Source organism: Mytilus galloprovincialis, chromosome 4, assembly GCF_965363235.1.
Source record: "Mytilus galloprovincialis chromosome 4, xbMytGall1.hap1.1, whole genome shotgun sequence".
NCBI classification, from domain to species: Eukaryota; Metazoa; Mollusca; class Bivalvia; order Mytilida; family Mytilidae; genus Mytilus; species Mytilus galloprovincialis.
The window spans coordinates 89,488,934-89,610,829 of NC_134841.1; the positions used below are offsets into that span (position 1 = coordinate 89,488,934).

The 121,896-nt window shown below is 31.6% G+C and overlaps 4 protein-coding genes and 1 long non-coding RNA gene across 11 annotated transcripts; 3 read left to right on the top strand and 2 right to left on the bottom strand.

The window, feature by feature from the left end:
- The first annotated feature begins 36,375 nt into the window (after window positions 1-36,375).
- LOC143073335 (15-hydroxyprostaglandin dehydrogenase [NAD(+)]-like) lies at window positions 36,376-49,038 on the top strand. The gene is made up of 7 exons (XM_076248787.1): window positions 36,376-36,580; window positions 37,555-37,678; window positions 43,126-43,232; window positions 43,546-43,642; window positions 43,962-44,038; window positions 45,373-45,548; window positions 47,292-49,038. The coding sequence occupies exons 1-7, from the start codon at window positions 36,488-36,490 to the stop codon at window positions 47,419-47,421; spliced, it is 804 nt and encodes a 267-aa protein (XP_076104902.1). The 5' UTR covers window positions 36,376-36,487; the 3' UTR covers window positions 47,422-49,038.
- Window positions 49,039-51,445: 2,407 nt separating this feature from the next.
- On the bottom strand, window positions 51,446-79,379 carry LOC143073334 (aldehyde dehydrogenase, mitochondrial-like). 2 transcript variants are annotated; one of them, XM_076248785.1, is made up of 14 exons: window positions 79,170-79,379; window positions 68,937-69,041; window positions 67,726-67,866; window positions 65,468-65,547; window positions 65,071-65,120; window positions 62,709-62,770; window positions 61,257-61,385; window positions 60,794-60,907; window positions 55,981-56,083; window positions 55,253-55,437; window positions 54,429-54,593; window positions 54,029-54,186; window positions 53,166-53,280; window positions 51,446-51,943 (listed from the first exon to the last, which is right to left on the bottom strand). In XM_076248785.1, exons 1-14 carry the CDS (start codon window positions 79,290-79,292, stop codon window positions 51,911-51,913), a joined length of 1,563 nt encoding a protein of 520 aa, XP_076104900.1. In that variant the 5' UTR covers window positions 79,293-79,379; the 3' UTR covers window positions 51,446-51,910. The 2 variants fall into 2 exon arrangements, with proteins under 2 accessions (XP_076104900.1, XP_076104901.1); XM_076248786.1 differs by lacking the exons at window positions 68,937-69,041; window positions 79,170-79,379 and adding an exon at window positions 68,757-68,854.
- A 7,673-nt stretch (window positions 79,380-87,052) lies between these two features.
- LOC143073339 (protein FAM221B-like) lies at window positions 87,053-97,634 on the bottom strand. Of its 2 annotated transcripts, none has more exons than XM_076248789.1 (8): window positions 97,538-97,634; window positions 91,419-91,502; window positions 90,838-91,000; window positions 90,005-90,145; window positions 89,657-89,767; window positions 88,956-89,159; window positions 88,442-88,561; window positions 87,053-87,883 (listed from the first exon to the last, which is right to left on the bottom strand). In XM_076248789.1, the coding sequence occupies exons 2-8, from the start codon at window positions 91,464-91,466 to the stop codon at window positions 87,687-87,689; spliced, it is 984 nt and encodes a 327-aa protein (XP_076104904.1). In that variant the 5' UTR covers window positions 91,467-91,502; window positions 97,538-97,634; the 3' UTR covers window positions 87,053-87,686. The 2 variants fall into 2 exon arrangements, with proteins under 2 accessions (XP_076104904.1, XP_076104905.1); XM_076248790.1 differs by having other exon boundaries at window positions 91,419-91,485; window positions 97,538-97,623.
- On the top strand, window positions 91,899-121,633 carry LOC143073340 (eukaryotic translation initiation factor 3 subunit J-A-like). 2 transcript variants are annotated; one of them, XM_076248791.1, is made up of 9 exons: window positions 91,899-91,971; window positions 106,257-106,333; window positions 111,031-111,085; window positions 112,847-112,932; window positions 113,699-113,807; window positions 115,447-115,547; window positions 117,626-117,683; window positions 118,363-118,436; window positions 119,160-121,633. In XM_076248791.1, the coding sequence occupies exons 1-9, from the start codon at window positions 91,914-91,916 to the stop codon at window positions 119,286-119,288; spliced, it is 747 nt and encodes a 248-aa protein (XP_076104906.1). In that variant the 5' UTR covers window positions 91,899-91,913; the 3' UTR covers window positions 119,289-121,633. The 2 variants fall into 2 exon arrangements, with proteins under 2 accessions (XP_076104906.1, XP_076104907.1); XM_076248792.1 differs by lacking the exon at window positions 91,899-91,971 and adding an exon at window positions 106,110-106,165.
- LOC143073336 (uncharacterized) lies at window positions 97,735-101,205 on the top strand. 4 transcript variants are annotated; one of them, XR_012977480.1, is made up of 4 exons: window positions 97,735-97,753; window positions 98,898-98,992; window positions 99,879-99,973; window positions 101,012-101,205. It is a non-coding gene; the product is annotated as an uncharacterized LOC143073336 (long non-coding RNA). The 4 variants fall into 4 exon arrangements; XR_012977479.1 differs by having other exon boundaries at window positions 97,749-97,950; XR_012977478.1 differs by lacking the exon at window positions 97,735-97,753 and adding an exon at window positions 97,767-97,908.
- Window positions 121,634-121,896: the final 263 nt, after the last annotated feature.

Here is a 121,896-nt window from a genome sequence, read left to right on the forward strand (position 1 = left end):
TAAATTTTTACATTATTACCTACACATCAGCCAAAATTTGCTGAATCAGCAATTTTTACTCTCAGGGGTGGAATTTAAGGCTTGTTTTTATCATAGTTGCCCTTAATCAACTTTTTATTGATAAACTTACAAATTGCATGGGTAAAAAAAGTTCCTTTATTGATTTAGTGTAAAAATATATATCCCCCTTAAGGTGGCACGGTAGTATTTCCTGGCCCATAAGGGATAATGATAGCCTTTTTAGAATTTTCACCACTTTCTAACACCGCAAAAAATTCTACATTCACAGTTAACTGAAGTACTTTCATTTTACTATTCAAAAATGAATTTGAATATGTATCATGACCGTTTACTTTTTTTGCTATTTTTAAAAACCTAAGGCCACTAGTACTTTTAGGTATTTTATGGTGCAGTGAATACAAAATTTAAAAAAATTCTCAAAAATTCATTTTCATCTGTATGTAAAATTATTTCATATTTTTCTACACCTGATTCATCCCTCAGTTTGGGAAAGTATGTTCAGTTGATACTGTATTTTTTGTCCAATCACACTGTTTAGATACATTTACCTAAGTAGGGTACACAAAAGAGCAACCTAAATTCTGGAATGCAAATACTACCGTGCCACCTTAACCAAGACATAACAAACTTGAAACCAGTCATGACACCTATGATTCATAGACTTCTTACTTTGGAACATATTACAATAAAGAATACTAGTCTGCACTCATTTCTTACCAAAAAAAATGAAACATTACATCCCTACCCCATCTGGCAGATTTTCACTTTTTTTTCATTTTACCATTTTTACTTAAGGAGTGAACAAAACCCAAATATATTATGTTTCAAATCAACACAGAAGTCAAACATGGTGATTCAGGAGGAATTATTGGATGACCAACTATGTTTATGGTTAATCTGACAAAAAGAAACAGTTTAAGCACCAAATCATGAAAACTGATATTAAAGTCCATTCCACATTTTACAGCATGCCTTATATTACTTTAAACATTTCCAGATTATGAGGGCAATACAACAAGAGTCTTTAGATTGCAGTTAACTATTATTCCAAAATCTGTTTGACAATATATGTACAAGAATACATCTCTAAGTTGACTGTTTGTCTATTTCTCATGTATGCATTAAGTTAAATTATGTCCCCTTACATAATCAATTTGCCTTTATTGTGCTTTTCACTGTCAGAAAATATTAACAACTAATGATATTTGCATGGAAAATGAATAAACCATTTAATCTTGCTGATATAGCATCATAAATACATTCTTTGTCAAAAATAATGTCTAGTTAATGTACAGAAACCCCTATTTCTATCTCTTTTTCAGACCAATATGAGAGATAGATGACTAAGTAAGAACCCCTTAACCACTTACTGGTTCCCCAAAAGCTCCTTCTGGTGTCATTTTACATTAGAACTACAAATTAAACCTCAAGAAAACTAGTATAGCTGTACTTGTGTTGAAAAAAATAAGAAATTATGCAATTTATTTATTTCGGTGAAAATAATAGGATGTACATGCAACCGAAGAATGTCGCGTCTCAAATTTCAGTGGTTGCACATGTGTCAGACACTGCGAAAAGTTAAAGCGAGCATTTATAATTAAAAATAATTTGCAAGTTACATAAAAATAATGAAGTTCTACTTTCTAGGTAAATTTTTACATTATTACCTACACATCAGCCAAAATTTGCTGAATCAGCAATTTTTACTCTCAGGGGTGGAATTTAAGGCTTGTTTTTATCATAGTTGCCCTTAATCAACTTTTTATTGATAAACTTACAAATTGCATGGGTAAAAAAAGTTCCTTTATTGATTTAGTGTAAAAATATATATCCCCCTTAACCAAGACATAACAAACTTGAAACCAGTCATGACACCTATGATTCATAGACTTCTTACTTTGGAACATATTACAATAAAGAATACTAGTCTGCACTCATTTCTTACCAAAAAAAATGAAACATTACATCCCTACCCCATCTGGCAGATTTTCACTTTTTTTTCATTTTACCATTTTTACTTAAGGAGTGAACAAAACCCAAATATATTATGTTTCAAATCAACACAGAAGTCAAACATGGTGATTCAGGAGGAATTATTGGATGACCAACTATGTTTATGGTTAATCTGACAAAAAGAAACAGTTTAAGCACCAAATCATGAAAACTGATATTAAAGTCCATTCCACATTTTACAGCATGCCTTATATTACTTTAAACATTTCCAGATTATGAGGGCAATACAACAAGAGTCTTTAGATTGCAGTTAACTATTATTCCAAAATCTGTTTGACAATATATGTACAAGAATACATCTCTAAGTTGACTGTTTGTCTATTTCTCATGTATGCATTAAGTTAAATTATGTCCCCTTACATAATCAATTTGCCTTTATTGTGCTTTTCACTGTCAGAAAATATTAACAACTAATGATATTTGCATGGAAAATGAATAAACCATTTAATCTTGCTGATATAGCATCATAAATACATTCTTTGTCAAAAATAATGTCTAGTTAATGTACAGAAACCCCTATTTCTATCTCTTTTTCAGACCAATATGAGAGATAGATGACTAAGTAAGAACCCCTTAACCACTTACTGGTTCCCCAAAAGCTCCTTCTGGTGTCATTTTACATTAGAACTACAAATTAAACCTCAAGAAAACTAGTATAGCTGTACTTGTGTTGAAAAAAATAAGAAATTATGCAATTTATTTATTTCGGTGAAAATAATAGGATGTACATGCAACCGAAGAATGTCGCGTCTCAAATTTCAGTGGTTGCACATGTGTCAGACACTGCGAAAAGTTAAAGCGAGCATTTATAATTAAAAATAATTTGCAAGTTACATAAAAATAATGAAGTTCTACTTTCTAGGTAAATTTTTACATTATTACCTACACATCAGCCAAAATTTGCTGAATCAGCAATTTTTACTCTCAGGGGTGGAATTTAAGGCTTGTTTTTATCATAGTTGCCCTTAATCAACTTTTTATTGATAAACTTACAAATTGCATGGGTAAAAAAAGTTCCTTTATTGATTTAGTGTAAAAATATATATCCCCCTTAAGGTGGCACGGTAGTATTTCCTGGCCCATAAGGGATAATGATAGCCTTTTTAGAATTTTCACCACTTTCTAACACCGCAAAAAATTCTACATTCACAGTTAACTGAAGTACTTTCATTTTACTATTCAAAAATGAATTTGAATATGTATCATGACCGTTTACTTTTTTTGCTATTTTTAAAAACCTAAGGCCACTAGTACTTTTAGGTATTTTATGGTGCAGTGAATACAAAATTTAAAAAAATTCTCAAAAATTCATTTTCATCTGTATGTAAAATTATTTCATATTTTTCTACACCTGATTCATCCCTCAGTTTGGGAAAGTATGTTCAGTTGATACTGTATTTTTTGTCCAATCACACTGTTTAGATACATTTACCTAAGTAGGGTACACAAAAGAGCAACCTAAATTCTGGAATGCAAATACTACCGTGCCACCTTAACCAAGACATAACAAACTTGAAACCAGTCATGACACCTATGATTCATAGACTTCTTACTTTGGAACATATTACAATAAAGAATACTAGTCTGCACTCATTTCTTACCAAAAAAAATGAAACATTACATCCCTACCCCATCTGGCAGATTTTCACTTTTTTTTCATTTTACCATTTTTACTTAAGGAGTGAACAAAACCCAAATATATTATGTTTCAAATCAACACAGAAGTCAAACATGGTGATTCAGGAGGAATTATTGGATGACCAACTATGTTTATGGTTAATCTGACAAAAAGAAACAGTTTAAGCACCAAATCATGAAAACTGATATTAAAGTCCATTCCACATTTTACAGCATGCCTTATATTACTTTAAACATTTCCAGATTATGAGGGCAATACAACAAGAGTCTTTAGATTGCAGTTAACTATTATTCCAAAATCTGTTTGACAATATATGTACAAGAATACATCTCTAAGTTGACTGTTTGTCTATTTCTCATGTATGCATTAAGTTAAATTATGTCCCCTTACATAATCAATTTGCCTTTATTGTGCTTTTCACTGTCAGAAAATATTAACAACTAATGATATTTGCATGGAAAATGAATAAACCATTTAATCTTGCTGATATAGCATCATAAATACATTCTTTGTCAAAAATAATGTCTAGTTAATGTACAGAAACCCCTATTTCTATCTCTTTTTCAGACCAATATGAGAGATAGATGACTAAGTAAGAACCCCTTAACCACTTACTGGTTCCCCAAAAGCTCCTTCTGGTGTCATTTTACATTAGAACTACAAATTAAACCTCAAGAAAACTAGTATAGCTGTACTTGTGTTGAAAAAAATAAGAAATTATGCAATTTATTTATTTCGGTGAAAATAATAGGATGTACATGCAACCGAAGAATGTCGCGTCTCAAATTTCAGTGGTTGCACATGTGTCAGACACTGCGAAAAGTTAAAGCGAGCATTTATAATTAAAAATAATTTGCAAGTTACATAAAAATAATGAAGTTCTACTTTCTAGGTAAATTTTTACATTATTACCTACACATCAGCCAAAATTTGCTGAATCAGCAATTTTTACTCTCAGGGGTGGAATTTAAGGCTTGTTTTTATCATAGTTGCCCTTAATCAACTTTTTATTGATAAACTTACAAATTGCATGGGTAAAAAAAGTTCCTTTATTGATTTAGTGTAAAAATATATATCCCCCTTAAGGTGGCACGGTAGTATTTCCTGGCCCATAAGGGATAATGATAGCCTTTTTAGAATTTTCACCACTTTCTAACACCGCAAAAAATTCTACATTCACAGTTAACTGAAGTACTTTCATTTTACTATTCAAAAATGAATTTGAATATGTATCATGACCGTTTACTTTTTTTGCTATTTTTAAAAACCTAAGGCCACTAGTACTTTTAGGTATTTTATGGTGCAGTGAATACAAAATTTAAAAAAATTCTCAAAAATTCATTTTCATCTGTATGTAAAATTATTTCATATTTTTCTACACCTGATTCATCCCTCAGTTTGGGAAAGTATGTTCAGTTGATACTGTATTTTTTGTCCAATCACACTGTTTAGATACATTTACCTAAGTAGGGTACACAAAAGAGCAACCTAAATTCTGGAATGCAAATACTACCGTGCCACCTTAACCAAGACATAACAAACTTGAAACCAGTCATGACACCTATGATTCATAGACTTCTTACTTTGGAACATATTACAATAAAGAATACTAGTCTGCACTCATTTCTTACCAAAAAAAATGAAACATTACATCCCTACCCCATCTGGCAGATTTTCACTTTTTTTTCATTTTACCATTTTTACTTAAGGAGTGAACAAAACCCAAATATATTATGTTTCAAATCAACACAGAAGTCAAACATGGTGATTCAGGAGGAATTATTGGATGACCAACTATGTTTATGGTTAATCTGACAAAAAGAAACAGTTTAAGCACCAAATCATGAAAACTGATATTAAAGTCCATTCCACATTTTACAGCATGCCTTATATTACTTTAAACATTTCCAGATTATGAGGGCAATACAACAAGAGTCTTTAGATTGCAGTTAACTATTATTCCAAAATCTGTTTGACAATATATGTACAAGAATACATCTCTAAGTTGACTGTTTGTCTATTTCTCATGTATGCATTAAGTTAAATTATGTCCCCTTACATAATCAATTTGCCTTTATTGTGCTTTTCACTGTCAGAAAATATTAACAACTAATGATATTTGCATGGAAAATGAATAAACCATTTAATCTTGCTGATATAGCATCATAAATACATTCTTTGTCAAAAATAATGTCTAGTTAATGTACAGAAACCCCTATTTCTATCTCTTTTTCAGACCAATATGAGAGATAGATGACTAAGTAAGAACCCCTTAACCACTTACTGGTTCCCCAAAAGCTCCTTCTGGTGTCATTTTACATTAGAACTACAAATTAAACCTCAAGAAAACTAGTATAGCTGTACTTGTGTTGAAAAAAATAAGAAATTATGCAATTTATTTATTTCGGTGAAAATAATAGGATGTACATGCAACCGAAGAATGTCGCGTCTCAAATTTCAGTGGTTGCACATGTGTCAGACACTGCGAAAAGTTAAAGCGAGCATTTATAATTAAAAATAATTTGCAAGTTACATAAAAATAATGAAGTTCTACTTTCTAGGTAAATTTTTACATTATTACCTACACATCAGCCAAAATTTGCTGAATCAGCAATTTTTACTCTCAGGGGTGGAATTTAAGGCTTGTTTTTATCATAGTTGCCCTTAATCAACTTTTTATTGATAAACTTACAAATTGCATGGGTAAAAAAAGTTCCTTTATTGATTTAGTGTAAAAATATATATCCCCCTTAACCAAGACATAACAAACTTGAAACCAGTCATGACACCTATGATTCATAGACTTCTTACTTTGGAACATATTACAATAAAGAATACTAGTCTGCACTCATTTCTTACCAAAAAAAATGAAACATTACATCCCTACCCCATCTGGCAGATTTTCACTTTTTTTTCATTTTACCATTTTTACTTAAGGAGTGAACAAAACCCAAATATATTATGTTTCAAATCAACACAGAAGTCAAACATGGTGATTCAGGAGGAATTATTGGATGACCAACTATGTTTATGGTTAATCTGACAAAAAGAAACAGTTTAAGCACCAAATCATGAAAACTGATATTAAAGTCCATTCCACATTTTACAGCATGCCTTATATTACTTTAAACATTTCCAGATTATGAGGGCAATACAACAAGAGTCTTTAGATTGCAGTTAACTATTATTCCAAAATCTGTTTGACAATATATGTACAAGAATACATCTCTAAGTTGACTGTTTGTCTATTTCTCATGTATGCATTAAGTTAAATTATGTCCCCTTACATAATCAATTTGCCTTTATTGTGCTTTTCACTGTCAGAAAATATTAACAACTAATGATATTTGCATGGAAAATGAATAAACCATTTAATCTTGCTGATATAGCATCATAAATACATTCTTTGTCAAAAATAATGTCTAGTTAATGTACAGAAACCCCTATTTCTATCTCTTTTTCAGACCAATATGAGAGATAGATGACTAAGTAAGAACCCCTTAACCACTTACTGGTTCCCCAAAAGCTCCTTCTGGTGTCATTTTACATTAGAACTACAAATTAAACCTCAAGAAAACTAGTATAGCTGTACTTGTGTTGAAAAAAATAAGAAATTATGCAATTTATTTATTTCGGTGAAAATAATAGGATGTACATGCAACCGAAGAATGTCGCGTCTCAAATTTCAGTGGTTGCACATGTGTCAGACACTGCGAAAAGTTAAAGCGAGCATTTATAATTAAAAATAATTTGCAAGTTACATAAAAATAATGAAGTTCTACTTTCTAGGTAAATTTTTACATTATTACCTACACATCAGCCAAAATTTGCTGAATCAGCAATTTTTACTCTCAGGGGTGGAATTTAAGGCTTGTTTTTATCATAGTTGCCCTTAATCAACTTTTTATTGATAAACTTACAAATTGCATGGGTAAAAAAAGTTCCTTTATTGATTTAGTGTAAAAATATATATCCCCCTTAAGGTGGCACGGTAGTATTTCCTGGCCCATAAGGGATAATGATAGCCTTTTTAGAATTTTCACCACTTTCTAACACCGCAAAAAATTCTACATTCACAGTTAACTGAAGTACTTTCATTTTACTATTCAAAAATGAATTTGAATATGTATCATGACCGTTTACTTTTTTTGCTATTTTTAAAAACCTAAGGCCACTAGTACTTTTAGGTATTTTATGGTGCAGTGAATACAAAATTTAAAAAAATTCTCAAAAATTCATTTTCATCTGTATGTAAAATTATTTCATATTTTTCTACACCTGATTCATCCCTCAGTTTGGGAAAGTATGTTCAGTTGATACTGTATTTTTTGTCCAATCACACTGTTTAGATACATTTACCTAAGTAGGGTACACAAAAGAGCAACCTAAATTCTGGAATGCAAATACTACCGTGCCACCTTAACCAAGACATAACAAACTTGAAACCAGTCATGACACCTATGATTCATAGACTTCTTACTTTGGAACATATTACAATAAAGAATACTAGTCTGCACTCATTTCTTACCAAAAAAAATGAAACATTACATCCCTACCCCATCTGGCAGATTTTCACTTTTTTTTCATTTTACCATTTTTACTTAAGGAGTGAACAAAACCCAAATATATTATGTTTCAAATCAACACAGAAGTCAAACATGGTGATTCAGGAGGAATTATTGGATGACCAACTATGTTTATGGTTAATCTGACAAAAAGAAACAGTTTAAGCACCAAATCATGAAAACTGATATTAAAGTCCATTCCACATTTTACAGCATGCCTTATATTACTTTAAACATTTCCAGATTATGAGGGCAATACAACAAGAGTCTTTAGATTGCAGTTAACTATTATTCCAAAATCTGTTTGACAATATATGTACAAGAATACATCTCTAAGTTGACTGTTTGTCTATTTCTCATGTATGCATTAAGTTAAATTATGTCCCCTTACATAATCAATTTGCCTTTATTGTGCTTTTCACTGTCAGAAAATATTAACAACTAATGATATTTGCATGGAAAATGAATAAACCATTTAATCTTGCTGATATAGCATCATAAATACATTCTTTGTCAAAAATAATGTCTAGTTAATGTACAGAAACCCCTATTTCTATCTCTTTTTCAGACCAATATGAGAGATAGATGACTAAGTAAGAACCCCTTAACCACTTACTGGTTCCCCAAAAGCTCCTTCTGGTGTCATTTTACATTAGAACTACAAATTAAACCTCAAGAAAACTAGTATAGCTGTACTTGTGTTGAAAAAAATAAGAAATTATGCAATTTATTTATTTCGGTGAAAATAATAGGATGTACATGCAACCGAAGAATGTCGCGTCTCAAATTTCAGTGGTTGCACATGTGTCAGACACTGCGAAAAGTTAAAGCGAGCATTTATAATTAAAAATAATTTGCAAGTTACATAAAAATAATGAAGTTCTACTTTCTAGGTAAATTTTTACATTATTACCTACACATCAGCCAAAATTTGCTGAATCAGCAATTTTTACTCTCAGGGGTGGAATTTAAGGCTTGTTTTTATCATAGTTGCCCTTAATCAACTTTTTATTGATAAACTTACAAATTGCATGGGTAAAAAAAGTTCCTTTATTGATTTAGTGTAAAAATATATATCCCCCTTAAGGTGGCACGGTAGTATTTCCTGGCCCATAAGGGATAATGATAGCCTTTTTAGAATTTTCACCACTTTCTAACACCGCAAAAAATTCTACATTCACAGTTAACTGAAGTACTTTCATTTTACTATTCAAAAATGAATTTGAATATGTATCATGACCGTTTACTTTTTTTGCTATTTTTAAAAACCTAAGGCCACTAGTACTTTTAGGTATTTTATGGTGCAGTGAATACAAAATTTAAAAAAATTCTCAAAAATTCATTTTCATCTGTATGTAAAATTATTTCATATTTTTCTACACCTGATTCATCCCTCAGTTTGGGAAAGTATGTTCAGTTGATACTGTATTTTTTGTCCAATCACACTGTTTAGATACATTTACCTAAGTAGGGTACACAAAAGAGCAACCTAAATTCTGGAATGCAAATACTACCGTGCCACCTTAACCAAGACATAACAAACTTGAAACCAGTCATGACACCTATGATTCATAGACTTCTTACTTTGGAACATATTACAATAAAGAATACTAGTCTGCACTCATTTCTTACCAAAAAAAATGAAACATTACATCCCTACCCCATCTGGCAGATTTTCACTTTTTTTTCATTTTACCATTTTTACTTAAGGAGTGAACAAAACCCAAATATATTATGTTTCAAATCAACACAGAAGTCAAACATGGTGATTCAGGAGGAATTATTGGATGACCAACTATGTTTATGGTTAATCTGACAAAAAGAAACAGTTTAAGCACCAAATCATGAAAACTGATATTAAAGTCCATTCCACATTTTACAGCATGCCTTATATTACTTTAAACATTTCCAGATTATGAGGGCAATACAACAAGAGTCTTTAGATTGCAGTTAACTATTATTCCAAAATCTGTTTGACAATATATGTACAAGAATACATCTCTAAGTTGACTGTTTGTCTATTTCTCATGTATGCATTAAGTTAAATTATGTCCCCTTACATAATCAATTTGCCTTTATTGTGCTTTTCACTGTCAGAAAATATTAACAACTAATGATATTTGCATGGAAAATGAATAAACCATTTAATCTTGCTGATATAGCATCATAAATACATTCTTTGTCAAAAATAATGTCTAGTTAATGTACAGAAACCCCTATTTCTATCTCTTTTTCAGACCAATATGAGAGATAGATGACTAAGTAAGAACCCCTTAACCACTTACTGGTTCCCCAAAAGCTCCTTCTGGTGTCATTTTACATTAGAACTACAAATTAAACCTCAAGAAAACTAGTATAGCTGTACTTGTGTTGAAAAAAATAAGAAATTATGCAATTTATTTATTTCGGTGAAAATAATAGGATGTACATGCAACCGAAGAATGTCGCGTCTCAAATTTCAGTGGTTGCACATGTGTCAGACACTGCGAAAAGTTAAAGCGAGCATTTATAATTAAAAATAATTTGCAAGTTACATAAAAATAATGAAGTTCTACTTTCTAGGTAAATTTTTACATTATTACCTACACATCAGCCAAAATTTGCTGAATCAGCAATTTTTACTCTCAGGGGTGGAATTTAAGGCTTGTTTTTATCATAGTTGCCCTTAATCAACTTTTTATTGATAAACTTACAAATTGCATGGGTAAAAAAAGTTCCTTTATTGATTTAGTGTAAAAATATATATCCCCCTTAAGGTGGCACGGTAGTATTTCCTGGCCCATAAGGGATAATGATAGCCTTTTTAGAATTTTCACCACTTTCTAACACCGCAAAAAATTCTACATTCACAGTTAACTGAAGTACTTTCATTTTACTATTCAAAAATGAATTTGAATATGTATCATGACCGTTTACTTTTTTTGCTATTTTTAAAAACCTAAGGCCACTAGTACTTTTAGGTATTTTATGGTGCAGTGAATACAAAATTTAAAAAAATTCTCAAAAATTCATTTTCATCTGTATGTAAAATTATTTCATATTTTTCTACACCTGATTCATCCCTCAGTTTGGGAAAGTATGTTCAGTTGATACTGTATTTTTTGTCCAATCACACTGTTTAGATACATTTACCTAAGTAGGGTACACAAAAGAGCAACCTAAATTCTGGAATGCAAATACTACCGTGCCACCTTAACCAAGACATAACAAACTTGAAACCAGTCATGACACCTATGATTCATAGACTTCTTACTTTGGAACATATTACAATAAAGAATACTAGTCTGCACTCATTTCTTACCAAAAAAAATGAAACATTACATCCCTACCCCATCTGGCAGATTTTCACTTTTTTTTCATTTTACCATTTTTACTTAAGGAGTGAACAAAACCCAAATATATTATGTTTCAAATCAACACAGAAGTCAAACATGGTGATTCAGGAGGAATTATTGGATGACCAACTATGTTTATGGTTAATCTGACAAAAAGAAACAGTTTAAGCACCAAATCATGAAAACTGATATTAAAGTCCATTCCACATTTTACAGCATGCCTTATATTACTTTAAACATTTCCAGATTATGAGGGCAATACAACAAGAGTCTTTAGATTGCAGTTAACTATTATTCCAAAATCTGTTTGACAATATATGTACAAGAATACATCTCTAAGTTGACTGTTTGTCTATTTCTCATGTATGCATTAAGTTAAATTATGTCCCCTTACATAATCAATTTGCCTTTATTGTGCTTTTCACTGTCAGAAAATATTAACAACTAATGATATTTGCATGGAAAATGAATAAACCATTTAATCTTGCTGATATAGCATCATAAATACATTCTTTGTCAAAAATAATGTCTAGTTAATGTACAGAAACCCCTATTTCTATCTCTTTTTCAGACCAATATGAGAGATAGATGACTAAGTAAGAACCCCTTAACCACTTACTGGTTCCCCAAAAGCTCCTTCTGGTGTCATTTTACATTAGAACTACAAATTAAACCTCAAGAAAACTAGTATAGCTGTACTTGTGTTGAAAAAAATAAGAAATTATGCAATTTATTTATTTCGGTGAAAATAATAGGATGTACATGCAACCGAAGAATGTCGCGTCTCAAATTTCAGTGGTTGCACATGTGTCAGACACTGCGAAAAGTTAAAGCGAGCATTTATAATTAAAAATAATTTGCAAGTTACATAAAAATAATGAAGTTCTACTTTCTAGGTAAATTTTTACATTATTACCTACACATCAGCCAAAATTTGCTGAATCAGCAATTTTTACTCTCAGGGGTGGAATTTAAGGCTTGTTTTTATCATAGTTGCCCTTAATCAACTTTTTATTGATAAACTTACAAATTGCATGGGTAAAAAAAGTTCCTTTATTGATTTAGTGTAAAAATATATATCCCCCTTAAGGTGGCACGGTAGTATTTCCTGGCCCATAAGGGATAATGATAGCCTTTTTAGAATTTTCACCACTTTCTAACACCGCAAAAAATTCTACATTCACAGTTAACTGAAGTACTTTCATTTTACTATTCAAAAATGAATTTGAATATGTATCATGACCGTTTACTTTTTTTGCTATTTTTAAAAACCTAAGGCCACTAGTACTTTTAGGTATTTTATGGTGCAGTGAATACAAAATTTAAAAAAATTCTCAAAAATTCATTTTCATCTGTATGTAAAATTATTTCATATTTTTCTACACCTGATTCATCCCTCAGTTTGGGAAAGTATGTTCAGTTGATACTGTATTTTTTGTCCAATCACACTGTTTAGATACATTTACCTAAGTAGGGTACACAAAAGAGCAACCTAAATTCTGGAATGCAAATACTACCGTGCCACCTTAACCAAGACATAACAAACTTGAAACCAGTCATGACACCTATGATTCATAGACTTCTTACTTTGGAACATATTACAATAAAGAATACTAGTCTGCACTCATTTCTTACCAAAAAAAATGAAACATTACATCCCTACCCCATCTGGCAGATTTTCACTTTTTTTTCATTTTACCATTTTTACTTAAGGAGTGAACAAAACCCAAATATATTATGTTTCAAATCAACACAGAAGTCAAACATGGTGATTCAGGAGGAATTATTGGATGACCAACTATGTTTATGGTTAATCTGACAAAAAGAAACAGTTTAAGCACCAAATCATGAAAACTGATATTAAAGTCCATTCCACATTTTACAGCATGCCTTATATTACTTTAAACATTTCCAGATTATGAGGGCAATACAACAAGAGTCTTTAGATTGCAGTTAACTATTATTCCAAAATCTGTTTGACAATATATGTACAAGAATACATCTCTAAGTTGACTGTTTGTCTATTTCTCATGTATGCATTAAGTTAAATTATGTCCCCTTACATAATCAATTTGCCTTTATTGTGCTTTTCACTGTCAGAAAATATTAACAACTAATGATATTTGCATGGAAAATGAATAAACCATTTAATCTTGCTGATATAGCATCATAAATACATTCTTTGTCAAAAATAATGTCTAGTTAATGTACAGAAACCCCTATTTCTATCTCTTTTTCAGACCAATATGAGAGATAGATGACTAAGTAAGAACCCCTTAACCACTTACTGGTTCCCCAAAAGCTCCTTCTGGTGTCATTTTACATTAGAACTACAAATTAAACCTCAAGAAAACTAGTATAGCTGTACTTGTGTTGAAAAAAATAAGAAATTATGCAATTTATTTATTTCGGTGAAAATAATAGGATGTACATGCAACCGAAGAATGTCGCGTCTCAAATTTCAGTGGTTGCACATGTGTCAGACACTGCGAAAAGTTAAAGCGAGCATTTATAATTAAAAATAATTTGCAAGTTACATAAAAATAATGAAGTTCTACTTTCTAGGTAAATTTTTACATTATTACCTACACATCAGCCAAAATTTGCTGAATCAGCAATTTTTACTCTCAGGGGTGGAATTTAAGGCTTGTTTTTATCATAGTTGCCCTTAATCAACTTTTTATTGATAAACTTACAAATTGCATGGGTAAAAAAAGTTCCTTTATTGATTTAGTGTAAAAATATATATCCCCCTTAAGGTGGCACGGTAGTATTTCCTGGCCCATAAGGGATAATGATAGCCTTTTTAGAATTTTCACCACTTTCTAACACCGCAAAAAATTCTACATTCACAGTTAACTGAAGTACTTTCATTTTACTATTCAAAAATGAATTTGAATATGTATCATGACCGTTTACTTTTTTTGCTATTTTTAAAAACCTAAGGCCACTAGTACTTTTAGGTATTTTATGGTGCAGTGAATACAAAATTTAAAAAAATTCTCAAAAATTCATTTTCATCTGTATGTAAAATTATTTCATATTTTTCTACACCTGATTCATCCCTCAGTTTGGGAAAGTATGTTCAGTTGATACTGTATTTTTTGTCCAATCACACTGTTTAGATACATTTACCTAAGTAGGGTACACAAAAGAGCAACCTAAATTCTGGAATGCAAATACTACCGTGCCACCTTAACCAAGACATAACAAACTTGAAACCAGTCATGACACCTATGATTCATAGACTTCTTACTTTGGAACATATTACAATAAAGAATACTAGTCTGCACTCATTTCTTACCAAAAAAAATGAAACATTACATCCCTACCCCATCTGGCAGATTTTCACTTTTTTTTCATTTTACCATTTTTACTTAAGGAGTGAACAAAACCCAAATATATTATGTTTCAAATCAACACAGAAGTCAAACATGGTGATTCAGGAGGAATTATTGGATGACCAACTATGTTTATGGTTAATCTGACAAAAAGAAACAGTTTAAGCACCAAATCATGAAAACTGATATTAAAGTCCATTCCACATTTTACAGCATGCCTTATATTACTTTAAACATTTCCAGATTATGAGGGCAATACAACAAGAGTCTTTAGATTGCAGTTAACTATTATTCCAAAATCTGTTTGACAATATATGTACAAGAATACATCTCTAAGTTGACTGTTTGTCTATTTCTCATGTATGCATTAAGTTAAATTATGTCCCCTTACATAATCAATTTGCCTTTATTGTGCTTTTCACTGTCAGAAAATATTAACAACTAATGATATTTGCATGGAAAATGAATAAACCATTTAATCTTGCTGATATAGCATCATAAATACATTCTTTGTCAAAAATAATGTCTAGTTAATGTACAGAAACCCCTATTTCTATCTCTTTTTCAGACCAATATGAGAGATAGATGACTAAGTAAGAACCCCTTAACCACTTACTGGTTCCCCAAAAGCTCCTTCTGGTGTCATTTTACATTAGAACTACAAATTAAACCTCAAGAAAACTAGTATAGCTGTACTTGTGTTGAAAAAAATAAGAAATTATGCAATTTATTTATTTCGGTGAAAATAATAGGATGTACATGCAACCGAAGAATGTCGCGTCTCAAATTTCAGTGGTTGCACATGTGTCAGACACTGCGAAAAGTTAAAGCGAGCATTTATAATTAAAAATAATTTGCAAGTTACATAAAAATAATGAAGTTCTACTTTCTAGGTAAATTTTTACATTATTACCTACACATCAGCCAAAATTTGCTGAATCAGCAATTTTTACTCTCAGGGGTGGAATTTAAGGCTTGTTTTTATCATAGTTGCCCTTAATCAACTTTTTATTGATAAACTTACAAATTGCATGGGTAAAAAAAGTTCCTTTATTGATTTAGTGTAAAAATATATATCCCCCTTAAGGTGGCACGGTAGTATTTCCTGGCCCATAAGGGATAATGATAGCCTTTTTAGAATTTTCACCACTTTCTAACACCGCAAAAAATTCTACATTCACAGTTAACTGAAGTACTTTCATTTTACTATTCAAAAATGAATTTGAATATGTATCATGACCGTTTACTTTTTTTGCTATTTTTAAAAACCTAAGGCCACTAGTACTTTTAGGTATTTTATGGTGCAGTGAATACAAAATTTAAAAAAATTCTCAAAAATTCATTTTCATCTGTATGTAAAATTATTTCATATTTTTCTACACCTGATTCATCCCTCAGTTTGGGAAAGTATGTTCAGTTGATACTGTATTTTTTGTCCAATCACACTGTTTAGATACATTTACCTAAGTAGGGTACACAAAAGAGCAACCTAAATTCTGGAATGCAAATACTACCGTGCCACCTTAACCAAGACATAACAAACTTGAAACCAGTCATGACACCTATGATTCATAGACTTCTTACTTTGGAACATATTACAATAAAGAATACTAGTCTGCACTCATTTCTTACCAAAAAAAATGAAACATTACATCCCTACCCCATCTGGCAGATTTTCACTTTTTTTTCATTTTACCATTTTTACTTAAGGAGTGAACAAAACCCAAATATATTATGTTTCAAATCAACACAGAAGTCAAACATGGTGATTCAGGAGGAATTATTGGATGACCAACTATGTTTATGGTTAATCTGACAAAAAGAAACAGTTTAAGCACCAAATCATGAAAACTGATATTAAAGTCCATTCCACATTTTACAGCATGCCTTATATTACTTTAAACATTTCCAGATTATGAGGGCAATACAACAAGAGTCTTTAGATTGCAGTTAACTATTATTCCAAAATCTGTTTGACAATATATGTACAAGAATACATCTCTAAGTTGACTGTTTGTCTATTTCTCATGTATGCATTAAGTTAAATTATGTCCCCTTACATAATCAATTTGCCTTTATTGTGCTTTTCACTGTCAGAAAATATTAACAACTAATGATATTTGCATGGAAAATGAATAAACCATTTAATCTTGCTGATATAGCATCATAAATACATTCTTTGTCAAAAATAATGTCTAGTTAATGTACAGAAACCCCTATTTCTATCTCTTTTTCAGACCAATATGAGAGATAGATGACTAAGTAAGAACCCCTTAACCACTTACTGGTTCCCCAAAAGCTCCTTCTGGTGTCATTTTACATTAGAACTACAAATTAAACCTCAAGAAAACTAGTATAGCTGTACTTGTGTTGAAAAAAATAAGAAATTATGCAATTTATTTATTTCGGTGAAAATAATAGGATGTACATGCAACCGAAGAATGTCGCGTCTCAAATTTCAGTGGTTGCACATGTGTCAGACACTGCGAAAAGTTAAAGCGAGCATTTATAATTAAAAATAATTTGCAAGTTACATAAAAATAATGAAGTTCTACTTTCTAGGTAAATTTTTACATTATTACCTACACATCAGCCAAAATTTGCTGAATCAGCAATTTTTACTCTCAGGGGTGGAATTTAAGGCTTGTTTTTATCATAGTTGCCCTTAATCAACTTTTTATTGATAAACTTACAAATTGCATGGGTAAAAAAAGTTCCTTTATTGATTTAGTGTAAAAATATATATCCCCCTTAAGGTGGCACGGTAGTATTTCCTGGCCCATAAGGGATAATGATAGCCTTTTTAGAATTTTCACCACTTTCTAACACCGCAAAAAATTCTACATTCACAGTTAACTGAAGTACTTTCATTTTACTATTCAAAAATGAATTTGAATATGTATCATGACCGTTTACTTTTTTTGCTATTTTTAAAAACCTAAGGCCACTAGTACTTTTAGGTATTTTATGGTGCAGTGAATACAAAATTTAAAAAAATTCTCAAAAATTCATTTTCATCTGTATGTAAAATTATTTCATATTTTTCTACACCTGATTCATCCCTCAGTTTGGGAAAGTATGTTCAGTTGATACTGTATTTTTTGTCCAATCACACTGTTTAGATACATTTACCTAAGTAGGGTACACAAAAGAGCAACCTAAATTCTGGAATGCAAATACTACCGTGCCACCTTAACCAAGACATAACAAACTTGAAACCAGTCATGACACCTATGATTCATAGACTTCTTACTTTGGAACATATTACAATAAAGAATACTAGTCTGCACTCATTTCTTACCAAAAAAAATGAAACATTACATCCCTACCCCATCTGGCAGATTTTCACTTTTTTTTCATTTTACCATTTTTACTTAAGGAGTGAACAAAACCCAAATATATTATGTTTCAAATCAACACAGAAGTCAAACATGGTGATTCAGGAGGAATTATTGGATGACCAACTATGTTTATGGTTAATCTGACAAAAAGAAACAGTTTAAGCACCAAATCATGAAAACTGATATTAAAGTCCATTCCACATTTTACAGCATGCCTTATATTACTTTAAACATTTCCAGATTATGAGGGCAATACAACAAGAGTCTTTAGATTGCAGTTAACTATTATTCCAAAATCTGTTTGACAATATATGTACAAGAATACATCTCTAAGTTGACTGTTTGTCTATTTCTCATGTATGCATTAAGTTAAATTATGTCCCCTTACATAATCAATTTGCCTTTATTGTGCTTTTCACTGTCAGAAAATATTAACAACTAATGATATTTGCATGGAAAATGAATAAACCATTTAATCTTGCTGATATAGCATCATAAATACATTCTTTGTCAAAAATAATGTCTAGTTAATGTACAGAAACCCCTATTTCTATCTCTTTTTCAGACCAATATGAGAGATAGATGACTAAGTAAGAACCCCTTAACCACTTACTGGTTCCCCAAAAGCTCCTTCTGGTGTCATTTTACATTAGAACTACAAATTAAACCTCAAGAAAACTAGTATAGCTGTACTTGTGTTGAAAAAAATAAGAAATTATGCAATTTATTTATTTCGGTGAAAATAATAGGATGTACATGCAACCGAAGAATGTCGCGTCTCAAATTTCAGTGGTTGCACATGTGTCAGACACTGCGAAAAGTTAAAGCGAGCATTTATAATTAAAAATAATTTGCAAGTTACATAAAAATAATGAAGTTCTACTTTCTAGGTAAATTTTTACATTATTACCTACACATCAGCCAAAATTTGCTGAATCAGCAATTTTTACTCTCAGGGGTGGAATTTAAGGCTTGTTTTTATCATAGTTGCCCTTAATCAACTTTTTATTGATAAACTTACAAATTGCATGGGTAAAAAAAGTTCCTTTATTGATTTAGTGTAAAAATATATATCCCCCTTAAGGTGGCACGGTAGTATTTCCTGGCCCATAAGGGATAATGATAGCCTTTTTAGAATTTTCACCACTTTCTAACACCGCAAAAAATTCTACATTCACAGTTAACTGAAGTACTTTCATTTTACTATTCAAAAATGAATTTGAATATGTATCATGACCGTTTACTTTTTTTGCTATTTTTAAAAACCTAAGGCCACTAGTACTTTTAGGTATTTTATGGTGCAGTGAATACAAAATTTAAAAAAATTCTCAAAAATTCATTTTCATCTGTATGTAAAATTATTTCATATTTTTCTACACCTGATTCATCCCTCAGTTTGGGAAAGTATGTTCAGTTGATACTGTATTTTTTGTCCAATCACACTGTTTAGATACATTTACCTAAGTAGGGTACACAAAAGAGCAACCTAAATTCTGGAATGCAAATACTACCGTGCCACCTTAACCAAGACATAACAAACTTGAAACCAGTCATGACACCTATGATTCATAGACTTCTTACTTTGGAACATATTACAATAAAGAATACTAGTCTGCACTCATTTCTTACCAAAAAAAATGAAACATTACATCCCTACCCCATCTGGCAGATTTTCACTTTTTTTTCATTTTACCATTTTTACTTAAGGAGTGAACAAAACCCAAATATATTATGTTTCAAATCAACACAGAAGTCAAACATGGTGATTCAGGAGGAATTATTGGATGACCAACTATGTTTATGGTTAATCTGACAAAAAGAAACAGTTTAAGCACCAAATCATGAAAACTGATATTAAAGTCCATTCCACATTTTACAGCATGCCTTATATTACTTTAAACATTTCCAGATTATGAGGGCAATACAACAAGAGTCTTTAGATTGCAGTTAACTATTATTCCAAAATCTGTTTGACAATATATGTACAAGAATACATCTCTAAGTTGACTGTTTGTCTATTTCTCATGTATGCATTAAGTTAAATTATGTCCCCTTACATAATCAATTTGCCTTTATTGTGCTTTTCACTGTCAGAAAATATTAACAACTAATGATATTTGCATGGAAAATGAATAAACCATTTAATCTTGCTGATATAGCATCATAAATACATTCTTTGTCAAAAATAATGTCTAGTTAATGTACAGAAACCCCTATTTCTATCTCTTTTTCAGACCAATATGAGAGATAGATGACTAAGTAAGAACCCCTTAACCACTTACTGGTTCCCCAAAAGCTCCTTCTGGTGTCATTTTACATTAGAACTACAAATTAAACCTCAAGAAAACTAGTATAGCTGTACTTGTGTTGAAAAAAATAAGAAATTATGCAATTTATTTATTTCGGTGAAAATAATAGGATGTACATGCAACCGAAGAATGTCGCGTCTCAAATTTCAGTGGTTGCACATGTGTCAGACACTGCGAAAAGTTAAAGCGAGCATTTATAATTAAAAATAATTTGCAAGTTACATAAAAATAATGAAGTTCTACTTTCTAGGTAAATTTTTACATTATTACCTACACATCAGCCAAAATTTGCTGAATCAGCAATTTTTACTCTCAGGGGTGGAATTTAAGGCTTGTTTTTATCATAGTTGCCCTTAATCAACTTTTTATTGATAAACTTACAAATTGCATGGGTAAAAAAAGTTCCTTTATTGATTTAGTGTAAAAATATATATCCCCCTTAAGGTGGCACGGTAGTATTTCCTGGCCCATAAGGGATAATGATAGCCTTTTTAGAATTTTCACCACTTTCTAACACCGCAAAAAATTCTACATTCACAGTTAACTGAAGTACTTTCATTTTACTATTCAAAAATGAATTTGAATATGTATCATGACCGTTTACTTTTTTTGCTATTTTTAAAAACCTAAGGCCACTAGTACTTTTAGGTATTTTATGGTGCAGTGAATACAAAATTTAAAAAAATTCTCAAAAATTCATTTTCATCTGTATGTAAAATTATTTCATATTTTTCTACACCTGATTCATCCCTCAGTTTGGGAAAGTATGTTCAGTTGATACTGTATTTTTTGTCCAATCACACTGTTTAGATACATTTACCTAAGTAGGGTACACAAAAGAGCAACCTAAATTCTGGAATGCAAATACTACCGTGCCACCTTAACCAAGACATAACAAACTTGAAACCAGTCATGACACCTATGATTCATAGACTTCTTACTTTGGAACATATTACAATAAAGAATACTAGTCTGCACTCATTTCTTACCAAAAAAAATGAAACATTACATCCCTACCCCATCTGGCAGATTTTCACTTTTTTTTCATTTTACCATTTTTACTTAAGGAGTGAACAAAACCCAAATATATTATGTTTCAAATCAACACAGAAGTCAAACATGGTGATTCAGGAGGAATTATTGGATGACCAACTATGTTTATGGTTAATCTGACAAAAAGAAACAGTTTAAGCACCAAATCATGAAAACTGATATTAAAGTCCATTCCACATTTTACAGCATGCCTTATATTACTTTAAACATTTCCAGATTATGAGGGCAATACAACAAGAGTCTTTAGATTGCAGTTAACTATTATTCCAAAATCTGTTTGACAATATATGTACAAGAATACATCTCTAAGTTGACTGTTTGTCTATTTCTCATGTATGCATTAAGTTAAATTATGTCCCCTTACATAATCAATTTGCCTTTATTGTGCTTTTCACTGTCAGAAAATATTAACAACTAATGATATTTGCATGGAAAATGAATAAACCATTTAATCTTGCTGATATAGCATCATAAATACATTCTTTGTCAAAAATAATGTCTAGTTAATGTACAGAAACCCCTATTTCTATCTCTTTTTCAGACCAATATGAGAGATAGATGACTAAGTAAGAACCCCTTAACCACTTACTGGTTCCCCAAAAGCTCCTTCTGGTGTCATTTTACATTAGAACTACAAATTAAACCTCAAGAAAACTAGTATAGCTGTACTTGTGTTGAAAAAAATAAGAAATTATGCAATTTATTTATTTCGGTGAAAATAATAGGATGTACATGCAACCGAAGAATGTCGCGTCTCAAATTTCAGTGGTTGCACATGTGTCAGACACTGCGAAAAGTTAAAGCGAGCATTTATAATTAAAAATAATTTGCAAGTTACATAAAAATAATGAAGTTCTACTTTCTAGGTAAATTTTTACATTATTACCTACACATCAGCCAAAATTTGCTGAATCAGCAATTTTTACTCTCAGGGGTGGAATTTAAGGCTTGTTTTTATCATAGTTGCCCTTAATCAACTTTTTATTGATAAACTTACAAATTGCATGGGTAAAAAAAGTTCCTTTATTGATTTAGTGTAAAAATATATATCCCCCTTAACCAAGACATAACAAACTTGAAACCAGTCATGACACCTATGATTCATAGACTTCTTACTTTGGAACATATTACAATAAAGAATACTAGTCTGCACTCATTTCTTACCAAAAAAAATGAAACATTACATCCCTACCCCATCTGGCAGATTTTCACTTTTTTTTCATTTTACCATTTTTACTTAAGGAGTGAACAAAACCCAAATATATTATGTTTCAAATCAACACAGAAGTCAAACATGGTGATTCAGGAGGAATTATTGGATGACCAACTATGTTTATGGTTAATCTGACAAAAAGAAACAGTTTAAGCACCAAATCATGAAAACTGATATTAAAGTCCATTCCACATTTTACAGCATGCCTTATATTACTTTAAACATTTCCAGATTATGAGGGCAATACAACAAGAGTCTTTAGATTGCAGTTAACTATTATTCCAAAATCTGTTTGACAATATATGTACAAGAATACATCTCTAAGTTGACTGTTTGTCTATTTCTCATGTATGCATTAAGTTAAATTATGTCCCCTTACATAATCAATTTGCCTTTATTGTGCTTTTCACTGTCAGAAAATATTAACAACTAATGATATTTGCATGGAAAATGAATAAACCATTTAATCTTGCTGATATAGCATCATAAATACATTCTTTGTCAAAAATAATGTCTAGTTAATGTACAGAAACCCCTATTTCTATCTCTTTTTCAGACCAATATGAGAGATAGATGACTAAGTAAGAACCCCTTAACCACTTACTGGTTCCCCAAAAGCTCCTTCTGGTGTCATTTTACATTAGAACTACAAATTAAACCTCAAGAAAACTAGTATAGCTGTACTTGTGTTGAAAAAAATAAGAAATTATGCAATTTATTTATTTCGGTGAAAATAATAGGATGTACATGCAACCGAAGAATGTCGCGTCTCAAATTTCAGTGGTTGCACATGTGTCAGACACTGCGAAAAGTTAAAGCGAGCATTTATAATTAAAAATAATTTGCAAGTTACATAAAAATAATGAAGTTCTACTTTCTAGGTAAATTTTTACATTATTACCTACACATCAGCCAAAATTTGCTGAATCAGCAATTTTTACTCTCAGGGGTGGAATTTAAGGCTTGTTTTTATCATAGTTGCCCTTAATCAACTTTTTATTGATAAACTTACAAATTGCATGGGTAAAAAAAGTTCCTTTATTGATTTAGTGTAAAAATATATATCCCCCTTAACCAAGACATAACAAACTTGAAACCAGTCATGACACCTATGATTCATAGACTTCTTACTTTGGAACATATTACAATAAAGAATACTAGTCTGCACTCATTTCTTACCAAAAAAAATGAAACATTACATCCCTACCCCATCTGGCAGATTTTCACTTTTTTTTCATTTTACCATTTTTACTTAAGGAGTGAACAAAACCCAAATATATTATGTTTCAAATCAACACAGAAGTCAAACATGGTGATTCAGGAGGAATTATTGGATGACCAACTATGTTTATGGTTAATCTGACAAAAAGAAACAGTTTAAGCACCAAATCATGAAAACTGATATTAAAGTCCATTCCACATTTTACAGCATGCCTTATATTACTTTAAACATTTCCAGATTATGAGGGCAATACAACAAGAGTCTTTAGATTGCAGTTAACTATTATTCCAAAATCTGTTTGACAATATATGTACAAGAATACATCTCTAAGTTGACTGTTTGTCTATTTCTCATGTATGCATTAAGTTAAATTATGTCCCCTTACATAATCAATTTGCCTTTATTGTGCTTTTCACTGTCAGAAAATATTAACAACTAATGATATTTGCATGGAAAATGAATAAACCATTTAATCTTGCTGATATAGCATCATAAATACATTCTTTGTCAAAAATAATGTCTAGTTAATGTACAGAAACCCCTATTTCTATCTCTTTTTCAGACCAATATGAGAGATAGATGACTAAGTAAGAACCCCTTAACCACTTACTGGTTCCCCAAAAGCTCCTTCTGGTGTCATTTTACATTAGAACTACAAATTAAACCTCAAGAAAACTAGTATAGCTGTACTTGTGTTGAAAAAAATAAGAAATTATGCAATTTATTTATTTCGGTGAAAATAATAGGATGTACATGCAACCGAAGAATGTCGCGTCTCAAATTTCAGTGGTTGCACATGTGTCAGACACTGCGAAAAGTTAAAGCGAGCATTTATAATTAAAAATAATTTGCAAGTTACATAAAAATAATGAAGTTCTACTTTCTAGGTAAATTTTTACATTATTACCTACACATCAGCCAAAATTTGCTGAATCAGCAATTTTTACTCTCAGGGGTGGAATTTAAGGCTTGTTTTTATCATAGTTGCCCTTAATCAACTTTTTATTGATAAACTTACAAATTGCATGGGTAAAAAAAGTTCCTTTATTGATTTAGTGTAAAAATATATATCCCCCTTAAGGTGGCACGGTAGTATTTCCTGGCCCATAAGGGATAATGATAGCCTTTTTAGAATTTTCACCACTTTCTAACACCGCAAAAAATTCTACATTCACAGTTAACTGAAGTACTTTCATTTTACTATTCAAAAATGAATTTGAATATGTATCATGACCGTTTACTTTTTTTGCTATTTTTAAAAACCTAAGGCCACTAGTACTTTTAGGTATTTTATGGTGCAGTGAATACAAAATTTAAAAAAATTCTCAAAAATTCATTTTCATCTGTATGTAAAATTATTTCATATTTTTCTACACCTGATTCATCCCTCAGTTTGGGAAAGTATGTTCAGTTGATACTGTATTTTTTGTCCAATCACACTGTTTAGATACATTTACCTAAGTAGGGTACACAAAAGAGCAACCTAAATTCTGGAATGCAAATACTACCGTGCCACCTTAACCAAGACATAACAAACTTGAAACCAGTCATGACACCTATGATTCATAGACTTCTTACTTTGGAACATATTACAATAAAGAATACTAGTCTGCACTCATTTCTTACCAAAAAAAATGAAACATTACATCCCTACCCCATCTGGCAGATTTTCACTTTTTTTTCATTTTACCATTTTTACTTAAGGAGTGAACAAAACCCAAATATATTATGTTTCAAATCAACACAGAAGTCAAACATGGTGATTCAGGAGGAATTATTGGATGACCAACTATGTTTATGGTTAATCTGACAAAAAGAAACAGTTTAAGCACCAAATCATGAAAACTGATATTAAAGTCCATTCCACATTTTACAGCATGCCTTATATTACTTTAAACATTTCCAGATTATGAGGGCAATACAACAAGAGTCTTTAGATTGCAGTTAACTATTATTCCAAAATCTGTTTGACAATATATGTACAAGAATACATCTCTAAGTTGACTGTTTGTCTATTTCTCATGTATGCATTAAGTTAAATTATGTCCCCTTACATAATCAATTTGCCTTTATTGTGCTTTTCACTGTCAGAAAATATTAACAACTAATGATATTTGCATGGAAAATGAATAAACCATTTAATCTTGCTGATATAGCATCATAAATACATTCTTTGTCAAAAATAATGTCTAGTTAATGTACAGAAACCCCTATTTCTATCTCTTTTTCAGACCAATATGAGAGATAGATGACTAAGTAAGAACCCCTTAACCACTTACTGGTTCCCCAAAAGCTCCTTCTGGTGTCATTTTACATTAGAACTACAAATTAAACCTCAAGAAAACTAGTATAGCTGTACTTGTGTTGAAAAAAATAAGAAATTATGCAATTTATTTATTTCGGTGAAAATAATAGGATGTACATGCAACCGAAGAATGTCGCGTCTCAAATTTCAGTGGTTGCACATGTGTCAGACACTGCGAAAAGTTAAAGCGAGCATTTATAATTAAAAATAATTTGCAAGTTACATAAAAATAATGAAGTTCTACTTTCTAGGTAAATTTTTACATTATTACCTACACATCAGCCAAAATTTGCTGAATCAGCAATTTTTACTCTCAGGGGTGGAATTTAAGGCTTGTTTTTATCATAGTTGCCCTTAATCAACTTTTTATTGATAAACTTACAAATTGCATGGGTAAAAAAAGTTCCTTTATTGATTTAGTGTAAAAATATATATCCCCCTTAACCAAGACATAACAAACTTGAAACCAGTCATGACACCTATGATTCATAGACTTCTTACTTTGGAACATATTACAATAAAGAATACTAGTCTGCACTCATTTCTTACCAAAAAAAATGAAACATTACATCCCTACCCCATCTGGCAGATTTTCACTTTTTTTTCATTTTACCATTTTTACTTAAGGAGTGAACAAAACCCAAATATATTATGTTTCAAATCAACACAGAAGTCAAACATGGTGATTCAGGAGGAATTATTGGATGACCAACTATGTTTATGGTTAATCTGACAAAAAGAAACAGTTTAAGCACCAAATCATGAAAACTGATATTAAAGTCCATTCCACATTTTACAGCATGCCTTATATTACTTTAAACATTTCCAGATTATGAGGGCAATACAACAAGAGTCTTTAGATTGCAGTTAACTATTATTCCAAAATCTGTTTGACAATATATGTACAAGAATACATCTCTAAGTTGACTGTTTGTCTATTTCTCATGTATGCATTAAGTTAAATTATGTCCCCTTACATAATCAATTTGCCTTTATTGTGCTTTTCACTGTCAGAAAATATTAACAACTAATGATATTTGCATGGAAAATGAATAAACCATTTAATCTTGCTGATATAGCATCATAAATACATTCTTTGTCAAAAATAATGTCTAGTTAATGTACAGAAACCCCTATTTCTATCTCTTTTTCAGACCAATATGAGAGATAGATGACTAAGTAAGAACCCCTTAACCACTTACTGGTTCCCCAAAAGCTCCTTCTGGTGTCATTTTACATTAGAACTACAAATTAAACCTCAAGAAAACTAGTATAGCTGTACTTGTGTTGAAAAAAATAAGAAATTATGCAATTTATTTATTTCGGTGAAAATAATAGGATGTACATGCAACCGAAGAATGTCGCGTCTCAAATTTCAGTGGTTGCACATGTGTCAGACACTGCGAAAAGTTAAAGCGAGCATTTATAATTAAAAATAATTTGCAAGTTACATAAAAATAATGAAGTTCTACTTTCTAGGTAAATTTTTACATTATTACCTACACATCAGCCAAAATTTGCTGAATCAGCAATTTTTACTCTCAGGGGTGGAATTTAAGGCTTGTTTTTATCATAGTTGCCCTTAATCAACTTTTTATTGATAAACTTACAAATTGCATGGGTAAAAAAAGTTCCTTTATTGATTTAGTGTAAAAATATATATCCCCCTTAAGGTGGCACGGTAGTATTTCCTGGCCCATAAGGGATAATGATAGCCTTTTTAGAATTTTCACCACTTTCTAACACCGCAAAAAATTCTACATTCACAGTTAACTGAAGTACTTTCATTTTACTATTCAAAAATGAATTTGAATATGTATCATGACCGTTTACTTTTTTTGCTATTTTTAAAAACCTAAGGCCACTAGTACTTTTAGGTATTTTATGGTGCAGTGAATACAAAATTTAAAAAAATTCTCAAAAATTCATTTTCATCTGTATGTAAAATTATTTCATATTTTTCTACACCTGATTCATCCCTCAGTTTGGGAAAGTATGTTCAGTTGATACTGTATTTTTTGTCCAATCACACTGTTTAGATACATTTACCTAAGTAGGGTACACAAAAGAGCAACCTAAATTCTGGAATGCAAATACTACCGTGCCACCTTAACCAAGACATAACAAACTTGAAACCAGTCATGACACCTATGATTCATAGACTTCTTACTTTGGAACATATTACAATAAAGAATACTAGTCTGCACTCATTTCTTACCAAAAAAAATGAAACATTACATCCCTACCCCATCTGGCAGATTTTCACTTTTTTTTCATTTTACCATTTTTACTTAAGGAGTGAACAAAACCCAAATATATTATGTTTCAAATCAACACAGAAGTCAAACATGGTGATTCAGGAGGAATTATTGGATGACCAACTATGTTTATGGTTAATCTGACAAAAAGAAACAGTTTAAGCACCAAATCATGAAAACTGATATTAAAGTCCATTCCACATTTTACAGCATGCCTTATATTACTTTAAACATTTCCAGATTATGAGGGCAATACAACAAGAGTCTTTAGATTGCAGTTAACTATTATTCCAAAATCTGTTTGACAATATATGTACAAGAATACATCTCTAAGTTGACTGTTTGTCTATTTCTCATGTATGCATTAAGTTAAATTATGTCCCCTTACATAATCAATTTGCCTTTATTGTGCTTTTCACTGTCAGAAAATATTAACAACTAATGATATTTGCATGGAAAATGAATAAACCATTTAATCTTGCTGATATAGCATCATAAATACATTCTTTGTCAAAAATAATGTCTAGTTAATGTACAGAAACCCCTATTTCTATCTCTTTTTCAGACCAATATGAGAGATAGATGACTAAGTAAGAACCCCTTAACCACTTACTGGTTCCCCAAAAGCTCCTTCTGGTGTCATTTTACATTAGAACTACAAATTAAACCTCAAGAAAACTAGTATAGCTGTACTTGTGTTGAAAAAAATAAGAAATTATGCAATTTATTTATTTCGGTGAAAATAATAGGATGTACATGCAACCGAAGAATGTCGCGTCTCAAATTTCAGTGGTTGCACATGTGTCAGACACTGCGAAAAGTTAAAGCGAGCATTTATAATTAAAAATAATTTGCAAGTTACATAAAAATAATGAAGTTCTACTTTCTAGGTAAATTTTTACATTATTACCTACACATCAGCCAAAATTTGCTGAATCAGCAATTTTTACTCTCAGGGGTGGAATTTAAGGCTTGTTTTTATCATAGTTGCCCTTAATCAACTTTTTATTGATAAACTTACAAATTGCATGGGTAAAAAAAGTTCCTTTATTGATTTAGTGTAAAAATATATATCCCCCTTAAGGTGGCACGGTAGTATTTCCTGGCCCATAAGGGATAATGATAGCCTTTTTAGAATTTTCACCACTTTCTAACACCGCAAAAAATTCTACATTCACAGTTAACTGAAGTACTTTCATTTTACTATTCAAAAATGAATTTGAATATGTATCATGACCGTTTACTTTTTTTGCTATTTTTAAAAACCTAAGGCCACTAGTACTTTTAGGTATTTTATGGTGCAGTGAATACAAAATTTAAAAAAATTCTCAAAAATTCATTTTCATCTGTATGTAAAATTATTTCATATTTTTCTACACCTGATTCATCCCTCAGTTTGGGAAAGTATGTTCAGTTGATACTGTATTTTTTGTCCAATCACACTGTTTAGATACATTTACCTAAGTAGGGTACACAAAAGAGCAACCTAAATTCTGGAATGCAAATACTACCGTGCCACCTTAACCAAGACATAACAAACTTGAAACCAGTCATGACACCTATGATTCATAGACTTCTTACTTTGGAACATATTACAATAAAGAATACTAGTCTGCACTCATTTCTTACCAAAAAAAATGAAACATTACATCCCTACCCCATCTGGCAGATTTTCACTTTTTTTTCATTTTACCATTTTTACTTAAGGAGTGAACAAAACCCAAATATATTATGTTTCAAATCAACACAGAAGTCAAACATGGTGATTCAGGAGGAATTATTGGATGACCAACTATGTTTATGGTTAATCTGACAAAAAGAAACAGTTTAAGCACCAAATCATGAAAACTGATATTAAAGTCCATTCCACATTTTACAGCATGCCTTATATTACTTTAAACATTTCCAGATTATGAGGGCAATACAACAAGAGTCTTTAGATTGCAGTTAACTATTATTCCAAAATCTGTTTGACAATATATGTACAAGAATACATCTCTAAGTTGACTGTTTGTCTATTTCTCATGTATGCATTAAGTTAAATTATGTCCCCTTACATAATCAATTTGCCTTTATTGTGCTTTTCACTGTCAGAAAATATTAACAACTAATGATATTTGCATGGAAAATGAATAAACCATTTAATCTTGCTGATATAGCATCATAAATACATTCTTTGTCAAAAATAATGTCTAGTTAATGTACAGAAACCCCTATTTCTATCTCTTTTTCAGACCAATATGAGAGATAGATGACTAAGTAAGAACCCCTTAACCACTTACTGGTTCCCCAAAAGCTCCTTCTGGTGTCATTTTACATTAGAACTACAAATTAAACCTCAAGAAAACTAGTATAGCTGTACTTGTGTTGAAAAAAATAAGAAATTATGCAATTTATTTATTTCGGTGAAAATAATAGGATGTACATGCAACCGAAGAATGTCGCGTCTCAAATTTCAGTGGTTGCACATGTGTCAGACACTGCGAAAAGTTAAAGCGAGCATTTATAATTAAAAATAATTTGCAAGTTACATAAAAATAATGAAGTTCTACTTTCTAGGTAAATTTTTACATTATTACCTACACATCAGCCAAAATTTGCTGAATCAGCAATTTTTACTCTCAGGGGTGGAATTTAAGGCTTGTTTTTATCATAGTTGCCCTTAATCAACTTTTTATTGATAAACTTACAAATTGCATGGGTAAAAAAAGTTCCTTTATTGATTTAGTGTAAAAATATATATCCCCCTTAAGGTGGCACGGTAGTATTTCCTGGCCCATAAGGGATAATGATAGCCTTTTTAGAATTTTCACCACTTTCTAACACCGCAAAAAATTCTACATTCACAGTTAACTGAAGTACTTTCATTTTACTATTCAAAAATGAATTTGAATATGTATCATGACCGTTTACTTTTTTTGCTATTTTTAAAAACCTAAGGCCACTAGTACTTTTAGGTATTTTATGGTGCAGTGAATACAAAATTTAAAAAAATTCTCAAAAATTCATTTTCATCTGTATGTAAAATTATTTCATATTTTTCTACACCTGATTCATCCCTCAGTTTGGGAAAGTATGTTCAGTTGATACTGTATTTTTTGTCCAATCACACTGTTTAGATACATTTACCTAAGTAGGGTACACAAAAGAGCAACCTAAATTCTGGAATGCAAATACTACCGTGCCACCTTAACCAAGACATAACAAACTTGAAACCAGTCATGACACCTATGATTCATAGACTTCTTACTTTGGAACATATTACAATAAAGAATACTAGTCTGCACTCATTTCTTACCAAAAAAAATGAAACATTACATCCCTACCCCATCTGGCAGATTTTCACTTTTTTTTCATTTTACCATTTTTACTTAAGGAGTGAACAAAACCCAAATATATTATGTTTCAAATCAACACAGAAGTCAAACATGGTGATTCAGGAGGAATTATTGGATGACCAACTATGTTTATGGTTAATCTGACAAAAAGAAACAGTTTAAGCACCAAATCATGAAAACTGATATTAAAGTCCATTCCACATTTTACAGCATGCCTTATATTACTTTAAACATTTCCAGATTATGAGGGCAATACAACAAGAGTCTTTAGATTGCAGTTAACTATTATTCCAAAATCTGTTTGACAATATATGTACAAGAATACATCTCTAAGTTGACTGTTTGTCTATTTCTCATGTATGCATTAAGTTAAATTATGTCCCCTTACATAATCAATTTGCCTTTATTGTGCTTTTCACTGTCAGAAAATATTAACAACTAATGATATTTGCATGGAAAATGAATAAACCATTTAATCTTGCTGATATAGCATCATAAATACATTCTTTGTCAAAAATAATGTCTAGTTAATGTACAGAAACCCCTATTTCTATCTCTTTTTCAGACCAATATGAGAGATAGATGACTAAGTAAGAACCCCTTAACCACTTACTGGTTCCCCAAAAGCTCCTTCTGGTGTCATTTTACATTAGAACTACAAATTAAACCTCAAGAAAACTAGTATAGCTGTACTTGTGTTGAAAAAAATAAGAAATTATGCAATTTATTTATTTCGGTGAAAATAATAGGATGTACATGCAACCGAAGAATGTCGCGTCTCAAATTTCAGTGGTTGCACATGTGTCAGACACTGCGAAAAGTTAAAGCGAGCATTTATAATTAAAAATAATTTGCAAGTTACATAAAAATAATGAAGTTCTACTTTCTAGGTAAATTTTTACATTATTACCTACACATCAGCCAAAATTTGCTGAATCAGCAATTTTTACTCTCAGGGGTGGAATTTAAGGCTTGTTTTTATCATAGTTGCCCTTAATCAACTTTTTATTGATAAACTTACAAATTGCATGGGTAAAAAAAGTTCCTTTATTGATTTAGTGTAAAAATATATATCCCCCTTAACCAAGACATAACAAACTTGAAACCAGTCATGACACCTATGATTCATAGACTTCTTACTTTGGAACATATTACAATAAAGAATACTAGTCTGCACTCATTTCTTACCAAAAAAAATGAAACATTACATCCCTACCCCATCTGGCAGATTTTCACTTTTTTTTCATTTTACCATTTTTACTTAAGGAGTGAACAAAACCCAAATATATTATGTTTCAAATCAACACAGAAGTCAAACATGGTGATTCAGGAGGAATTATTGGATGACCAACTATGTTTATGGTTAATCTGACAAAAAGAAACAGTTTAAGCACCAAATCATGAAAACTGATATTAAAGTCCATTCCACATTTTACAGCATGCCTTATATTACTTTAAACATTTCCAGATTATGAGGGCAATACAACAAGAGTCTTTAGATTGCAGTTAACTATTATTCCAAAATCTGTTTGACAATATATGTACAAGAATACATCTCTAAGTTGACTGTTTGTCTATTTCTCATGTATGCATTAAGTTAAATTATGTCCCCTTACATAATCAATTTGCCTTTATTGTGCTTTTCACTGTCAGAAAATATTAACAACTAATGATATTTGCATGGAAAATGAATAAACCATTTAATCTTGCTGATATAGCATCATAAATACATTCTTTGTCAAAAATAATGTCTAGTTAATGTACAGAAACCCCTATTTCTATCTCTTTTTCAGACCAATATGAGAGATAGATGACTAAGTAAGAACCCCTTAACCACTTACTGGTTCCCCAAAAGCTCCTTCTGGTGTCATTTTACATTAGAACTACAAATTAAACCTCAAGAAAACTAGTATAGCTGTACTTGTGTTGAAAAAAATAAGAAATTATGCAATTTATTTATTTCGGTGAAAATAATAGGATGTACATGCAACCGAAGAATGTCGCGTCTCAAATTTCAGTGGTTGCACATGTGTCAGACACTGCGAAAAGTTAAAGCGAGCATTTATAATTAAAAATAATTTGCAAGTTACATAAAAATAATGAAGTTCTACTTTCTAGGTAAATTTTTACATTATTACCTACACATCAGCCAAAATTTGCTGAATCAGCAATTTTTACTCTCAGGGGTGGAATTTAAGGCTTGTTTTTATCATAGTTGCCCTTAATCAACTTTTTATTGATAAACTTACAAATTGCATGGGTAAAAAAAGTTCCTTTATTGATTTAGTGTAAAAATATATATCCCCCTTAAGGTGGCACGGTAGTATTTCCTGGCCCATAAGGGATAATGATAGCCTTTTTAGAATTTTCACCACTTTCTAACACCGCAAAAAATTCTACATTCACAGTTAACTGAAGTACTTTCATTTTACTATTCAAAAATGAATTTGAATATGTATCATGACCGTTTACTTTTTTTGCTATTTTTAAAAACCTAAGGCCACTAGTACTTTTAGGTATTTTATGGTGCAGTGAATACAAAATTTAAAAAAATTCTCAAAAATTCATTTTCATCTGTATGTAAAATTATTTCATATTTTTCTACACCTGATTCATCCCTCAGTTTGGGAAAGTATGTTCAGTTGATACTGTATTTTTTGTCCAATCACACTGTTTAGATACATTTACCTAAGTAGGGTACACAAAAGAGCAACCTAAATTCTGGAATGCAAATACTACCGTGCCACCTTAACCAAGACATAACAAACTTGAAACCAGTCATGACACCTATGATTCATAGACTTCTTACTTTGGAACATATTACAATAAAGAATACTAGTCTGCACTCATTTCTTACCAAAAAAAATGAAACATTACATCCCTACCCCATCTGGCAGATTTTCACTTTTTTTTCATTTTACCATTTTTACTTAAGGAGTGAACAAAACCCAAATATATTATGTTTCAAATCAACACAGAAGTCAAACATGGTGATTCAGGAGGAATTATTGGATGACCAACTATGTTTATGGTTAATCTGACAAAAAGAAACAGTTTAAGCACCAAATCATGAAAACTGATATTAAAGTCCATTCCACATTTTACAGCATGCCTTATATTACTTTAAACATTTCCAGATTATGAGGGCAATACAACAAGAGTCTTTAGATTGCAGTTAACTATTATTCCAAAATCTGTTTGACAATATATGTACAAGAATACATCTCTAAGTTGACTGTTTGTCTATTTCTCATGTATGCATTAAGTTAAATTATGTCCCCTTACATAATCAATTTGCCTTTATTGTGCTTTTCACTGTCAGAAAATATTAACAACTAATGATATTTGCATGGAAAATGAATAAACCATTTAATCTTGCTGATATAGCATCATAAATACATTCTTTGTCAAAAATAATGTCTAGTTAATGTACAGAAACCCCTATTTCTATCTCTTTTTCAGACCAATATGAGAGATAGATGACTAAGTAAGAACCCCTTAACCACTTACTGGTTCCCCAAAAGCTCCTTCTGGTGTCATTTTACATTAGAACTACAAATTAAACCTCAAGAAAACTAGTATAGCTGTACTTGTGTTGAAAAAAATAAGAAATTATGCAATTTATTTATTTCGGTGAAAATAATAGGATGTACATGCAACCGAAGAATGTCGCGTCTCAAATTTCAGTGGTTGCACATGTGTCAGACACTGCGAAAAGTTAAAGCGAGCATTTATAATTAAAAATAATTTGCAAGTTACATAAAAATAATGAAGTTCTACTTTCTAGGTAAATTTTTACATTATTACCTACACATCAGCCAAAATTTGCTGAATCAGCAATTTTTACTCTCAGGGGTGGAATTTAAGGCTTGTTTTTATCATAGTTGCCCTTAATCAACTTTTTATTGATAAACTTACAAATTGCATGGGTAAAAAAAGTTCCTTTATTGATTTAGTGTAAAAATATATATCCCCCTTAAGGTGGCACGGTAGTATTTCCTGGCCCATAAGGGATAATGATAGCCTTTTTAGAATTTTCACCACTTTCTAACACCGCAAAAAATTCTACATTCACAGTTAACTGAAGTACTTTCATTTTACTATTCAAAAATGAATTTGAATATGTATCATGACCGTTTACTTTTTTTGCTATTTTTAAAAACCTAAGGCCACTAGTACTTTTAGGTATTTTATGGTGCAGTGAATACAAAATTTAAAAAAATTCTCAAAAATTCATTTTCATCTGTATGTAAAATTATTTCATATTTTTCTACACCTGATTCATCCCTCAGTTTGGGAAAGTATGTTCAGTTGATACTGTATTTTTTGTCCAATCACACTGTTTAGATACATTTACCTAAGTAGGGTACACAAAAGAGCAACCTAAATTCTGGAATGCAAATACTACCGTGCCACCTTTAGACACGATTAGAGAGGTCAAAATATAGCACATAAACATTGAACTTCAAACCCTTGTGTTCTTTTTTCTTTTCTTTTCTGTTTGTTTATACTTCACAATAACAACAGCCGCTAAATGAAATTGAAAGGAAAAGTAGCACTTATTTCTGGAGGCGCCAGAGGTCTTGGTAGAGCATATGCAGAAGCAATATTAAAGGCTAGTGGGAAGGTAAATAATAAAATTTCGTGTATGCAGAATCCACAGTCGTTTGAATTTTAGTGATAAATAAACAAAAAAAAATAGAAAAAAAGTCGCTAGGACTTTTTTTATCACTAAAATTCAAACGACTGTGCAGAATCATTTTCATTAACTATAAAATAATTCGTGTTCCAAAATAAACATTTGACTACCTGCAACATCAACAATTCTAGATGTAAAGCATTCAACAATTAAGGTAGATTTTTTTTTTGGAAAGGAAAAAGGGGGGGGGGGGTTGTTATAGTAAGTAAGTAAGTAAATTTTATTTAGAGTCTGCATATATATACAAAATAACAGACAAAACATGAGCTCTGATGAGCTCTTTAACCGACTATCACATGAAAAAACATGCAGCATCATGCAAATACTATCAAATGAAAATGAAAAAAAAACCATCCAAGTATAATGAAAGCAAATCTATTTGATCTGTGAGCCTCCAGAGTCAACGTTCATGTGTCAAGCGCCTCTATGTGCATTAAAGGAGAGTCAGCAAATCACTTAAAAATCATAAAATAATAACAACTAAAAGCATAAAAACAATAAATAAATCAATATAAGCACTAGCATTTAATGGCAGATATATTCAATAAATGCATAAAAAGCAGAGCAAAAGTCCATTATAAAATCAAATAAAGAAATTTCAGCTTTGAGACAGCACTGGATGGAAACGACATGAACTGCAGTTGCATTTTTGACCCCCACACCAGGAATTTAGATAATTCCTAAACTGGTCAAAAGATCTTTTACCCTAACTTGAGGTTCTAGGTCTAGGTAGCTCAGTAGTATTCACATACCTGAAATTATATCAATTGTTTTTTATTACAACTAAATAGGTATGCATGTAAATTATTATGTGTATTGTATTCATTTTAACACCCCATCATCTATCCTTTTAAGTATGATCATGTAGTACCTTACAACTTATTTAAAAACATATTTTGTAGGTATGTTTATGTGATATAGATTCAGAAGAAGGATTTAGAACTCTGAACAAATTTCAGAAAACATTTGGTAATGACAATGTAATGTTTGTAAAATGTGATGTAACAGACCATAATAGTTTTGAAAGTAAGTTTTTTTACCATTTATTTTGGCTTGGGAGGGTTGTATTAATAATTCTTAACCATTTAAAAAGGGAACAGGACACTTACCCTCGCTCCTTTTTTAGCTCACCTGGCCCGAAGGGCCAAGTGAGCTTTTCTCATCACTTTGTGTCCGTTGTCTTCGTCGTCGTCCGGCGTCGTCTGTTAACTTTTACAAAAATCTTCTCCTCTGAAACTACTGGGCCAAATTAACCAAACTTGGCCATAATCATCATTGGGGTATCTAGTTTAAAAAATGTGTCCGGTGTCCCGGCCAACCATCCAAGATGGCCGCCATGGCTAAAAATAGAACATAGGGGTAAAATGCAGTTTTTGGCTTATAACTCAAAAACCAAAGCATTTAGAGCAAATCTGACAGGGGTAAAATTGTTTATCAGGTCAAGATCTATTTGCCCTACAATTTTCAGATGAATCGGACAACCGGTTGTTGGGTTGCTGCCCCTGAATTGGTAATTTTACGGAAATTTTACTGTTTTTGGTTATTATCTTGAATATTATTATAGATAGAGATAAACTGTAAACAGCAATAGTGTTCAGCAAAGTAAGATTTACAAATAAGTCAACATGACCGAAATGGTCAGTTGACCCCTTTAGGAGTTATTGCCCTTTATAGTCAATTTTCAACCATTTTTCGTAAATCTTAGTAATCTTTTACAAAAATCTTCTCCTCTGAAACTACTGGGCCAAATTAATCCAAACTTGGCCACAATCATCTTTGGGGTATCTAGTTTCAAAAAATGTGTGGCGTAACCCGGCCAACCGACCAAGATGGCCGCCATGGCTAAAAATAGAACATAGGGGTAAAATGTAAATTTTGGCTTATAACTTTGAAACCAAAGCATTTAGAGCAAATCTGACATGGGGTAAAATTGTTCATCAAGTGAAAATCTATCAGCCCTGAAACTTTCAAATGAATAGGACAACCGGTTATTGGGTTGCTGCCCTGAAATAAGTAATTTGAAGGAAATTTTGCAGATTTTGGTTATTACCTTGAATATCATTATAGAAAGAGATAAACTGTAAACAGCAATAATGTTCAGCAAAGTAAGATCTACAAATAAGTCAAACATGACCAAAATTATCAGTTGACCCCTTAAGGAGGTATTGCCCTTTATAGTCCATTTTGACCAATTTTTCGTAAATTTTTGTAATCTTTTACAAAATCTTCTCCTCTGAAACTCCTGGGCCAAATTTAACCAAACTTGGCCACAATCATTATTGGGGTATTTAGTTTAAAAATTGTGTGGCGTGACCTGTCCAACCAACCAAGATGGCTGCCATGGCTAAAAATAGAACATAGGGGTAAAATGTAGATTTTGGCTTATAACTCTGAAACCAAAGCATTTAGAGCAAATCTGAAAGGGGTTAAATTGTTCATCAGGTCAAGATCTATCTGCCCTGAAATTTTCAGATGAATCGGACAACCTGTTGTTGGGTTGCTGCCCATGAATTGGTAATTTTAAGGAAATTTTGCTGTTTTTGGTTATTATCTTGAATACTATTATAGATAGAGATACACTGTAAAACAGCAATAATTTTCAGCAAAGTAAGATCTACAAATAAGTCAACATGATCAAAATGGTCAGTTGAACACTTTAGGAGTTATTGCCTTTATAGTCATTTTTTACCAATTTTCTGTAAATTTTGTTGTCTTTTACAAAAATCTTCTCCTCTGAAACTACTAGGCCAAATTTTACCAAACTAAGCCACAATCATCATTGGAGTATCTTTGTTTCATACATGTATGCACATAGACCAAGGTGAGCGACACAGGCTCTTTAGAGCCTCTAGTTTTCGTTCATAATTATATAATAATAATAACAATAATAATAATAAATTCTTTATTTAAAGAGGGTAACTCAATTAGAAATAGTCTAATTTTCATTGAGGCCCTCAAACAAAATACATGCATACAATTAACATTCATACATTCATACATTAAATTACAATATATATTACTAGTATATACACAATTCAATCATTGAAATATACTTTAGGGTAATAAATGACAATATTTGATATAGTTTTGTTAGAGGAAAACAAATTATTTGACTTGCATATAATTTTCAAGAAAATGATTATAACTATGTTTCTTGAATAATTCCACATTAGGACATTTTTTTATTTCGAGTGGTAAATTATTCCATACTTTGGTTGCAGAATAATGAAAAGATTTTTTATAAAAATTTGTATTTGGTCTTGGAACAAAAAGATCATTATTAGAGACAGATCGTAAGTTGTGGCGTTGCACATCATCAATATTTAGTATTGCTAAGTAATCAGGTGTTAGCCCATTTACAATTTTATACATTAGAATTGATTGTTGGTATTTTATTCTTTTAGTAAAAGATAGCCATTTTAAAGAAGAAAACATGAAATTAGATGGAATAGAAATATCGCATTCCAGTATAATTCTTGCTACTCTTTTTTGAAGTTTTATGATTCTATCTGAATCTTTTTGTAATAAATTTCCCCAAACTGAACTACAATAGTCTATATATGGTAGAATATATGCATTATAAAATAGTTGCCTTGTGTGTATTGGCAAATATACTTTAATTTTATATAAAAGTGATACTTTAGATGAGATAATTTTACATATACGATCAACATGATCTTCCCAGCTTAAATTTTCATCAATGTCTATTCCAAGTAATTTGAAAGAATGGACATTCTCAATACATATTTCGTTGACGGTAATACATAATTCTGATAGTTGTTTAAGTTTTTGTTTTGAACCCAATTTCATACACTTAGTTTTTTGTGCATTGATTTTCATACTGTTATTGTTACACCAAGATTGTATAGCATTTAAATCATTTTGCAATATGCTGTTTATTTTTTCAATGTTTTTATCATGAAAATGCAATGTTGAATCATCAGCATATAAATCCATATTGGATTGTTTAACATGAAGTGGTAAATCATTTATATATATTAAAAATAAAAGCGGACCTAAAATAGAACCTTGAGGCACTCCATACTTTACAAACGATTTATCAGATTTAATGTTAGCGTATTGGACTTCTTGTTGTCTGTCAGACAAATATGATTGTATCCAATCTATTATATGTTTTCCGATATGATAAAATTTTAACTTTTCTAAAAGTATGGCATGGTTAATAAGGCAGCAACCATTTGATTTTCTGGGGGGGCTATGGTTTTTTTTTCTGTACAAACTTTTTTTTTCGCCTGTGGCGAAAAACAATCTATTTTTTTCGCGACAAGTCGAAAGCAATTTTTTTCTTTCAATTTTAGCATTACATATAGTGGCAGCTGAGGGTGAAACAAACAATTTTTTTTTCTCAGAATTAAAAACAAATTATTTTTTTCTCCAAAAACTGGAAACAAACTTTTTTTTCCAAAAAAAACCATAGCCCCCCCCAGAAAATCAAATGGTTGCTGCCTAAGGTCAAAAGCCTTACTGAAATCTAAAAACACTGTACCAACTATTTCTCCATTATCTAAATATTTTAACCATTCGTCAATTAGTTTAGTTAGCGCTGTTTGGCAGGAATGACCTTGTCTGAAACCTAACTGGGCGATATGTAACAATTTTTTATTGTTAAGGAATTCATATAACTGTGTACATACATGTCTTTCGAAAATTTTAGATATGGTATTCAAAATAGAAATTGGACGATGATTTGAGGGAATATCTCTTGGTCCTCCTTTATGTATAGCAGTTACTCTTGCAAGTTTTAATTTTTGCGGAAAACGATTTGAAGTTATACTTTTGTTTATTAAAAAAGTTAATGATGGGGATATTATTTCTGCACTTAGCTTTAAAAATTTGGGACCTATTCCATCTAAACCTGCGGATTTATTAATATTAAGATGTTTTAGTTGAGAACACACCTCTCCAATGGAAATGAGTTTTAAATGAAAATTTTCAGTTTTCTTTAATTTTTCACTAGTAAAATTTTGTAGTATAGAAAAATCCATATCTGAAGTATTATTTCCAATAAGTTTTTCAGCTACGGATGAAAAATGAACATTAAGAGTATTTACAATATCTTGGTTGTTATAAACCGTTCGATTTTCATACTGCATTTTAGGTGGAAAAATATTATCCTCTTTTGGATTTAACTCTTTAATATGATTCCAAAGTTCTTTACTATTTTTGGAACTAGTTATGGCGTTTTGGTAATATTCCTTTTTTGCATTAAATATTAACGACGTTGTTTTATTACGCCACTTTTTAAAGTTTACCCAATCTTTTTTTGAATGATACATATTCCTATATTGAAAGGAGTTTTTAATTTCTTCATTAAACCATTCGGCTTGTTTAAATGTTTTTACTCTTTTAGTTTTCATTGGTGCATGCTTGTTAATAACTTGATTAAAAAGTTCATACCATTTGTCGACAGCAATATCAATATCATCTTCCATTTCAACAATATGAAAAGGGGTTTGATGTAAGTCTGTACAAAAGGCATCTTCATTAAATTTTTTGAAACACAAATTTAATGGCGGTAAGTCAACCTTTTTAGATGTCACATAATAATTTCTAGAATTTTCATGGTTTATTAAAAGCAAAACCTTATAGAACTTTTAATAATAATTTGATGTGTTTGTCTCATACAGGCAACATGGGCAAGTCAACACAATTCACTTTTTCAGGATCTTTGCGTAATTTCATTGACAACATTGAAGAGGTCCCTTTGGGTCCAAGTAATCACATAATCAAAACAATTCAAATATAATCGCATATAAATCATGAATCTTTTTTTTTTAAATTTTTTTTACATGTAGTAAAATAACCCATTAAGCATGAAATATTAAGTCTGGGAATCAAATAATCACATAATCAAAAACCCCATAAGGAGGCTCATTGAATAAAGATGTTAAATTGCTGTTATTGGGTAAATATTCTATGAAAGGGATCAAAAGACAAAACCCTTATGTTACTGGTTTGGTAGCTGTATCTTTCAGGATACATCTCCGAGATTCAATAATTTAAGCAATTATGTAAACTTTCTTTATATTCTGTAAAGCCCATGACATTTTCAAACCAGAGGATGTTCTCAGCTTTAATCTCATTCAAGGGTGTAAACTCGTCCAATGTTTCTGCTGCTACAAGGGGTTGACATCTCAATTTTTTTTAACCTCAACAAATTTTTGCTACTGTCCCAAAAATCAGGAACCTCTAGCCTTTGTAGTCTTGTGTGGTCTTTTTTTTTTTTAAGTTTGGAGTTAAGTGTGGCATTTATTTGGCTGAGTATATTATTTAGGGGCCTTGAGCTTAAGCTGACCACTTGTTATGGGATTTATTGAAGACCAATTTGTAGCCTTTTGCTGTTTTGTGTTCTTCAGTTGGGTTTTTGTTTAATTGACACAATACCTTTCCATATTTTATTCTATTCTACAACATCTTTAGAAGGCTTTTACATTATATAATTTTTTTCCCAGATGTATTTAAGCAAGCAAAAAGAAAATTTGGTGCATTAGATATTGTGGTGAATAATGCAGGACTTCTTACAGAAGATAACGTGAGAAAAACAATGATGGTTAATTCAGTGAGTATAATTTATTCTTTATTAGTCAGAGTCAATGCTGACATGCTTAACACCACCAGATTCTGTATGTGCCTAATCTTAAGTCAGGAGCCTGTAATTTAGTTGATCTTGTTTGTTGCTCATGAAGCCATGTACAGTTGCTGTATCATACCACATCTTCTTACTGTTATATTGAATGAAACTGTGAACTTTGAGATTTGACAAAAAACTTGATTAAATTCCTTCTTTGGACGTTCAGCTATATTGTTTTATTAATTATTTTATCATGCTTATCTGATATGTAAAATGTGTATATTTCTGTTCTTTTCCCCAGATAGGTGTCATAGAAGGGACACAGTTAGCCACACACTATTTAAGTAAGGAATCAGGAGGACAAGGAGGTGTTGTGGTCAATATTTCTTCTACTGCAGGTAAGATATGATAAAGTAGGACTCAAATAATATAATTAAGAAATAATTCTTGCATGCCATGCTCTATGCTCATTTTAACATGAATTGACATTGTATTTGTCGATATCTGTATACTGAGCGCCAGCTGAAATACAGTGACATGCAATTTCGATCGTGACTAAATGATACATGCTGAATAATCTAAGGAATGTTTCATTTTACTTGATAAGTCTTTTCAGATAGAAAATGAAAACTTCACAGTATATAAATTCAGCAACAATATTAAATCCTATTTCCTTTACAAACTACTGGAATGTTATTTTCACAAATTTATTTTCAGGTTTAACACCAGTATTCTACATGCCAATTTATGTAGCTTCTAAATATAGTATTGTAGGATATACAAGGAGTGTTGCTGTAAGTATATTACTTGATTTATTTCACTTGACTGGGCGGAGTTAAATTAGTTTGGTCATCATAGACCAGTCCATCTATAGACAGGTGTTTTGGGATGAACTCATCAAAGAAGTGTCCAGTTATGGTCATTGATCTGGTTTAAATATGTAAATACTATACGTGTATTCGCAAAATAAACAATGAGACATAGCCGTTGTTTTCTTGAAAAGCAAAGATTAAAACATGTAAAAATTGTCTCGTTTTGGAACTTGTGGATATGCAGTAAAACTATTAGGACATCAGTTGCACACTATTCATATTTCGTTATTCAATAACTTTTAAATACTTATTTTCTTACTTATATTCCAAGTGCGTTTATTTTTTGTGTATGTGGGGTGATGGCGGGGGGGGGGGGGGGGGGGGGGGGGGATAAGTTGCAAATATAATTGACCATATATAAGAAGGGAAAAAGGGTCTAAATATTTAATTTTTATATATATATATTTTTTTATAAATCACGTTTTAAATAAATCTCACAATCAGAACAGTTTCATACAGAATAATACAATAGCCAATACTTTTAAATACCCTTCTTTTGGACATATGAATGCTATAAATCTTAAACCATTTTATTCGTCCCATATCGTACACTCAGTTATTTTGTGTACAGTGTCTGTTTGGTGACAGGTGACTAGAAATCAGTAATTATAATTATAACGGCAATCACCCTTATCACACACATCTTCGAATAGACTGTCCTTATGTAAATTAAAACGTAAGCTCGGCCCGATCAGTTGAAATAACATAGGTAATACCTCTACAAGAAGCACAGTAAAACCTATATTATCTAAATATAGTATTGTAGAATATACAAGGAGTGTTGTTGAAAGTAAACTCTAGAAGAAGCACAGTTTAACCTAATTATCTAAATAAACCCTTGGTCTAAAGAGTTGTGAATAAAAAGAAAAATCTGATGTCTGTCACTGAACACCAATTTCTCAAAATAACTGAAAAACCATGTTGATAAACAAGATGTAGGCTTTACATCAATAAGACAACAACCTAACAGGAAAAATAACTTACATATATAAGTATGTACAAGGCAATAGTATGTCCTCTGCAAACACTCACAGGACATGCACTTGCATGTTTGGCAGAGTTAGCTTTTAACTTCATACAGACAAAGAGTTGAACATGCTATTTTTCTATTCAAACTTTTACAAGTGTCAGACTCTCTAGAGCTTGCACCTCAAATATGAAACAAGTTACTTACAGATAATTTGCATGCATGTTAGCATTGATTTTGTTCTCAGTTATGGCTCACAATAAATAATTGCAGTGATTATATTCTACAGCAAAATCCTGCCAACAAAGAAAGAGGGATGAGATATACTTGTTTATGTCCAGCCTTTACTGATACTACCATGTTTGATAAGAAATGGGCAGATGAGGGTGAAGGACCACCACCAGGGGTCAGTGAAGAGGAGAAGAAAGGGGCTCTACACCTGATAGAGGCAACAGGGGTTAATACGTAAGTAGATACAATGAAAACTGCCAAAACTTTGTGATTGGTAAACAACTGCAAGAAATCTATTGGGCTTCAGAAGAGACTTGATACTTTGTGCACATTCTGCAAAGATTGGTGTATGGAAATAAATGTGAAGAAAACCAAGATTATAATATTCAATAGGAGTGGTAGACTCCTTAATGAAAATTTCAATGTAGGAAATAATTCTATTGAATGTGTTAAACAATACAAATATCTTGGCATAGTCATCCAAAATACTGGAAACTTTAATGAAGCCAGGAAACAATTATTCCAAAAAGGTCAAAAGGCCAGTTTTAAACTTTATAAAGATTTGAAATCATCTAATCCTCCTATTAAAACTCTTTTGCATTTATTTGATCACTGTATACAGCCAATTGTAACTTATGGTTGTGAAAATTGGGGTGTTATTAACATTACTCCTAAAAGGAAAAATTTGTCCCTTTATGACATATTTAAAGATTGGGAGTTTGAGAAGCTAAATTTAAAATTTTGTAAGTATATTATTGGTGTTACAAAGATGTGCACAAATGTAGCAGTCCTATCTGAATTGGGTAGATATCCTCTTTATATAAATTTGCTAACACATATGTTTATGTATTAGCATAGACTAGAGAATTCTCCGTCTGATTTATTGAAAAATGCTTATGCTGAGTTAAAAATGATAGAAAGTAAAGGTCAAACCAGTTCCAATAATTCATGGCTCTCTAATATCATTTTCTACAGTGAAAAATTGGGTATTGACCTAAATATATGTAAAAATCTAGGAAAAAATAAATTTAAAAACTTATTGAAAAAACAGCTCAAATTAAATTTTCAAAATGATTGGGAGAAAATGCGAGATTTTTATTTACAGAATCAAGGCAAATTGGACACTTATTTTTCATTCAAAAAGTCATTTGACTATGAAAATTATTTAGATTTAAAGCACCCACAAAAACATTTATTAACAAAATACAGACTTAGCAATCACTGTTTAAGAATAGAAACTGGCAGACATGAACGAATTACCAATGTATGTGGTAAATATGAAATATTACCTCGACATGAGAGGATATGTTTATATTGTAATACAAATTGTATTGAAAATGAAATGCACTTTCTTCTGGAATGCTCTATTTACAATAACCTCAGAAGAGATATCACTGATTATATAAAAAAATACCCCAGTTTAGATAGTTTAAATATAAATGATCTTTTTTCATGAATCATGATTAATGAAGATAACAGATTTCTATCTATTTTATGTGCATACCTGGATAAAGGCCTGCAACTAAGAAAATCAGCAAATTAGTTAGATACTCTAAAATATATCAAAATTATCTCCCCTTGACCACTGATCCTTTCTTCATGCATTTGAATTTCAATTATTATTTTATGTTTCTTTAATCACTCTGTAATGTTTATGTCATGTTGTAATTAATGTTATGCTCTTAATGGGCCCTTTAATTTGGAAAATAAAAATATTGTATTGTATTGTATTGTATTGGTAATATAACCTGTAACGGAAATAATGAAAATCTGATCTAAATAAAATCTTCTATCCAAATGTAAGGGAAAAAAAGATTTTTCTATTCTCAATTTAAGTCTCCAATAATTTTGCATTGTATTATGGTATGGGTGCGTCATTGTCTGTCTTGAGTCCCTCATTTGGCAACGACCTTAGTTATGGTAGGTTAATTTATTTACCTACCATTATTTACTTATAGAACTTTATTTTTATTTCAGAGTAGAGGAAGTGGTCAAAGGATTTATGTTGTTACTAGAAGTTGATGACAATAATGGTGCTGTGATGACAGTCACGAAAAAACATGGTGTTCAGTATCGTCATGGGAAACCATTAAGCCATAAATTATAACTTGAAAACCAGAATATTTTAATCAGATGAACTACTTAACTTCCTTATTGATTGTACCTTTAATTGATTTGATATTTTATATGCAAATTAAGTGTACAGACAAGACTACTCAAGATATTATTTAGGTCTTACATGAAGATACAGCACTTTGGTGTCTAATTATTGTTGAAGGCTGTACGGTGACCTACAATATGTATAGTTGTTAATTTCTGTGTCATTTTGGTCTCTTTTGGAGAGTTGTCTCATTGGCAATCATACCACATCTTCTTTTTTTATATTAAAGAAAGGGGTTTAGGTCTGTCCTAAGGGGAACAACTCTCTGGTGTTTCTGAAAAGACTCCATTAATTATCAGATGCTTGTTTAACAAGGGATTGAAAAGTTACTTTACTGCTAAAATTCTCTTATTTACAAGTAGAAACATTAGAAGATTCTTTCTGGTACTGAATACATTCCTTAAGTTTCAGGTCCCAAGTTTTATATGAATCTTAATCAATTTTTTGTAATTTTTATCAAAAGTTTTCATGAATAATTTCAAGGATTGCCACTCATAGTTAAATCAACATGATCAATACACCCTTTCTATGATAATACACATACATAATTATCACTGTTAATGATACTAAATACAACAGTTTCCTGTAAAAATAAATATCAAGGTTTATCCTTATTATTCCAGGAAAATCAAGCACAAGTTTGAGAGAATTTCCCATACTATTCCATCTTAAATTTGTATATGTGCATAATTAGTCTTGTAGAAGACACAGACACTGTCCCTGTCTACCACAGATGTGGTTGGTTGAGAAGACACAGACACTGTTCCTGTCTACCACAGACGTGGTTGGTTGAGAAGACACAGACACTGTCCCTGTCTACCACATATGTGGTTGGTTGTGTTTTTATTTTTGTTAATTTTACTTATATTTTGTGATAAAATACAATTTAATATATATTTTTGATAGAAAGTAAAAGGTTGGATATTAGTTTCTTGTAGACTCCTTTGGTAGGTGAATAAATTAAAGGGTAGAATTAAAGACTACTTATGATATCGGTTATATTATTTATAATTATAAAAAGAAGTACATTGTATTTGCATTCTGTTTTTAGAAAAAAAAGTACTAGCTTTTGTCCATATTTAATGAAAAGGTACTTAGAGCAAGCCAAAAAAATTTGAATGAAATATCTAATATGTGTATCTTGCTTCTGTTCTCAATCTTATTTTACCCAAATTTTTATTACTGTGAAGTCGTTATATTTTGTGGTATACCTACTTGTAAGAATTTCCTTGAATTTTAAGGGTATGGGTGCATTACAAAAAATATTTTCTTTAGGTTTGTATGTAAATTTCTTTAGGAACCCATAAAAAATTACAATTTTAATTAATCCACAAAAAGTAAATGAATCCACAGTATTCAAATATGTTATTTTCCACATTGTATTGAAATAACTGAGCCCCAAAAGATATCTTATTTTATCTTTTCCTGTAATTTTAAGTTGATTTTATCTAGATATATTTGTTAATGAATATTTTGAAGTATTTATTGTTAATAGAATTATGCAATGTGAAACATTTTATTTTTACAATTTTTTATACGGAAATAAAGATATTAATCATTTTCTGTTGGAAGTCATGAGTTATTATTTTCTTCTATTTTAAATGATTTTTTCAGTTTGTACCTATGTTGTGCTGCAATACCAATGTCCCAGGTTCGGGGAGGGTTGAATGCTAGTACTGTAATCATGTTTAATAACTTAACATCTTGTATGTTCTGAAATTCAGTGGTTGTTCTTCAATGCTGTCTTTTATATCTGTTTTTCCATTATTTGAAATCCTGCAACAGTTTTTGTGTCGTCTGCGACAAAACAAAAGTCGCAGTAAGCGAGACATAGGTATTACTATCTGGAGGCGATAAAGAAGGAGAGACATTTCAGCTTGTGCACTCTTGTTTCAATTGAATCGTTTTGCACCTTATCCTGTCAAGTCCTTTTACAGTTACCAGAATAATTATTTTTCATTATAGAATTCCTAATGATGACATTTAGTTGCTTGCATCCATGTAATAGTGTTTCTGGTTGATAGTCTTCTCTTAGGTAATCATACAACTGATACAAGGCACATCCCCTCTATTGAAACTTGGCTTCCATAATAATACTTATTATAGCTAAGGTCTCTGAAAATTCTGTGAAACAAACATACAAGCCAACAAAAACCTAAACATTGTTAAAAGTAGGTTTCTAATGTCTGATTGTCACAGTTCTCCACAACTTGTAAAAATTTGGGACAATTGTAAGTCTGCCCTCTGGCACTCATCTTTTTTATTTTTTTTTTAACGTTTTTTTTTCTCCATCATACTACATATCTATACATACTATACAATCATTATACATATCAGATGTTCAATATTCTGAAGATAGTCCATACAACACTACACACATGCATACTCTCACACATTACATCATTATCACTGAGTTTTTTTGTGTTTTTTTTCTAATCTTTAAATTTAAAAGAAATTTAACAAAAACTATCAAAAAAACAACAACAATCAATCATATTTATATTTCACAACATTGCTCTCAGTCACAATGGTTATTATAGCATGAAAACAAATATTGAATATATGCAGATGGTTTTCCAATTCCGTCACATATCAACTTTATTTTTACACTGTAAGGGACGACATCAAAAGATCAATGTAAGATAAAAAACTTAATTCAAATAGTTTGGGGGTGGGGGGTTGAACTGCTATAAGATGTGGTTATCCGACATTGATTTTTACAGATATCTATATGGGTCAATCAATTTTTCCCAAATTAAGTTAAGAGGGGGGTGGGGGTCAGTGAAAAAACTATGTGAATTAAGTTTTTTTATCCTTCATTGAACTTTTGATGTCGTCCCTAAGCTGTTTACTAAAAGACTTGTTTATAGTTGAAATATAACAGAAAAGAAAGTTATTCAAAAACATGGAAATCAATATTCAAAATTTAAAATTTATCTAATCATCAATCATTTCATACAAAAGAATTTTTTTTTTGTCAAAAGTAAATTTAGCCATCAACAAAAGTTTATCATTAGTATCATCCGGACGAAACCCATAAGTTCTTACATCCACAAAGTCATGTTCTACGTTTTTCTTATATATTTTATTATCAACATCATTTGCATTCACTTGTTCTACTTTGTCACATCCTCGATCATATTTTATAATGTTCATATTTTGATCGACTGCTTGATATCTTTTTCTAGATTGCTGTGTTTTTATGTTTTAGCACTTAATTTTAGAATTCAGTTTATATGTGAGATATGTTGTCCTAACAGTTTTTACTTAGGGACATTTTGCGCTATATTAAAACATTAATTTGTTTGTTGAAGTATAAGTAAGGGGCTCTCATCACTATATAATGTGTGACTCAAATCTTAATTGAATATGAATGTAATTTTCAAGGCTTAAGGTCAGTGGTACTCTACTGATACCCCAGGCATTTTTCCACAACAAGAACCGGCCACGATGCTATAGCCAATATCATGAAAGTGGTGTTAAACACCAACAATCAATCAATCATTGCTAGATAGCTGTTTCATGCTCTTTTTATTGCTAGATAGCTGTTTCATGCTCTTTTCATTGCTAGATAGCTGTTTCATGCTCTTTGGAAGTTAAGCAATAACAATGTCTTCATTCTTGTTTGCTTGTGTTGTTGAGTCAATGTTTCATGCAACTCATCAGGAAACTGATGTTCAGTAGTTGTTGTTTGTTGATGTGATTCATAAGTATTTCTCGTTTCTCGTCTTTTACATAGATTAGACCATTGGTTTTCCTGTGTGAATGGTTTTACACATCATTTTTATTAGGACCATTAATAGCTTGCTGCTTGGTGTGAGCCAAGGATCCTTGTTGAAGACCGTGCTTTGACCTATAAAGATATTACTTTTACAAATTGTGACTCGGATGGAGAGTTGTCGCATTGGCACTCATACCACATCTTCTTGTATCTAGTTAATAAGATTTTAAGATCAATAACTACAAATGGTTATGCAATATCTAAATATATGTTTTATTTGGATCTTTATATATGATATCTACAAATGACATAATAACACTTCTTCAAATTTGTTATACTAAACAATTTATAGAAGTCTTTCTTAAATCAAGACATGTACAACCACATCTTGTAATTGAATTCTGCTCCATATGGTCAATTCAATTCAATTCCATGAAATTAACTGTTTATAATACTTTCATAAAACATAACAAAATCCCAAAATAAAATTGTTAACAACAAGATGTAAAATTCATCACAGTTCAACATGATTGTATAAATGGTAAAAAAAACACTATTACATTGCTTTATACATGTAAAATGTATGTGAAAATATTAAGAATACAAAGCTTTGATATTGAGGTAACTTATCAAGTGTCGAAAGTTCAGAGTGCAATAAAAACACCATGTTAAAGAGTAGTGCTAATATTGAATGTCTGTGTGTTGATAAGTTCTTTAAGAATTCTTCTGTGTAAGTGCAACAGTAACCTGTAAATATATAAATAAAACATAAATTAAGGTAATTAAATGGTGTACCAATATTTACTACAGGGAAGCTTTCATTTGCCTGTACCAAGTCAGGATTTGTTCTGATTCAGAATGATTACAAATGTCCCTGTGAAGCAATTTAGGAACTACTGTTTTACAAATCAAATATAGTATTTCGGTAAATAAGATTTTTACATCCTCTTCCAAATCAGGAATAAATTTACATTGTACTTAATTATAAAATTTACAATATTTCTGTCAGCAGGGAAATATTCTATTACATGATCAAAGTCGGTTATTATTCTACATAGTATGTCAATAACTGATTAAAACCTTCAGTTTAGCAGGGAAGCTATATCTTTCCTATACCATGTACTGGGGAGGCATTACATTTCAATGAATCAGGAAAGTTCTCTATTCATTAAAAATAAAGATTTATTCATTCCATCAGTTGGGTACATTACTGTTGTTAAAGGTTTCACATACTGACTTTGAAATGACCTTGAAGTTTACAATTTGTTACTGCTTGACCGTTGAGCAATACAGAATTAGTAGATACTCAATCCAATATTTTATAAATAAATTTTGAAATTAAAAGGGTACAAATGGCAGTTTTTTTTCACTTAAGAGTACAGAGCCTAATAGTCTTTTGTCTTAAAAGTGGGTCTCATTGGGGTCTAAGCGTGACGCAGGATTGCCGATTTTTTGTAAGCGTGACACGTGAAAATCAAATTATTGTGTCATGAAAACAGGAAATGAGGTCTAGCGGGACCCGGGAAATGACAAAAAAATGAAAATTGGTTACGTTCATAGTGTAAGCGGGATACGGGAATCTGACAAAACAGTAAGTAGGATTTGGGATTGGAACCCCCCCAATGAGATCCCCTTAAAATATTGGAATATTTATTATTCTAAGTGCAATAAAACCATTCACCATATGGAAATAAATATCTTGTCTAAAATCTATATCATATTTATTTATACTTTGGAAAAGATAGATAAAATGATGATGTGTGTATTGCAAGATAAAGAGTTATGTATCATGAACATATATATTAATATTATTCTTACTTCCAGACTAATTGAACTAATTTTCTGTTTTTATGCTGCCTCTAAATTAACACAAAATGAAAATAATGTAGACTACAGAATGATTGATCTCAGGTAAAATAGAGTTACAAAAATGTAGCATCAAAATGATTAAAACAATGTTTATACTTACATTTTTAACTTCTGTATACGCATGTAGTCCATATTCTCCTAACTCTCGGCCTTGTCCGGACATCTTATATCCACCAAACGGTGCTGCAGCATCAAACACATCATAACAGTTCACCCTATTGTAAAAGTAAAATTAAAATAAGGAATAATAAATTTACCAGGTATTCAATCATAAATTCGACAATCCAACTAAAATACACATCCTTTGTGCACACCATTTTCTTGGAAAATTCCTGTCCTAAATCAGGAATATGGCAGTTGTTTTTCATTCGTTCCTTTGGTTGATAAAGTTTGATTTTATCACTTGAATAATCATGGCTTTCAGTATTTTTTAATTACTTTTGTTTCAAGAATCTGCCAGTGCTTGGGGATACTCTGGTTTTATTGTAATGCAGGAGGGGATTTGATGTTTGGCTGCCTATAAACTTACACGGGGGGTCCACTTCCTATATACAAGGTGATAGGATGTGCTGCTGGTATAGGTCACCTTTTTAGGCTTAAAGATATGTGAATAGGTGGGGAAAACTATCAGAAATATATGATGAGGTCAATAAAGTTCACAAAACTTTGTCTTTCATCTCTCTTGGTGTTCACAGCTGTGTTTTATCAACCAATTTTCTCTCTTTTGGCACTTGGGTATTCCACTGTTACATTACACACCAAACAAAGCACAATCAATATTAGAAAAGATAACATTTTTACCTATGCAATATATGAAAAGGTATACATTTTTGAAATCTAAATTATATGAAAAGGGTGGGGTAACAGAAACCCAGCATCACCCCTTATCAATTAGGTTTTGAAGTGACCCCTCAAAGCAAACTTACTAGCCAGTTCTTAGAATATTGTTACCAATAGACTTACCATACAGTTCCTGCTCGGAGACTGTTGATTAGGTAATTGGCTTTATCCAAGTCTTTGGTGTGAACAGCTGCTGCCAAACCATAACTGTTCGTATTTGCTCTCTCAATCAGCTCTTCAATATTCTTAAACTTCATAATTGGCATCACTGGACCAAAGATCTATAAAAGTACCATATAAGAAATTTTCACATCATTTAACATTACTACACAGTGATCAAACTAATGTGCAAGACTACTGTCTTTCTTTTACTTTTTTCAAGACCTCCATAAAATTCTACCTTTGTAACTATAGTTTTTTTTTTTTAAACAATTTACAATCCAGCTTTCTAGCTAACCCAAAAGATTGTCTAGCATAAGTTAGATTATATTTTATTTTTTAGTGTCATTGTTTTTTATCCTACCTCTTCATTAGCAATGGTCATTTTATCATTGACATCTGCAAAAACTGTGGGTTGAATGAAATATCCCTTGTCCCCGATACTAGCTCCACCTGTTGTCAGTTTTGCTCCTTCTTTTTTTCCAATATCAATATAATTCATTACAGTGTTAAACTGATCCTGGTCAATCTGTTAATAGAAATATTTATACAAGGTCAAGTCAATGTCAATCTGTTAATAGAAATATTTTTACATAAAATTGAAAAAGGAAATGGGGAATGTGTCAAAGCCACAACAACCCGACCATGTATATATACAAGGTTGTTATTGTATAAGTAGCATCTATAGTAAGACTTCTGTTTTCTCATTTTTTTTAAAGTTTAAAATGAGATGCCTCAGATAGAAATCAATGTTATGCAAATAAATATCAATACAATTGTTAACCTTGTTGAAAATCTCTATGGAAAGTCTGTGACTGTTTGGAAAATTAGAAGTCACATATGTTTATGAAAATCTACAAAACAGACCAAAATTCAATTTCATCTTGTATTTGAATGTTCCAATATCAATCGTCTTATACATGTACAAGCAAATGTGTACTTTTTTATCAATCAGTCTTATACATGTACAAGGAAATGTGTACTTTTTTCAATATCTATGGGATGAAGCTCATATGTATGTTATTACTTTGATTTAAAGCAATTTACCTAAGGATAAGGTATTAAATCAAACTGTGACTATTATTCTTTTGCTTTTCATAAAAGATGGAAACTCTATTATTTGTGTATTGCAAGTTACTACTAAATGATCTAAATAATTATCTACAGTAAGATCCTCCTTGGACTAACCTGTGGTCCTTGTTCTGTTGTTTTTAAGTATGGATCGCCAACAGTCCTTTTCTTTGCTCTTTCTGTACTACGTTCTACAAATTCATCATAGATCTTTTCCTCTACGTACACTCTGGTTCCTGCACAACAACACTGACCCATGTTGAAAAACAAGGCAAAATGGGCATCTTCAACAGCTTTCTCGACTAGTAAAGAAATTTACAACTTGTAACATTTTAATCTGACCACATATTGGCTTTTTTTTAGTACTGGTTAATACAAAAAGTTGCATGTATTGTTGTGCTAAGTATACCAGCAATCATCATTCAAAGAACTTAACAAGAGAAAGGTTTCTGACAGAGTAAAAGTGTGGCAAAAAATGTTGGATGACTTGTTGGATAAATAGACAAGATGGTCGCAAATGAAAATGTAGCCACAAATATAAAATTTCAATACATTTCTAACTTGAAAGGGTTTTACTTTGAAATCACGAGTAAACCACTTACTGAATTTTGTTTATGTTGTTTGTAGCATATTTCTACAATCTATGATGATTGTTATGTTTTGTTAGTTTCAAGTCTTGTTTATAGCTTCTATGCTACTATGCTCTCCAAAGTCAGTCTGTGCAAGAAGAATCTTATTCTGTGCTGTTATAAAATATTTTGCTTATTTTATCTATTCTACAATACTTGTCCCTTATATGTAAGCTTAAAGACTTGTTTATTTACAATATATTTTAAAGTACGTACTATTAACATCAGAGAGTATGATATTTGGACTCTTTCCTCCTAATTCAAGGGACACTCTCTTTAAGTTAGACTCAGCTGCAGATTTGGCAACTATTTTTCCAACCTTAAGTAAATAAATAAAATTTTCTAACTTTAGTTCATATACTAATATCTTGTATTTTATTTAAGAGGAAAGCAAAAAAAAAGTATTTTGGTCATTTGATTTGTTGGTTTGATACCTCATTGGACCCTTCATCTCATTACATTTACATGATCTAACTAGAGGCTCTAAAGAGCCTGTGTCGCTCACCTTGGTCTAAGTGCATATTAAACAAAGGACACAGATGGATTCATGACAAAATTGTGTTTTGCTGATGGTGAGGTGTTTGTAGATCTTACTTTACTGAACATTCTTGGTGCTTACAATTTTCTCTATCTATTATAAACTAGGCCCTTTAGATACAGAGGAAAATATTTTGTAAAAATTTACAAAAAATTACCAAATTAGTGAAAATAGTTAAAAATTTACTATAAAGGGCAATAACTCCTTAAGGGGTCAACTGACCATTTTGGTCATGTTGACTTATATTTAGATCTTACTTTGCTGAACATTATTGCTGTTTCCAGTTTATCTTTATCTATAATAGTATTCAAGATAATAACCAACCAGGAGCTCTGCAGGGCTCAGCTTTATACGACCGCAGAGGTCAAACCCTGAACAGTTGGGGCAAGTATGGACAAAACATTCAAGCGTGATACAGCTCTGAATTTGGATTGTGATCAAATTTTTGACATTATATGGGTTTTTTACACAAAACAAATGTCAAGATTTTACAAATCAATTAAAGATTTCTTCTTAAAACTTATTTTAATCTAAAATTAAATAGTTGACACAGCATAGGTTTCTGACACAGAATGAATGTGGTCTAATGAACTTAAAATTTTTTTTTTTGCCTTTGAGCAATTCACTACGCTGTTCAATATTAATCCTCTCAAAAAATGTTTGAAGAAATTTTCTTTTTATTTATGAAATCTGAAATGAGAAAAATTTAACCCCCCCCCCCCCAAATTTTTTTTTTCACATCCCCCTTTCCCTTTTTCCAAAACTGATATCAATTCAAATTTCTAATGGAGTTTGCAACAATAACTACTCTTAAATACATCATAAAACATTAAAATGTAAAATAAAGTGCTTGTTATCACTGAATGGTAAAGATTGGTTGGTAGTAAAAGTGAAAATTGTATATTGTATAAAACAATGATTTAAGTTGATTCAACTACTATTCTGAACCAAGAAAGATAACTCCAATTGAAAATTTTTTGCTATTGCACAATATTGTGCAATTAGATATTTCTTGCTATTGCGCAATACTGTGCAATTGAAAATATTTGCTATTGCACAATACTGTGCAATTGAAGATTTCTTGCTATTGCACAATACTGTGCAATTGAAGATTTCTTGCTATTGCTGAATACTGTGCAATTGAAAATTTCTTGCTATTGCACAATACTTAATATAATAATTTTGGATCCTGATTTGAACCAACTTGAAAACTGGGTCCATAATCAAAAATCTAAGTACATGTCTAGATTCAGCATATCAAAAAAGCCCAAGAATTCATTTTTTGTTTAAATCAAACTTAGTTTAATTTTGGATCCTTTGGACTTTAATGTAGACCAATTTGAAAACGGGACCAAAAATTAAGAATCTACATTCACAGTTAGATTTGGCATATCAAAGAACCCCAATTATTCAATTTTTGATGAAATCAAACAAAGTTTAATTTTGAACCCCGATTTGGACCAACTTGAAAACTGGACCAATAATAAAAAATGTAAGTACATTTTTATATTCAGCATATCAAAGAACCCCAAGAATTCAATTTTTGTTAAAATCAAACTAAGTTTAATTTTGGACCCTTTGGACCTTAATGTAGACCAATTTGAAAACGGGACCAAAACTTAAGAATCTACATACACAGTTAGATTCGGCATATCAAAGAACCCCAATTATTAAATTTTTGATGAAATCAAACAAAGTTCAATTTTGGACCCTTTGGGCCCCTTATTCCTAAACTGTTGGGACCAAAACTCCCAAAATCAAACCCAACCTTCCTTTTAAGGCCATAAACCTTGTGTTTAAATTTCATAGATTTCTATTTACTTATACTAAAGTTACGGTGCGAAAACCAAGAATAATGCTTATTTGGGCCCCTTTTTGGGCCCTAATTCCTAAACTGTTTGGACCTTAACTCCCAAAATCAATCCCAACCTTCCTTTTGTGGTCATAAACCTTGTGTTTACATTTCATTGATTTCTATTTTCTTATACTAAAGTTATTGTGCGAAAACCAAGAATAATGCTTATTTGGGCCCTTTATTGGCCCCTAATTCCTAAACTGTTGGAACCAACCATCCCAAAATCAATCCCAATCTTTCTTTTGTGGTCATAAACCTTGTGTCAAAATTTCATAGATTTCTATTTACTTAAACTAAAGTTATAGTGCGAAAACCAAGAAAATGCTTATTTGGGCCCTTTTTGGCCCCTAATTCCTAAAATGTTGGGACCAAAACTCCCAAAATCAATCCCAACCTTCCTTTTGTGGTCATAAACCTTGAGTTAAAATTTTATAGATTTCTATTCACTTTTACTAAAGTTAGAGTGCGAAAACTAAAAGTATTCGGACGACGACGCCAACATCATACCAATATACGACCAAAAAATTTTCAATTTTTGCGGTCGTATAAAAACAGCAAAATTTCTTTAAAAATTACCAATTGGGGGACAGCAACCCAACAACCAGTTGACCAATTCATCTGAAAATTTCACGGCAGATAGATATTGACTTGATAAACAATTTAACCCCTTGTCAGATTTGTTCTAAATGCTTTAGTTTTAGAGGTATAAGCCAAAATCTACATTTTACCCCTATGTTATATTTTAAGCCATGGCCGCCATCTTGGTTGGTTGGCCGAGTCACCACACACAATTTTTAAACAAGATACCCTTATAATGATTGTGGCCAAGTTTGGTTAAATTTAACCCAACAGTTTCAGAGTAGAAGATTTTTGTAAAAGATTACAAAAATTTATGAAAAATGGTAAAAAATGACTATAAAGGGCAATAACTCATTAAGGGGTCAACTGACCATTTTGGTCATGTTGACTTATTTGTAGATCTTACTTTGCTGAACATTATTGCTGATTACAGTTTATCTCTATCTTTAATAATATTCAAGATAATAACCAAAAACGGCAAAATTTCCTTATAATTACCAATTCAGGGGCAGAACCCAATAAAGGGTTCTCAGATCCATCTGTAAATTTCAGGGCAGATAGATCTTGACCTGATAAACAATTTTACCCCATGTCAGATTTGCTCTAAATGCTTTGGTTTCAGAGTTATAAGCCAAAACCTACATTTTACCCCTATGTTCTATTTTTAGCCATGGTGGCCATCTTGGTTGGTTGGCCAGGTCACCGGACACATTTGATAAACCAGATATCCTAGTGATGATTGTGGCCAAGTTTGGTAAAATTTGGCACAGTAGTTTTATAGGAGAAGATTTTTGTAAAAGTTAACGACGCCGGACGCCAAGTGATGGGAAAAGCTCACTTGGCCCTTTGTGCAAGGTGAGCTAATAAAGGGCTGCGCTTTAGCGCATGATACGCCCGTTGCTCTTTTAACTTGTCTTTTATGCTTTAAATGAATTTATATGATCAACTACAAATATATATACAAATCAAAAGGGATGTTACATTAATATATTAACCAAAGTTTCATAAAATCCCCCTTTTTTAAGTATAAAAATTCATTACTTAAGAAAACGTAAAATCTAAAATTTATAAAAATGGAAAGGGAGCTTATGTCAATAGATATAAATAATTTATCAAAGTTGCATAAAATTTTGTGAAAGTGTTAGTTATTGTCCCAAAATTGGAAAATCCCCCCTTTTTTAAGCATAAAAATTCATAACACGGAAATGTAAAATCTGAAATTTATAAAAATTGAAAGGGAGCTTACATCAATAGATATAAACAATTCACCAAAGTTTCATGGACATTGGTGAAAGCCTTTTTGAGTTATTGTCCGAAGTGTTGAAAATCCCCCTTTTTTTAAGAATAAAGCCCCATAAATCCAAAACTTAAAATCTGAAATTTATAAAAATTGAAAGGGAGCTTACATCAATAGATATAAACAATTAACCAAAGTTTCATGGACATTGGTAAAAGCCTTTTTGAGTTATTGTCCAAAGTGTTGAAAATCCCCCCTTTTTTATGAATAAAGCCCCATAAATCCAAAACTTAAAATCTGAAATTAAAAAAAAACAAAAGGGAGCTTACGTCAATAGATATAAACAATTCACTTAAGTTTCATGGAAATTGGTGAAAGTGTTTTTGAGTTATTGTCCGAAGTGTGGACGACGGACGGACAGACAGACGGACGGACAACAGTATACCATAATACGTCCCGTCTAAAAGACGACGGGCGTATAAAAAGGTGATAGGACATGGCACTGAAATAGGTCATCTTTTCCAGTTTGAATATATGTGAATAGGTCGGGAAAACTATCAGAAATATATTATTAGGTAAAAAAAGTTCCCATAACTTATTTGTCTGTCATCTTTCTTGGTGTTCCCTGCTGTTTTTATTAACCATTTTTTTCTCTTTTGGTACTTTGGTATTCCATTTTTACAGTAATGCATTACACACCACATGAAACCCAAACAATAAGGGGGAAAAGGGTGGAATAACAGAACCCCAGTGGCACACCCTATCAATTAACTATTGAAGTAGCCCCCCCCCCCCCCCCCCCCCTAGAGTAAATACAAACCTCTGTAGATCCAGTAAAGGCCACTTTGTCTACATCTGGATGATTGGCTATAGCAGCACCAGCAGTTGGACCATAACCTGGTACAATGTTCAATACTCCTGGTGGAAACCCTGCCTGTAAATGTAGTTAATTAAAACTGATAATAATGTCACAGAAGATTCCATTCTAATGTATGCTGCTGCCCACAGTTTTTTTTCTACAAATTTTCAAAGATCTAAAAAGTTTTATTCCAACAAAATTTTTTGTATCAGATACATCAATACACGTTTATTTCATTTTTGCTTAATATCAATCTCGCAGATGACTAGAGACACCTAACATTTTATGTTTGAGATACTGTTATAAATCAATATATAATATAAATAGTTTAAAATTAGACATAACATTGGGCACAAGCATCACTAAAGAGACATTATAAAATGTTGAAATGCACATCTGGTGCAGTAAAATTATTTTATATTACCTCTGCTGCTAACTGAGCCACATACAAAGCTGTCAGTGGCGTCTGTTCTGCTGTCTTCATTACAACACAGTTACCCATTGATAAAGCAGGTCCTAATTTCCATGCCTGCATCAGCAAAGGAAAATTCCACTGAAAAAAAATCAAACATGCATATCAATGAACACAGCAGACATTTAAAATTTAAACTAGATGTGTCAAAGCGACACAAACGGCCCCGTCTCAAAAAGTTGAAAAATCTACAATTTAAATAACACACGTGGACACAAACATGATGGTAGTCTCACATATCAAAAATCAGCTCAAAATCTGGAGGCGTATAGAATAAAAGTCTGTATAACTGTGATTTTCAACAATTTTCAAAGTTGTAAACCCTTAATTTTGGCAAAAATTAGCGGAGCAGAACGAAACTTAAACTTGATCTGTAACTCATCATGAGTAACTCACATACCAAAAATCAGCCAAATATCTGAAAGCGTTTAGAAAAAAGGTTCCGTGTAACAGTGATTTTCAACAATTTATCAAAATCCAAAGCCCGTAATTTCGGCAAAAATTAGCGTAGTGGAACAAAACTTAAACTTGATCTGTAACTTATCATGGTCAACTCACATACCAAAAATCAGCCCAATATCTGAAGGCATTTTGAAAAAAACTCTGTATAATGGTTTATTGTGTAATGACGGAATGACGGAATGATGGAATTTCGGAATTACAGAATTTCGGAATTACTGACAAGGGTAAAACTATAAGGCACCGACAACGAATTACAGAATTTTGGAATTACGTACAAGGGTAAAACTTACTATATGGCACTGACAACTTCGTTGCAGGGCCATAAAAAGGACAACATGAATTCTGTTGTCTCCCCTGATTTGAATTTACATGTATGTGTGCAAAAGTGATCTCCCCTATAAAAATATTATTCTTAAATTGCTGGAAAATATATATAAAGTATGTGTACCACTAAATTTACAAAAACACTTAATAACTCTCCAGCTTTTATTGGTCATGTTTGGTCAACATGTTGACAATTTGAATTAGATTGGTGTCTTTAGGACAAGGTATTAAAAAATATACACCAGTCAAAGGGGGTGTTCTTGTTGAAAAATAATATCACAAAACTGTGAAATAAGCATAACAAACTTGATACCAGATACCCATTTAGACAGGAGGGGGTCCCTTCCTATACATGTATACAAAGACATGCCACCATATGGAATACCTGTGTTTTTTAAATATATTAATGGGGTGCAAAACAATGCGTCCAAGAATTAGTGGATTTCATCTTTTGATGAAATATTTGTATATATGCTGTTCTTCCCTTTATTTCAAATTAGGATGCAAAAAAATATATATAAGATAATTGAGAAATATATGAATGGGTCACTGGCAAAAGCCTTCAATATATGAATGGGTAATAATTATACCATGAGACTAATTTTCAAATGAACTTACAGGAATAATTTGTCCACAGATGCCTACAGGTTCATGTCTTGTGTAGCTGTAGAAATCACCACCTATAATTAAAAGACATCTTTACAATCTAATGAAACTAACATTTTTATATCAAATGTAACACTTTATTTCTAAACTAGGAATCTCTGTTATAGTAATATAGTAGTATCATATAATATATCAACTCACTGGTTAAAGTGCCAAGGGAGAGAGAGACCTATGGACTAAGAAAAGATCCAATATATCAACTCACTGGTTAAAGTACCAAGAAAGAGAGAAACCTATGGACTAAAAAAAGATCCCACTACAACCAACAATCAATCAATCTTACTTATTGAAGCATACAGAAATGTAACTGAAGATTTTATTTATAATTTGGCAAAATTTATGGCAATTTTCTGAAAAATTCATGGTGGAGACCTTGCCCACAAGAATGTTTTCTGAAATATTTTTAATATACTTGTATTTTTATATACTTTAATCCTTACTTTTCAATCAAATTTTCATTGGACAAGGTGTGGCTCCACAAAAAAAATCATGAAAAAAAGTTGAAAAAAGTGACAATTTTCTAGAAAATGGACAAATATGAAATCTATTCCTAGTTCAGGCTAATATATTCATAATATATGAAGCAGATATATAATTTTTCATATCATACTTTCAAAAACAATACATTTAGGAATACATTCATATTTGATTTACTCAAACAAATGAAGTTTAAAAATACATGGGTTTATACATTGTTTTAATGAATGAAGAAATAGGTTCTCTTGAGGGACATACAGATTATAAGTTTCCTCTTTTAACTCACTATATCTAACTGTTTTGACTCTGAAATATTAGAAAATATATAATACAAAAATTAAGGGTTTCACTAAAAAGCAGTGTCTGAACTAAAAATGATCATATTCATCATCAAATAATTTAATTTTGAATGTAACACATCTTCTAATTGGCTGAAAGTTTTTGCCTATCTGCTCATAGACATAATTTTGTTATGTGACCATGACTTTATTTATGTTTTTTAATGATTAACTCTTTAAAAAAGGAATTTAGAATTAAATTATAAGGAATCACGTTATCATCTTTTCAGTCTTTTCACACTTTTAAATAACCGGCTATGTGAGTTAGTCAGAGTGCACCACATTTTTTTATGTTGTTTCTCGTAGACAGAAAGCTTTTCTGAAACAAAATTTCAACCAGGTGCTCCGCAGGGCGCAGCTTTATACGACCCCAGTGGTTGAACCCTGAACAGTTGGGGCAAATTTGGTCACAATATTCAAGCTTGATTCTGCCTGAATTTGGATTGTGATCAAATTTTTGACATAATATAGGTTTTTGTCACAAAATTAATGTGGTCAAAGATCTAACAAATCTATTGCACAATACTGTGCAATTGAAGATTTCTTCTTGAAACATTTCAAAATTTGAAATTTGAAAAATTTTGAAAAAAAAGGAAGCCCTTCAAAAAATGGTAAACAAAAAATCCCCCCCCCCCAACTTTTTAAAACCCCCTTGGAGCCATTACCCTTAAACTCAATCTCATGCTTTCCATTGCAGGATTGAACCTTGTAGTACAATTTCAGAGAGATCCATACACTTAAACACAAGTTATTGTCATGATTGTTTGGGAACTAGAAACATGCTTCTTTTTGGCCCTGTTTTGGCCCCTAATTCCAACATATTTTGGGCAATTAATCCAAAACTTAATCCCAGCCTCCCCTTTGTTATATGGTACATTGTGGTACAATTTCAGAGAGATCCATACAATTACACATAAGTTATTGTCTTGAAACTAGAAAAATGCGTGTTTTGACCCCTTTTTGGCCCTTAATTCCTAAACTTTGGCCCCATAACCCCTAAAATGAATCCAAACCTTCTACTTGTGGTTTTAAACATTGCAGTATGATTTTCAGAGCAATTGAAATACTTCTACACAAGTTATTATCCTGAAACTAGAAAAATGCTTGTTTTGGGCCCCTTTTGGGCCCTTAATTCCTAATCGGTTGGGACCATCATCCCCAAAATCAATCCCAACCTTCCTTTTGTGATATTGAACCTTCTGAAAAAATTTCATGAAGATCTTAAACTAAAGTTATTATCCGGAAACCAATGTGTCTTCGGACGACGACGACGCAGACGACGACATCATACCATTATACGATCCCAAAAATTTTTTGGGGTTGTATAAAAACAGCAAAAACAGAATTATTTTAAGATGTCCTGTATAATTAGATAAGCTTTATTCAAAGAGATATTTTACTGCAAAAGGGCTTATACAAAGATGTTTCTATCGTAAAAATATATTTTTAAGGTCCTTCCCTTAATGTAAAAACAAAATCATAAATGCCAATTGACTTACAGATAGGAATAACCTTTCCATGGTTTTTGTCTGCCCATCCTGCATAGTACCTGTGTTAAAAAGAAGAAAAACACATCTAAGTAAGGTAACTTCTGTTATTCTAAATATTGCAGTCAAGACAGGTGTATCCTGGAAATAATTACTTATCTCAGCTTTTATTTAATTGGTCATCAATGATGTCAGGCAAACTCTGGCAATGACAAAACACTGGTAATTATTTATTGTCGGAAAACCATATCTGTTTTAACAGTTATTAAAACTAATCTCAAACCATAACATTTGAATGCGTCTGTCCCAAGTCAGTTACACCATCACTGGTGGTCTATAAATTTTGCATTATAAGATGTCCTGCACAATATCCGAGATAAAAAATTGTGTACCAATACTATAATCATACCTGAAGCATTTGATGGAGAGTTCAAGGTCAGCAGCAAAGGCCACTTGATAAGGCTTTCCATTGTCAAGAGTTTCCAAAGACTGAAAATATAAATATTCACTTTAGAATGATTATAAGACGATAGTTTTGTCTAGAAATAGGAATTATGTGACTCTGATATGAAAATAGCAATAAAACGCTGTTCCTATGCTTTTTGTGTGTTTTTTGCTGTGCACGTACTGAAAGATACCCCATGTCATTTGTTTTTCTATTAAACTCATTAACATATAATTGTACAACTTTCTGACTATCAAAATGATATGAGGTTAAAAGAAAGGTATCATGTATCATAATTCTCAGTACACTTTTTAGCAATACAAACATAAGGATAAAATATCTACCAATTTAAAATCAAAAATGAGGAACAAAAATAAGAATTAAGAGTACCATATGGTACTAGTTACTACAGTAAAGAAAAGGCACAATAACTTATTTTAGTATTATTATATGGTTAATGAATGGGAATCTTTATTGTTTTCCATATAATTAACAATTACCCTAAATTCAGAAATTATTACATGCATTTATTATTACAATTTTGTTATTTCAAACTAAAAAAGGGATATTAATTTTTGCAATATTAAGAAAAATCCTGTTTAATTCATATAAAAATTTTCAGTATGTGAGTTTAAGTTATTGCGATTAGAACCCTGTCGCATTTATCGCAATAATAAAACATCACAAAATTTTCTGAATTAACAGTAACCTATGAGGGGAGGTGCATGACCCCAATCCCCACAAACAGACCAGTTACCAAATATCAAAAGCCTATGTTTAAGAATTAAAAAATATATATATTCTAAGCACATAAATATCCTCAAAATTAGATAAATAATATTGTGATTTGTTTTATTTTATCTTCACTTGTTAACCATGTCAAAGTGACAGCTTAAAATGGCATTCATGATTTTTCTTTAATGAGATGCACAACTACAGAATTGTAAAATATCAACATGATTATATTTTCAATTATACTGAAAGTCAGCATTAAGGTTAATGCTCTTTCCTGCCTATCATTATGATATCATTATACCGGAAAAACTCTCATCAAACACTTGCCTTGTTAAAGAGTAAGATGAAAATTTTATCACCCTGTAAAGTAACATTCAATATCTAATCTTGGGAATCTATCTTATTAGTACATTTGATAGTCACAATGACTGCTAAATGCTTAACACAACCCCTTTAGGGGTTTCATTATCTTTCATGTTGACTGGTACTTTCCACGTTTCTAGGTGGAACTTTACAATTTATTCCATGAATATCTTATATAAAAATTTCTACATTTAGGCGGTACTTGTCAATAGCATAGGAGGGTAAAAGTACTGGGTACCGCCTCCTAATGAATGGCCTGCTCCTTAAACTATTAAAATCCAACAACCATCTTATCCTATATACATTAAACATTTAACTTTTTATTAAAATGAAAAGTTTTATTATCAATAAATTATAATGTATTTTATATTTAAGTACACAGATACCACAAAGATGTTCAACCAATCAGAAAATAAATAATTTGCCCTATAATGACTACTATATGGCAATAAAGTCTAAACATATAGCAATAATAGTCCAACTTTATAGTAATAAAAGCCCAACTTTATAATATAACAAGAATCTGTCCATACTTCACGGATGACCCACTCACAATATCATTTTCTATGTTCAGTGGACCGTGAAATTGGGGTCAAAACTCTAATTTTGCATTAAAATTAGAAAGATCATATTATAGGGAACATGTATACTAAGTTTCAAGTTTATTGGACCTCAACTTCATCAAAAAACTACCTTGACCAAAAACCTTAACCTGAAGCGGGACAGACGGACGGACAACCAGATCCACTGACCAGAAAACATAATGCCCATAAATGGGGCATAATAAATGGTGCATAAGAATACGAAGATGTGTTAACTAAGTTCTTTCTTCCTTGATATTTATATATCCATGATGGTTGACTCTATATGAGCTTTATGTTTTGCGATTTTGACTTACAGCTAGGTAACCTCGATCTCTCTCTGATTTTGACTTACAGCTAGGTAACCTCAATCTCTCTCTGATTTTGACTTACAGCTAGGTAACCTCAATCTCTCTCTGATTTTGACTAACAGCTAGTTAACCTCGATCTCTCTCTGATTTTGCCTTACAGCTAGGTAACCTTGATCTCTCTGATTTTGACTTACACCTAGGTAACCTCGATCGCTCTCTGATTTTGACTTACAGCTAGGTAACCTCTATCTCTCTCCATTAAGTCTGCTAGTCGGTTCAACAGAAGTCCTCTATGAGCAGCATCCATCCGTCTCCATGGTGATCCCAGTCGGAAGGCCTCTTTTGCTGCATTAACTGCTTTATCTACATCAGCCTGTTGTAAAAGATGACCAAATAATAATCATACATTCTACTTATGTCTTTTTCCACCTTTTTTTTGTTCCATAAAAAGTATGCCTAGCTATCTTTATTATGAAATGAGATTAGATACTTAATCAGTTCATTCTTATTCAATTAATGGTCATGATAGAAGTATATGATCCTGAAAAATTTCAGCAAATAAAACATTTCTAAAAAATTGATTAGGTATGTGCATTGTGAACAAATAATTAAGAAAAGAGTGTAATATGGGTTTTGCTCATTGTTCAATGTTATCGGACCAGTCACTATTACTTAGTTGGTTCGTTCCAGGTCATCTGGTGTCAAAACTTTTATTTTGTTTAGATAAAATCTCTGTGATTATCATTTTTTCTATCAAACCTTTGTGATTACCGTCTCCTTCAAATCTGTTTTAGTCATCTATCTTCTCCAGATTTTTGTAATTACCCTGTCTCCTTCAAATCTCTCCTATTACCCTATCCCCTTCAGATTTCTGAGATTACTGTGTCTCCTTCAAATCTCTCTTATTACCCTATCTCCTTCAGATTTCTAAGATTACCCTGTCTCCTTCAAATCTCTCCTATTACCCTACCTCCTTCAGATTTCTGTGATTACCTTGTCTCTATCTAACCTGTTGTTACCTTGTTTCATTCAAAATTTAGCTAATACAGTTGTCTCTGTTATGCAAACTTCTATGAATACCAAAGAGAACTTTGTGAATACCTTGTTTTATTCAAACATTTGTGAACACCTGGCTTCATTCAAACCTTTGTGATTACCTTGTTTCATTCAAACATGTTATTACCTTGTCTTCTTAACCTTGACTCCTATGAACCTGTTATTACCTTTTCTCCATAACCTTGACCCCTTTGAGTCTGTTATTACCTTGTCTCCTTCAGCCACATCACAGATGACCTTCTCTCCATAACCTTGACCCCTATGAACCTGTTATTACCTTTTCTCCATAAACTTGACCCCTTTGAACCTGTTATTTTCTGGTCTCCTTCAGCCACTTCACAGATGACCTTATCTCCTTAACCTTGACCCCTATGAACCTGTTATTACCTTGTCTCCTTCAGCCACGTCACAGATGACCTCCCCTGTTGATGGATTGATTGATTGAAAGGTTTTTCCACTGACGGAATCTACAAACTCATTGTTGATGAAAATCTGAAAATATAATCATTTTTGTTTCAAGTTTGTGTCTTTTAAATTCATTACACTCTATGTAATGAATAAATCATTATATGCATACTTAAGTACATTGACAGTATTTACAGACAAAATAATCAGCATTCCTTTTCTACAAATGCATACCTGACTATTACATTTAACTCTTAACCTTACTAATAACCTTCAATATCACTAACATAGAACAAACCTCATTCATACCCAGACCATAAATGAACCCCTAAAGTAAGAGAAGAAAAAACTGATTAAGTTTTTTGGTGATGCTGTGCACTTATCAAAATTAACCGAGCATGGGTGTGAATATGTTGCTTGTTGAATTAGCATGTTTAGTTGTTGTAATCGATCTTTTTTATTCATAAATTCACTCATGGGTGCATTTTATTTGTGCATAAAAATCATTACATTTGCATGCATTATTTTATGATTAAATTTCAAGAATATATCATGATTTATTTCTTCTTATATTATGCATAATATAGTAAAAAGGTCAGGGTGAAATAACAAGTACAAAAAATATGGGTCTTGAATTTTAAAGAAATTAGCGATTTGGTCCAATTCAATAATGTTAAACAAAATAGTATGTTTGACACGTACTGTAAAACTGAATTTAATTCAAAAACCCTTAATATAAAATTGTGCATATGGTACACTTTTCTGAATTTTTTAAATAATTCGTCCCAAAATTAGTACAACACAGGGTTGAAATCCAATTCAAAAATTCAGTTGGGCTGTTAAAACAAAGCATTCACTGTTCTATAGAAATGCATAACAATATATACTGTTTTAGTTTACAATTATAATAATATACTCAGGCACACATTGTGTGCAACAAGAGCATCATGATATATATAGTATACAAAATAATAAATTGGTCAATAAATATGACAAAGAAAACAAAACACAACACTTTTATCACTACTGGTGAAAAAGAGGATTTCAGTATTGGTGAGTATGTTCAGGATAGTACTATCGTACGTAGAATAAAATAAACTGTTTTCACAGAGATATGTCTCGCTTTTTTGTAATTTTGATTTTGATTATGCAAATGTTGTTCTCGAGTCATAACATATGTACTAACCAGCATTCTATGCTTGACTGACAACTGGCAAACATGATTTTTCACTTTGAACTCAGTCAGCCATCATTCCTGGGACATTTGTACTCAATCATTCAATATTATATCATTGTAAACCAATATCATTCTTAAATAAAATCAAAACAACCTTCATGTTTAACTACCAAATAGACCATGGAGACAAATTTTAAATATAAGGTATACATGTTTATAAATAAACCAAGTACTTCCCAACTAAATGACTGTGGTGGTTTTAACTATCTAATAATTTAAAGTTTATTTAAAGAAATATTGTATTCTTTCTGCTGAATCACTACAACAGAAATGTCGGCTTCAGATTAATATTATTTTAAGCTGTTTTTTTTTATTTTGTGAAACGAGATGTGATAGCAACCAAAAACAATACAACAAAAAGACCCCTAGGTCAAACAGAATGGCAGACAAAATCTGTTGTACACAAATATAAAAATTCATTGTAATGCAACTACATGTACAATGAGAATGGCAAACAAAAATCTGCTGCACACGATAGCAAAACAATTGATATGATTGGTAATAGGGAACACAGTTACTATTGTATCTGAAGTAATGATAGTGAGTTAGTGATAAATAGGGTCACAGTGTACAAGCTTATTTTTCTTGTACCTTCCTGTCAGAAACCCTAAAAAAGTAGTGTCTAACTATTATGTCACAATGTGATGAGACAAAAGCTCCATTTATAAACATATTAGCACTTTAACTTCAAAAATAAAGCTCTCCGAAATGACCTCAGATCTACTCCGTATAACCTTCTGACGTAAAGCAACAATCACTTCAATTGTGACATCAAATTTTTAAAATTGTGATGACAAAGTTTACGGGAACTTGTGTGATTTTATGTAATGGCGGACAAATTTGCATACTAGTGAAAATATGTCTATTATGTGTTACTGATGGACTAAAAGATGGACAGAAAAGACCTTTTGTCCAAAACAAATTTGATGCAATGGCATAAAAAAAAATAGAATTTTTTTTTCTCAATTTCTTTAGATATTAAACTCCAGAAAAGTGTTCTGACACACTAAATCTATAATATTGATAGAATAGTTTGGATGAATAGATTGTAAATTTTTTCAAAATTCAATTTTTCACACAAACTAATGATATAATAAGTTTTTATTAACATGAGATAGTAAGTTGTAATTATAAACAAAGCAAACAATATTGACTTGAAAATAAACAAATATAGTTTCTTTGTCACCATGTATTTAAGTAAAAAAAAACTCCCCAAAACAGATGAGTGTCTTTGGCCTTGTTCTTCCTATTCAAACATTGGATAAGGTTATATCAATATATGAAGTAAAGTAGGAGGAGACAAAAGCAAAGAATCAATATTTTTGCAATGTTTGCTTTAATATAAATACATAATTTTGTCATACAGTCATGACAGTGAAAATCCCACAACAGTTTTTATCTAAAAAATCATATTTACTTTTTTGAACTAGATGCAATGAGCTCTAAGATGGGTATGGGATAGTCAGCTAAAAAAAAGTTAAACATGAAAAATATAAACTAGAGGCTCTAAAGAGCCTGTGTCGCTCACCTTGGTCTATGTGAATATTAAACAAAGGAAGCAGATAGATTCATGACAAAATTGTGTTTTGGTGATGGTGATGTGTTTGTACATCTTACTTTACTGAACATTCTTGCTACTTACAATTATCTCTATCTATAATGAACTTGGCCCAGTAGTTTCAGTGGAAAATGTTAGTTAAAATTTACAAATTTTATGAAAATTGTTAAAAATTGACTATAAAGGACAATAACTCCTTAGGGGTCAATTGACCATTTCCGTCATGTTGACTTATTTGTAAATCTTACTTTGCTTAACATTATTGATGTTTACAGTTTAATCTATCTATAATAATATTCAAGATAATAACCAAAAACAGCAAAATTTCCTTAAAATTACCAATTCAGGGGCAGCAACCCAACAACAGGTTGTCAGATTCATCTGAAAATTTCAGGGCAGATAGATCTTGACCTGATAAACAATTTCACCCCATGTCAAATTTGCTCTAAAGGCTGCGGTTTCAGAGTTATAAGCCAAAATCTACATTTCACCCCTATGTTCTATTTTTAGCCATGGCGGCCATCTTGGTTGGTTGGCCAGTTCACCAGACACATTTTTTTAACTAGATACCCCAATGATGATTGTGGTCAAGTTTGGTTTAATTAGGCCCAGCAGTTTCAGAGGAGAAGATTTTTGTAAAAGATGACCAAGATTTACGAAAAATGGTTAAAAATTGACTATAAAGGGCAATAACTCCTAAAGGGGTCAACAGACCATTTTGGTCTTGTTGACTTATTTGTAGATCTTACTTTACTGAACATTTTTGCTGTTTACAGTTTACCTCTATCTATGATAATATTCAAGATAATAACCAAAAACAGCAAAATTTCCTTAAAATTACCATTTCAGGGGCAGTAACCCAACAACGGAATGTCCGATTCATCTGAAAATTTCAGGGCAGATAGATCTTGACCTGATGAACAATATTACCCCATGTCAGATTTGCTCTAAATGCTTTGGTTTTTGAGTTATAAGCCAAAAACTGCATTTTACCCCTATGTTCTATTTTTAGCCATGGCGGCCATCTTGGTTGGTTGGCCGGGTCACCGGACACAATTTTTAAACTAGATACCCTAATAATGATTGTGGCTAAGTTTGGTAAAAATTGGCCCAGTAGTTTCAGAGGAGAAGATTTTTGTAAAAGCTAACGACGGACGACGACGACGACGACGACGGACGACGGACGCCGGACCCCAAGTGATGAGAAAAGCTCACTTGGCCCTTTGGGCCAGGTGAGCTAAAAAATCAAAGAGCTGAAGAGCCAAAGAGCTCTGAGGGAAAAGACGGCCATTGTTTCTATTTTTTGAGGGGGTATCTTTTGATAGTCTACATACAAAGAATGAGCAAAAGAACAGCTAGAACATATAGAAAGGTTGACAATAATGAAAATAATTGTTTATTGTTATTTCATTTCCTTAGTCAAGAATTCATCATAGAGACAATTTGGACCAATGAGATTTGCACCTTCTAAATCAAAACATTTAATTAAAGTTGGGAGTTAGTTATCTAAAACTCAATTGAATTTAACAACTACTACAATACATTTTAGAATTTTCATTATATACCACTGAACAGCAGGCTAGGACCATCCTCAATTTTTTGTGACAGTACTCTCAAGATTTTTTATTTTTTTCTCAAGAAAGTGAGGACTGAAAAATCTATTCAGTTTTAATTTTCCATTAATAAAGTTCCCAGTTACAACTCTCATCACAGGGATACATGTACTTATAAAATCCAATATGATTTATATAAGCTGTGTGAAGTTTGCTTCCAGATCCCACATTTTGATATATTTGTAAATTTCACGATAAATAGCTTAAACTACAAATAGCAACATTTAATAAAAAAAATGAAAAAAAATTTACCATTACAATAATTATGTTGGTACACAAAATTATTCTTTAATTGAAGACTACTTATCATATACTAAATGTCACATTTTAAGTGTTCAGATCAGTGGCGGATCCAGAACTTTTCCTAAGGGGGGGGGGGGCACTGACTGACCTAAGGGGGGGCCCGCTCCAGTCATGCTTCAGAGATTCCCTATGTAATCAACCAAATGTTTCCCACGAAAGGGGGGGGGGGGGGCGGTCCCCTCCTGGATCCACCTATGCAGATACATTTACTTTGATTTTAGTGGATAATTACTCATCAATTGAGGTGCTCCTGAATTGGAGGAAGATTCTAAAAACAGAACTTTACAGAAAGAATGAAAACTGCCGTTTCTCTCCCCAATCTCATATATGCATGTATCCCCATTGACATTGTTTACCGCGAAAGTTGACCTACAAATTACCTATAGCCTCAGATTAAAGCATTGCATGCTGGTGTGTGAATCATCTACACTACAGCAAACATCATTAGGTTTATGGATTAGTCATCTAACTGTTTAACAGCTGTTTGTTGCTGGTCCATAAATTCTATGTTCTGGTGTTAAAATTTCATGAGAATTGGTTTAACCTGGGAACAGTATACCTATATATATGTGTTCCTGGTTTAACCTAATTTGAATTATCATATGAACAGAAGACATATGTATGAATAGACAAACAAATGGACTGCATTACTTTAATAAATACTGTCAATGACACAATGTATAATTGAACTCAGTTGGAAAACAGTTTGACACAATAGGCACACACAAAAAACAACAACATGACTAACAAAGGACAGAAGAAAAAGGTACTGATCTAATGTTTAATGTCGATTACAACTTATAAATTTATAAATCATGCTTGACAGGCCTGAGTCTATAAAAAATCCAATCAGAACAGATGTAATACCAAGGATTTCTTCTTCTCCTTTAAGTTTTCCAGTTTTCCATCTGCATAAAGATGATTTGTATAGTTAGACAATACTAACTCTGAGACTACTATAACACAGTGTTATAGTAGTCTCAGACTAACTATACAAATCCTTGGTAATACTAACATAAAACAGTTTGAGAAAAAAACATGACATTGTGCAATGTCAATAGCTTGATTAATAATAAAACTTAACAAAATTAATAAATGTTTTTTTTTAATCTTTAACTGTCTGACTGTTAATTTAAAGAACTTATGACCTCCACCTCCCCCAAAATAAATCATGATAAAAGTTGAACTTCTTTAGTTTTAAAACTAATTTTTATCACTCAAATTTCATTAACAAAAAAAAAAAAACAGTGACAATTGGATGTAAGTTTTAATGGTTATAAATTTGTTTATAAAATAAGATCAAATAACACTGGGGTAAAGCTGATGACCGTAACTGCATTCACGGTCATCCCAAGATGTCGGATGAAAAATTAGGTCAGTTTCTGTATTGTCTGTTAAAGTGTTTCTATATCATTTTCTTTGCAAATCATACATTGAAACGATGTAAATTTATAAAAGAATCACTCGGAAATCACTAATTACTTCTGAGAAATGTGCATGAAACGGGAAATTCGATTTGAAAAAATCGCCAAGATGACCGTAAATCACAATCGAGATGACCGTAACAGAATCAGCGATTCATAACAAGGCTGACCGTAACTGCTATTAAGATGACCGTAACTTTTAAAGGATGACCCTCAATTCTAAGAAATATCCGTAATTATATAACTATCTTTTTGTATCAAATGATTGCCAAAAGACATGCAAATGAACAGGAAGGGAAAACATGCCACAAAAGCGCGATAAAATGACACCTTACAAGCATAATAAAAAAAAAAAGGGTGGCACAGCCTTCACCTGCTCGACAAAAGATTTTTGTTTGTTTCTGGGATTCCTTTTAATGACCTATAATAAATACACATTTTTAAAAATGCCAAAAAATTGCATGTACACCCATTGATATTATATCGTCTTTCATTTTGTCGTGCAAATAAAATAACAGATATATTTTGAAAATATCATTCGAATAAACTAGTGAAGGTGAGCTCCAGCAAAGTAGATCCTTAAAATAGTATTGTACGAAAAGCGTATCACAAGGCGGAACGTTGTCAATTTGTATATATACAGAAATGTTATTCATACAGTCAGGATTCTACTTCTTCAAAATTATCTCCCCATTACGCCAGTTCATGCTCACAATCGTAGAAATGGAAGCCATTGTAGGGATGACGCTCTGACAATTTTGCTCTTGAAAACTGATAAATTTATCCACATAGCACCAATACGATCGATCGCTATATGTCAGTTATATTTTTAAAGACAAATGTATCTACTAGCTAATGAGCATTAGTTAATGATATTGTCTGCATTGATTCAACTTAAAAATATTGTCTGTTCGGCTGTCAGATGGAATTTTTGAAAATTCTTAAGCATTTAAAAAAATTCTAATTAAATATTTCGTGGAAGAGCAGACTAAACATTTTCAGTGGTTGAAGATTATAAACCCTAGTTATCACACACAAGAAAATCATATTTTTTCGAAGATATCCATTTTCATCATCCAAATTAAAAGACTGTCGTCAAGTACTTTTAGAAAAAATAGCTATTCGAACACACCTACTCTGTTTTTGTGATTCAATAGATAGGTATCTCACTTGACCCATATATTTCATCTTTTCGTACTGTCATTTGTTTACGTTATAAAGTCAACCTGTATGTAGCTTTGATATATAATAATGATAGAATCTGAAGCGAGATGCTATATAAAATACTCTTGCTTTGTACGTTTTAAAGACAAAATATACACCCCAAACATGCCCTAACATAAAAAGGTGCACTCGATTTTTCTCTTTTCGATACAATCGTTACCTGTTTTGGGGAATTTTTTCTTGATTCACATAATGGAAGGGCAGACACGAAAATTTCTGAACTAAAAGATTGATATGTTCTCCGTCCGTGATAAAAAAAAAATCGGAGGTTATGCATTTTCTACATCCAACTTTAGATACTATATATAAAAAAGAAGATGTGGTATTATTGCCAATGAGACAACTATCTAGAAAAGGCCAAAATGACACAAACATTAACAACTATAGGTAACCGTAAGGCCTTCAACAATGAGCAAAGCTCATATCGCATAGTCAGCTATAAAAGGCCCCGATAAGAACCATGTCGTCGACTTGATATCTTATTGTTTTGCATTACTATGTAATAGATACATTGAAAACTTATGCAAATGGTGTTTTTTAAATAAGAAAATTGTCGTTTTATTTGTTTCTATTAACTTTTTAAAATTTTGTTACTATATCAAACATTACAGTTAACATTTATCGCTTTCTCGATAAACACAGAGCTTAGATTCTTTTGTTCTATTTCAAAAGTGTTTCCGCCTGCATATATCAAGACAAATTAAGATTTTAATCTGCTTCCTCTGGAACCATACACATGGGCTCGATTACCAAATATTCGTATGTATTATTAATGTTTTTAATGCTCCATTTATTGGCATTATGTTTTTCTGGTCTGTGCGTCCGTTCGTCTGTTTGTTTGTCCGTTTGTCCAGCTTCAAGTTAAATAAAATTGAAACTTAGTACACATTTTCCCTATGGTATGATCTTTTTAATTCTAAAGCCAAATTACAGTTTTATCCCATTTTCATAGTCCACTAAACATAGAAAATGATAGTGTAGATGAGGCATCCGTGTACTAGGGACACATTCATGTTTCTTCAAATTTTCGTCGTATCGCTGTCAATTTGTGTTAAATTTTAACGTCGATATCAATAAATATTTCATTGTTTACGAGAAATATGCAATTTACTATCATTGTTATAAATCCTAAATATGGCCAATTATATTATAGTTCAAAACAAGAGGCTGTCACAACGACAGCAAACCGGATTTATTAATATTTATTTGTGTCCTGGCAATATCACAAGAACCATTACTGATGAATGGTGAAAGTGAAAATCGTCAATATCAAATTTGACCTCCATTTTGTCATCAGTATCAACATCTTAAAATTTGAAAAGCTTAGATTGAATGGTTCATGAGTAAATGCAACAACGTGAATGGAAACGCCATTTCACAATCTTTCAAGAACCATAACTCCTGAACGGTAAAAGTCAAAATCGTCATTATTGAACTTGACCTCTAATTTGCCATCAGTAACAACATATAAAAATTTCAAAAGCTTTGGTTGAATGGTTCATGAGAAAATGTACAGACACGACTGGAAGCACCATTTTTCAATCTTTCAAGATCCATAACTCCTGAACGGTAAAAGTAAAAATCGTCATTAATGAACTTGACCTCTAATTTGCCATTAGTAACAACATATAAAAATTTCAAAAGCTTTGGTAGAATGGTTCAAGAGAAAATGCACGGACACGACTGTAAACACCATTTTTTCAATCTTTCAAGAACCATAACTCCTGAACGGTAAAAGTCAAAATCGTCATTATTGAACTTGACCTTCATTTTGTCATCAGTAACAACATATTAAAATTTGGGAATCTTAGGTAGAACAGTGCATGCGTAAATGCACGCACACGACTGGAAACTCCATTTTTCAATCTTTCAAGAACCATACATGTAACTCCTGAACGGTAAAAGTCAAAATCGCCATTATTGAACTTGACCTTCATTTAGTTGTAGTAGTAACAACATATTAAAATTTTAAAAGCTTTGGTTGAACGGTTCATGAGTTAATGCACGGACAACATTTGATTGCCGCCCGCCTGCCCGCCCGCCCGCCCGCCGTACATCCCCAAATCAATAACCGACATTTTTGTCACAAAAATCCGGTTAAAAAGAAATTTATGAAACATATTTATATCCGCTAACCAAGCCCTTATTGAGATCGACAAACTCAACAAAAAAGCTTTGAATACAATACGAATATTTCTTAGAATTGATGGTCATCCTATAAAAGTTATGGTCGTCCTATATAAATTACAGTCAGTCTTTAAAAATTACGGTCATCCTTTACAAGTTACGGTCATCTTTTTACCAATCACGGTCATCCTTGTTTTATGTTACGGTCATCTAGAAAATATTTTGATTATGATTTACGGTCATCTTAACGATTTTTTCAAATCGAATTTCCCGTTTCATGCACATTTCTCGGAAGTAATTAGTGATTTTTGAGTGATTCTTTTATAAATTTACATCGTTTCAATGTATGATTTGTAAAGAAAATGGTATAGAAACACTTTAACAGACAATACAGAAACTGACCTAATTTTTCATCCGACATCTTGGGATGACCGTGAATGCAGTTACGGTCATCAGCTTTACCCCAGTGAAATAAGACATTTAAGAAGTCAGACTTTGACCTCGGACCTCAGCCGCGGACTGACAATATTTGCTGTGTGTCCACGTACTTTCCCATTTTTACGTTATTTATTTTAAAGAAATCAAAATAATCACCAGTATCCGGTTGATAATCAAGAATAACATAAATTCGTGTAAATTACGTTTTAAAAAAACAAAGTTTTATTTAACATGTTTAATTATAAATATCTTCCAAAAAAAATAATTGCACCACAGCATATTTTTACTTACACCTGCATACTGAACGTCTGGCTTCGTTATAGGCTCTGGGACACTTGACATACATGATGACTGATACTTCAATGCACAGTTCACCAACCGACGTGCAAATCTTGTTCGTAATAGTACTGCCATGTCGTTTAAACTCCGTAAAGCAAAAAACAAAACAACACTACCTATTGGAGAGGTCAAGGTAACTTAATTGAAATATCAATGCGCTCAAGTCTGATAAAAATAGGTTATGGGTATTTCCTCCGACGTCCGCGTCGTCTGCAAAACGCGGGAAATTGAATTACACAGAATCACATAGATGCAATTCGATTGCCGAATGATTACTTAAAAAAAGACTTTCACTTTTTATATAAAAGTAATTTCAATTATCTGTTTACAAGTATTGTATTACGTTTTATTTATTGATTTTATATTTTTGGTGTTCTTAGGATTCCTTTAAGATAATCTGCCCCCTTATACACTCTCTGAGATAATACATATGTCTCTGTAGCCCCAGGGGCGGATGCAGGAATTTTCGAAAGGGGGGGTGCTAACCCAGGGCAAAGGGGGGGTGCAGGGGGGTGCAAAACATATGTCCCGATACAAATGCATTGATCGGCAAAAATAAAGGGGGGGGGGTGCGCACCCCCGGAACCCCCCCCCCCCCCCCCCCCTGGATCCGCCACTGAGCCCTTTTCTCAAAAACATTTTAAGTGTAAAATTAATCTTACAATAAAAATATTTAGTTGAATTGTTAAGGAATATTTTAGACTTACGATAAATATTTAGTACTTTTAAAGTTTGATCAAATATTATCAAATTTAAAATCTATATTCAGGATTTTCAAATTTGAATTACTTGGTAAAAATTTCAAAATTTCAAAACTTTAAAAAAAAAAAATTGGAAATTTGATATTTTAAAACTTTGATCAAAATTCCAAAAATATAAAATTTAAAAACTTTGAAATTTTGAATTGATAAGTGTTACACGGACCCCGACCATGTAACATTTATCAATTCAAAATTTAAAAAATAAAAAAAATAAAATCCTATACTAGTTGATTTAATGAAGGGGTTATAAAACAGGTACCATGCACAGATTAAAAATTTTTTTTTATTTTTACGGGGCGCATCATTTCAATCTTTAAGTCTGTATTAAGTTATATCATCGACAGAATTCATCATTTACGAAATGTTTTTGTTGACCATAATGAAATGTTAATTCCCAAATGTTTGTAGACATGCTCCTGTTGTCGTATACTTCCAATTGTTTTAGACAAATCAATGGTCATATAGGTACTGCATTGTTTTCCTATTTGCACAAAATTTTCCATAAAATTAAATATTATTAAATATAAGAGGAGAACAACGACACAACATTAAAATGTAACACACACAGAAATGAACTAAGCATTAGACAAAATCCGATGAGAATAACAAATATAACATCAAAACTAAATACATGAATTTGGAATAGAAAAGTACTGTCCCGGCCACGTCTTATAGTAATGTGAATTCACACTCAAATATAAGAGGAAACAAACGACACAAAATAAACACAACGTTAAAATGTAACATACACAGAAACGAACTATAATATAACAATGGCCATATTCCTGACTTGGTACAGGACATTTAAAAAAAAAGAAGAAAAAAATGGTGGTTTGAACCTGGTTTTGTGGCATGCCAAACCTCCCGCTTTAATGGCAATGTTAATTATAACATTAAAATGACAACACAACATAACAGGACTACAATACAAAGAAATATAACATTGTAAAGAAACTGCTACAGATTTGGAGAAAACAAATAGCCTTCTTCAGTGTCAAAATTATTGATAATTTAGAATGAAATTCAAAACAGTGTGGCTGTGGCCATTGATTGACACATTAAATTCATCCATTGACTGGGACAATTTACGTGAACGTTTGTCTGTAACGACCACTATTCACGACGTACCTACGATATACATTTAAACTGTGGGGTCACCAAAGGTTTCTTAATGCCTTTAATTATAAAATAATTCGAAAAATTATTCAGGAATAACCTTTATGTTTTGATTTATATAATTGATATAAATCAAAACATCGTGTTATTTCTGATTAATTTTTCGAATTACTTTATTAAGGTGTTGAGAACCTTTGGTGACCCCATAGTTTAAGTGTCTTTAAAAAGTACATAGTGAGCAGTGGTCGTTACATACAAACGTTCACCCAAATTGTCCCAGTCAATGGATGAATTTAATGTGTCAATCAATGGCCACAGCCACACTGTTTTGAATTTCATTCTATAATTATTTATCATAACAATATTACAATTATTTATTATAGGAATAAAAATATACTAGCAACGTAATAGCTAAAAAAGAAATAGGCAAACAGATAACAGTAGTACACAAGATACAACAGAAAACTAAAGACGATTCGAAGCAGCACGAACCCCACCAAAATCTGGGGGTGATCTCAGGTGCTCCGGAAGGGTACTCAGATCCTGCTCCACATGTGGCACCCTTCGTGTTGCTTATGTCATAACAAACCCAGCAAATAGTCTTATTCGGTAGGTCAGTAACGGTCAACCAACTCGTAATGGCGTCCGTAAAATTTACAAAGGGATGATTTTTTTTTTAATGTTCTCTATGGAACAATACTGCTAACATAACATGGTACAAACCAGGTAGCCCCAACCAACCAAAAATACACCGATGTCTACATGAAACATGGTTCAAAACAGTAAGTCACAACCAACCAACCAATAATAAACCACTGCCTACAAGCAACATGGTAAAAAATAGTAAGTCACAACTAACCAACCAATAATACACATCTGCCTACAAACAACATGGTAAAAAATAGTAAGTCACAACTAACCGACCAATAATACACCACTGCCAATAAAACATAACTACCTAAATGTAACATGGAACAAAACAGTTAGTCACAATCAACCAACCAATAATACACCCCTGTCTACATGTAACATGGTATAATACAGGGAGTCACAACCAACCAATAATACACCACTGCCTACATGTAACATGGTACAAAACAAAAAGTCACAACCAACCAATAATACACCCCTGTCTACATGTAACAGGATACAAAACAAAAAGTCAGAACCAACCAATAATACACCCCTGTCTACATGTAACATGGTATAATACAGGGAGTCACAACCAACCAATAATACACCCCTGTCTACATGTAACATGGTATAAAACAAAAAGTCAGAACCAACCAATAATACACCCCTGTCTACATGTAACATGGTACAAAACAAAAAGTCAGAACCAACCAATAATACACCCCTGTCTACATGTAACAGGATACAAAACAAAAAGTCACAACCAACCCATAATTCACCCCTGTCTACATGTAACATGGTATAATACAGGGAGTCACAACCAACCAATAATACACCCCTGTCTACATGTAACATGGTATAAAACAAAAAGTCAGAACCAACCAATAATACACCCCTGTCTACATGTAACATGGTACAAAACAAAAAGTCAGAACCAACCAATAATACACCCCTGTCTACATGTAACAGGATACAAAACAAAAAGTCACAACCAACCCATAATACACCCCTGTCTACATGTAACATGGTATAATACAGGGAGTCACAACCAACCAATAATACACCACTGCCTACATGTAACATGGTTCAAAGCAGTAAGTCACAACCAACGAATAATACATCACTGTCTACATGTAACATGGTACAGAACAGCATGTCACAACCAACCAATAATACACAGATGATTACATGTAATATGGTATTATACAAGGTGTCATAACCAACCAACCAACCAATAAAACACCACTGTCTACATGTTACATGTTACAAAACAGTAATTCACAACCAACCAATAATACACCAATGTCTACATGTAACATGATACAAAACAGTGAGTCACAACCAACCAATAATGCAACATTGCCTACATGTAACATGGTACAAAACAGTAAGTTACAATCAACCAATAATACAACACTGTCTACATGTAACATTGAACAAAAAAACAGTAATAACCAACCAATATTACACCACTGTCTACATGTTACATGGTACAAAACAGTAAGTCACAACCAGCCAATAATATAACACTGTCTACATGTAACGTTGAACAAAAAACATTCATAACCAAACCAATAATGCACCATTGTCTACATGTAACATGGTACCAAACAGTAAGTCACAACCAACCAACCAATAATACACCATTGTCTAAATGTTACATGATACAAAACAGTAAGTCACAACCAACCAATAATATAACACTGTCTACATGTAATGTTGAACAAAAAAACATTCACAACCAACCAAAAATACAACACTGTCTACATGTAGCATGGTACAAAACAGTAAGTCACAACCAACAAATAATACAACAATGTCTACATCTAACATGGTACACAGCAGTTAATCACAATCAAACAATTAAACAAAACTGCCTACATGTAGCATTGAACAAAACAGTAAGGCACAATCAAACAATTAAACAAAACTGCCTACATGTAGCATTGAACAAAACAGTAAGGCACAATCAAACAATTAAACAAAACTGCCTACATGTAGCATTGAACAAAACAGTAAGGCACAATCAAACAATTAAACAAAACTACCTACATGTAGCATTGAACAAAACAGTAAGTCACAACCAACCAATAATACACCAATGTCTACATGTAACATGGTACAAAACAGTAAAACCCAACCAACCATTAATACATCAATGTCTACATGTAACAGGGTACAAAACAGTTAGTCAGAAACAACCAATAATACACCAATGCCTACATGTTACAGGGTACAAAACAGTAATTCACATCCAACCAATAGTACACCACTGCCTACATGTAACATGGTACAAAGCAGTAAATCACAACCAACCAACCAACCAACCAATAATACATCATGGTCTACATGTAATAGGGTACAAAGCAGTAAGCCCCAACAAACCAATAATACACCATTATCTACATATAACATGGTAAAAAAGAGTTAGTAACAACCAACCAATAATACACAATTGCCTACATGTAGCATAGTACAAAACAGTAATTCACAACCAACCAACTTATACACCACTGTCTACATGTAAAATGGAACAAAACAATCAGTCACAACCCACCAACTTGTACACCACTATCTAAATGTAGCATGGAACAAAACAGTTAGTCACAACCAACCAACGTATACACCACTGCCTACATGTAACATGGAACAAAACAGTTAGTCACAACCAACTAATAATACACCACTGTCTACATGTAACATGGTACAAAACAGTTAGTCACAACCAACCAACGTATACACCACTGCCTACATGTAACATGATACAAAACAGTGAGTCACAACCAACCAATAATACACTACTGTCTACATGTAGCATGGTACAAAACAGTTAGTCACAACCGACCAATAATACACCCCTGTCTACATGTTACAAAACAGTAAGTCACAACCAACCAATAATACAACACTGTCTACATGTAACATGGTACAAAACAGTGAGTCACAACCAATCAATAATACACCCCTGTCTACATGTAACATGGTATAATACAGGGAGTCACAACCAACCAATAATACACTACTGTCTACATGTAGCATGGTACAAAAAAGTAAGTCACAACCAACCAATAATACACTAATGCCTACATGTTACAAAACAGGGAGTCACAACCAACCAATAATGCAACACTGTCTACATGTAACATGAAACAAAACAGTAAGTCACAACCAACCAATAATACACCACTGTCTACATGTAACATGGTACAAAACAGTGAGTCACAACCAATCAATAATACACCCCTGTCTACATGTAACATGGTATAATACAGGGAGTCACAACCAACCAATAATACACTACTGTCTACATGTAGCATGGTACAAAAAAGTAAGTCACAACCAACCAATAATACACTAATGCCTACATGTTACAAAACAGGGAGTCACAACCAACCAATAATGCAACACTGTCTACATGTAACATGAAACAAAACAGTAAGTCACAACCAACCAATAATACACCACTGTCTACATGTAACATGATACAAAACAGTAAGTCACAACTTACTTAATTGTAAGTGTATAGCAAATTCTTCCTGTCAACAGCAATACTAGAATTGTTAATTGTATAGTTTTTGGCAGATGCAATCTTTAAATTTCTATTAGATACATACATAGTGTAAAAATCTTGTGTTGACCTGAAATTGCTTACATCTACATCATTTGACCTCTGGTGGATAGTTGCCTTATTGACAATCATACAACATCTCCTTATTTTTATGTGCATAACATTACTGGTAATCATGTCCTTATTATGAAAATATTCATACACTTAAGTTTGAATTAATTTTGGCTGATATGTAATAATGGAGATAAGTGTTGTTTTCATCAATGATCTAAAGTATTGAACCATCTCATTTGTATTACTTGCTATACAACTGATTTCTCATAGCATGGTGCAAAATAGTAAACAACAACCCCCATGGATTACACAAAGAGAATGGTGCAAAATAGTAAACAACAACCACCATGGATTACACAAAGAGAATGATGCAAAATAGTAAACAACAACCCCCATGAATTACACAAAGAGAATGGTGCAAAATAGTAAACAACCACCACCATGAATTACACAAAGAGAATGGTGCAAAATAGTAAACAACCACAACCATGGATTACACAAAGAGAATGGTGCAAAATAGTAAACAACAACAACCATGGATTACACAAAGAGAATGGTGCATAACAGTAAACAACAACCACCATGGATTACACAAAGAGAATGGTGCATAACAGTAAACAACAACCCCCATGGATTACACAAAGAGAATGGTGCAAAACAGTAAAAAAAAAAACCAATAATATTCTTCTACATTGTAAATACAAGTAACATGATGTAAAGAATGAAAATAGATTAACAATATTTTTTTCAAAGATTTTAATAAAAATGTAAATAACTACTTTAATAATAACAATGTAAAATCTGTATAAAGATAATAAAGCAGTGTCTTGCAGTGAACAAATATTATGTGTATTTAACACACAAGTTGCATGTGTAATGTTTCAGACTTTAAAAAAATGGAAGCAGAATTTTGCCACTTTTCTGCATGAAACATTCCTGAGAGATGATGTTTAAAGATTGAAAAAAACAACAGCACAATAAAAGGATCAGTTCTTTCAAAAATGTTGACTATTAAGGAAAAGACTTTAACCCGGAAATAATTTGTAAGATTGTGATCTGTATAAAAATTCATCAAATCAGCTTTTAATATAAAATCTCAGAATTGCACTTAAGATTTGACAAGGGAAATTATAGCATAGTAAACTTTCAAAATTAATACAAAAAAGCATGTGCATGAATAACTGTATATACCTGACAAACATAATTGTCAAGTACTCAAAGATATAAAGGTGCTCAATATACAACTACTTTAAAACATATAAGCTCTATAATTATTTTAAAATATCACAGATTTGGCAAGACATCTATCACAGAATATAATATCACATTTAAACAACTTAAATGTCATGAACAAATTTAATTTTTATGTATATGTTTTTCAGCCAGTTGAAGATTTATATTTGAGGATTATATTGTTATTTGTTATGTTATAAATGACATAAAATCAAATATTTTAGAATCTTCTGCAAAGAAACAGATTCAACAAGTAAACGAAGTATAACTATGGTCTTTTCAATTGTTTATATTATACCAAAAAATATAAATTATGGGTTGATAATCATTCTGTCTGGGAAAAAATACAGATACTTAGAATTGTATAAACACAGAACAAAATAAATAACAAGATTAGAGTTAACATTTGAAATAAAATAATAACATAGGATCAGATCGTTATATACATAAAAATTTTAAGATTACATAGACAATTTTCTATAAACGATATAATACTTCAAGAGAAATAGTCAATATTTTATCAGCTTATGTTCACCTAGTTACCACTCAGGCCCAATAGTTTTGTATTGTTCTGCAGACATCACAGACAAATCACATTGTAGAAATCATTTTTTTCTATTGTGTTTCCCTAAGGAATAAATGATTTTGGTTCTTAAAATCATTATTTTTTTATAAGGATAACATTGAAAATTGTTACACTCCTTACTTCCTGTCGGAATTTATACTATTAGCAAGGTTTTGGTTTTAAACTTACATTGTTTCCCTAAATTTTGTAATTTTTTAGATTCAGCAGTTGCCTTCTACCTGTCATATAGGACAACAAGAATGTGTCCATAGTACACGGATGCCCCAGTCGCACTATAATTTTCCATGTTCAGTGGACCATGAAATTGGGGTCAAAACTTTAATTTGAAATTAAATTAGAAAGATCATATCATAGGGAACATGTGTGCTAAGTTTCAAGTTGATGTGATTTCAACTTCATCAAAAACCACCTTAACCAAAAACTTTAACCTGAACGGAGGCACAGACCAGAAAACATAACGCTCCTCTACTATCGTAGGTGGGGCATAAAAAACAGTTTGCAATTAATCTTAATATAAATCAATCATAGACAGGTTTAAATCCACTTTTATTTCCGCCAAAGTTCACTGGTGTATCGTTTCCCATTGGTCTATTGGATTGTGGTATTGACCCTTCACCTTGGGTCAAGGCTAAATATTTAGAATCATCATTTTCATCTCCTGTCAGAGCTATATTTCTCAGATCTGGCATTTCAGCAAATGGTATATAGTCAGTTCCTGTAAATATATATAATCATAATTAATAGAAAGTGATAAAAAATAACACTTTAGGCTCAGAATGATAAAAAATATGGTGTTCTTCATATTTACAGAATGGAATTCCATTCTATTAAAAAATGAATGGTATTTATTTTCTGTAAACTTAGTTATTTCATTGACTTTTTTTTCGTGACTAACATTTTTGAAGTTAGTATTAAACTAAAAAAAATCAGGTTAAGATTTAAAATAATGCAAAAACTCAACCTATTATGGTATATTTCAATTCTATTAAATGATATTGTTAATGTATTTATTGTGTGTCTTGCATGCAAATGTATAATTATGTTATTATAAATGTATAATTATTATCCTAGTGTAGCAACATACATGTGCCTAAGTTGTAATAAATTGTTGTGTCTTGTCTTGAAATTTTCCATCTCATATAAGAGGAGATCAAAGTTTGACACATTCAGTACAATTTATATTTGCATTATTTTTCTAAATTCAAACATGGCTTAAATAAATTTCAACTGAAAATTAGTTGGTTTGCAGTTAGTCTCAAAATAGAATACTGACCAACAGGAAGTCCATCTTGTCTTCTGATATCTTCTGTTTCAAAGAAAGTGTCATGTCTCTCCCAATGGTTATCACAAGCAGCACACAGAAAGTTAGAATCAAAATGGCCACAAGAACATCCTGAAAAAGTAGTGTGTTTAAAATCTTATAAATATGACTATACTCATACTGCACAGTTTAGTTGTTAAGAAGATATCATACTACACTAGAAAACAGACTTACCAGTATAACAATTGTATGGTTCGATAATTGCCACAATACAAAAAAAATAGAAGTTCAGATGTATGGATGAACCATGAAAGATTTATATATAAAAATTGAAGATGTGGTATGATTGTGAATGAGACAACTCTCCACTAGATAACTAATGAAACAGAAGTTTGAATCATGAAAGATTTATATACCCATCTTCTCAACACATGCAGAGTTGTTCTAATCTTTATTAAGGTACATAAGAAAACCTAAATTAGTTTTAGTTTAAAATCTTAAATCCTCAGTCAGTATTGGAACAAACCTCTAGATCTACATCTTCTCATCCCTGTTGGTTCATGTTCTTCATGTGTGTGTTTACAACGACATTTAGCTCTCCATGTACTAGGATCAAAATCTCTTCTACGTTGATGCCAGAATTCACCTACATCCTCAGGACGTGAAGGAATCCAAGCAAAACCTTTACACTTACACCCCCCTTGTCGACATGGTACCTGTACACTCTTTCCTAAAACATAAGAAGTAAAATAAAGAGTAAGAAGGTATGGTATACATGTATGTCGCTGATGGTACAAACATAAGTCGCTGTAATAATGTTTTATGCTATTTTAAATATGAACCGTAACAATGAAGTGCAAAAAGATCAAGTTCACTTTTGGCAAAATATGGCCTTGAATTTAAAGATTATAACTTTGTATGTTACAATGTGATGTAAGAAAAAAAAACATTCTTTCATTTTCAGGTTTTCTTAATTAAATAAATTTCAATATTTGATTATTTGCCATGCTCCAGGAGAATTTCATTTGTATATTCTTCAAATCAACAAATATAAGAAATTATTCACAAATGACGATAATCATACATTTGTAGATATTTTGTACATAGATAATATTTTAGCTCAAGTGTTATATAATGCAAAATTAAAAAATAAAATGAATTTGATCCTTCTGGTAACTTGAGTTTTCTATTTCAACCCTAATTGTAAATACATATTATACATCATACCTGTGTAATTTGCATGTCCATTTAACAGATGACCACAGAAACATTTGGAATAATCATTAACCCTTTGACAATCGTGTTTAAACTCTGGACATCTCCATCCAATATAGATTCCTGAATTAAATCAAATTCAAATTTTAAGGATTAAATGAATAAAACAATTTTTTTTTTTATAAGGTTTTTGCAGATCAAGCCACTACCTGCCTGCTTGAATGAAATTACCTATTTAAGTGACAGTATTTTCATACATTACTTAAAAGAACTATAATTCTAAATCAGATTCACCACAATGACCAAAAAAAACCAGAAATAATCCATAAAATAAAATAAGGGAGATAATTCTGATTTTACCTGTTTTCTGAGCAGTTAAGGCAGCTTCAACTTCTGGATCAAATAACTTCTTTAGTCTCGGAGCAAAATCTTGATTCATGGCTCTGGCAAATGATACAACATCATAGTTCTTGGCTGGTTCTATTTTTCTCATGGTGTATCCTAGAAATAATCAAGAGTGATTGGTATTTAATAATTAATGTGAATTTGATGTAAGAATGGTTTGTCATAAGCATTAAGCAAGTTTTCCCCTGAATTAATTAAGTCAATTAGGGGAGATAATTTCATAGTCACAGCTATATTCATAAAAGCCTCAATAATGATTTGTTTTAATAATTCTTTGTTACTAGTGGCATCTATTTCTTGAAATTTTTGGGTTGGTTTAATAGACTAATACAGTACCAAAACATAAAATTTGGTATGGATAACGTTGATAAGAAAGCTCAAATCTTAACAAATGATAAGTGTAAGCATATTTGATTTTAAATTTATTCAATTTAAATACATATACATTAGTTGGCATAAAAATATTATAAAAGTTGAATCGTCACTAAGATCAGAAACAAGTTTCCAGCTTATATCATTCCTTTTCACTTATAACTGATTACACAAATACACCTACAAAATACACAGAAGTTTCAAAGCTATTTATTACTTTCTGACATCAAAGTTGGAGTATTATAATGATAGTTATATTTTCTTTGTCATTTCTCATATAAACATGGAGTCAAAATACTACTAATCAATCAACAGATACTAAAAAGCAATTTTTATATCATTTAAATTTGTATTTCTTACCAGACATTGGTTTTTTACAAGATACAATGTAAAATGATTTAAACAAACAAATTTACCTTCAGGAACTAACATTCCATCTTGTTTTTTCATGGCAATAGGTTGCATGCCTCGTGGTAATACTGCTTTTCCTCTACCTGAAGGAGCTCCCCTTCCTGCAGGAGAACCTCTACCTGAAGGAGCTCCCCTTCCTGCTGGAGAAGCTCTACCTGCACCTATTGTCTGTAATATAAGGACATCATGTCTTAAAAAGGAAAATAATATTAATATACATTTTAACACTGTCTAGTGTCTAGTATGAATAGTTTCAAAGTATTATAATTTCAAGTTTGTGATTATGGTTTTTTTTTCTCAAATAATAATGCTCCTTAACATCAGTTAAACAATTTTAAGTATTGCTTTCCATAATTTAAGAATTTGAGGATTATTTATTCAAATTAATAAATTAATAATTACTTTGATCTGTCCCAGATGCTTGATCTACTGCATCAAAACAATCTGCTTCCAAGTTCAATTGATCCATTAAATTCCATTTAAAAACATTAGGGCCAACAAATATTATTAAACTAGTAATTGGAAGTCATTAAATATCAGATAAAGACTTGCTGTGTAGTACTGAGTTTAACTTCATATGCATTACCTGTTTTGGCTTAGTACCAGTTGTTTTTGGGACTGGTTGTTTACTCATACTGTACTTCTATTAATTACTGTAAAATAATACAACCTGAAAACAAATTTGACATATCAGATTAAATGTATGTGAATTACTCTAAACTAATACAACCTGAAAACAAGTTTGACATATCAGATTAAATGTATGTGAATTACTCTAAACTAATACAACTTGAAAACAAATTTAAAATATCAGATTATATAAAACTGTGGACTGGTATTAAATTCCACTGAGTAATGGTGTACAGAAAAAATGAAAATTTATATGTATCTTTTTTGGTAGAAATGTGTCTGAAAGTGAAACGGTGCGGGTTCTACTGTCTGATGGTATGAGGATAGCAGAATGGATTGCTACGATTTGGTATACTATTTTGTAGAAAATTATCAATCTTGTGCGTAATCTTCTTTCCTGTAGTGTGGGCCAGTTTAGTGAGTTTATCATGTCTGTAGGACTACTGATGTTATGGTACCTGTTACAGACATATCTGGCAGCTCGTCTTTGGACCATCTCAATTTTAGAGGTTTGTTTAACTACTATGTGAGGGTCCCATACTGAACATGAATATTCAAGCTTAGGACGAACCAGTGCCAGATATACCTGGGTTTTGATGTTCTGGCTTGATGTTTTTAAATTTTCTTTTTAAGATTTGTTACCATTAGCAGAGACATAAATACACAGAGATTGGCAACTCCGTGAAATCCCGTAAAAGATCGCGGCCCGGGATGAGATTCTCGTCGATAAATATTAGAACATGTAATCAAGTCAGGGATGAATAACCTCGATAGATAATCAAGAAAAGCAATGGGAAAATTATTTCAGATCATATTATTATTTCTTTTCTAAAAAAAAACTACTTGAAATCGTTATATATTTTTATGTATTTATTTAGAAAAATATTTTTTTCTGCATTTCATATAATTTAAAAATTCAAATCTGGTAATGATCAATTGTTATTACAAGAAACTTTTCTTTACCACATATCTTTGCAATAGTTTGCTCCTTAATTACACAGTGAAATTATGTGTGTCCGATTTTTCCGGTAATTAGTCCCTTAGAGTTGTGACTGTTGATTCACAGGTGTGCGATTACGCAATTTATTGCCCTCCGATCACCTGAATTTTGCCGGAGGTGAAGTTCTATATGGATTATTACTTGGTAATTGTTTTTAAAACTAAACAAATTCTGACATATTATTTTAACCATGACCAGAACTTTATTTTAACAGAAGCACTGGCCAATACTATAGTATTCAATCGGGAAAACAAAAAGTCTTTTAACATGTCAAAAAAAGAAATGAAGCAACTTTTTCATATATAAAAAATATGTAGCCAGTAGAATTTTGTATCGTGAGAAACTGATTTTATATCTGTTTTTAATTTAATTTTAATTTTTAATTGTCGATTTGACCTAGAATAAAATTGTTTATGGAACCTTTGCATTAATTTGATTTTCCTAAATGCACGTACATTATAGTGTTGTTGAAATCACCATTTTTGCTGCCATGAAATATTGAATATGAATCTGTCAGTATTTGTAGTTTTTTTTAAGACTTAATATCAGACTCTGATTAAAAACAATTTGTATCACAAGTACATAAAAATGCCCTGCTGAACTGTAGAATTTTAATGTTTAATTTGTTTCATAGATCACCGGAGTACTACAACATTTTTATCTTTACTCTTTCCTATCAGGTAGTGAAACTTGAGTTTGAAATTAGAAAGATTTAAAATTGTGCACAAGTTTTATCTGATCTTTTGTGGGTTTATGTCAGTTGTTCAAGGTAATTTTCGGTGCAGTTATTTTCTTTTCATTTGTTATTTTTTCCTCTGTGTTACACGACCTTGTACTTTTTGTATTGCCCCTTGACATCTCCTGCTTCTGTTTAAACCTTTTCCACCAATATCTTTTATTTAAAACAGATGTCATCTATTTTAAATAAAATAGTCTCATTCCCGGAATTTGTTATACAGTAATTCATTTTAATATCAGCTTTTTTATAAACATATAAACTGCTTGGTCTCTTCACACAACTTATGTTTAGGACGGAATGCATTAATAGGTACATACATGTACCAGGTTATGGATATATAAGTACATGTTATGTGCTTTTGACCTTCACAAGAATTCTTAAACATTCCTAGATGTGCAAAGAATATTGTTGTCGTTGGGTTGTTGTCTCAATGACATATACCTCACATTTCTGTTTAGTCATAGCATCTGTGCCTTTTCAATTTATTGCAGAAAATATTAGCATAAACATTTTTCAAAACAGGAGAGGTGAAATAGTGATCACAGAATGAGGACATGTAAAACTGAAACAGATAAATATAAATAAGCACCATTGACAATTTGTTAAAGGACTGAAACAAACATAGATGGTGACCAATGTGAGCGACTAGTGTACAGTAGTAGAGTGAACATTTCTTGCTTCTTTTTCTACACATTTTGTCATTTCATGTAAACAATTAAATATGTTACTTTCCATGGAGAGGAAGGAATTTGTGAAATGAAATATTTTGCTATTTAGTACTGTCAAGATATATCACAGGGGTGTTGTACAATGTAAGATAAATGAACAGTTTCTCTTTTTTTACATTATGCTACCTTTATGCTACAAGGGTAGCATTGTCCATTCTCATGATGTACAAAGATATTATAGAGTGGCCTTCCAATGATAGTCATCCATGTACATGTAAATCATTGTCTCATTAGCAATCATACTACATCACCATATTGTTATACATGTACATGTATGTGAAAACTATGTACTTGTATACTTTGTAAACATAAAGATTTAGAAGACAAATGAAGTTGAATACAAGATATTTATTTGCTTTTTTATCCATCTGCACAACTGCCACTGTATCACTTCTGCTTCAAATTCAATAGATTGAATGCAGAGTCTTGTATTTGTTTTTAGTTCAATGGTCTCGCCATCAATTGCACAAAAATCGCATACACATGTACATCAAGTTTGGCATATGAACTACAATAGTATGGTGTTTTTACAGTCAGGATAAGCACATGTAATTTTCTCTCTTACAAAACCATTGTTAAGTATCACATTGATAGTAGTAATCAGTCCACTACATGATAGTGCTGTCACATTTGGATAAAGTCATCACTAATAGTTGTTCCTGATTGCCAGGGAGTCTTATTTTCAATCAGAAAGACTTGGGAGTCCTACATTCATGTATGATATTATATCTCTTGTATGCTGCACTGTTAGGTAAATTTAATCAACATCTTTGTTCTTTTATAACATGCAGGATCCTGTTAAAAAAAAAAAGTGGTCAGATACTGAATGTAAATATATATATAAAATTGTAAATGTCATCAAAGTGGTGGAGATAATGAAAAAAACAATTTTTATACACAAATCCAGTGTCTTGTGAAATTAAATCACGTGATGGGTACAATTTTTCTCTAAAGATGGACAAGTTTATAAACTGTAGCCATGGACAGGGGTCTGTCTTTATATTGAAGAAAATTAACATGGCCGACAGCTTGAGTACTGCTTTTTAATTGAAAATTGCATCAAAGTGGTTGAAAATATGAAAAAAACAATCTATATACACAAATCCAGTATGTCATAGGTAAGTAATGCATGTGCTGGGTACAATAATTCTCTGAAGATGCAAAAGTTTATAAAGTGTAAACGGACAGGGGTCTCTCTTGATATTGAAGCAAAACACCATGGCCGACAGCTATAATACTGATTTTTAATTGTAAATTGCATCAAAGTGGTTGAAAATATGAAAAAAAACAACCTCTATATCCCAATCCAGTTTGTCATAGGAAAGTAATGCATGTGCTGGGTACAATATTTCTCTGAAGATGGAAAAGTTTATAAAGTGTAAACAGACAGGGGTCTGTCTTGATATTGAAGCCAAAAAAACATGGCCGACAACCAGAATACTGATTTTTAATTGTAAATTGCATCAAAGTGGTTGAAAATATGAAAAAAACAACCTCTATATCCCAATCCAGTTTGTCATAGGAAAGTAATGCATGTGCTGGGTACAATATTTCTCTGAAGACGGAAAAGTTTATAAAGTGTAAACAGACAGGGTGTGAACATATATTTGTTCCGCATAATACTTGTTCCCTCCGGAACAAAACTATGGATAATAAAAGTTCTTGGGATCAAACATTACATAATATTATTTCCACCTTCATAAGATATTTTCCTGGAACTAAAATGTCATATGGTTTCATAATATTTGTTCCTTTAAAGAAAAAGTGTCATTTGATTTTTTACACCTGCTTACCTCTTAATTAATGTTCACCTCACATGACATTTACCTGTACATATTTTTAATATTTTATTACTGCATGCTGCACTGTGATCATATAATAAATATTTCTGGAACTTTAATTATTTAATAACCATGATAACAATTCCTGCAACATTTGTAATATAGCCATTATTCCAATATGCCTGGAACTTTTATAATACAACAAATATTCCTAGAACTTTTATAATATAACAAATATTCCTGGAACTTTTTATAATATAACAAATTTTCCTGGAACTTTTATGATATAACAAATATTCCTGGAACTTTTATTATATAAAACATTGGTCCATGATATTTATTCCAAAGAACTTTTAGTATATAACAAAAGTTCCATTGGGAACTTTCCTTATGCAATATTTTATCCTTTTTGAAAGAAATTTTCTTATAGCATTGGATAAAATATTATATAAGGAAAGTTCCCAATGGAACTTTTGTTATATGCTAAAAGTCCTTTGGAACAAATATTATGGAGGAACTTATATTCTGTCACAAGGGGTCTGTCTTGATATTGAAGCAAAAAAAAAAACATGGCCGACAACCAGAATACTGATTTCTAATTGTAAATTGCATCAAAGTGGTTGAAAATATGAAAAAAACAACCTCTATATCTCAATCCAGTTTGTCATAGGAAAGTAATGCATGTGCTGGGTTCAATATTTCTCTGAAGACGGAAAAGTTTATAAAGTGTAAACAGACAGCCCGGGTCTGTCTTGATATTGAAGCAAAAAAAAAAACATGGCGGACAACCAGAATACTGATTTCTAATTGTAAATTGCATCAAAGTGGTTGAAAATATGAAAAAAACAACCTCTATATCCCAATCCAGTTTGTCATAGGAAAGTAATGCATGTGCTGGGTACAATATTTCTCTGAAGACGGAAAAGTTTATAAAGTGTAAACAGACAGGGGTCTGTCTTGATATTGAAGCCAAAAAAAACATGGCCGACAACCAGAATACTGATTTTTAATTGTAAATTGCATCAAAGTGGGTGAAAATATGAAAAAATCAACTTATTACACAAAAAACAATATGTCTAGGGGAAAGTTATTCATCACACAAATTGTTTTATTCCTTTTCGAATGAAAATGTTTTGATAAAAATTACGACCTTGTTAAAAATTTTCATAACGTGCATGTCGGCCAAGCTTTTCCCTTATTATATACTGCAATAAAACGTTAATCGTCGCAATATTTTAACTAATAACTACTACAAACTGAATAAAACAAGGTAATTCATATACGAAATTGAAATATATACTTACATTATGCTGTTTTGAAATGCTTGATGTAAAATAAAAATTGAAGCAAGGTGGTGTACTTGTCATGATAGAATCAAAATGGCGATCTGGTTAAAGTCTCGTGAGATGCGTGCTTTGGATTAGATTTCGCTGACCACTGTTACAGTTGCCAATCTCTGTGTATATATGTCTCTGCCATTAGCTATAATGTTGTCTGTATGTTTTGACCATTTTAAGTTTGCTTGTAGTGTAATGCCTTGATATTTTACTTTAAAGTGTATAAGATTAATTCCCTGTTAGATATACTATTGTCAGGGTTACAAGCAACTATTCCCTTACTATAAATTTAAAGTATGGCCAAAACGACTAAGGAGGAACCGGATCCATGGCCGAAACGTCTTGAGTCCATCCATTAAAATTTAATGATGAACCTGGAACATTTTTTTGTTATTGTATAGTTTTTCTATAGATTCATTAACCAAATATACTGACAAGGGTAGCAATTATATAAATTTTATCGTAAAAGTGAAATGAAAATTTGTCATACTCTTATTGATTCTGTATATGTTTTTAAACAGGAATAAATATTAAGCGACTTAGTCACTTCTTCAGTTTGTCATCCATTTGTAAACAAAGCAGTCACGCACCTTGGATATTCTCGGTCTCACTAATTAGTAGTCTCGATCACCCAGACGCATTATGAATATAGCGTCTGGATTTTTGTGTCTTTGGATTTCGTTCCTAGATGGCGTTTTAAAATTAGGTAATGACCTTGACTACATGTTCCCGGAAGGAAAAACTTCAGGAATATGGACGATAACATGCGGCAGTGGTTGACCAGAGTTGATCAGAGCTGTGAGGTTCAGTGTAAAATGAAACGTTTAAACAGCATGGAAACTAGACAATTAACTTATCAAGGTTCATGTTTACGAATGTCTCTTTTAATAGGAAAGGGAAAAGGTAGATTTTTAACACATAACTCAGAAAAGGGGGGGGGGTGCAAACTTATCCTTGGTTGTTACAACCTACTGTTTTTGTACACCTTTATGCAACCAAGGATTAGTTTGCAAAATCATAACAACCAGAGGCGGATTTAGGGGGGGGGGGGCCCTGGCCTTCCCTTTTTGAGAAAAAAAATTGGTTGCTTATATAGGGAATCATTAAAGCGTGACTGGAGCGGGCCCCCTCTTAGGTCAGTCAGTGGGCCCCCACTTTGAAAATTTCTGGATCCGCCACTGACAACTAGTATCATAAAAATAAAATATTTGACAGTTTGTATTAGGTTTGTAGTTATTTTACCTCATGCATCGATCAATGAAATCTGAGACAACACAGTAATCTCAGCTGAAATCTCAATATAAAAAAAACCCAAAACTACCAAAACATTTGACTCTTGAGTTATACTGCAAATCACAAGGATATTTAATATGACTAATCTGCAGTAAGCACCAAGAATTGATGCTTAAAGGGAAGTCCCTTCTTGTACTTTATGCAGATGAGTCAAACTCCTAAATTATTTAAAATATATTTTAAAAGCATATTTTTAAGATTATAGATTCTGTGTCCAACCAGCAAAGATCATCAAGGGACGGTGCAAGAGAATATGAAATTCTTCTTACAATAAGACAATTTATCCTCATGCTATATATATGGATTTAATATGCCATTTAGAATTTAGAATGCACTTAATGAAACTAACAATTAAACAAATACAGATTTACCGTTGTAACAATTGTTGATTGCCATAACATGCTGATTAGTATTGAGAATGAAATAAATAATATGACCAACAGAATACAGTATATTATAACTATCTATAATCTATGTACATTGTAATCTATGCATAAAGTATCTGCATTGAGTTGCATCTGAAATAGTTAAATACTGACATATTATATCTTTTCCAGGTCAGTTATCTGTATTGAATGGCTGGAGAATACAAACCTAGTACAAATGTATATAGGGGAACGAAGAGGCCTCACATATAACTGACTGTCATTGGGTAATTTTATTATTAATAAAAAATTGAGAATGGAAATGGGGAATGTGTCAAAGAGACAACAACCTGACCAAAGAGCAGAAAACAGCCAAAGACCACCAATGGATCTACAAAACACTGAGAAAATCATGCACACAGAGGCATGCTTCAGCTGCCACCTTAACAAAAATGTGTACTACTCCTGGTAACATGGGGTCAAGGTGATAATGAATGTTATACTAGACTCCGAAATATATAAATGAACTAAAATTAAATATCATACAAGACTAACAAAGGCCAGAGGCTCCTGACTTGGGACATGCGAAAAAATGTGTAGGGGTTAAACATGTTTTGCAAGATCTCAACCTATCCAGCTAGCCATTGTAGAAAAACAAAAACAATAGGCACATTAAATCTCAGTTTAAAGAAGTCATATTTAGTCCTATGTCAGAATAGGAAACAAACCAAACTAAGCAAAATGACGATGAAAACATTTACAAAGGACTACTAGCAGTTACTGATCTGTTCCTCGGACATATGTGAACTTAACTTTAAATGTCATACACTATATGCATGATATGTTTTATCACTTTTTGACTTTTTTTTTTTTAGCATATGAAATATATCTTGAATATATTGTACCAATGGTTTTTTTAAGAATATTTTTTTGGCACCCTAATACCGGTACGACATGAATTACCAATAAGAAAAATAATTTCTTTGGTTTTATTCCGATACAGATACATGAAGTCAGACTAAATGTTTTTGAACCTTGCATATCTACTTGAACTTGTTTCTTAGTTTTGCAAAATTACTTTATTCAGTAAAATTTCTAAACAAATGTATAGTTTTGTAGACATTGGCCTCACACAAATTGCATTTTATTAAACTTGAGCTAATTATATTTCAGCAAAAGGCTTTGCAGCCATACAAAACATGTATTTCATCTTGGAAGAAAAAGAACAACAGTCCTGATGATGGTGACAGGTCAAATTAATCTACCAGGTAACACATACACAACATATTGTTTTAAGGCTTTTCCATTTAAACATACATGCATGCATATTGGGACCAGGGAAGACACTTAGAGATCCAAAGTTATAATGTGGGGTGGGGTTAATTGCAATGAAAATGTTAGTGAAATTCTCAATTGGCTTCTATCAGTTGATTATTGATTAAGTATAAATTTAACTTTATTAGCTATAGTTGAAAAATCTACTTTTTTCATCTGTTATATTTATCCTTCCATGGATGGGCACTTGTTGTTTAACTTACATACATTATTGTTATGTTATTTTAGTAAAATATAATAATGGATTAAACCCAGATTTTAGTTAAATATAGCCTCCTTTTGTTGTGCTTGATATCCTGAATTTTTTTTATATTAAGATAAGTAAGTTAACACTTATAGATATTCTCCATCAAATATAATATTTTTTTACAACCAGTATATATTTTAAATGGAACGTCAGAAAGCGAGAGTAAAAAAAAAACAATTCACAAAAACAGAAAAATTGAAACAAATGCATGACATAGATGTGTTGAAAAACAAAAGGAATGTTTCTGTTTAAGAGTTATTGTATGGACTACAAACACAATACAACCCTCTTAAAACCCAGGTTATATCAGGTGTTAAAAGTGAACATACACTGCTTGTATATGATTTATAGTTCATAACAGTCTCATTCTGTACCTCTGTCAAATTAGCCATACTTGGTATAGAATAAAGATTATTTGTACACAATGATTTTCAATGTAAAGTTTCACATAGGAAAATAACTTTGTATAATTTTCATATGTCTGTTTCCTGTAAACTAGTAACGATTACCAGTATAGTTGTATAGTTCTGAGCATTTTGTCAAACATATAAACTTGTAATAATATTCCCTGAACATTTTGGTACAGGATTGTGGGTAAAACTCTTAAAATATAAATATTTCTGTAACAATTGTACATGTAATAACAATTAGCCACTTCATGATATCCATTACCAAAAATGTTGTATAGTCTGATTATAACCACAGAATTTACTTTGCTTTTCAGATACTAGTGAAGAAATAAAGAAACAAGAGTAGACACCATTTGACCAACTGTGCTTACAATACTTGTGCAATAGTTGTAATTGATGTCCATACTACATTGTAGTGTCATACATGTATGATAATACATTACAGCATCCATAGAATTATCATCTTGGTCGTCAATGCCTCTCATTTCTTAATAAATTGCATTTGTTATTTTGGTTGTATGATTTTCTAAAAAGACTTTTTTGTTATTAATGGAGTAGAATGTTGAAAAAACAAATGACAAAGATCATTGGTGAATGAAGTACTGAAAGTATTTTTTTAAAGTTTAAATAGACAATTGGTATGGTGTTTGAGTGATTTTAAATAGATATTTTTTATTTGTTTCCAGTACATTAATAAGCACTTTATCACACAATCAGTGGCAGATCCAGAAATTTTCATAAGTTGGGGCCCACTGACTGCCTAAGAGGGGGTCCGGCCCACTCCAGTCATGCTTCAGTGATTCCCTATATAATCAACCAAATTTCTTTCCAAAAAAGGGGAAGCCAGGGGCCCCTGGCCCCCTCTAAATCCGCCTCTGACAATACCATGAAAATAAATTAGCTGTAGCTATTTGTTGTATTTTGTTTTACATTGTTTATTTTTGACATAAAACCCGCTTAAAAAAATACAATTTGAAACTAGAAACACTTATCCTAAAAATTGCATTTTAATATTAAAACCAAAGAGAATGAAGAAAGAACACTATCGAGTGTACCTTAATATGATTCTGAAAAGTAATCATTACATTGAATGCTTATAATTATAATGAGATATGGTATGATTGCCACTGAGATTTATATCCACCAGAGTTCAAATATTGTGCATTCAATTTGTAGGTCACCTTTCAACCTTCAACAATGAGCAAAATCCATAGCCTATAGTAAGCTTTAAAATGCTCTAACATGGCAAAAAACTGATATTTCTAAATTACTGAATGTTCAATTGTTATGATGGAGAAAATAAGTGGCATTACAGTTTATCATGTTTATGTCATGGACACAAAGACCATCTAGGAGTTTTGCAAATGCCTACTTTGGACAGTCAAACGACAAGTAGGAATAAAAAAATCTACTTTAATGTTGAATATATTAAATTGATAGTAGATATGGGGAATGTGTCAAAGAGACAATTAAGTAGAAGAAAACAGCCAAAGGACACCAATGCTTCTTATCACAGCAAAGAAAATCCAGCTCCCTCAGGCAGGCTTTAGCTGAACTCTAAAACAAAATGTGTACTAGTTCAGTGAAAATAGATGTCATACAAAACTTCAAAACATAAATGAACTAAGATTGAAAGTCCTACAAGGCTATTTAACATGCATAAAAATAAGAAGATGAGTATAAAAAAGATGATATAATTTCCAATGAAAAACTATAGGTTACTGTACAGCCTTCAACAATGAGCAAAACCCATACAACGTAATACAAATATACAGTTGTATAAAGATGAAGGAAAAACAAACGACAACCACTGAATTAGAAGCTGTTGCCTTGGGACAGGCACATATATACATACATACAGAATGTGGTTGGGTTAAACATGTTAGCGGTATCCCAACCCGCCCCCCATACCTAGGACAGTGGTGTAACAGTACAACATAAGAACGAACTATAAAAAAATCAGTTGAAAAAGGCTAGTCATCAGATGGATACAATTAGAAATACTACATAAAGTGGACGTGGCCGGGTACTTGTATATCCCAACAACAAAAGTACATTTGAGTATGATTGCCAATGAAACAACTCAATCAAAGTTCAAATCAAGTGGATGTTATCAATTATAGGCAACTGTACAGTCTTCAACAATGAGTAAAACCCATATATAGTCTGCTGTTAAAGGCCCAGACATAAATTATATGAACAATTCAAATGAGAAACTGACGGCCTAATTTATTACAAAACAAAAAATATCGAAAATTAAAAATTACATGCATGAACCAACAACAACCACTGAACTAAAGCTTAAGGCATAACACTGTACAAGGGTTAAATAATACTATTAATTTGAAAGCATGCCTTTTATGGCTTTATTTATAAATACCCAGCTATCTATCTAATTGCCAACTGCAGAAATTGTAATATTTCATAAAAGGCTATCAGGAACTATGATACTGAAAATATATGGTTTTTGGTAGGGTTTGTGTTGCTTTCTTTAGTTTTTGTTGTTGCGTTGTGTCCTTCTTTATGACTATAAATACTAGGAAAAAGAAATAACCTAGTAAACTGAATTAGTAAGTCTATCAAGCCTCTAATCCTTGTTGTTAGGGTATATTAAGAAAATAAAATTGCAATGAATAACAATACAGTAGAAAGTAGGTCAACAAACACTATCTCGATGTGGCTATATATGTATGTAGATTTATGTTAAATTGAAGGGCATGTAAATAAAATAATCAGATTTTCCTGTTCTTTTAGTTAAAACCATTCACAGCCAAAAATATCTGGTGAAATTCTGTTGATTGATGTGCAACTCAGTATATTATATAAAGGCATACGACTACAATTCACACATATGCACAGTACATAAAATCATGAGTTACTTAATCCTGCAAAAATCCATAGAAGAATATTGACAGCAATCGATCAATGCAATACTGCTTTGCTCTACAAAATAAAACAAATTTATTATACATTAAATATTGAATCACCTGAGTAAAAAATTGTCTATAATAATAGTCTGAGGTCTTACTCAATAAAATAAGACCTTGTACAGCTGTTGCATACTTGCAGTGTTTTATTCATATTATAAACCATTACCAGGGTAACAAAGAAATACAATATTAAAGACTTTAAATCAAAGAGGACTGACAGAAGACCAAATAAGGTACACAAGCTCCATACAAATTTAAAAAAGAATGTTTAGAGAGGGAAGGCATCACAGAAAAAAACATGCCTAGTCCTATAATTTTTGCATCTACATGTAAGCAAAAATATAAAATAGTCTTTCAAAGTGTCAAAATTATTTGGACTCTTGGACATGTTTTGAACTTACGATACCAGATAGATGTAAATAGTTCTTTCAATGCCAATGGGAAACATTTCTTCAAATAATATAAATATATGCTCATTTGACATAAATTTTGTACTAAAAAGTGGCTTTTACAACAAAAACAAAATTAATCACTTCAAATGTATTACTCATATAAGGGAGCTACCATTTGATTTTTATGGGGGGGGGGGGGGGGGGGGGCTAGGATGAAATTTGAAAAAAATAGGCAGGACAGGAGTTTTGAGTAAAAAAAAAAAGGCAGGATGAGACATTTGCAAAAAAAAAAAGTCAGGACGGCAATTTAGGTAAAAAAAAGTCAGGATAAACTAAAAAAAAAAAGACAGGACCGAACAGAGTGAAAAATAAAAAGGCAGGACAGATATTACAGCTAAAAAAAAAAATCAGGACAAAATTTTTCATCCCCCCCCCCCATAAAAATCAAATGGTAACTCCCTAAGGGATAGTCATGCAATTGAGGGGTTGTTCCTAACCTGTTGGAGGCAATGTCTTTTTAATACAATTATTAAATTAAAATTATTTTGAAACTCAGATCACAGGGGTTTGTTTCAAACCCTGTGCTCAGATGTTCAACTGTTCAATAAATTTATGTTGCGCGACTTTACTGTTTTTGCTTTTAAACCTATCAACTATAACCTACAATTCACCTACTGCCTTTTGACAACACATTAATTACACCATGACCCTTTAACACGTATATGCTAGCTGCATGTTGATGTTCTGTGGTTGAAGTCGATAAAAAACAAGCACTCATGGAGGCTGCCATTTTGGATGTTGTGGGTCAAACTATCATTTCGGATACTATCGTTACTTTTCATAGGGTCTACGAATAATCCAAAATGTTCCGAGTCTCTGACAGAAATCTGTCATAAGAATTTTTACCATTGCGAAAACCCAGACGTTTGATTTGTAAAATTCAAGCGTCTGGGTAATCGAGACTAACTAATTAGCGACAACAAGAATTTTAGCGACAACAAGCGTCAACAAGCGACAAGAAGCGACAACAAGAATTATTTTAGCGACAACAAGCGACAAGAAACTATTTAGCGACAAGAAAACATTTTTTTTTAATCAAAACTAATTATTGCAATAAATATTAAAAGAACATGCAAAAGAAAATAATTTTAGCGACAAGAAAGTTAAAATTGATAGAAAAAAATGAAACATTATTTACATAATATTTTATCATCTATTATGAATAACAGCCAGTATTACGTTTAATTATTGTATTATGAAATTACTTTTCCTTGTGTTTTAGAACATATTATTTATCTTATAATTTGTTTTTTAAAACTCTTTTCGTGCAATATGTATTAAGCTCGCAAAATGAATTACTTGTGCATCATTGTCCTGAAAATATTGACACAAATTGTGAAATGCAAAGAACTGAAACCAAACAGGAGGATAAGAATTAATTCCTTCTTAATGAATTTCCTAATTAATGATCATTAATACTCCAGTAATAATAATAATAATTAATGATATGAAACACAAATTGTGTTACAATATCTCCATTCGTTTATTCATACTTTGACTTTGATGAAAACAGATACATACATTATCTTATACATATTCTTCATATTTAAAAATTAAAAAAAAGAAGCTCAATCTCTTTCTTTTTCACAAATGTAAAATTTCTTCATCTACCAATATACTAATATAAACTTTTTAATTAGACATATCTGCTCGTATATTTAAAAAAAAACATTAAATACAAATTTCTTTATATCTAATAAAAAAAAATGTTTTCTTGTCGCTAAATAGTCTTCTTGTCGCTTGTTGTCGCTAAAATAATTTTTGTTGTCGCTTCTTGTCGCTTGTTGACGCTTGTTGTCGCTTCTTGACGCTTGTTGTCGCTAATTAGTGAGACCCGATATTCTGGTTTCCTGTCAGCGTGAAGTAATTTATCCTTTCAGAATTCTATTTTCGTGAAACCAGTCTAAAATAATTAAATAAATATTTTTCAAAATAATGTATTGAAATAATTTTAAGATTATACGAAAAATATCAAATAATATTGTAACTCAAAAGAATTATTTTATTACCTTCCAAAAAAATTGCATTCCCGCGCAAATAATTTCTATTTTTAGTTTCTAGAACTTCAAGATGTCTGACGCATGGGGTAAACATGTGGAGAACATATTTATGACTAACTAAGTTCTTAATTACAATTTTAAATGAATTTTATGATTTATTTATTTCATATTTTGTAGATGCCGATGATTTTGAGCCAGAAGTACCTGTGAAGACAACGGATCAGTGGGAAGGGGAGGATGAAGATGATGTCAAGGTTTGTACGATTTTTTTTACACGTTTCAAATTACATGGTTTTCTTCATTCTTTGTTTAGAAGACAATTAAACGTAGTCGTGATTTGGAATCTTAATTTAACATATTAAATCTATTGCTCATCATTACTGGATCCTTCCTGGATCAATCCTTTACATGTGACAGCTGTTTCATTTTGCCTATACTCGCCGTCAGCTGAAATTCGTAGCGGTTATCGGTTAAAATAATCTTAACTATCAATCGCGTTCACTCGAGATATAGTTTTTCACATTCCATTCATAAATCGCGAAAAGAAAAACCACCTACCTTTGAAGTGATCACACTAATAATCCTGAGATATTTTCTTAAAGGGAAACTTCGCAAAAAAATCAAAAATTGATATTATGTCCATTCTGTATAAAAATTCTCAAATTTATAGATATTAAAGTTTTATTCCGCTAGATAAGAGATCACCATCGATTTTAAATTTTGAGTATCAATTCTCTGCGTTCCGCCATTTTGTCATCTTCTACGATTAAAAATCACGATATGTCTATAAACCACAAAGGACCAAAACTACAGTAACCGATGTAGTCGTAATTGCGTGTCGATATCTTGTCAATCGTACGGTTGTTTTATCTGACTAACTAACTTGATACGGAAAATGTTCTTATTTTTTTTTTAAATAACCATAGTCTGTTATTTTTAAACTGTTAATATTGGAATTAATTAAAAAGTCAAAGTTCAAATCATAAATAAGTGTTCCGTGAAAATTGTTTTCGAAAATGTAATTCGTTCATAATTCTTTAAAGTAATAAACTTTATTCAAATAAATTCGGATCTTCCCTCATCTGATCACCAGCATGGCTTAAGGTATTACTCCCAAAGGTATTGTGAGGGGTGTGAGGTGACACGTCCAGGTATTCAAGCGATTTCCTGTCGGGCTTGCAAGTTCATGCATCGTTTCACTTCTGTAGGTATTGATCGGTGTACACGGCCGATAACTTATAACTTTCCATTTTGAACTATCAGGTGTATAATATACATCTCTGTCTTGCGTGTCCGAAAGTGATATAATATACTAGTCATTACTTAACTCATACGCTTGTTTATAAATAACATTTCTGGTGTAAAGAATATTATTTATAAAAATATAAATAATACATAAAAAAAAAGATTTGAAGAAATAAAAATCTATTTACATATTTTTTCCAAGGGTTAATTTAGGAAAATGTAATATAAACTCGTTGTCAATAGTAAAGGACAGATTGGAACATACCAGAAATATTGATTTAAAAAAAAATCATCCTCAACACCTACTTCTGTATGGGAGTTCCCCTTTCAGGGGTAGAAATAAGAAAAGACCATTGACTTGCCCAAAGGGCAAGTCAATATCTAGATTAACTTGCCCTTGTATCTGTTAACTTGCCCGACTAATGCGGACGGCGAAGCCGTCAGCGCCGCTTACGGCGAGGGGTCTGGGGGCCGCTTAAGGGCTCCAGAAGCTCTGGGGTAAATGGTGCCAAATCCTGCATTCTAGACCTCTCCTGGCAGATGATTTCAAGTTTCTATACACCCTTTTTTAAACAAAAACTTTACTTTTACAAAAAAAATGACAAAAAAATTTTACGTTTTCTATTTCCCTCTTCATATTTTTGTTGTTGCTCAACCCTATTGACGTTGGATTCTTTAAGTTTTTTTTAAAGGGGGGACATAATTTACTAAAAAGTTTTCCATTTGTTTCTTTCTACTTTCATTTTTAAATCAACTCAAAAGTCGTTTGCAAAACGCGTTCTGATTGGATCATTGTATCGACTTCCTTTCACGATTAGTAGCGGAAATCCCCGAGCAGGTGCGACTGAACATTCTAAAACGACGGCGCTCATTGGCTTACGCATAGGAATTGACCAATAGAATTATTCGGGACAAACTACGATGTTTACGATTTCCTGGCATGCGCATATGAAATAAATAAAGACGGCGAAAATAGTAATACAATAATACACAGTTGTACATCGTACAAAATTACGTCTGACATAGTTATACAAATATTTTATTGGCACAAATTCATTAACAATAAATGGTTAAGACCTATTGCATATATTATTATATTAATTGACATGATAGAATGAAACACAAACACAAAATTTCAACTTGCCCGGCGGACAACTATGTGATGAGATTCACTTGCCCGCTGCAGATTTTACTTGCCTCGGGCAAGCGGGATAGCGCTTATTTCGAACCCTGCCTTTCAGTGACCTGCAAATTTAACAGATGATACACTTTCTAAGATTTATATGTCCAACAACGACCCACTGCTCTACATGTGTTACTAACAGCCTAAGATAGCAATTCTTTTGTTAGGTCAATTCTCTTTCGTACAATACCAGAAAACATGGAAAATAAGTTCTTTAAATTTTGACTCTGGAATGAATACCATTTTTTCGTGCGACAAACTTTATTTCTGGCGATGAGCAGACATGGGCGGAAAACAATAAAAAGATAGGTTTAATATTTGTTCATTCATTTAACATGTAAAATATGAATATCATTTAGTACACTTCGGTCTATACCAATGCAGAATTTACCATGATGGTTTGATTTCGTCAAAAGATATAAGAGATCTGACAAATAGATTATCACTTCGATATTGCAAGACACCCATTTATAACTTTGCACTTTTGCATACCAAACTTTCGCAAAAAGATAAGTCATTTGATTAAATAAGAAGTTGTGGTTTGTTTACTTGGGAGACACTTACCCAAATGAAGTGGACTTAAGCAGCTATATAAGTCACGGTATGGCCTTCAACAGTGAACAAAAGTAAAAGTATATTGTATAATTCAACTAAATGTGAACATGGCTGTGAGTTAGTACGTCTGGAGCTCTCCCTCTATGGCGCTTGTACCTCGGAAAACTTATACAGCTTGTTTCAAGAACAACCGGGTTCAGACAAACTGTTCTGAAATCGATATTGTCACTAATGCATTCACCCAATTCAGTATTACCATCAAAGAGAGTAAATTCGTGCCAACAAAGACATTCCGTCAATAACGGAATAACTATGCCTTTAGTACACGAACACCAATCTGTGTTAAACTGGCGAGGGTTGCTAAGGATATCTTGATTTCGGGAACTTTCTGCAGCTTCAATTTTATGGAGCTCTTCTTCGGTATACTCTGGCTCTAGTGCGTACCCAAATTGACCATACTCGTCAAAATCTGCCTCTCTTGACCGGACTGGAACCACTGTTAGTACTATCAACCTCTTTTTTTTTTTTTTTTTTTTTTTTCTTCTTTTTTTTTACTATCAACCTCCGAACAAGACATTTTTAGTTATGATTTTATGATTAATTTTGGGACCATATATACACTGTCCGAGCGGTAGCCATATTTTAGGTACTAATTAAGTAATTAAATGAACATTAGATAACAATAATTAATCATAAATGTGCAAAGATTTAAAAACAATTTTTTTTTCTTTATTCGTACAATTATATTCCGCTTCGGTAGAGTTATCTTCAGATAGTTTCAGATATTAATTAATACATGGGTTTCAAAAGTCTAAATGTAAGTGTTCTCGTACATTTTTTTGCCTAATAAAGACAATCAAAATGATTTGGTAAAGCTATTTCTAATTTCTAAGTTCCCCTTTTTTATGAGACTTAAATCAAGGACAAGAGGTGTATATCATTTTATTCTGACACATGAATTAAGTTTCCCGTCTTTAACCCAAAACTGTTTATTTCTTAGTAAATTAATTTATTTGAATTCAAATAAATAATAGCACCAAATATAACTAAATAATTCCACGGCGATCTATTTTTATTTGTCACCTGTATTTTTAATGTGTGTATTAAATGCTCCCTTGTTTTATAATCCACTGATCCGAATAGACAGTCACACCTGGCAAGGTGTGCCCTAGAGACGTGGTTAAATACCGAAGTGCAAATAACAATTTACCTTTAAACAAGTCATCTACGAGTATTGCCACAGAACCGTGAATACACACATCGTATAAACCTAGTCATAGCAGAGATAGTAAAAGGTCAATAAGAGTACACCAACATATTGTCTTTACAGATTATTATACTTTAATTTGTTCACCTTATCAGTCCGAAAATGCATTAATTAAAAATAATTTTATAACTTTTTGTGTTGTCTAAAAAAATAATTCGAATATATACGTTTAAAATAGAAAATTTATCTCATGAATGTGTACAATTGCACGTCTGTGCGTTTTATCTTCTTATTATCGGCTGGTTATTAGATAAAGCATAAGTCATCGGCGCGCTTACGATTACGTTAAAATATGATTAAAAACCAAGACTTTTAATGATTGTATTTTAAATCCCGGCATGCAAAAACCAGGAGAAAACGTCACGACCTACAGGAAGTAGTTAATATTTTTTCATTAATTATTGAATTTCTCCTTTATTACTGCACATTTAGCGATAAAACTTTGTGAATATATATATTATGTCATTATGAACATATTTAAACCATAAGAAAAAAATCGCGAATTTTCCCTTTAAGGGATTCTGATATATGATTAACCACTGTTCCTAATTAAATTTCAAATGTGACATATGAAATATTTAGAATGACAAATGGTTTCCTTTTGCATGTTGGTCAGAAAAAAAATGACAATTAAAATGTTCTTATCTGGTAATTGTATAAGTTATAATGCGCTCAATACAAATTAAAACTTTTGTTTACAGGATAATTGGGAGGATGACGATGATGAAGAAAAGAAGACAGAAGAAAAAGATCAGGGTATGTTGATTTGTCCTATTAATAAAAATACACACTGTAGCCAATTTGAACTGCACTATGGTCATTTAAAAAAACGGGATAATGCATGCCTATGAGAAAATGAACTTAAAATTATTAAATTAAAGGATAAGGCCACACCAATTTAATTCCTTGTTCGACGGACCCGCCCGTGCCTATTTTTTTCAAGACAGATTTTTATTATATTCCCGCTTCCTGCATCCGGAAATGTAATCATGTCCATTTCCCATACCGTTTTTTTTTGTAAATATTATAAAAAGATCATAGTATAACCTTTATATAACGATTTTAAACCTATAAACACCTCACGACACTGTAAATATCTGTGAGAATATTTGTTTCAGCATGAAACCAATTTATTCCAAGCGGGAGTGCTCCGATATAAATATATAACAGTGGAAACACCTGTGCAGAACAAAACATTGGTTTCTTTCCTCCAGACTTATATTCCCTATCAAAAAATGTTCGTAGTTAAAATAAAGTACAAAGAACTTCTGAAGGATTTGCCCTCAACTGCAATTATAATGTATGCTGACGGTCATACCTGCTGCAGGTTTTTGCACTGGTCCTGATTGATTCAGGGACCAATCGTTCAGCAGTTATCGTTTGTTGGTGTGGTTCATTGGTATTTTCCCGTTTGGAAATATAAATTAGATCGTTGGTTTTCCTGTTCGAATTGTGTACAATACTAAGTTGTGGTCCCTTATACCTTGCTGTTTGGTCTGGATCAAAGCTCTGCGTAAAAGGCTGTACTTTGACCTATGTTTGTTATTATCAGGTAATCCCTCAGACAAGGGCCTTGAAGGGGTCATTTAACCATGTTCACTGTTGTAGAAAAGAAAACAGAAATACTAAAGATTTGTATAGTGCTACTATACAAAACCTTTGAAAACTTAGAATTTTTTACTCAAAAAGAGGAGAAATACATTATATTTTAAACATCTTTTAAAAGAGAGGTCCACTTATTTTGAATAATATAAAACTGTTAAATTCTTGGACATGTTTTGACCATTTAATACCATATAGATATTATAGTTCTTTGGGAAAATATTACCCCTTCTGTACTAAAAGTGTTTTTACAAAATAAATATATTGACCTCTCATAAAAGGGATATTCATAACATTAAGGGGTTGTTCTGAACCTGATTATGACTTGGATGGAGAATTGTCTCATTGTCAGTCACACATACATAGGCCAGATTTAATTATTCAATTATTTCTTGTTGAACAGGGAAAAAATACTTCATAAATTAAAGATATGTCAAGGTACAAGTGATAAATCAAGTTTTAATATAGTCAAAACCTACTATTTTATGTTTACAAAAAAAAATTATAATCGCTCGCCTTTACTTTTTAAGCTTTGCCTCAAAAATTTGCAAATTAAATATTTTTTTATTAAAATTTTCAAATCGCTCGCTCTCCTCAATTTTTGGAGTTCAAAAATCCGTAGAACAAGAAATTAAATTGGTGTGGTCTAACAGAAAAATATGGGACAGTACAAACCACCAATGCCTGACTGAAGAAAAAAATAGACAAATCAACACCTGATCCAGTTCTTGTTACAAAATAGAACAAGTCTTATATGTGCATGAACCACAACCATCACATTGTTTTCCATCAAAAACCTTCATAGATCTAGTGAACTAAATTGAATCTACAATAAGCACAGGAATGTGAAACCCCTGTAAAAAGCTAGGAAATTAGAACTTTTCTGATATACATGTAATACATCATTTCTTTCAGAAGGGAAGCCTTTTCAGAGAAAGAAAAAGAAATTAGCTGACAGAATAGCAGAAAAACAAGCTGCCAAACTTGCTGCAGAAGAAGCTGTAATTTTAACTTATTTCTCTTTATTTAACATGTTTAATGGCCATTTATATATTGTTTGGCCAAATTGTAACAGTAAATTACAGTCTGATTGATACTCTAAACAGTGTCTTCCAAGTTGCTTGATCAATAATTAGAACTTGTCACACATTTCAGAACTTTCTGATAGGTACCTACTACCTGTTAGCCCATACTTTAAATTTTAATATTGTTACTAACCTGTGTTTAGTTATAAAATCTCTGTAAGATACCTATTTCCTTTCTTCTGATAGTTTGAAATGCAATACATGGTAAGCATAGCACAATAACAGGTTTATTCTTATACAACTTTTGCAATAGTAAAGACACATTTTCATCAAACATGACTAGAACAAAATATTGTATTGGCCTGCCAATTATTGCGTCATATGGTCATTTGAAAAACAATTTCTTGTAGAAACTTTATATAGAAAGCTAGATATTGTGAAAAATGTATACCAAGATGTGGTTATGTTTTTTTTAGTTGATTAATGACCATTAAGCTGAAATAATTTTATACACCTTTTCTAAGTGTCTTGCTCAACACTATCAAAAAGGGTAGGCAGGCAAACCATTAACTGAAGAAATAGGATTTTTTTTGGTATAAATCTAATAGTGTAAAGTTATAGATGAAAAATTAAAAATATTTTTAAGAAACTTCCGATTTCAGTTTCCCCAAACTTTCAAGTTTAAAATCAGTGTTAAATACTGCTTTGTAGTGATGATTTTATGGGTACATGTTAATTTTAGGAACAAGAAAAAAATAGGAAATTAACACCAGAAGAGGAAATTGCAGATAAATTGAAAAAGCAGCGATTACAAGAAGAATCAGATTTACAGTTAGCAAAAGAAGCTTTTGGTAATTATTTTAGAGGCTAGAAGGCTTCACGTCTAAAAGATTATACGTTTTTTCTCAAATAAGTTTTTGTAGGTTAGAGTGTCTGACTTTGACAATTTAATCATTTTTGCTTTGTACTCAACAGAATTTAATCACTTTTGCTTTGTACTCAACAGGAGGGAACATCTTATTTGATAGAAAACAAATAACATTCAAGGCAATGTATGTAAAGAAAAGATATCCTCTTTTCATCTTGTTGATCTCTCCGGAAAAAATATATGGCAGGAGCACATTATCATGGCTTTGATATCTTTACCTCTTTAGGTTCTGAATCAAATGTTTACCAGATATTAACTTTCGCATGTCTTACTCAAACGGGAATGGTTGGACGATATTGGAAAGGGGAAGTAGTCTATAAATGGATTGAGATTAAGTTTGCTGTTAATACTAAAAATGAAAAGAAAGATTTCAGATGATTAATTGAGTTGCTATTGTTTGATTAACATGAAAGTTTTATACAAAAGCAAAGGGAAAGGAAGAACCTATTTATTTTCAGATCAGTAGGTCAAATGTCAATGTCATGGATGCTAAAATAGACAACATACAAGCTTACTGGTTATGTAGTCAAATGTAAATAGACAACATACAAGCTTACTGGTTATGTAGTCAAATGGAAATAGACAACATACAAGCTTACTGGTTATGTAGTCAAATGTAAATAGACAAAATACAAGCTTACTGGTTATGTAGTCAAATGTAAAAGTTTAAAAAATAAGACAATTCATTGTATGAAATTTCATCATAATCTTGATTTTTGGGCCAAATAAAAATATATGTGTGGTTCCAGTAACCCTACGTATACCGTCCCTACTTTTTCGGCTTAAAAATAGCCTTCCCTAAAGATTTTGTTGTCATTTTTCATTAAGCACTGTTAAAGTCAGAATGTTGCTCCCATAGACTCAATGTAAAAAAAAACCATAAAATAAAAAAAAATCCCTACCTACCTACCCTAACTTTTTTTCAGATGTAACTGGAACCACACATACTTTTTTATTTGGCCTTGGATAAAATCTGTACTTTGTCCCCCATAATTGGTTGGCTAGTGGAGGTCAATTGAAACCATTCTCCAATTTTAATACTTGCTTCAAAAAGGTGATATATGATGCATATGTTGGAAAATCCATCTGTGGTTTCCAGGTCATAATGAAAGTACCAGTTTGCTTATCTTGAAATTTTTAATATTGCTATGGAAGATATAATACACATCAATTTAACAATTTGATTTTTTTCGGTTTTGGTATTGACTGAAAATTTATTTTTATGTCAGTGTTGGAGGGCCGAGTGGTAATAGTTTTTCATCTATTGTGCTCATTTGCCTGTCAATACAGACTTTTTTTGTTGGGAAGCTTGCTCTTGTCAAGGTGTGTTGACTTCAGGCTTATTTGACTAGGATGACTAGTGTTCCTGCCAAAGACTATGGTTCTTGTTACCCTGGCTTCCTCCGTCAATATAAATTCATGGCCATCAAGTAGCTTGTGCTGAAAATTACGTTAATCAACAATCAGTTATGAAAGTTAAGGTATCTGTGATCACTAGATTTATTAAAACTATTCAAATTTCTAAATTCCATTTTTAATTGTGTGTATATTTTGCATTTTAGGTATTAATAAAGGTTCAGGTATAGATGGAATGTTCCCAGAAGATGAAGAAAGTTTTGACAAGTTTGGTGAAGCTATAAAAAATAAAATTACAACTTTTGAAGTAAGAATATAATATTTATAACAGTTGTTTCAAACTTATTTTACGTTATTTTAAAAGTATGTTTACTCATACTGTGTACAATGGTTATGAAAAATGTTGTTTCATAATGATGCCATATAAAGTTGGTATAATTAAAAGCCAAGTTGCAAAATCAATCAGTTATTTAAAAGTGTTATTTAAATTTTAAGACGCCAGTCTGCATGTATGTAGGGCTCAAATCTATGGTAGGTTCCAAATCTATGGCAGATTCCTAATCTATGGAAATATGACATGTCATCCCAAATCTATGGCAGATTTTTTACAATCCTAAATCTATGGCAAGTTTTGTAATTTCCTAATCTATGGCGGATTTTTGCTGTTTCCAAATCTATGGTAAATTTTGTGCAAATGGAAAACAATGCAGTACATATACGACCAATGACTTGTCTTTAACAAATGGAAATATATAACAACGGAAGAATATATAGTCAACCAAATCATAACATAAACATAAAACTTTGTTAATGATGAATTCAAAAACCTTAATACAAACTTCAAGATCATGAAATGATGTGTCCCTTAAAAATAAGCATTTTCTTATCTGTGCATTGTGCATGTGTAACCGATTCATCATACAAACTAGTTAATCCCTTAGCAAAAGAAAAAGACACCAAGTACTGATCCGAGAGTACTCGCAGTTACTAACAGCTAGTTCAAAGCCACTAACAAAAAAACAATTATGCAGCTAAGACTAAATAGTTATTTCATTCTTATGACATCTTTTTATTTGATGATGATGATTTAAATCAAATTTGTATCCGGTAATTTGATCTGTCACTTTATAAACTTTGCCGGCAGTAGACGATGAAATATTTTCGATAACTCCAGTTTCCCAAAATATATTGTACTGAAAACAGCAGTGCCTTTATTCATCGCGGGATTCGGCCTGTACATCACATTTTGTCCCTCTTCCGGATTAAAGGTCATATCTTCCTTTAAACCATCCGCAAATTGTTGTCAAGGGAAATACCTTCATCTGAAAGGGTGTTCTAATTTATGGGTTCCGCCACCGTTAGCGGCAGCAACGATGTGATATGGCGTTGTTCAATTAAGACGTTATATATAACAGTTACTCTTTCCCTGGGAAATTATGCAAGTTAAAGATCTGCCATAGATTTGGAGAAAACAAAAATCAGCCATAGATTTGAGTAGTTTGGCGTTTGTAACGTCACATTTGCCATAGATTTGGATCCCGCAATAGATTTGAGTCCTACAGTGTGAGCCAAGGCTCCGGTTAAAGGCCGTACATTGTCAAGTATTAGCCACTGTACATTTACTAAGTAACTAACGTCACTAACGTTACCTATTGTTTACGTTGCCTATTGTTTACGTAACGTTGCCTTGTGCGCAACGTCTCATAACTTGAATACAATTTGATATGAACACAACGCCTTTCATTACTAACCCAAAAGCGAATTACTAACCACAAGAAACACGATATACATTGACCTATAATGGTTTACTTTTATAAATTGTGATTTGGATGGAGAGTTGTCTCATTGGCACTCACACCACAACTTCCTATATCTGTATATATATTGAAAACCATAATTGCATTAAAATTAACTTATTTAGATAGGCCTTAAGGGTTTCAATTGGATTTCATATTTTTCATGTTAGGCGTTTTATAGCGACTATACAATATGTGTCTTTCTCATTGTTGAAGGCAGAACAGTTGCCTATAATAAATTGCTTACATCAACTTTGTGGATAGTTGTCTCACTGGCAATCATACCACCTCACCTTATTTTGATATTAAGTTTACATTATTTGTCAGCAGACACAATCAGTAGTCTAAAACATAAATATGTTGCATCATCACCAAAGCCATACATATCACAAATGGATGGCTTTCTGTAGCTCATTTTTGAGGGGAATTAAAATTTTTCTGTTCCTGAATTTTCTGTTTAAATTCCTTAAAATACAACAAGAAAACGATTTCAAAAGAATCTCTGACAGTATTTTAATCTGAAAAAGTATATATCATGTGTTTGGTTTCTTGAGTAATATGCTTTAAGTAACATCTTTTTATTTTTCAGAAATCGAAACATTACTGTTCATTTTTAGAAAAACTCTTCACAGATTTAGTAGTTAGTTGTAAGTATTTATAAAGTTCTGTAGTCATTGCTTAGGGACGACATCAAAAGTTCAATGTGGGATAAAAAACTTAATTCACATAGTTTTTTCACTTACCCCACCCCCACCCCCTCTTAACTTAATTTGGGAAAAATTGATTAACCTATATATATATATGTAAAATCGATTTTGGATTAACAAAACTTGCAGCAATGTTGACCCCCACCCCCAAACTATTTGATTTAAGTTTTTTATTCTGCATCGATCTTTTGATGTCGTCCCTTAGGGAAAAGTGGAAAAAAATGTTTTGGAGTTGAAGAAAATAGGCATTAAAATTAACTGACACCAATCTGGTGTTGAGATCTTCAGGTTTTCTTGGACTGCTTTCAGCAATTTTAAAACTCATTGAAAGTTTATGTTGTGATCACTTTAAAATAAATTTGCCTTTTTTATAATGATTTTAGACTTAGAAATATAGGCCATTGGCATACATTAATTCATCTGACAGTTTGTCAATTGCTCGCACAGTGTCAATTGATATTGTTAATATCAGCATTTGAATATATATTATCAGTGCTGATCAACTATTTTTTAAGGTGCATGTTTAAAGTGTCAGTTCTACTAAAATTTGCCTTATAAATGCACTTAATTCTATTTATAAATGTGAAATTTATAAACAGTTGAATATGTTATTTTTCAGTGGAAGCTGAAGACTGTAGAAAATTGGGACAAAATTTAACAAATATATACCATGAAAAACAGAAAATAGCAAAGGTTAGAACTAAATTTATTAAATTAAAAATATATATATATTCATAGGCCACTAAGTACAGAAAAAGTATGAAAGAAAGCTCTAAGTTGGACAAATATAACACACACATGATACCACGAAAAACAAACATGCAATGGTTGGTACTTAATAAATAGGTGGTCAAATCAATTAGAGAATATCACATGGCTATTTTGATAGCTCACCTGTATCAACCAATACGAAAATATCACTAAATGAGATCTATCAACAAGCATTGCATGGCAATACATAGTCAGTTGAAAATTCATTGTTCAGGAATACAATTTTAACTTGATCTCCATAACTTGTCATTGTGTAAAACTAAACAAATATCACATCAATATCTTTAAGCATGACTGAGACATAAGACCAAATCAAAATTCAAGGTTAAATCTGTAACTGGTCATGGTAAAATAAAAAATACTCCTTCAAGAACAGAGGAAAAAAGTGGAACACTGATTTTCCTGACACTGAGTGCAACATAAAGTCCCTTTCGACTTCTTTTGTAGGGGACTAATAGGAAAGCATTGCTAATTCAATAAACAATTAAAAAAAAAAGACTAACGTTTTACTAGGTGAGCCACTCAGACTCTTGTTACACTCTGAATTTATTATGGCTACAAAAAAAAAAATAAAAAAAAAATGAATGTTTTATATTTGAAGATATTAATTTGAGCAAAAATAAAAATATTTCATTCATATTTCAGGAATTGAATAAGAAAAAGAAGAAGAGTAAAATTACATTGAAATCAGAGAGAGACAATGACTTTAACGATTTAGCGGCGTCATCTAGTGGCAATTATGGTTACGATGATATAGATGATGATTTTATATAGAAGCTATCAAATAGTATGGTCCTACATCTGCCTTTCACTTATACTACACTACAGGAAAAATAAGGAGCCCAAAATGGAAAAATTACTTAATTTCATTGTAGGAAAATGTACTAAGATGTTCAAGGAATATCTAATTGTTCTTATTGCATGCTTTTTCTTGAGGGAGGGAAATCCATTTGTTTAAATTCAATTGTAAGATAAAATGTGTTCTGCTTCAATTGAACGTTTGTTAATATATTGTAATTCATAAGACTTTTAGAAAAGTTTATGATGGTTACAAATTAAACTGAACTCCACATATGTACACATATACATTATGCATAACATTAATCTAACTTAAAATTATTTAAAATCTTTAATGCTAAACTAGATTATATAAACTTGTGTGTTTAGGTAGCATTCACATAAGAGCTAAAGTCTAACCACTTTTAACAGTCTTAATCTTTTTTTATGCCCCACCTACGATAGTAGAGGAGCATTATGTTTTCTGGTCTGTGGGTCCGTTTGTCCGTCCGTTCGTTCTTCCTGCTTCAGGTTAAAGTTTTTGGTCTAGTTTTTGATGAAGTTGAAGTCCAATAAACTTGAAACTTGGTACACATGTTTCTTATGATATGATCTTTTCTGATTTTAATGCCAAATTAGAGTTTTTACCCCTATTTCACGGTCCACTGAACATAGAAAATGATAGTGCGAGTGGGGCATCAGTGTACTTGGGACACATTTTTGTTTATCTAGACATCAGAACATTTATTTTTGAACACAATGTTTTAATTTTCATGAGTTTTCATAATGGAGTTTCTTTTAAGATACATTTGCTATGACAAGCAAATATTCTTTTATAAACCTCAGAATTAATGAAAGCTGTTCTTTTTGCTAATGTAATCATAAATTTTTGTTACATATAAACAATATTTCATTTTTGTGGATGACTGGTCAGTGTGTTATATTTGCTAAAATGCTCTAAGATATGTTTTTATGCCATGTCTTTTAATGATACTTTCTGGTCTTCCCCTCTGTTTGTCAGACCTGGTTCAGGTTAAAGTTTACTAGGAAGTTGTTGCATGGTGTCTAATGGACACATCTTCTTGTTTATCAGTCATCAAGCAAAGTAATTGATCTTCAATTAAACAAATCTGACATTCTTTCATGTATTGTGAATGTCAGTTTATTCTTATGTTTTGTATTTAAATTTTTATCTTTTTTTTTGTTTTGTGGAGGAGCTTATATGAAGTCCAAATTGATGATATTTCAAATTGTCTTGGATTCTTATTACAACAAAAAGGGAGACAATTCAATACTTCAATGATTTGTAAATAGAAATTATCTCCCTCAATCTCACATGTTTGATCTGACAATTATCATGTCGATTTTAGGGGAATCTTGTACAGACATTTGTGCTCCAGGAAAATTTCTTTTGTTAAAGCATGTAGCATACATACTATAAGTAACAAATCAACTTAGCATTCAAACTTTTAACTAAATAGTTGTTTTGTACACATTGAAGTCAAGTATTTAATACATAGAGTGGGGTGCTCATTTTCGCCATATCTTTCCATGTTTTCTTCAGTGTATGTTCAGGTCTTTATGTTTTTGAAGTATACTGATATTTCTATATGAAGATAACTTCAAATGCAAAATATTCTTAGCTTGAAAACGTGTTTGTTTTGAGAAAAATCAACTGAAAAGTTGGATTAAAGTGTGTTTGAAATTTTCCTGATTTTTTGTCAACGGGGGACACATATTCGCCGTTTTTACACATCTATTTAAAACCAAATAACTGCAGCTTTAAACAATATTTATCAAATAAATTTCATTATAGATGAATAGCAGACATTTGAAAGGTGTAAAAAACTGAAATTTAGGGCAATCAGTCAAAGAATTACTAAGAAATACTTCTTTGAAAACTTTTTATTTCATTCAGGAAATTGGATGAAAATCGTAGTCTGTTTTTCGGTCCTTTGCGGTAAGTGCCGAAATTTGGTCTCATTTTCAAAAATAATCATATGTGTTATAAAAATATCATTTATCGGCATATTTCTGCCATTTCAGCCATCCTTTGAAGTTTTAACACCTCAAAATCATAAAACGGCGAAATTGTGTCCACGGCGAATATGAGCGCCCCACTCTAGATTGACTTTTTGTTCCATGTTTTTTTACATCAATTTAACTTTTTCATACAAATTTTGTCAATGGTGAACCTAGTTTTTTTTTGTATCTGCAAAATTTGTTTTATATAACATGTAGTTTAAAAAATACTATTGAAATAATGAAGTGCTTTGTCCATTATTATGATGTTATTTATTAATAAAAAAAGTTTCAAAACCAATAAACATATTTAAGAAAAATTGTATTTTCATTCACCATTAACCGTTGCACCAGGAAGCCTTTCCTATATCAATTAAGGTGGTACCCAACACTTTAACTAAAATTAATTTGGCTCGTTTAATTTTCTTTAAATTTTGACAAAGTATTTACTTTGACCCTTTGACAAAATATAAAAATTTTAAACCAACCGTTTTATCAGAAAAATTACACTGGTTATATATCAATTTGACAAACACATATTTTGATCATTGAGAAGCTTAATATCCCCTTAAAACACAACGTA

Coding starts and splice junctions, on each gene's coding strand:
- LOC143073335 (XM_076248787.1), top strand. CDS start 36,488: ATGAAATTGAAAGGAAAAGTAGCACTTATTTCTGGAGGCGCCAGAGGT. Junction 36,581..37,554: donor TATTAAAGGCTAGTGGGAAG/GTAAATAATAAA, acceptor CATATTTTGTAG/GTATGTTTATGTGATATAGA. Junction 45,549..47,291: donor GAGGCAACAGGGGTTAATAC/GTAAGTAGATAC, acceptor TTTTTATTTCAG/AGTAGAGGAAGTGGTCAAAG.
- LOC143073334 (XM_076248785.1), bottom strand. CDS start 79,292: ATGGCAGTACTATTACGAACAAGATTTGCACGTCGGTTGGTGAACTGT. Junction 69,042..79,169: donor CAGACGTTCAGTATGCAGGT/GTAAGTAAAAAT, acceptor TTATATTTTCAG/ATTTTCATCAACAATGAGTT. Junction 62,771..65,070: donor TGGAAAGGTTATTCCTATCT/GTAAGTCAATTG, acceptor TTTTAATTATAG/GTGGTGATTTCTACAGCTAC.
- LOC143073339 (XM_076248789.1), bottom strand. CDS start 91,466: ATGAGTAAACAACCAGTCCCAAAAACAACTGGTACTAAGCCAAAACAG. Junction 91,001..91,418: donor CTGGTACTAAGCCAAAACAG/GTAATGCATATG, acceptor CTTATATTACAG/ACAATAGGTGCAGGTAGAGC. Junction 90,146..90,837: donor TGGAATGTTAGTTCCTGAAG/GTAAATTTGTTT, acceptor GATTATTTCTAG/GATACACCATGAGAAAAATA.
- LOC143073340 (XM_076248791.1), top strand. CDS start 91,914: ATGGTACCTGTTACAGACATATCTGGCAGCTCGTCTTTGGACCATCTC. Junction 111,086..112,846: donor GACAGAAGAAAAAGATCAGG/GTATGTTGATTT, acceptor CATTTCTTTCAG/AAGGGAAGCCTTTTCAGAGA. Junction 112,933..113,698: donor AACTTGCTGCAGAAGAAGCT/GTAATTTTAACT, acceptor TGTTAATTTTAG/GAACAAGAAAAAAATAGGAA.